The sequence below is a fragment of the Sciurus carolinensis genome, chromosome 6, assembly GCF_902686445.1.
Source record: "Sciurus carolinensis chromosome 6, mSciCar1.2, whole genome shotgun sequence".
Taxonomy (NCBI): domain Eukaryota; kingdom Metazoa; phylum Chordata; class Mammalia; order Rodentia; family Sciuridae; genus Sciurus; species Sciurus carolinensis.
Window position 1 is genome coordinate 31,389,013 of NC_062218.1, and position 144,179 is coordinate 31,533,191.

Consider the following 144,179-nt stretch of genomic DNA (forward strand, 5'->3'; position numbering starts at 1 on the left):
CTAAAAGTCATCTTCTAGTCTAAATTGCCTTTATAACGAGAATCAAAGTCCCAACCTTAGCTGAAGCCTGTTTCTTCCCTTTTAAAGAATATTTGTGACTTTGCCTACTTTCTTCTCCTGTTTATTCTTTCCCCTGTCCTTACCTGAGTAACACCAATTTCAATTCAGTCCCTGTGCATTTCTAAATCTCCAGGTCTCCAGGCGGCCTCTAGCGAGTGAGGATGTACCTGAAGGAAGGGCCTTCTTCCATAAAACCTTAACATCTCAAAATAAGGGTTGGGAGCATATCAAGAAGACCCAAGAGAACATTTCAAAATGGCCAGCAAGGAAGCAATGAATTCTGCCTGAGCAGAGCCCCAGGCCCTGGGGATTTGTGGATTCGTGGTGGTTTTTTTCAGTCTCTGATTAGAAGTTGGGAAAACCAGACATTCCTGGTGGGTAAATGAAATGCTAGAGGCTACTCGGGGATTGACAGTAAATGCCCTAGAACGGTTCTGGAAGGAGTAGGATTTGCTGGGTACCTGGAATCAAAGATCAACACAGAAGGGAGTGACCATTTACCCCTGGGCAGCCTTCTTTCCCTAATCCATTCCAACACATTTTAACCAAGGAACAAGCCCCAGGCTGGGATTAGATCAGGTCTGCATTATAATCACGAAACCTCATAACACTAGATTTCATCTGATGGATCCAAGAGAGAGTTTGAAAGAACCCTGGAAGAATTTGAAGGCAGAACTAGAAGAAAAAGCTCTGAGTTCTGTTGGATTTGGTGGCAGGGACGGAATGCAAGTACAAACAATCCTCTAGAAGGGGACATTCCAGCAGCCATGCCCAGGGCTTGAGGGGTGGGCTCTGACTTAAACTAAATGTTACAACTGAAAAACATAGCAGACATCTAAAAGGGGCCCTGGTCAAGTATATATTAAAATTATTCACTCTGTTGAAAGGTGTTTTTTCCTAGTCTTTTCTCTTTCACAAATGTTAGCAATTATTATCCCTCAGTGAATCTGTTGCCCCCAAGACTGGTCTTCCTCTAATGGATTAGAAGAAAAACTAGGAGTTTGACCAGAGAATGTATGGGAAATAGGGAGCATCCTGGTTCTGCTGTTAGATATCCTGAAACATGGAAGAATATTTGCCACCAAAGAATCATTAGTGTGGTATCTGTTACTTTGGATATATTTCTTTTGGCTCATGAAGTTTAGATAGTTCTTGGAAGTTGTTTGAGCTGATTTATTTTATTTTATTTTATTTTTGTTATAGATGGACACAATCCCTTTATTTATTTATTTTTAGGTCATGCTAAGGATCGAACCTAGTGCCTCACATGTGCTAGGCAAGCGCTTCACCACTGAGCCACAACCCCAGCCCTGAGTTGATTTTGCTATATTTGGTGTTATTGCTTGTTGTATCAAATAGCAGGAAAACTTCAGCATTTTACAAAGAATGTTGATATGAACCTCCCCTTGCTTTTATAAGTTGTACCTAAGGACTTTTTTCAATGCAAAAAATGCAACGACCACCTTGTTAGGAAAGCAAAGCATACTTGTTTCTACTTTCTTCCCTTCCGCTCCAGTAATTGTTAAAACTGCATATTCTGTCATTCTCTTTCTCTCACCTCATCCCCTCACTGCCCCACCCCACCCCCATCTCTCTCACCTCTCTCCCTCTGTCACTTTTGCCATGTATAAATGGGAAGTCTGGGTCCCTTGCTGGTCCTCCTTTACATAGGTCTCTGTGTCTTGGCCCCTGCCAAACTATTTTTTCTTTTCTTTTCTTTTTTTCCTATCTGGACTGCCTCTCCCTGGATATTCCTAACTCTGGGGGGAAAAAAACTTTCTCATCTTTCAAGTTCTCTGTAAAATCCTGCCTCTTCCACGAACCTCTCCTTTTTCCCCACAACTGGAATAATTTCTCTCCTGTCAGCCTAGGGCATTTTTTTAACTGATACATAAAGACATCAAGATTATATATGGTACCATGTAATGTTTTGATACATGCATACATGGCATAATGATTAAATCAGGTTAAATATATTTATCTTCTGAAACATTTGTAATTTCTTTATGGTGAAAACTTTCAAAAATCCTTTTCCCTGCCTTTTTGAAATGCATGGGAAATTATTGTTACCTGTAGTCACCTATAGTTATGAATTTTATTTGACAATTTCTCTCACCAGGTCTTACTCTGTTGTGTATTTCATGTGCATGTTTCCCTTGCTGTACTGTAAGATCCATGAGGATTGCAACCATTTTCCCCCACTTTGTGTATTTGGCCTTCCCTCCAGGGCTTTCAAACATAGCAGTAGTACTGTAGGGTAGTGTTTTCATGGGGAGTGTTAGTCAAGGCAAAGCAAAATCATGTGGCACTTAAGGGCCTAAGCTTTGAATGCAGGAGGCCTGCGGTGGAATCCCAATCCAACCACCTACTCAGCTTCTGACCTTGGTGGCTGCTCGTTCTCTCAGAATTTCAATTCCTTCACTGGTAAAGTGGGAATAATAAAACCTAGTAACAATGGAATTGTTGTGACAAGTAAATGAGGCAAATACAAAGTACTTGGCACAGTGCCTGACACATAGGAAAGACTTCATAAGTGGTAGCTGCTTTTATTGTTATTACCATTAAACCTCTGTGCAGAACCCAAAATATTCTCACCACGTTAATCTATTTAAGTAAATTGGGAGAGACTGTGCTGGAGAGGAAATTTCACCAGTCCTGCCAATTCTATGTTCTTCCAAAGACTCCTCTATAAAGAATAATCACTTTGTAAAAGACATTCAATAGAAATGTAATGCAAATCACATATATAGCTTAAAATTTTCTACTAGTCACATCAAAAGGACCAAAAAGAACAGGTGAAATCAATTTTGAAATATCTTATTTAACTCAATACATTCAAAATATTAACATTAAAAGATATAACCAATATAAATAATTAATGGTGAGCAATTTTACACTTGGGAGGGACTAAATTTTCAAAATCTAATGTATACTTTACACATAAAAGAGAGTGTCTCAATTTCTACAAGCCGTATGCAAGTGTTACATGTGGCTAGTGGCTACCATATTGGGCAGCACAGCTGTGTAACTGAACTTGAAAACATTCATCTCATGAATGAATCAGATCATACCAGTCTTCCACCAAATGTAGCTGGTATTATAAGACAGTGTGTTTCTTTAAAATGATTAGAGTTGAAAGAACCAATACTAGGTTCTGGTATTGATTGTGTTATTCACTTCATTGACTTTGGCAGACCATATAATTTTGTTGTTTTATTTCCCAACTTTGTTCTGGGGCTTAGCTAGGTCACAAAGCCATAAAATATGTGACCAGCCTCTCAATCAAGTCCATTTTATCACCACCCACTTCTCCAAACCTAAGCCTGAGACCTAAAACACAAACACAATACTTGTGGTTGAATTCATTAAGACAAACCATGTCTCTACAAAATGTATTAATTGAGGCATCACTAATTCTATGAGGTTCTTGGAGTTTACTTCAGGCCTTTTCCTCAGAGGTTATTCCAGCTTATGGGTACCTTATTCTTAGAATTTGAGTACTTTTAATTACTGATCTAATCATTTCCATTTTTGCCCTGGTATTTGAATCATATGCTGGGTGCAGACACTGGCAGTGAGGAAAAAGGGAAAAGAGGTGAGGAGAAGAAGCCAGAGGAAGGGCAAATCTAGTGGTTCCAGGTTTCCCCACCCCTCTCCAGGTTTATAACTGATGCGTAACATTGTTGTTTGTTTCATCATAAGATTTTATTTAAATGAAGGCTTTAAAAATTTAGAAACCCAGAGCTCACCTCACCCTTTTCTTTGGAGGAGAGGATTTCCTACAATATTGCCCACACCTATACAACTCAGGTCTCTTGATCCCTAGTCTCCTTGCATTCTCTTCTAATGTCCACACTATGTTTTCACTATGGTTTCACCTACTCATATTAAGAAATTTGAAGCACTTATTGGACTTAAGCAACTCGCATAGGGATAAAGACTATTCATGTTGGTAACTGGTCACCTGCTTTAATTCCATTTCAGTATGTACAATCCGTCCTGGGTGAGGAAGGAGGCTTGCCTTTGCCTGTTCTATGACCCGGAAGTGAACGGCCTCATGAGGCCATAACAATTTCCCTGCCTGACCAAGGGAAACAGAATTGTTAAGCATCCTGGGGACTTTCTTGCTTGGTCTCTGAGCTTAAAATCAATTCACAGACATAGCAGAAAATGGACTTTGACTCAAGAGCACAGCGTAAACCTTTAATGTATGCTTTAATGCATAAGCTAATTCTATTCCAACACCCATATTGCCATAACAACATTCAATGACCAAAAATTATTTTGATGGCTAATGTTGATTTGTGATCAAGTCCCAGACAGTTTCCACCATTCCTCCTGTTTTCTCAGCTCAAAGCTGCATTTTCTGTTGCTTAAAAAATTTGCATATTTTCTCAGTGCCTGTTTCTGACTCACAATAAACAATGCCCAGACCTTCTGCCAAAAAAATGTCCAAATGCGAAATAGTTGCTATAATAGTCGTTTTTGTGATGGCAACTTTGAGCTCTGTGCTTTTAAATTATAATTACTTTTTTTCCTTACAAAAGATGTGTATCTGTCTTGATTGCTGTAATTATGATTCTATACCAGCAAACAGTTATAAAAGACCCATGTCATCGCTGTGCTTCATAAAACCCCATGCCTTTCAATAAGCTTCCTTTGGTGACTGTATTATGTTTGTGTTTAATTTGTGGCAGGGAAACCTAATGAGAGGCTATTAATCATTGAGTGTATATAAAAATTTGTGTCCTTCACTAAATAGACCAAAGAGGATATGGCAAGCCCACTATTGGCATGACATGATTTAGAGTTGGGGAAGGGACTTGAGAAAAATCATCTAGTCTAACCTAATTTTATGGATGACATTCAGAATAGGAAGGGGGACTATGTGGTTTAGTGACAGCAAACATCATGGGACCAGAAGTCAAGGGAACAAAGTTCTAAACCTGAACTTGGCACTAAGGAATTACTGCACAGACTGACTCGACTTCCTCATTCATTCCTGGTTTTCAGCTGTGATGTGTAGAATCCATGGACCAGGGAATTGCTTCAAGGGGCTACTCGGAGGAAAGGAAAGTGGGCCACCCAGGAGGACTTGACCCTACCAGTCACCCATTCAATCAGAGCAGCCAGCCCCACTTGGAGCTATTTTATGTTGAAATGATTGAAAAAATAATTCGTTGACTTTTCTTTTTTAAGTTTGATGTTTACTGATGTCCTTTCCTCAAGTCTTAGAATCACAGATGGATTGACAGGGAGGACTACAAGGTCAGTGTGGTAATGATTTGGGACATTCACACCCATGGGCCTAGGGAGTGCTTGGGAGGGGGAACCACCCTCTGGGGAGTGGAAGCAGGTTAGACATTTCCCAGAAGAAATACCAGACAGTAGACCTTCCTTTTAATGTTATTTACTTTCTTTTCTATCTGCTTTTAATAAAACTTCAATAAAAGCTACATCTTTTGGGAAAAGATGATAAATCAGAATTCTAAGATCAGTTAAACAGAACTTAACTCTTGTTGGACTGTAATCCTGGGCAAATTGCTTAATCTTTAAGAATCTCCCTTTCAACACCTATTGTACAGGACTAGTAATAATAGAAGTACCTGAAAGTATTGTCACCAAGATTAAAGTGATGTGTGTGAAAGAACTAGTAAATCTATAAAGTCCTATAAAAACTGTGATTATCATTGCTAACACTCTGCTGAAAGCTTTAACTCCAGTGAATTTCCATGATCTTTCTCAAATAAACCAAAACTGTGGTCCTACAGAGGTTTGGCTCATGTTGGGCAACTGAGGAAGATAGTCTTTTACAATGTAAATAAAAATAACAATAACAATTGTGAAGTCTTCTTTAAAAAGCAGATTCTTTTTAGTTTCTCCTCCTCCTTGGCTTTCTAACTCAAGTCTCATTCACTTAAGGGCTTGGAGTTTTCTATCCCAAAGTAAACTCATACCTGTGCTTAAATTCTGTGACTCCCTACTGCCTAGGAGTAGCTCAAGGTCTTTAATTGGGTGTTGGGAGCTTTCGTGACTATTCTCCAGCATGTACCCTACTTCCCCTGGCCATGTAGCACTGGGTCTACTGTGTGCAGGCACCATGCTAGACATTCCATGTACAGCAGGGAGCCAGGCACACAGCTTTTCCTCAACTTATTCCCAGTCTTACTGGCAGACTGGTAAATGGGACATAGCACAGAGTTTCCATAATTCTCTGTGGGATCCTCCTACAGTCCATGGCACAAGAATGATAGGAAGTGTGTTTGTGAAAGGAACTGAAATTCAGAGCAGTGGTTGCTCACAGTTTGTTGAGTGAATAAATGAGTGAATGAATATGATAAAGATTAACTATAGCTAATTAATTATAATTGGTTAATTATAATTAATCTCGATATTTGGATACCATTGGATTTTGTTGTTGGATTATAATTAAAATAAAATGCAGTCAGTTAAAAATTCAAGTCACCAGAATTCCCCACAGGTTTTTTTGTGGATGTATGCATGTGTGTGTGAGCTAAGTTTATACTCACACAATCATATTAAGGAGGAAAACCTTTAAGACAAAATGAAAGACCATCTACCACCAGTACTACTTCACCTCCTACTCTCTCTAGCTGGTTGCACTCTGGAATCAAGTCTGGTCCTGTCCACTAATCTTAAGATTCTATGATTTCTCAATTGTAGGACTGACACTCCTTATGGGCAATCTTAAAATGTATGCTATTTGAAAAAGGAATGAGAAAAATCCCTCTTGACATTAAAACTTAAAGTAGTAAATATTCAACGAAAGATAAAATGTTTTCATAATCAATTTTCTTGCTCAAAAAATTAATTTTACTAGACTTCTCTAATTTTAAGTGCTGCAGTTGAAATCTAACTGTCCACTACTGTTAAGAACAGCACTTATTTATTATCCATCATGATCTCTCATACTTCAAATCAATTAATGAGGATGCTCCGTTTCTGGATTGGTTAAATTCCATTGTTTCTTGCTATTATCAGCAATATTTTTTTCCCAAAAGAAAAAACTTATCTACAACATAGTCATAGAATGTTCAGAGAAAAATTTTGGCAGCTTTTCCAAAAGGAACATCAGTTGCCCCACGTGTCTGTTTGTGGGTTTTTTAATTTTGGAATCCAAACATTAATGATTCCCTGGCTGTGGGTGCCCTGCCCCAAGTAGCTTTAAATGAAATACAGCGTACAGAGGTTTATTCATCATTTATTGAGCTTTCACTTATTTGGTGTTTCTATGAAGAAAAATAAGTGTTTTAAAACTCAAGGATCCTACATATTAAGTAGGATGGGTGGGGGCAGATAGAAACACACTGGGTAAGTCCAAGTTGCCCCCAGGCATTATTGTTATCATTTTTCCAAAAGGAGAAAGTGGAGCTTAAAAGAAGTAATTCCCAATTTTTCCCCAGACTAAAACCTTGTAATTCAGATGAACTCTGAGACTTTTGGCATCTCATTTTTCTCATTAGGTTTTATTACAGCCAACAAAACTTTCAGTGGTGAATTACTTCCCTTCTCAATGAACACCAGATCCCATAATGTCCGCACAAACTGAAATCATGAAATGGTGTGTAACCGAGAAGGAGGACAAGATGGGAAATCAGTATCTTCTCATCTCTGTGCTAACCAAAGTATGGTGCTCCAGCCCTTTTTCTCACTTATGAAAAATAAAAAATAAAAAAAATGAAACATGGGAATGAAACCCCACTTAAAATCATCAGAATTATCTTTCAAGTTCCCTTGAAATACAAATCATTTCCACAAGAAAGATGAACGAATTGGTCCTAAATTAGTGGCTCAGGTAGGACCTGTTATGTCAATAAAGTGCTTTTAAAAACAGTCATGGTATTGAGAAATGAGATCTACTCCATGCATCTATGTCAAGAGCACCAATATTAAAAACACTAGTTTTAACACAGAAGCTCAAAAAGTATTTTATTTCACACCCTTATATTATGTCAGTCATTCCAATGACTTGGTGTTTACTACATGCCATAGAACGGGCATGAACTTATAATTTAGTTGAGAAGCCAAAAGGTAACACAGTTTTAAGGACACAATACAAGACATAGTGTAATTAAGTGTTGAACAATGGGGTGCAGATGCTAAGTGATCCAGGAGGGAAAAGGAAATATTGTGAGAGCTGAGACTGTCAAGAGATTGCATTTTCAATAAACTCTTAAAATGATGCCAAATTAGAAAATTGTTATAATTGCTGCTAATTTGTCAATTTAAGGCATTTACGTGATTCACCATTCCTTTCCAACCAGTAGCTGTTCAAAACCGCACACATGAACAGTTGAAGCTGGCAGGAGACATTTCATTACAACTCCCTGGATTTGCTAATGAGGAACAAAAACACATATTTTCATGTTGGATAACAGACACAAGGATTGAGATTTTGCATGGGGAATTTAGCGAGCAAGAACACAAAGCTCTGGCTGTCATTTTGGTATGAGTTTTGGTTTCTAATGAAATATTTTCTTCCTCCCAAATAAGTTTTAAGTTTGGGGAATGAGTCAGTCTCAAAAAAATAATTTTTCATTTTTTGGTATCTATTTTCACAATTTGTTTTTCTTTTAAGAAAAAATGGACTAGAAGTGCTAGTCCATTATATTCTCAAGACAATGACAATTTTTTAACTCCTAAAAATGGGGTGTGTGTGGGTGGGTTGGTGGGGGTATTTAGCATCCTTTAAAATTGAGGTATCTGAATAGCAGCTTATCTTTTGAAATCAGGAGACTTCAAGTGTGCATTTGCATTCTTGGTCTTAAAATGCTTTTTACTTTAGAGTTTGGCAAACATCCTAGTCCCTTTGTGTTCCTTACCTTTTCAGTCTTTGCAATGCAGGCAGCCTGAGCTCAATTAGATTTGTTATAATGGAGTTTAAACTGCTAAAAGAGAGGCATGTCTCATCTTGTGTTTTCAGTAACTTTAGACAAGTTTAGAGTATTATAGTAAGCATTTTTCTCTATATTTGATTACGTTTAAGATCTCCCCAAGAAACGTCAATTATAAACCCAATTCTAAAAGGAGGCACTTTTTCCTAACAGTGGTACTACCAGGTAAAAGAGCACACTCTCCTGTTCCCATAAGTGGAGGAAACCTGCAATAATATGAGGTAATTAAATTTAGCCTTAGAAAAGTCTTTGAAATGTACTAATCAAGACTTCCAGCTTTCGCGAGTGTGTGCGCGATTTATTTTTCAATTCTTCCTGGTCCTGATTTTGCATTTCTAATGCAAGTGAACTGACAAAGCGTGAAAGTGGGCTAAGGAGCAAAACAAAGCCAGCAAGCATGCTTCTGGTGTGCCAAAATTAATCAATATTCCAGAAACCTCGGGGCTCCCCCTCCTTCCCCGTGCGGTTTTCATTTCCCCACTCCCCTTTCCCGCGCACAGGCTCCTCCCCTTTTCTTAAGTTGCCTGATAGTAAGTTGCAGTTTCAGAGCACATGCATATTGTCAGCGCTGCCCGCCCGCGCGCTCCCTGCGCCTGGTCACTCCGTCGTACCTGCTGGGGAATCCACCTTGTCATTGCCTGGGGTGCCTTCCACCCTCTGGTTACAAAATCAGAGAAGGTAAGTGCAGCGTCCCGTAGTCCCGCTGGATTTGAGTTCTCGGTCCACTTCTCTGCCGGTGTATTATTCTGTTTCCCAAGCCGAGGAGGATAGAGAGTAAAAGCTAGCCATTTTGGTAGATAAAGTCCACGTTCGTGATTGAATGTGGTGAGCGTGTGGTGTCTATTTATGGCGGATCCTCTCTTAATTTGGAGTTGAGTCATTCGGGGTGGATTGGGGATAGATTGTGATTAGAGATCTAAAAAAGATCCAAGATTGAGCGGTCTGCTTAAAAGTGACAGACTGGTAAAGGGAATCAGAACTATTGGTTTAAAAAAAAAAAAAAAAAAAAAAAAAAAAAAAAAAAAAAAACCTGGACCCTCCCCTCCCGGTTTCTTCACTTCTCCCTAAGCTTTTAATCTGGCGTGAAGTCTTAAACAAGCTGTAGGTCTTATTATCAATGACCCCAACCTGCAATTTTATTTAAAAGTCAAACTGTTAAGTCTTTTTTCTCACCCTTGGATTTGCCAAAAGCCCGCGAGGAGTCCCCTGGCTTCCAGTCACCTCCCCCACGGACACACTCTGGCTGCCTGCGCTGCCAGACTCGCGGGTCCCCAGGAACCCGGGTTTTTACTCAGATGGATCCTGGGGAAGGCATGACTTAGAACTCTCATAAAGCAGCAGGAGGAAACCTTGGTTTTTCAGAACAGCTGATTTCCAGAAGGAAAAAGGTTTGCTTAATTGTATTTGAATAACCTAAGAGCACTTTAAAGAAACCAGAAACCACACACTGTAATGTTTGGAATGAGAATTGGATTCATCTCGTCTGTTCGAAAAATCCTAAATTTTAAAACACTTAGAAGTCCGTGATCGCTTCCTCAGAAGACTCCAATGTGTTTGCCCCAAAGACAAATGTGACTTTGTACTTCTACTTGTAATAAAATGAAAATGGATTATGATTTTAGAAATTTTATAGAAGTGACCAGAGCACTTTGTTTATTTCATGGAAAAAAATTCAAACTTTATCCTGTAAGACTGTCAAATGTATTTGTCATATCTTCTGGGCATGTGCGTCCTGCTATGACCAACTAGGTGTTTTTATTCTTAATGAAGAAAATGCCGGGTTACTTTACTATGTAGAACAGAAACACTCAACTTCCTTCAACTAGGTATACAGCATGAGTATCACCAAGTAATTATTGGGCATTTCCTATGCGTTCAGTTCAATTGGACATCTGTCGAGTGTGTATATTGTGAGGCACTTGGCTAGGTTCCGAGGCATAAGATGATCACATCAAGTTCTGAAAAATACTTTTTTTTGCCTCACTGAAGGAGAGCAAACTTTAAAAAAATAGAACATAACTTTCTGCCCATATATTCTGAATTTATAACCATTCCTCACATAGGGTCCAGTAAAATGCACACATTTGGAAAGGAAGCCTGGTGGTGTGCTTTCCAGGCTTTGCTTTCTACTGAGATTATGCGGTTTGCCTGAAACCTACCCCTGGTGTTGGCAGCACTGATTTCTCATCCCTGGAGGCTATAACGCTTGTCTCTTTCTTTCCCATTTTTTTTGTAGTTGTGTTCTCCAAGACCAAAGAGGTTTGACTTTCTGAAGGCAATTCCAAGACACTGAAATATAAAGAAGAGACTCTCCTTAAAAAGGAAAACATGACAAAAAGCAATGGAGAAGAGCCCAGGGTGGGGGGCAGGATGGAGAGATTCCAGCAAGGAGTCCGCAAGCGCACACTTTTAGCCAAGAAGAAAGTGCAGAACATCACAAAGGAGGATGTCAAAAGTTACCTGTTTCGGAATGCTTTTGTGCTGCTCACGGTCACTGCTGTCATTGTGGGTGAGTCATTTGATAAAACAAAACAAACAAAAACCTGTATCTTGTTTCTCTGGGGCATCTGGCTGCCTGGGAACATTATCAGATGGACTGATTGTGGCTATTCAGAATGATAGCCCAAGCTTTGAACTTGAAGAATTTTTTTTTCCATGCAAATTGGTTTGTTGGCATCTTTGGAGCACTGTATGGTAAACACATGGGAATCTGAGAGAAGCATCCTTTGGAATTATGCAAATCAATTGATGGTGTGGAAAGAAGAAAAAAGTCAAACGTCTTCCCATTTCACATAGAAGTTAAGGAGGGGCAATTCAATCATTAGCCATGAGCAGTTAAATAATAACGAAAGAAAGTGAGCCTGCTAGATGTAGTCAAAATGTAATCATAATACAATGTCACCTTTGCTTAAAGTTAATTTATACAATTAGTACACCCAAAATGAGATTCAGGTCTCTGATGGTAATTATATTCTAACTGATGTTGACTTGAAGTCGAGTATCAACACTTAAACATAGAGGCCCAATATTTTACGTGTTTGCACTCTCTCACCCAGCAACTGGGAAAGGCAAATTGGAGAAATGTTAACACAGATCTCTTTCATTCATTGCCTCACAGAGCCTGCCATAAGCAGCTATATCTTTGAAACACAGCATTTCCCTACTAATTTAGCATAGTTGACAACAATCTGTACTAATAAGAAATTGTTTGGCTTATTTGTATCTGAAATTTTCAGTTATTACTTATGGGTAGCATTGATCTTACCTTAAATTATAGCTGAAAAAAAAAAAAACTGATTTGAACTTTTTAATCAAACTAATAAAGTAATCCTTAGGTTGGTGAACTTAAACCAACCCCGGGTTGTAAAAAGTGCTCTAACTTAAAATTCCACCAATTTGCCACCAAAACAAAAGGACATTCGTGTGTAATTTTAATCTCTTCCTTGAAGTTCACAAAGCTCTCCATCGGTTATAAAAAGACGATGACCGTAAAAATTAAGAAAATTCTGTAGCATGTATACTTTATAACTTAGTCTAAGAAATGGGATTTGTAAATTTATAAATTGTAGATAAATAGAAATACAGCAGGAGAGTATACTTTGTCACAAGACTTTAGATGCATCCCATTTCAACACGTTTGGCTTCTTTTAGTAAATATTCACTAATAAGTGTTCAGTTAATTGTAATAATGTTCAAGAGAACATGTCTTGATTTACCCAGAGAAGTAATGGGTTTCTTTAGTAGGTTCCCAAGTTTGAATGTGTTCTTGAAAGAGATCTTTGAGTATCATGTCCTTGTCCTGGAAGCCAACGCAAAATGCAGCATCCCTCCTCACTATCACTCTGAGTCACGGTCATTGTCAAGTCAAGCAATAGCTGCAGAGTACTCATTGCAAACATTGATCTAGTACTATTAGTACAGCTCCTTTTTAGGTGTTTTGAATCTGTTAGTTCACTTAATCCTCAAACAAGCCTCTGAAGGGTGTGAGTAGGTATGATTATCACGATCTTCCTCATTTTATAGATGAAACCAGTCATGGAGAGCTCAAGCAGCTCACCCAAAGTCAAAAGGCTACTAAATGCTAGAGCAGAAAGTCAAACTCAGTCTATGCCAGAGGCCATTCCCTGCCTACCTATCTGACTAGCTGACATCTTGTGAAAGATGCTAGGAAGAGAAATGTTGCTGTGTGTGGGTGGAGGCCAATTAGCAACCACTGCTGGGTGCACTCACCTAGCAGTGTGGTTTTAGTGTTTAACTAAAACGCTTAAACTCAGCGGGAAGATTACAGTTCTTCTATAACCAATTAAGCCACATCCCTCATTTGTTTAACAAACACCCATTTATTTTTCAGTCCTATATGTAATAATAATAGAGCTCAGAAGTACCGGAGTATGTTTGGAAAACATGCAGAAACACTTGTTCAAAATGGTGTTCCAAACACCAAAAGAGGGCCAGGGATGTGACTCCGGTAGATCTCTTACCTAGAATGTGGCAGAGCTCTTATCTAGAATGATCAAGGCCCTGGTTCCATCACCAGCAGTGCAAAATATAAGTAAATTACATAACTACATAAACAGCAGAAGATTCAGACTCTAAGACAAAAATACTTCCTTTAAAGAACAGAGGAATGGAAAGTAATAAAACCCGAACATGCATGACAGATTGATGGAGAAGGAAGTTCCTAAATACAAATGAATAACACCCCTAGTAAAGAAAGAAAGCACCAGGACTTGAGAGTCCAGTTTCTCTAGGAGTTCTGGGATCACCTCCTAGCCGAGCGAGGCCTTCCCTCAGATTTGTGAGAACGGCAGTAAGAATTGGCTGAGCTGGGGTAGACCCGTTGGCTGGGTGCCCTCGTGGTTGGCTTCACTAATGGAAACTGAGAAGTTAGAAGCAACAAGAAGAAGGTACTAACAAAGAAACACATGAAAAGAGCTCATTGACAGTCAGAGAGACCACCGAGTCAACACCAAGGACTTGGAATAGCAAACAGACAACTTAGCAGAAAACAGATTTAGGAGAGAAGGAAGAGCCCCTCAGTTATCTGTTGGTGTGCCTTCCATGAGGGCCCAGTGGAAACAAAGGCTCCATTTAGCTGGTCACTGGCTTCCATGTCTTCATCAGCCCAAAACCACGCAGTAGGAACCAAATGTGTCTGAACACCCACTCTTTCATTTATTTGCTGCAGCATAGGAAAGAAAAGTAGGAGAGATGCTAGCAAGGAAGAAGGAAACAGTTACTTCCCCAAAATACCTTAGGAGAAGAAATAAAGCTATTACTCAGTTTTCAAGTTCTTAGGTTCTCATAACTTTTAGTAAAAAGTACTAGAAAAACTTATGTGTTAGGATGAATTTTGCATTCACTCTGTTTTATCTCTTTCAAATAAAATGAATACATATTTAATGTATAGAAAAGGAATCTAGAAAAATATGAGGGAGGAAGGGCAGATGTGAATCCATATATTCAGAATAAAGCAGAGAATCGAAACTACTTTGATAGTACTTCCTCTATAAGAATAGGACCACTGGTGTAATTTGATGTCATTGCACAATGACATTGCATTCAGTGACAAAGTCTGAATGTGCCACACTATGACCATGACTCATGTAACGAGAGCAGGTTAGAAACCTTATAGAAGGAAAGGCCAAGACCCTTTAAGAGGATTTGTTGGGAAAGCATTAGCTAATGTTGCAGACATCTATCTGACCACCCTTCCCCGCTCAAATAAAAAAAATAAAAAAAAAACCACTGAGAAGAGTGGTCACTGTTTTCCTTTCTCTAGAAAGCACATTCTAGTTTCAAACCATGGTAAGTTGCATTAGAGGTTAGAGTTGACCTCAAACATCTTGGTGAAAGAAAGGAAAGTCCTTTGGTCCTTTGTCATGTTTAAGTCACAGAGTGCTGACTCTTTTCTATGTCCAGGGAATGATTGCACAATGAAAATAAAACCTCAGGCCAAAGAAATATGAAGTATGGATCAAGGGATGGGAATCTGTAAGTAGGATTGCATTGAATCAGATGGTGGCTTTACCTGACAGAGTTCACAACACAGTAACTAGCATCTCTTTCCACTGTCGTTCTTGCTTTTACACAATAAAAATGTTTATATCTGAGTTGCCTTTTATAGGGGTTTGAGAGAAATTGATGCCTTCTTAGAAAAGAAAACATACTGACTAAATGTTTTACAATATTTTCCCCAATTCTCTAATTCTCTTTGGCAGTAAATTTAAATTGCACTTAAATTCAGTACGATTCTATAATATCTCAGGAGACTGGTTTCTCCGTGTATGTCTCTTATGATAGGAGCTAAGTGACTTGGGAATGTGTGAAAGGAATATTTTCTCTGAATAAGTTTTTGTGTAATTTGAATGTATTTTTGCCTCATTTATATCATTTATTGCTGTCTATTTTGTGCTAAATAAATATGCTAAATTACTTATTTTTAAAAATTCAATGCTATTCTCCAGTGCAACAAATATTTTGTGTTGTGTATCTGGCGCTGGGCTATGCAATGGAGAGTCCCTACTCTCAGGTAGTTTAGCGGGAGAGATGGGTAAAAAATAAGGCAAGAAAAAAGTTTACAAGGATCAAAATTGGTAATAGATAAGTTTGTAATTAACTCTGAACTTTTTTAATGAGTTCATATTGTGCGTACTGTTTCACAGAATATTGGTTTCTTCTTGTGTTAGTACTTTTGAGGTTCCTTTTTCTCATGAATACCTATGTTAGGAACTCAAGATGTGCCATGCTTTTTTTAAAAAGTGTGACTTTTGAGGAAGGATGGACCTGATTTCATAGACTAGTTCTATTTTTTTAATAGCCATGTGATCGTAAAGAAGGCGTTTAACCTCTCTGAGCCTTGGTTTACTCATAGTCCCTTCAGTTATAATGTTTGCTGTTATAAATAATAGGTAACACTGATATGTAAAGCTCTGTTGTGTTTTGATTTTATTTAGATCTGACAACAACCCAGGGAGGGAGGCATTTTTATAACTCTCATTTCACAGATGAGAAAGTTGAAGCTCAGACATTTATCTTAGAGTCCATTCCAATCTACCATTACAGTACCAGTTTCGTACTCCTCCCCAGCACACTGTTCTGGGTGCTGCTCCCTGCTCTCAGGGAGTGCCCATCCTAGTTTTATTACAGTTAGCTAAAGGTCTGCGGTGAATCCTCTACAGGAAAGATAAGAAGGAGATGTTGAATTGGAAGATCACTAGAAGTGTCACACATGAGACTTGGTGATTGGATAAGAGAGAGTGAACTATAGGCTGATGGCCTGTTTCTGGCTTGGGTGACCAAGTGGCTAATGGTGCCACCCATGAAGGGGAGAGGGCCAGGGTGCACTCAGATATTGAGTTCTGTTAGAGATCTGTTGAGTTTGAAGGAGGGTTCCCTGCACATAGATATCTGGAAGGGGACCCCACCATCTCAGGGCTCAACGAGGGTAGTAATGTCTTTGGGAGTTAAGTGACTTATGATCAGCGAGTCAGGTTATCCTATTGCATAATCTCCTTCATCTTTCAGAAACTTCATAGCATATTCATATCATATGCCTTGGACACTTACACATTAGTTTAGCTAATCAAATTCACCAGTGTGGTTACTGTCAGCAACTGGCCTGAACCAACTGATAGTGGGACCACACTGGCCACCAGCCTGAGTAAATGGAGCAGACACCTTCTGTACCCATGCTGACACTGATCTGCTCCTGAAGCTCCCGACAGAGGGGCATTTCACACAGGTTGAACAGGAATCCAAAGATTGGTGGACAGGTTGTGGGTTCAGATTAATGGTTTCTTCAACACTTCTGGGAAATGGGAAGGAAGAGAATCATTTCAGGAAGCTGGAGGGATGGTGGCCCTGAGGCACACCCTGCACGGATGTTACCAGGCCTGGGCTGAGCTGCCACTCATCAGAAGCTACTGGGGCAGAGGACTGGGATGAAGGAAGCTGTGAATTTGCTGTCCTTGCTCTGAAGAAGCAACACAGAGACAGGAAGCAAAGACTAGAGTGTGATTTTTTTTTTCCTCTGCTTTATCTTCTCCTCCAGAAGCAGAAATACAGAAAAATTGTCAGGGCTGGCTATGACACACTAAACCCAGTCCTCTCTCCCACCTTCTCAGAACTCATTCCAGGGAACTATCTGGGTTCTGGAATGAGATGACCCACAACTCCAGTTTTGGAATTGAACCTGTTTTCTTCATGCATAAAGTAGAATAATTGTAAAAACTCTGCCAGAATGTGTATCCCAGTTCTGTCATGTACAAGCCAAGTAGCCTTAAATGATTTTCTTAAGTGCTTGACAGGTGAAGTGAGCAGAGATAATGTGAACCCCTTGTCTTTTGCTTAATCTGTGCTATGCAAATGCAGGTGCTATGTATTGTGTGCACTGATTCAGTGAAACTGGCCCTCCAGAGAACTACAAGTCCCAGGGATTTGGAGAAAATGGGGGCAGGAATGGGAGAAGGTATTTATTTGACCTGGTTTAAGTTTAGAAGAAGTGGCTTGTATTTCCTTGGCCAGAGAATAGAGCCAAGAGAGTTGTACGAAGAGACTTAATAGTCATAAAGGGCTTTGGGAGGCAGAAATGAAAACCTCAGAGTAAGTGATACTGTCATTACCTGTCTCCTACCTCCCTAGTCTCTTGAGTAGAACCAGAAAGTAATCCCCAGGGAACTGTTATCACCACACAGACTGCCCAATGGAGGGAGCACCTGGCTATAGATGCCTCTCTCAGGAAAATGGGGCACTGCCAAGAAGATGGTTTTAATAAATATTGTAATATACTCAAGTTAATTTTTTGCTCATGCTACTTGAGGCCCATCAAGGTTATTTTGGAGCAGGGAGCAGAAGATTGGTGTTGTTCTAAGATTATCTCTGGATTTTATTTTGCTCAATTTTTCTTCCTGTTAATTCAGATGTTAAGAAAATGGAACAATTTCCCAATCCAGTAGGAAATCAAACAACCAGATGCGTTCACAATACCTTCCATTTTTGTGGCGCTACAGTTTACGAAACACTTTCCTATTGCACTCTCTGCAGCAGTGTGAGCCCATAGCCAATCCAGCCACTTTCTGGTTCCTATCTGCAAATGTGTGGAATGCAGTCGAGAAGCATCGAGAGCCTAACAGTCCTGGTTGCAGGCCTGGCTCTGCCATCAATCATTCAAGACAAATCTCTGAGCTTCCTATTTCCTCATTAGTGAAGGAAGTTTGGACTCATATCTGCTGCCAACTCCAAAATTATATTATTTTTAAGTCTCATTTGCCATCCTATAAAGCATCAGAATATGTGGAATAAAGTATGATGTGTTCCTTTCAATCCATGATGCTGGACCATTGTGAGAACTTTTCTCTTGGTCTGATGATTTCCCAACTCATTCGAGATGGCTTCTCCAATCTAACAAGCAGCCACCTTCTCTGCCCTTGACTTCTTGAAGGCCATCATGTTCCTGGTTCTGGGATTGATGATGAATATTTCTTAGCCAGTTTTTGAGGACACAGGAGGACCATCCCTTTGCAGAAACCACTTCTGCCCATCTTTCTTCAGTCAGAGAGAGAACACTGTGCACTTTGTTGTTACACTCATGTGAATGAGACTATGAAGAGCAGATGCCATGTGGAGGAGGCAACCGGAGTTAAGCACCATCTGTTCTGGCTCGTCCGTTCCAGGTGGTAGAGTACTCCATATTTATGAAGCACTGGGATACGAAGACTGTGGGGTACTTGGTCTGGCAGCCGGGTGAGTGGCATCACTGCTGTGAGATGAGGAAAGACACAGAGCACTCCGGGGCACCAAGGTTAGCCATTATACTCATCAAGTATAAGAATTACAAGTTTTTGGATCCCTGGGGAAAACAAGAAAGCACTTTTGGTACTCATGAGAAAGTTAGTTGTTATTTAGATGATGAGACTGTTGATTCTTATCACACTCTTCTGTGTTTTAGAATTCAGCAGCATACACACATTAATTCTGCAACTGAAAAATACAATAATTCATGCCGTTATAAAAACTAATTGAGTTTTATGTTAAGCTTCAGTGCTATCAAAATTGTCCAGAGCCTATTCCTTAGATCAAGAGTATTCACAGACTCACGCCTACTCAAGAGATGGCTCATCAGAGATGATGGCTCCAGCCAGAGAAGTGTATGAAGTCACCTGGTGTAGTTACACAGTATAAAGATATAGACAGCATAAAGTCATTCCAACAGCAAAAGGGAGACAACTGTGTGTATTAAAAATGTAATTTCTGAATTTTCATAGTCCCCCAAAAGCTAAAATATCATAATTTTGGTTTTTGTATATTAAAAAGAGAGAGAAATGTCCTCAAGATGTTTTGAAACCAAAAAGAAAAGGATAAAAGCCCCAGAGAGGTTTAGATAAAGGGAAAGATGGCCTGGATGAATTAGGACGGAGAACAGGGAAAGCACTCCCTTTCACCCCCCCGCCCCCCATGTATTGTATTCAAGATTTGAAGGTAAACAGGAGCAGCAAGCTGAAAGGCACAATCACGTTTTGAATTTCAGGACTGAGTTCCTATCTCCAGCAAAGGTAACTCCATTTTTGTCCCCAAAGAGACTCCTCCAGTTCTCCAACAATGAGTCGAGGTCACCCACTGCAGCTGCTTCCCAGAAAGGAGACAGTGGACTCTTAGTGAGAGAACTTGTAAGAGGAGGCTCATTTATTCCTAATGAGAGTAGAGATGGACAGTTCCTGCCCTTCTTACCCTGAAAAGATGGCTCTTGCCGTTACATGTATTGCACTGCCTGAAATTCCATCCTTAAAGCAAGTAAGTCAAAACCCCGGAATACATGTGCTCAAATGGACACTTGCTGGTGTCTTTATCTTATTGATAAATGTGGAGGTAAATGTATCAAGAAGGAAATTGTGAGTTTGTTTAGAGACTCCCGTGACCAAAGCCATGGTCATTTTTATTTATCTTTATTTTCTTTGATTTGCTTTATTAAGGCAAATGGAATAGTCCTGTAAGCAAAGCTGAAAGCCAGTAAACTCCCCAGGTCTTTGCATGCTTTACACAGGATGATAGGTGATGAAAGAGCTTGCTGCTTTTGCCAGATGGTGTATAATGTGAGTTTGCAGTTTGGATATACAGTAGTTCTAACTCCTAGGGTTAAAGCAGCATATTAGCCAATAACAATTGCTTTTAAAGTTTTTTCAGATTCACTTCCTTGTCTCCTGAAAAAGAGAGCTGTTGGTCACAGAGTGAGCCACTCACTATAAATTGAGCGCAACCAGGGAGTTCCTCTCCATGGCCCAATCTAAGTAAAGTTGTCACTGAAACAAATTAAACAGGAATGAGGAGAAACCAACCCAGTGGAAGTGACTTTTTAGAGGGATCCAGGCAGCTCACAGGAATGAATAGGCTGAATAAAATTTGGTATGATTTTTTTAAAGTTAAGAACAGTTATTTTTATTATATATTTTGATAGTTTACTTGTGTAGTAAACATACTCACATAATCCAAGATCAAAAAATACAAAAGGATATAAAAAGAAAATATACCACCCACCTCTCTCCTCCAGATATCTGGTCTACCTTCTTATATGCTGTTAGAGGAATTTTATAAGAAAATAAGTATGTTTATTCTTTTCTTGCCTTTTTTGTACACAAATTATAGCATAGTATACAAAGTTTGCTTTCCACTTTGCTATTTCCCCCTGCATAATATTTCTTGTATATTATTCTTTATTAGCCCATAAAAAGGTTCCTCATTGTCTCTTCAGACTGCATTATATGGGTATACCATAATTCATTTGAGTAATACCCAATCAGTGGACACTTAGACTGCTTCCAATCTGTAGACATTACTACACAGAGTGATATAATGGATAATCTTGTACAAGTTATTTTATTCAGGCAAATGAGATCTGTGGGATACATTCTTAGAGGTGAAATTGCCACGTCTGAAGTGTACACATTTGTAGTTTTCAGAAGTATTGCTAATACTGTACCCCATAGAGGCTGTAGTAATTTGTTTCCCTAAATTGTGTGTTTAAATAAAGAACCTTGCTGCTGCCACTGTCAGAGGTAAGGATGAGTGAATTTTGTGGTTTGTGCAGGATGGCTAGATAGATAATTAAGGAAATCTGTGCAGTGAGAAAAATGCAGTTCCCGGATAGAATTAAGCAGATGCAGCGATTCCAGCTCTCTGCTTCCAGAGCCTGAATTTAACTCAGAAAAGATACCTAAACCTTGTTAGTATGATACATTAAACTTTCAAAGCACTTTCACATATTTTATCATCTACCATCTTCATACCAGCACAAGAGATGAAACAGGTTTTTTCCAAAACCTCGCCCCAATTTATCAGAAGATTGAAAGCTGAAACATGGAGTAACTTGTCAAGGGTACTGAGATGTAAGAGACACAGAGAGAAATCAAACTCCAGAAGCCAGGGCCACTGCCTTCCAGGCAAGCCCTGGCTTTTCCAGGAACAGTTTGGGGATCCATCCTAACCACAAATAATTCCCCAGAATCTTTGTGTTGATAACCTACGCATCTGAGCATGAAGGGATCGCCACTGGATTCGAGGACAGTAGATGAAATGAGGAAATTGGACTAAGCTTGACTCTTTGTGTTTCACGGAGACATAGAAGTGAGCAGAATAGAGACTTTGAAAGAACAGGAGGGAATGGATTGAGATGGGTCACCCTGGCTGTACCCAAGCATGCAACACAGGAGCAAAAGCACAGCAGAGAACTTGGAAATCTTTTAATATATTTCATTTCCAGCCTCTACACCTTCATAACAATATTTTTTTTCTCTAGAAAAGAAAGACAAGTTATGATTATTTCAGTTGCTATTTCTAGAACAGAAGTTTTGTTTTTTTGGTTTTTGGTTTTTTTTAATAACAGAGAATTAGACACATAAAAGACTTGTAGGATTATTTGTAAATAAAATTGTCATGTCCCATAGATGTTTTTGCTTGTTTGTTTGTGTTTTGCTTTGTGCTAGGGATTGCACCTTGCTCATGTTAGGCTTTACCACTGAGCTACGTCCCCAGCCTCACAGATTTAGGAAGAGAACACCAGGCTTTTCTTAGAACTCCAAGGTTCTTCTCATAGTTGTCTCTCAGCGTCACATGTGTGGACTTGTGTCTGCGCCCTGCCTGGTCACCAGTCCCAGAACTGGTTCCTCTGGGCACTTCTGGTGGAGCAAGGATGGAGCAGGTATTTTCCACCTCCAGCAACAGGAAATACCAAAGGACAAAAGAGTAAGCCAGGCCAGGGCCCAAATCTCTCAAGGATGTGGGAACTGAGAGATGGGGGAGGGTTGAGAGCTTGCCTCCAACACAGAGTAGCTTCTCACCAGGAAATGCTTGCAAGTTTGGGCTCAAAGGAAAGACCAGGGAGCAGCAGAACCCTTGCAGGTAAACTCACCATTATGCCTTTTCCCCACTTATAAAAATAAGCCAGAGGAACTTTTGGTCTACCAAGTTCACCAGGCTGGCGTGAGACAGACTTACAACTTCTCCAAATTGGGCCAAATCCTGAAATAGAAGCTTTTATTTTTCTCTCAAGTAATTATTTATCGCATACTTGCCATAAAAACTGTAATGGTCGAATCGATGAGGTATTCTTCATATGCATTATCAAGGAGTTTAGAATTTATTAGAAGCAGCAAGATGAATTCACTTAAAGCAACTAAAATCTATAATACTTTTGGTTTACATGAATCTTTTAAATGAAGAACTTTTAGCTGAGAACATGAAAGTTCAAGAGGACCTTATCCCCACCTCTAACACACATACCCAGCAGGTGTGTAGAACCCAAGGCCTCATGCATGCTAGGCAAGCTCAAGAGGATCTTAGATACCATTTGTTCCGATCTATCCTTCCCATTTTGCAGATTAATAAAAAAATGAAAGAAGCCCAATGAGATATGATTTGAAGATATGGAAATAGGCAGATCTAAGTTTGCCAATGCATTCTGATATATCAGTGCAAATGGCTTATTCTTTCTAGGCTTCATCTCTTCATCAGTGATATAGTGATATTGAATTCTATAGATTGGTTGAAGATTAAATCATTTACATAAAGTTTCTACTCACCTAATTTACTGGCAGAATCAGGTCCGGAATCCTCATGTCTGACTCAGTTCACGATCTGTCAAGAGCATTCCACTGGCCTTCCCCTCTACTCAAAAAATGTGCCTCTTGAGAGAATTAGGATCAGAAGCTACCATTCCTCCCTTGGGAATCTAGAAACCTAAGCTTATAAGAAATTGTAGTTCATTCAAGATGAATTTACAGCCAGGTGTGGTGGTGCACGCCTGTAAGCCCAGTGGCTTGGGAGGCTGAGGCAAGAGTATTGCAAGTTCAAAGCCAGCCTCAGCAAAAGAAAGGAGCTAAGCAACTCAGTGAGACCGTATCTCTAAAAAATATGCAAAAAAGGGCTGGGGATGTGGCTCAGTGGTCGGGTGCCCCTGAGTTCAAAGTTCTAGCCCCAGTACCCAAAAAACATGATGTGGGAGGGATGTTCCTTGGAATTGATCACTGTGCTCACAAAGCACAATGAGGAATTTCTTGGGAGCACTGAACAAACATTCTGCATTCAGGAAGTGTGTTCCACACCAGCTGGGGGCCAGGCACTGGCAGATGCCGGTCATTTAAAAGAGAATAAGTCATGCTGTTTGCTCATTCCTTCAACAATACCTTAAACACCTACCATGTGCCAGGAACCATTTTAAGGGCTTAATATACATCAGTGAACAAAACTAACAACAACAAAAAAAACCTCTTATTTCAGGGAGCTTACATTTTAACAGCTAGAAACGATAATGAACAGCAAGCATAAGTTAGAAAATTATGTTGTGTTTTGGAAGGTATAAGAACTCTTGAACTAAATTAAGCCACTTAAGGGAGAAGCAAATTTGGGGTAGGTCTTATTAAGAAAGTGACATGTTGACTAAGTCTTAAAGGAAATAAACCCTGTGAACATCTGGAAAGAGTGCTCTAGGCAGGAGGAAGAGCCAGTGCGAGGAGCATTCAGTGGAATTGTATCTGAATTAATGGAGGAACAACAAGGAGGCAAAGTGGAAACAGGGGGAGCGGAATGTGAGATGGCTCCCTTGGTGTGGTGGAGCCCACAGGGAGCAGGCCAGGAGCAGACACTGCATGGCAAGAAGTTTCCATGCCATGAGATGGGGGCCATGGAGGGAGAGGAGTAACATTCTGAAAGGAGCCCTCGGGGCATTGTGCTGGGAATAGGCTGCAGAAAGACAAAGTGGAAACAGGGAAATCAGTTGGAAGCTGGAAGAGCTTGATCTTTCAACCCTGCAGGTGTCCTTTATAAATTTAAAAAAAAAAAAAAAAACCTGAGGCATAGGAGGCAAAGGACTTACGCAGGGTCACAGAGCATTAAAGTCAGGGATAGGCCTAGAATCCCAAAACCTTTCATTGCCAAACAACTAAAGAGCATCTCTCTGTAAGTATGTCTTTACCACACTAGAAGCTTGGCGAGGAGGCCCAGAGACTTTGCAAGTTAGACAGATGCTCTGCCATATGTAACTCTCACTTGTGTGCCTGGGATGTAAGACTTGCTCCAAACAAGTGACAAAGTAGGTTTCCTTTCAGCAGCTGAACTCCTTTGGGGCACCACTCTTTTTTCTTTCTTTTTGGAGCATTTTGCATCGTGAGCAATAACTGTAGAAGCCTTTGGTCTGCCAATATGCTCAGGACAAGAGTTGTGGGTGGAGGAAAAACTAACAAAATTTTACTATTTGAAACTTCAACACTTAGCAAAAGTTAAATTGGTCAATTTGATCTAAATTTCACTTCCAACTGTGTCTCATCCTTTCACTCTTAAAATGTTTTCTTGTATCTTAATATTTCCAATAGCTTTATTGGATGAAATTTGTAGCAAATTTGTTTAAGTTTTAACTTGGTGTGTGTTTTGGCCTTAAAAAGCAAGCCCGACTTGTATTCTTCCTGAGGTCCTAGGGAGCACATTTTGTCTTAGTTTAGAAAGTGAGATGACATTGAATCTTCCAAAGAAGTATTTGTTGTGTAGACTCCCTGGGGGAAACTCTGAACCCCTGATGGAATACCTTCTTGAGCTTTTCATAGGCGAGAAAAAGTATTTCAACAAAGATGCATCTTTGTTCATAGCTCTCAACTAGCATAGTTGATCACCCTAAACATCCTAATTAAGATATTTCCTAGATTCTGGAAATCTTGTTAAAATACTTCAGCAAGAATGCTATAAGATGGGCTGGAGTTGTAGCTCAGTGGTAGAGCATTTGCCTTACATGTGTAAGACACTGGGTTTGATCCTCAGCACCACCCGGAAGGAAGAAAGGAAGGAAGGAAGGAAGGAAGAAGAACGGAGGGAGGGAGGGAAAGAAAGAAAGTATCATATCCATGTACAAGTAAACATGCTGTTTGCTCATTTCTTCAACAATACCTTAAACACCTACCATATGTACAAGTTAAAAAAAAAAAAATGCTGTAAGACTGTGGACCAAGAATAGGCAATCTAAATATCACTCATGACACCTGACACCCCTGTGTTGTATAATGTCTCCAAGATGCAAATTGGGAAAGTTTGTTTCAGCTCTAACACATCCCAACACATTCATTTTTGCCTAACCATCACTGATGAAGATCTATTCTTTTGCATTGAGGATCTTGTGGCAATAGAGCTTTTTGAGTTCTGGGACCATCAGTCAGTATGCTTCAAATAAGTGCCCACTGATAGAGCTCAGTTTTTCAGAGACTGAGCAGCTTTACCAAAGCGAAAAGACTGCTGAGACCTCGCCTTGCTACCTACCTCTCATTGATAGGAAGGGCAGCGTGAAGAACGCTCTCAGAGGTCTGTGAGAACACATTTTGGGGAAGGCTTGTTGCATTGCTGGGCTAGAATTAATCAGAACGCTGCACTGCTTACCAAAAACAGCAGTCCTTTGCATTCAGAGCATTTCCTCTTGATTTGATACTGATAGCTGGCTGACCCTTCCACTGGTTTGGCGCAGAAAGCTGAAGAAAAATGTCTTTTGTTTATTTGTTCAACAAATGGGTTGAAAAGAGCTAGATGTTGACTTCATTAAGTAAAATCAACAAAACCTTTCCCCAACATAAGCTCTAGATTTAGTTAATCTAAGGCAAAATAGAATTTTAAAAGTAGGCAAATTATTGTGTACTCACTGAGGTTCCTTAAATTAGTAGATGACTATCAGAAGGCTGTGACACACAAAGGTTGTGACAAGTCTGAGCTCTGGAGCTGGCCAGCCAGTATGTCAAGTCCACTTTGACTGCTCACTGTGGTCCTGAGCAAGCAGTTTGATCCCTCTAAGCCTTCCATGGCTCCACTCTGTACCAGCTGTATGGTTTTGGCAGTTCACCTACCCTCTCAGTGACTCTGGTTCTTTGTGAGATGCGGATAATAGTTGGGGCCTTAATGGTATTTGTGAAACCATGTGTTCGTGTGGCCCTGGCACCTGCCATGTGCCCAGTGATATTTTGCTGCTGTTGTTAAGAATGCGAACCCTGCAAGAGGCTGAGGCAGGAGGATCTTGGGTTCAAAGCCAACCTCAGCAATGGTAAGGCACTAAGCAACTCAATGAGACTCTATCTCTAAATAAAATACAAAATAGGGGTGGGGATTTGGCTCTGTAATCAAATGTCCCTGAGTTCAACTCCCAGTACCAAAAAAAAAAAGAATTCTGAAACAGACTTTTTTAAATGTCCTTTCCACCTCTATTACATATGATTTCCAATGATTAAAATTTGGGCAGTGGAGGGCAAAGGCAGGCCATATAGTTAACAACTTTATATAAGCTTAATTAAATTATTCCATAAAAAAGGGATTTGGTGTAGCTCCTCCATAGATAAAAAGACCGATAACATGTTCCACCGTGTGCCAAGGGCCTCTGGAGGATCCAAGATTATTACTCAAGGGTATGCACAATGTAGGGTTAAAGATGCTGAAGATCTGGGGGCCAGGCTCATTTGAAAACTAACCTCAGACCCTGGCTACAAGAGTGTTTTTTTGGTTTTGCTTGGGTTTTTTGTTTGTTTGTTTGTTTTGGGTTCTTTTCTTATTTGTTTTTTTGCAGTGCTGGGGATTGAACCCAGGGCCTTGTGCTTGTGAGGCAAACATTCTACCAACTGAGCTATATCCCCAGTCCTACAAGAGTGTTTTTGTGTTTGAGAGGCATTAAAAGAGTAATAGAGCGCTGAGTTTTATTTAGAATCCCCCAGGTCATCCATTTACTGTCTTGGTAAGTTTGAGCTGGGTCACTGACCTCTGAGCATCAATTTATTCATCTTTAAAATAGATATGATAATATCTACCTCATAAAGTTGCAACGAGGGTTAAACACCACCATTAACACATGGTAAGGGTTCAATAAATATTCCCCTTCCCCAACATAATCTCCGCTTTCCCAAGAGGATAAATGACTCATTTGGCAAACCCAAAGACAGTAAAAAGACCAAAGCACAGACAGGAACAAAACTGATTCAGAGCATATCTAATCCTGCCATCACTCCAAACCACTTCACCCTTCAAAGCCTTTGCCTTAAAACTGTGCCTTATAAATAAGGGATGTAACCTCTCCGCTATTCCCACTATAAAGAAGAGCTTTTAGAAACTGTGTTCTGTATTGGAGAATATCAAGAAACAGACATGTTATAGAGGGGTTGATGGCAGAACTGCACTTCCAGGCAAGACCAGCTTGTTGACTATAAAGCGACACACACAAAAATCACTATCCTCAGAGACTCTGCCTCCCTGACTGTCTGGCCTTCAATCTGTTAGGTATCTGTTTGGCAGGTTGGAGAGCTGAGGCACTGTCAGACACATTGCCAGAATGCATTCACTGTGCCCGCCTTCTCACCCCACTCACACTCAAGTGAAAGTTGGTCGTCCTAAGTAAACGTGGCTTTGGGGGATGGGGGAAGAGGAGAGAAGGCAGTGGAACACCCCGGGAGAGAAAGAGGCTGGACTGAGCCAACCACACAGAGGGAGTAGTATCAGCACTGGCACAAGTTAGACTTTGGGAGATGGGATCAAGCACATCTACTATTTAGAAGGAATAATTGTTTCCTTCATGGACACTGGTTTGTCTCTTGCTCCCAGAATGTACATCACTAGAAAAGCAGTTGTTCTATCAATTATTCCTAGATTTAAAATTAAATAGGTTTTCTGGACTAACCAGGATCTTACCTGCTCTTGGACATATTGTCATATGTGAATAGATGCATTTCTAATTACAAACATAGATAGGATTTGGTAAAGCAAGCCTGACATTAACTTGTCATTTGAGAGATATCTAAAATTCCTAAAAGCTTTGCATGTTCAAATTCTAGATGACCAAAATGGGTTTTTAGTGTATATTGTGCACATTTTTTGTTGTCATTGAATGGCAAATGCTCAAATACATTCAAATCCAGTAAAATTACATTTGATTGGAGATAAATCGAAATATTTGTATGTTTATTAAGGATAAAGCACTTATCTCTGTGTGACTTGGCTTTTATGTGAACAAACAGGAAAGATACAACCAAAGTCTTTTGTTAATTCTTGTGTGTTGTGAATGCTGCTGTGTTACATAATGTACTTTAAAAATTAGATTTAAATGCTTTACCCCAAATCAAGTTCCAGGATGATTAAAGGTTAGGTATTTTTAAACAAAGCAAACAATCAAAGAAACAAAAGTGAATTAATGATTTATCAAACTTGAGAGGGAGAGGGAAGTCAAACATAACTCAAACATAACTCTTAAAGAAATCACCTACTAAAGAAGACATGCACACATTATTTTGTAAAAATGAAAAATACCTGTGCATTTAAAGTAATAATATAAAGAAATAAGAAAAATTGTTAAAACAAATATTTTATACATAGGCAAACAGTAATTATCTTTTATTCGAGAGCCTATACCAAACATCTATACACACATATAAACTCAATCTATGCAGATTTATTAGATGCTTAACAGAAAATACAATCAGGAGATATGGTCAACATCATTAAACATTAAGTAAACTCAGAAAAGAACATCACATCACGTTACATATCCCATTAGCAAAAGACCATGTAGACATGTCCTAACAATCTTTCTATAATAGTAATCTCCTGAGGGTATAGGAGGCAAAAGTCTCATTGACTAGAGGAACATTAAACTGCTAGGAAGACAGTTTGGTAACATGAATTAAAACAGTCATGTCCTTCAAGGCACTGGTTCCCTTCCTCTATTACACTAAAAAACTACTCCTAGATAGAAAGCAACCTTTACATATTCACCATGATGTCCTCAGAGAAGTGAAAATTACTAAACCACCCATGTGTTCAATGACAGAGGAAGAATTAAGTAAATCCTGAGACAGTCCTTACATCTGATATCATGAGATCTAAGTGATGTTTATGGTGACTGTATATGGGAAAGTACAGTCTCTGTGATTCACACATATGTAGCTATATTCCAGAACATTCTAGAAAGAAACTCATTAAAGCACTAGTGGTGTTTGTCTTTGCTCTATAAGAGAGGTAGAGGATGCGAGGTGGTTAAAGAATGTGGGATCAGAGTGGAAACTGCCTAGGTTTGAACCCTAGCTCTGCCACTTGAGCATACTTGACTTTGGATAATTTTTAAGTTCACTGTGATTAGGTTTATTTATCAGTAGATTGGTGGTAAAATAGTGCCTACCTCCTGGGGTTGTCATGAGGATTAAATTGCTAACACAGACAAAGCCTTGACAGTAGCTGGCATACAGTAAGAACTTGGTAAGCATTAGCTATTTCTTTTTCATTTTAGTAGTAGAACCAATACAGCCTTTTACCCCAACTTCCTGCATTTTACAAATCAGCTCTGCCCTCTTGAGTATATTACTATTACAATGGTGGGAGGTGGGGGGACAATCATTATTTTCCTGAAGGCTCTGAGATCTGCGTCAGCTAGATTTTCTAGTCACACACATTCGGACGCTTATTAGGATATCACAGCCGTAGTTGGAGATAGATAACTTCGTGGTTGCTGAGACTCAAGAATTGAAACTGGAGCTGCAGTGACAATTGCGGGGAACTTTGTGTCCCATTTCATAAGAGAAGTAGCCCATTTCCTAACAAGTTAGGAAAGCTCAGTTTTTGTAAAGCACTGCTTGCATGTTTTGGAATTTCTTACATCTCCCCAGTTTTTTTTCCCCACCTCCCATTGCTTCCCCCAACCTCTGACTTTTAGGTAACTCAGTACTGAGCATTTTCTTTTCTCTACAATTGACATGCACTTTTAAAAAATTAAATCTCATGTTTTAATAAAAGGCAAATTTTTGCAAATATTTACTGTATTGATATAAATAATTTTTTTTTTTTTTTTTTTTTTTTGGTGCTGGGGATTTAACTAGGGGTGCTTTAACACTGGGCTACATCCCCAGTCCTTTTTATTTTTTATTTTGAGTCAGGATCTTGCTAAGTTGCTGAGGCTGGCCTTGAACTTGTAATCCTCCTGCCTCAGGATATAAGTACATTTTCTTGAGCAAGGAAAGTAAATTAGGGAAAGGAGAGAGAGAAAATCAATTCGTTCCATGCCTTCATTAGTTTCTGAACATGTCAACAGGTATCATGCATCATTTGATTTACATATGAAGTTATCATTCTAAGAATACTTTTGAGGTTCCAGGAGCAGAATGGAAACTGAGAAGGAACTTGTTTTCTCTTTTCCCTATCTACCCTCAAGTTTTCAGGGGAAATTTTTGGGAAAAGTTGGCTCACTTTGAAGTCTTCTCTTGCCAGCAACTAACAAGTCTGTATAATACAGTTGCCAAGGTAATGTCAAGACTATGTAGACAGAGGGAGAAAATGTGGTGTGCAGACAGAAGATGGTGAAAACGGATTAGCAGCATAAGCAGGAAGGGTTTTTTTAATTGGAGAAAAATAAAGTCACATTATCCTTTTTAAGTAGTTATACCAGCAGTTCTAACATCTGTAGATTGTAAATGAACTTCATTAAAATAAGTTCTTTTTTCCCATATCACCTTGTTCATTGTCCCTCTATACCAAGCCATATCAAAATGAGTTCCACTGCATTCAAGTTAGACAAAGAAATTTTTCATTTGCCCAAATCAAAACATTTTTTCTGTAAGTTCTACTTGAAGCCTTGGATCCAGCCAACTTCTTCCAAATAACGATTGCAAAGATGCTCCCAAAGATGCTCCCAAAGCTGTACAAATATTTGCTGATTGAATAAATTTACTATTGTCAGACATAAGTGGTTAAAATGAGCCAAATACTTGCTCATTTTTCTAGACTATTGCTTTAGTTTTCAAACCACTCAATTTTTCTTTCTTTCTTTCTTTCTTTTTTTTTTTTTCCTTCTCCTTCCTTCAGGTACAATCCTTGGATTTGCCCTCCGACCATATAAAATGAGCTACCGGGAAGTCAAGTACTTTTCCTTTCCTGGGGAGCTTCTGATGAGGATGTTACAGATGTTGGTCTTACCGCTCATCATCTCCAGTCTTGTCACAGGTACCATTTGCCGATTTTGATGTTGGTTTTTTGGTTTTTTTGTTTTTGTTTTTGTTGTAAGTCTGCTTGTTGCAAAAGATCGCTTAGAAAAGCAAATGCTTTGGTTTCTGCTGGATGCATGCTCTGTTCTAGAAAAATAAAGTCCCTTCAAAATGATGGAAAGGAGGCTTTAGTAATGCATGAATGATTATAACTCTCATATTTTACCAATCACAAGAATAAATGGATTTAAACAGCCATGTAATCTGGTCTGCCTCACCATGGAAGAGGTGCCCTGCTAGACACCACACGACCAGCCTTCTCTGACCACAGTGATGTAGTTGACAACAGCGTACAACAGGTCTGTTTTCTCACCCTCTTATCCCACCCAGATAACATCTGGTTGGACAGCCTATTAGCTATTGATGCAAGAATGCTTGTTCTCAGAGCCACCAGGACTTGAGCGGGAGCCTTCTTGGAAGCCTCATCAAGAGGTAATGCCCACAACACACTCACCAATTCTGCTGCCACCAACACTTTTCCTGGTGTACCCGCATGATTTCATTTCCTTCTCCAGTTGCCCCTCACCCCCATCACCTTTTATGCTGGGGGGAAAGGGGGAGGGGGTGGGAGATTTCCTGTTGGATATTTTGTTAGGTGCCACTTGGATTTTTACCAGTGGAAGCTTTGCAGGATAGAATTCAATTTTCCATGACAGTGAGACAGTAGTTTACTCCTGCATGAGAAAGGGCTAGAGTCATTGGCATATTGATTGACAAATACAGACTGAGCAAAAGAAGTTGTAGAAAAACGTTCCTATGCATTCCTTCCTGCCCACTCTTCTGTTTCCCCACAGCACATCTCTACTTGGAGAAGGAATTTCCATAGACACTGCCCCAGCAGGATGGTTTCTGGGTTTGTAGCTAAAAGCCAGAACTCAGGTATTACTGACCCTGTTCTTTTCCCCCTTAGCAGACCAATTCACCTCTGTGAGCTGTCTCTGAGCATCCTTCCCTTTATTCCCAGGGTGTTTTCAAAGATACTTATAATCTCCTTTCAAGATCTCTGTGGAATGAGAATTTCATAGTGCAACTTGAAAGTCATGAGGCAACATTCTATCACATGTCTCGGAAGGCTGACCATTACTTGGACAGGAACCGTGTCAGATTTTTCGTCAATGCCTTGTAGATCTTAGCTGGCTTCCACTTGTCCAGGGCCCTAAACAAGTAATTGCATGTCCACCAGCTTCCATAAGACAGTTCTGTCTGTAGACCTTGTGGTGTACTCCTTGTGAAACTGGGCTGGTCCATTGCTGATGAGGGGTAATCGTAACAGCTGCAATTTGTATCACAGAAACTGTATTAAATGCTGACCTGAGGGCATATTTTCATTCTGTTTTCCATTTTTCTGGAGAAACAAATTCTTTGCATAAAACATGGGTCAGGACCCACATCCAACTTTTTATTTAGTAGAACAATGAGTCCCTCTTCATCACCCCTATCGGCAAGGCATCCAAACTGAGAACCTACAATTTTCCTGGACACAAACTGAGGGGTCCTGGGTTCCTTTGTACTGACTTCCACAGAGGAATCAGTGTCAAGAGGTTTCTGCTCTTTCATAATTGTGCTAGAAACCAACAGTGTTACTATTTAGAAAAGCCCTAAATGATACAGTTTAAAAAGTGCTACTTTTGTTAGCAGACCCAATCTACATGTACCTTGAAGTGGAATTCCTTGGTGTTTTTAGTAATTAGTAATCTTCTTTACAGAAGGAATTTTGTTGAGTCATTTTGCAGGAAAAAAAATACTATGATGCAGTCTCTTTGCATGGTTAAAAAGAATTTTTGTTCAAAGCTTGAAGAAATTATCAATATTTACAATATTCTTATTAAAAAAAGAAATTATAAGCTTCAAACAACCAATATTAAATGAATTTTTATAATGTAACCTAATTGCATATTGGGAGTACTGCCACATGGGGACCATTAAGAGAGTCTTAGCTCTCATCTAGGACAAGGAGCCTGAGGGCCATGATTGAGCTTTGCCCAAGATCTTTTCAAGGTGCTAGTCTCAAAGGAGTAATTTCCATGCTTCACAGTAATTTAGATACTTATGATCAATTAAAATGTATGATTGATTTAATAAGAATTTCCTTTATGGTTTTGAGTAAAAATTGTTCTAATCCAAAGGGTTATGATCCAGTGGGAATGGCAGGGAGGAATTTTTTGCAAATTATTCTGACCCCTAGAGGATACCTGTGTTTGTTGGGAAATGTTATTGGGGAACGTATTGCCTAGGGAAGGAACCAAGGAAGACTCCATTCTGCTCTGATGGAAAAACAACCTCAAATGCTTCCAGTCATCAAGCTGGTGACATATAAATATATATATATGAAGCTACCCTTTCAGACTACTTTTTGTTTTCTTACTTTCATAGAGTCATGGATACAGAGAAATATTTCTCTTCAATGGGAAAGGATCAGGGACAAATGTAATGATAAGTAGGGAGTGATCACACTGCAGAATAAATGAACCAAAGGAAGGAAAGGACACTGTTGGGACTAATCACCTCCAGCCACTCATTGCCACATATCAACAACAGCCAAATCTTCCCGTTTTTCAAGAGAATGAGGTGGTCCAAATTTTTAAAAGTCCCTTTCCAATGTTGATGCATTTTTAAAATGTTGATACAATTCACTAAACAAAACACTGCAAGCCAAGCTAAGCATATCTATCAGGCCAGTCCAACCCTTGGCCTACCTGTATCAAAACTCAGGTCTGGATGTCCATGCTAATGAAGAGAAATGCACTGCTCGATTCATGCCCCCTTAAGGCTGTCACTGGGTTTCATATTTGCCTGAAGTGACCAATAGCAGTGCCATGCCAAAGCTCGATTCGTAACAGAGAAATTAGCTACTGAACACCACATTTATTGCTGGCTATACAAATAGCTATTTCGAAGCCTCTCCCCTCCATCTTCTGAGGTATGACCACATCGTATTGTAGCTATTCTAGTCTTTTCTGCACCAGACAAGAACATCATAGTAAGGACATAGAGGTCACACTCCCATAGAAAGTATTTCCTAGTGGAAAAATGCTTCACAAACTAATGCTTCTAAGTTCAATGCCCCAGGGTCTGCACAGATGGAAATGAAATTGCATTAACTTGTTATTGCATTTCTTGGACTAAGCATGCTGTTTTGGAAGATTCTAGAGAACATGCTACACATTGAATTGTACAGAGTCATGTTTAGTTTCATTGAGTTGAGTTTTGCATCCTGGGAATCAAACCCAGAGCCCCGCACATGCTAGGCAAGCACTCTACCACTGAACTACGTCTCTAGCCCTGAAACTGTGAAATCTAAGCTAGAGTCTTGTACTTGACACATCTATTTTTGTGAGTTATGACTCTAAGGTCCCTGTAAGCCACGTTTTCCTTGTCCTGAATTGAAATTCAAATCTTTCCAAACATCCCTGGTGTGTATTAGCATTCCAGAGGCTGCCAGAGAGAAGCTGGGAGAAAGCCTAATGGCTGCATTTGTACTCAAGTACCTATTTTTTTGAACAAGAAGAATACGTCTGTGCCAACACACCACACAATAAAACAGGGATTTGGCACCAATTTCTATTGATTTGGTCAGGATAAGCAGCCAAACTAGATATTTCATGCCAGAAATATGAGTTGGTTTGGCTAGCTTAACCTGATTGAAATTCACTGGATAACAATTGAACCATGTATCTGGTTGTGCTGTGTAGACATGGCCATCACCTCCTCTTTACTTCTGAATTTTTTTAGAAAGCCAGTGCTTTCTCCTCTAAGTGAGCCATTCCCCTTCAATCACACATCACAAAAGAAGGTTGATGTCACCTCAGTTTTCTGGAGGCAGGAAGCTTCTGGCAGATGGTCTCTGGAGAGTGGGACATATTGTAAGTGAAAGGGCGGGGAGGGGCCATCAACAGTAGCTACAGTCGCAGTGTGGGGGCCTACCAGAGGGCACACTGGAGTGGGATGGTAAAACAGATGGAGTTCATCCTGTAACGTTCATCCACAGCTACTTACTCTGTGAGACTCTGTGCTGGGCACTGGGGATTCCTGAATGCAAAACTAGTCCCCGAGAAGATGCACTTGAGCTGTAAAGGAAGAAGCCTCCCCAAATCCCTTAACTGATACAATCTATGTAAGTAAATTCCAATACCGGCGACACTGGTTCTCTGAACTCTTCACACAAGGAAGAGACAATTGGATTGCCTGTTTGAAGAACATGATCCCAAATCTGATTTTCCTAGAGTCATGGCATCTTCATCCCAAAGTCAACTAGTCCAGAATTTTCCAACCTGGGCACCACTTCTGTTCTCACTTACTTAAATTTTTCTTTAAGTTAACATACTTTTTTTTTTTTACAGTGCTTCAAATCATTACCAAAAATGGAAACTTCCTATGCCTTTTCTTGTGAAGCAGATAGTAAATTATAGTGTTATGAAATTTTGAATTGATAGAGTTGCCTGACAAAGACTGACTCAGACACCCCCACTCTCATATTTAAAAAGGGGGGGGGTGTTAGCAAATGTGTTTGAGGGTGACAGATACACATTAGCACTGAAATAAAACTGTCCTTCCTGTAATCTGAAGAACTGAGAGATGAAAAGAATTGCTTCTTACTAAATGATTTAATTTTAACTAAGAAAAGGTTTCTATACCACCAGAACCAGTGTATTTGCTCCCTCTTGGGAAACACTGATGTGGTCCAGCCACCCCTGTGGTTCCTGTCCAAATGATTGTCCAACTTCTGCCCAAACATGTCCAAGGGCATGAGCTCTTTAGAACCCATTTATTCTTGGAAAACTAACCAAGTTATCTTTGTAGCCAAAATAAAGCAAATGATTCTTTAAAAAAGAAAAAAAAAAAAAAAAAACACACCTGCTTGCCTATAATCACCTCTCTGTGTGACAAGCTCTGTGATGTATCAGGTATTATTTAGGCAGTTTCCCTTTAAATCAATAAACCAGTGAACTCGTTGGAACCTGTGACTTGACAATAGTTAAAGCCAACAGACTGAAATCTCGTACCTGAGAACATAATGAAAGTAAAAGCAATAAATGTGGTACCTCAAAGTATGACTCTTTGGCTTTACAGAAATGACAATAAGAGTGGACTAAAGTTTGTTGTTTCATTTATCAGAAGAGGCCAAAAAAAAAAAAAAAATAGCTCTTGGGCTGGTGAGGGTTTGTTAAGGACTTGCAAAAATGAGAGCCAAAATCACTTAAGAGAAATTTAATATTTTAAACTATGCATTGCCAAGGCTCTGGTGTGTAGCTCAGGCCAGTTTGAATACTCTGAGCAGTTACGGACGAGGAAAGGGCTGTAAGTTACACACACCAACTGTATTGGAATAAAAACTATCTATCTTGGGTGGGGAAGTGTTTCTTTAGGCTTGCCTTTCTTTCTCTGAAGAACCAAGGTGGAGGTGGTCTGCGGGTGTGAGGATTTATGCCTGGCACATAGTGTGTGTTCAAGCACACTGTGGTAGCCATTGGCAGTAAGAGCTGTAAGCGGGCCTCTGGCCCTTCTCATTGTGCAAATGAAAATTCAAGAGCAAGAAGAGAGAACTTGAGTTCAGGGGAATATCATGAAGCCTCCAGATTCCACGAGTCTCATCTGCCTGTGATCCTTGCAGCAACCACTTCCCCGTGAAGGTAAATTAGAGAAACCATAAAGTTAATCCAGTAACAACATGGGAGCCGGAGAGAATTCCTTCCTCACCACTGGAGGGGATTGGTTTCTGCCCTGCGGCATGGGATTTGACTTCCTTATCGCAGCTGCAAAATTCTAAATATTATCATTGGTTATACAACTGCCCAATTTTCCCTGTGAAACTCAGGCCCCGTGTGTGGCACCCTGCATTCCACTGGGCAGTGAATTCCACATGCTGCTCACATGCCGCGAGCAGACTTTCCATGCAGACTGTATCTCTGTCTCAACACTGGAACACACCTCATGGCCTCTTGGAAACAAGCCAGCTATAAAGAAGCTCCAGTTCAGTACATTTGAGGCCTGCAGGCGGGTTTTGCATGATGGTCTCTGCAGGGCTGACCACACACTGTGGGAAGGGAGGCTGAACCACACCTATCTACCAGGGAAGATTGTAGGATATAGTGGAGGAATTCATCCCTGGGATAAGGCAATCCCCCCGCTTCTTTGCATATGGAGAAAGGAAATCTGGGAAATTAAATGCCATTTTCCCTCCGTGGGTTTGGATTTTGGTGAGATGCAGGCAAAGTCTACTCTTTCATTACAGACTTCATTCAGTAAACCATCGTGGAGGCTTTGTATGTGCCAGGTACATTTCTAGGACCTAAGGATACCCAAACGTGCTCCAGGGTTTCGCAGTCTGGTTCATGGAGATTGGCTGTGATTGCAAACAGCCAGGGTGACTGGCAGTAGGAGCCTAGCGAGGGACCCGCGCAGGGAAGGAGCACTGCAAACATCCCTCTCCCCTGCCTCCCCGTATTTGGCCCTTTTTGCCAGGAAATAACTGAGCAGGAAAAAAAAAGGACATTTTTGTCCTGACGTGTGAGATTTCACCATTAAATGCAGTAAGAGCCAGAGGTGGAGACCTGTGAAGTCCCTAGCAGAAGTCACCACCAGGAATGTGGCCTTGCAGATGGGCAGTCAGGGAGAAGAGGTGCTTGACAGGGTTTCAACCACAAACTGTCCCTTTTGAGAGGGTCCGGGAGACTCGTGGCTCCTGAGCTTGAAGGGGTGTGGAGGTGGCATGTGCCGCCTTATTCCCCGCCCTTCTCCAGCACCCCCACTGGGCTGCCATCCAGCTCCACCCCATGGTTCCATTTTAGTTCTCAACTGCTGAACTTGGGTTCTCCTCTTGGTCCTAATTGTGCCACAGGGAGTGGCAGAAGAGGACACCTTTTCAGACTGTTTCAGGAGAGCACCTGGAGTTGCTTGCACACCTGAGCCCCCGCTGGGTGCCTGGTGCCTCTTACGTGCCTGCCTTTAGGCGTTCCACCGTCCTGCCCGCCTCCCACACCCCACTGTGGTCCCAGGATTGATGCTGGTGCTCCAGCTGCCCTGGTGACTTGTAGGGACAGTGACCTTGACCCAGTCCTTCTTAACCCAGGCTGGTACCAAATGCAGCACCCAGTGAACTTCCAGAGAGTTGAATGCTCCTGGGAAGACTTGTGGTCAAAAATGAAGCGGTTCTTCAGTTGGAAGAGCAGAGGCCTCAGGTTCCAGGCTCAGTGCGGGATGCTGCTTTCCAAAGGGCCTGGCCTGGGCCTTGGTCAGTCAGAAATTCTTATCTGTGAACTTCAACACATTCAAGAGAGACTGTAGTTTGGTTCTATTCTGGGTTGGAAGAAAATTTTTTTTTAATTTTACTTATTTGTTTCGGTTGTAGATTAATTAATTTATTTATTTTTATGTGGTGCTGAGGATCGAACTTGGTACCTCATGTATGGTAGTCAGGTGTTCTACCACGGAGCCACAACCCCATCCCCCAGAAGAAATTTCTGAAAGTTTTATTTTCTTAAGAGAAAATGTAAAAGCCTCCTTTAAGAAAAATAAAAGTCTCTTATCCCCATAATTGTCAAGGTAATAACCTCTTTCCTGACCCCTTCTGATACATGTTTCCAGAGGAATGGGTTCATCTACATCTCTTTATTTCTGTAGCACAATGTGATCTGTTGTTGTCTTCTTCCTCACAAAGGCTTCTGGAAGGTTCCGTGTCTTTATCTGGCATATTCTGTGCATTCCCTAAAGAACCGAGTAGGAATTCTCGGCTTCACAGCCATCACAGGCCACTTCACCAGCTTTCCTGCCGGCTGCTTGGCTGACAGAAACTCCACTTCCTCTTTCAAGGCCCTAATGCCCTCGGGGCTTCATCCTTCCCCTTGGTGTGCTTCCCTCTTGAAACGACCTTTTCCCCATCTCCATCAGATCCTTTAACTCCTCTGAGGTGCAGCTTTGCTCTCAGTCCTCCACGAGGTCGTGCCTGCTGGCTTCAGCTGGACCTCAGCATCCCCTCCATGAATGCCTGTTGCGTTACTCGTGTGGCACCGGCACACCCTGCCAGTGTCTTGCCCTAAATTGGAGGCTTCCGCCAGGACCGTGTTTTATCCACCAGAGCCCGGTTCATCCGGCCTGACAGCATACCATGTTAATGGACACTTTTAATTACAAAAGCCATACACAGTGTGCTTCAAAATGACATAAATATTGAAGTGTGTAAAGTGAAGAGTGAACTGTTCCTGTGCAGAGGTAGCCACCTTTCCCAGGGTGGAACCTGACAGAAGCAGTGGGTGGTAGTGGGTAAGTGTTCAGGGTAGACTGAGTTCAAATCCCAATGTGGCCACTTCTCAACTCAAAGACCTTGGACAAACTACTTGGCTCTCTCTACTTCCATTTTTTCATCTATGAAATGGGGATAATTGCAATTAATACCTACCTCTTTGAATTGTTATGAAGATCCAAGGGATATCTATAAAGTATTGAGAGCATTGCCTGACATGTAATATCTATTAGAAAATGCGACTTGTTAATCTTTCACACCCTTCTTTAAAAGCTTACATGCAAGTATATCATTTTGTTAAAAATGAAAGAATCAGATGTGCATTTCTGCAATATGCTTTAGCTGGTCAAAAATATCTTATGGGTATTCCACTATATAAATCTCTGCAGTTATGCCTTACCACTGTATGCTCAGGTTTCCTCCAATATTTTGCTCTTTTCAAAAAATCTGCAGTTAAGTTCATTATATCTTTGTTCTACTTTTGAATGATTGTTACTAAAAGTAGAATTGCTAGAGCACCAACTATGCTTTACATTGAATATTTAATATTGATTATTTCTAGCTGGTTTATAATTTGAATTTATTGTTCTCAACAGTGTTTATATTAAGAGCTGAGTTTTCATTATTCTTAAGCTAACTTCCTGAAAGTATACCACAAAATGTTCCCTAATTGAAGTATAGGGATTCATACTCCCACCCCCCCCCAAAAAAACCCTTTAATACCAACATATCTGAGCTACACATTAAAAACTTAAGAAAAAAGAAAAAAGATGGAAACACTAGTAGGTTCTATACTGAAACCCCGATTCTTATCTTGGAACCCTATGCTAGACACATCTAAAAGCATTCATTTGGCAAGGATCCCAAAGGGTCAGATATCAGTGTAATAGTTCTCAAATAAACATTTTTAAACATTCTTACATGTTTACATAATGGATTCTATATATAGGTATATGCTGCATGACAAAATATGACTTTTATGCAGTATAAGAACAATACTGTAAAAGTATTTCCATAAACAGTGTAAGCTACTGAATCTAAGCATGATTGACAATTTCAAATTTTCCAATATCTTTTAGGGATAATACTTCATAGCTTTCAAGCCCTTTTGTTGTTAGCATTCAGACAAAGTGGAGGGCAAGAAAGGCTGAAGAAAAATTTGTAGTGAAAAATCTTACAATTAGGAAAATTCAATCTGTTCATTTTTAATCTGTTAATTTTTTTCTCTGAATTGAGCACAAGGCATCATTATTTTATTTTACCAGAAAACATTTAAGTGCAGCTTACAGAACACAGATGTCCCATGGGAACATGACTCGAAATCACTATATAATTTCCTGTTAAATAAACACAAGAACATTAAACTCCCAGTGAGGTCAAGCACCTGAAAAGTGTTGTATGTACCAACTAAGCACATTTGCCTTTTGTGAAAGAGGCATTTGTAGTAATTGCTAGAAACCTTCTTGTTGCCGGCTTTGCCACCACTACTAGCTTCCCCTTGTTCCTTATAAGGCGGAAACTTATTTTACAGTTCAAGAGGGGTTCTTTTATTTATATCAAGTCCCTAAAGTCATTTTTTGGTATTACTAGACCTAGATTTATCTTATTTCAAGATTGCACTTATTAACAGGCTTATTGAGAAGTCATTCACTTAACACAGAGTTTACCCACTTAAAGTGTACAATATAAAGACTTTTAATATATTTACAGAGTTATTCAGTCATTATCATAATTATCAACATTTTAAATTTTCATCACCCTTAAAAGAAACCCTTCCTTCCTTGGTTATCATCACCCAGTTTCTCCATTCTCCTAGCACTAAGTCCACACCAATTTGCTTTCTTTTTCCCATAGATCTTCCTATTCTGGACACATCATGTAAGTAACCTCTACAATACATGATCCTTTGTGGCTGGCTTTTTTCACTGAGCATAATGTTTTCAAGGTTCATCCCTATTGTTGCATGTATCTGTATTTTATTCCTTTTTATGGCTGGGTGATATTCCATTGTATTGACATACAATTTTATTAATTCATTCATTAGTTGGTGTATATTTGAATTGTTCTCATGCTTTTTTTGTTTTGTTATTTGCTTATAAATAATTATGCTATGAATATTTATAGACATATGTTTTCATTTCTCTTGGGTACAGAATAGAGTTACCAGGTCATATGATAACTCTGCTTAGTCTTTTGAAGAATTTCCAAATATTTTTCAAAGTGGTTGCACTATTTACATACCCACCAGTGTAAGAGAGTTTTAAATTCTCCAATTTTCTTGCCAATACTTGTTATTGTCTGTCATATTGTTTATATGTTTTTGTCAGAATGGGTATTTTGTCAGAAATGCTATCTCATGATTTAATTTGCATTTTTCTGATGGCTAATTATGCTGAGTATATTTTTATGTGCTTTTGGAATTTTGTTTATCTTCCTTGGAGAAATGTCTTTTCAGATCCTTTGCCCATTTTTAGTTGGATTGTCTTTTTATTGTTGAATTATAGTATTTCTTCCCATGTTAAAGTTGTACTTTTTGAAATACTCTGGACACTAGGTTATATAGCAATTACTGTGTAGTCATAAGTCATAGTTATGATCCTTCTTTTTCATTGGTGCATTATAATTCATTATGCCATATTCTTACACGTAGTAGTCCTTCTTAAAAAGGAGTCTTTGCTGTAGTTAATAATATAAATGAACACTCCTAAGTTCTTGTTACAAAGTACAATTCAAGCAGTAGAACACTAGTGAAAGGTGCTTGTTCTATACTGATATGTACTACTGGAATAAAACTTCTCCCCTCCCTCAAAAAAGAAAATAATTGAATGGCATTTTCAATACAATAGCACTTCATCAAAAATAAATTTTGGTTGGGAGTGGTGGTACACACCTGTAATCCTAGTGGCTCAGGAGGCTGAGGTAGGAGGTTCACAAGTTCAAAGCCAGCCCAAGACCCTGTCTCTAAATAAAATACAAAAAAAGGGGGGTGCTGGGGATGTGGCTTAGTGGCTAAGCACCCCTGGATTCAATCCCTCGGTAAAATATATACACAATAGCCAGGTGCAGTAGCACCTGCCTGTAATACCAGATACTTGAGAGGCTTCTATGGCAGACATTGTGGCGCATGCCTGTAATACCAGTTGCTCAGGAGGCTGAGGCAGGAGGATCGTGAGTTTAAAGCCAAACTCAGCAACTCATCAAGGACCCGAGCAATTCGGTGAGATCCTGTCTCTAAATAAAAAAACAAAAAAGGGGGCTGGGGATGTGACTCAGTGGTTAAGTAACCCTGGGTTCAATCCCTGGTACCAAAAAAGTTTTAATATAAGGCAGGTGTAATATTTTAATGTCAAGTCTTTGAAAGGGGGCATTCTGAATGGTTATTTGCTTATCAGTCTAGCCTACCACAGTTAAGAGTTTTTACACAAAGCTTTCAAAGCACATTTGCAGCTTTGAGTTAGATAGCTTTCTCTCATCCTGGAATTTACTTTCTGAAATGAGTCATTTAGATACTTGAATTATCCAGAATGTGCGTTCCTGAGGACAGTGATCAGATATCTAAGTTGAGACATTCCTCAGCCACCTCTGGGTTGCCCTAAGGAGATGGTTGGGCATCAGGGGTGGGTGAGGGAATACACAGTAGCAAGAGGACGTCTGGATTCCACATACCAGTTTCCTCCAAGGAATGTGGATGCTAAGACTGGACTGCTGATAGAAATCTCACTGATATGAAATAGATTGTACAAGCTACCTGGTCTCTGGTTCAGCTCCAGTTCCAGAACGGCCCTCTTGCTAAAGTTATTTAGGTCTTTAACCATAGTGTTGAATTGTATATTCATTATAATGCTTTTTATTGTGTGTTATGATCCCTAGCCAGTTATTTTCAATTCCAAAGGAAGTAAATGTTTGCTTTCCATAGCTATCTGAATTTCCGTGTCCACAAGGACACGTGGTTGTTCTTTAGGACCTTCCCTTCTGAAAGCTCTAGTAAGACCTCAAACCCAAGTCTTAAATTCCGTGTCTTTGAGGAAAGACTTCTACTGCCTTTTGATTATCAATAAGGAAAAGCCAAAGAGAAGCTGGCCATAAAGGCTTACACAGATGACTGTTCTCAGTAATGTGTGGAGTTGTTCCATTCCACTTCTATCTGAGATCTTGAGTTTTCAGCAGAGATTGCAGAAAATTTACTTTTATTTAATGAACCCATTTATTGTGGTGCAGGTTATGACTAAATTTTTTTGCTGATATAGCCCAAGCAGCTTCTTGCACTGACATTGACATCCTTTTTCAGATATATAAATAGTCATCCATCTGTATTTTAGGGGATCTGGCTCAATGACCCCCTTCATACCAAAACGCACAGATGCTCAAAGTCCCCCATATAAAATAGTATAATATTTGCATATATCCTACACACATTCTCCCAAGTGCTTTAAATCATTTCTAGATCACTTTTTTAAGAATTTAGGAACTTTTAGATTACATAGAGGAAGGGAGGAGGGGGCGGGGGTATGAAAGATGGTGGAATGAGACAGACATCATGACCCTATGTGCATGTATGATTACACGAATGGTGTGAATTTACATTGTGCACAAGCATAGAAATGAAAATTTGTATCCCATTTGTGTGCAATGAATCAAAATGTAGTCTGTAAAAATAAAAAAAAACAAATAATTAATTAATTAATTAATTAATAGAATGTAAGTGCTAAGTAAATAATCATTATATTGTATTGTTTAGGGAATAATGACCCCAAAACAGTTTGCACATGTTCAGTACAGATGAAGTTTTTCAGAGTATGTTCTATCTGCCGTTGGTTGAATTGGTGGATTCAGAACTTACAGAAAAAGAGGCCTGACTATAAAATATGTGATGATTACAGGTGATTCCTTTGTGTTCCTTAAAGAAAATTCCCAAGAGACTCTTTGGTGCAAACTAAATTTAAGCTACTGAATAATCTTTCAAGAAACAAACCTCTGTTGGTAAGAGAAAACTGAAGGTGGTTGGGTCTTTTGAGGTTGATGACAAGAAGGACAGCATTGCCTTCCTTCAAAATCTCCATTGGTGCACCTGCCAGAGACGATGACTCTTGGTCATATTGTCACAGGAGAAGAGGTGTCTCCTAATTAGGGTGCACAGAGTTCCAGGAGGGAAGGAGGAACTCAACTTGGCGCCAATGGGGTTCTTGTCATATGTGACACAAAAATAATTTCAGCACATGCCAATCAGTGGCATAGGTAGAGGTTTATTTAGGAAATTGAGTACACATTCAAGGAGAAGGTGGACCATCTCAAGAGTCAGAGATGCAGTTTGGGGGTTCCAGTCTCTTCTTTTAAAGGGAACTTGGGGGAGGGGGGCTGGGTATGGACAGGTATGTGGGAATGATATCAGTCCAGTGATCTCAAGACAGTTTCTGGTGGTCTGGTCAATCTCAGGATCCTCACTCAGGCTGATGTGGTCATCATTATCTGATCAATAGATAGTGCTGAAAAGTCGCCCCAATTATAGGGTCCTCAAGATATCCTATCTCTCTTTGCTTAATCTATTTGTTGAGGGGGTAATTAATAGTGCACAGGTAGATTTACAGATTTCCCAGGAATTTTGGGCGTAACAGGCTTGCAAGAGAGACTGACTTAGGGAGTGACAGACCGGGAAAAGTATGTAGAATTTCTGTATTAAAATCTCATTTCTTTGTCCTTCCTTTATGTCTCCTTTCTGCCTATTATTTATTGCTTCTGTCCTACCTCAATACCAAGGATACACTGGAATGCTAAAGAACACTGAAAGAATATTGCATAGACTATCCTTAGTAACAAGGGCTGGTTGTTTTGTTTTGCTTTTTCAGTAACAATTTATTTTCCTCTGTGTATTTTGCTTTTTCAGAGTATCATTTTCTGTGTTAAAAAGCCACACAAGGGGCATAATAAAATATGAACTCTCAAAAAAAAGTAAGCAAAATATTCCAAACATTTTGGAAATCTAAATGTTAGACGTTGTGCTGTACTGTCTGGCCACCGTGGTTGGACAAAACCACACGCTGGTATGTCTGTCCACTTTGTTCTTTGACCCTGTGATTTGCTTTTGGTGGTTCAGTGCCACAGTTTCCTCTGAATCACAAGCTGCATGAAGGCAGAGAGAGTGACTGCTTTAATTGAGCTTTGCAGTCAAGCTCCTCAGCAACCATGATCTGTCAACCTTTGTCCATGTAAATACTAATGATTTACCCCCATGATGGAAGATGGGATTGTTCCCAAAGAAAACACCTTGTAGTGGCACATGTGTGGTCTCTGGGAGGAGGAAATTCCACCATGTAGTTCATGTCTTTTAAAACTTTGTTTCAATAGTACCCACACATAATGCTGAAAGGGATATTCCTGAGAAAAAGTTAACTGGAGATCTTGCAGGTTTAAGTCATTCCTGCCTCAGCGAAGTAGAGTGTGGTGTGAAGGAATCAGAGCTGCCGGTAGAATTTAAAAGTACACTTTATTCACCTGCTGTTAATTGTGCTATCAGAGTGTAAAGGTCAGTGGTAGAGCTGGTTTCTTTGGATGTTACTGATTTTGAAATCATCTCCATTCTTCTGGGCTTGGTAGTGCAAGCCTTTAAGTCCCAGCAATTTGGGAGACTGAGGCAGGAATATCACAAGTTTGAAGCCAGCCTCAGCAACTTAGCAAGATTCTCAGCTACTTAGCAAGCTTCTCAGCTACTTAGCAAGATCCCATCTCAAAATAAAAAGGACCAGGGATGTAGCTCAGTGGTAAAACACCCCTGGCTTCAATCCCCAGTACAGAAGGAAGGAAGCCTAGCCAGCCGGCCAACCAGGTATGGTGGTGCACGCCTGTAATCCCAGCAACTAGGGAAGCTGAGGCAGGAGGATTGCAAGTTCAAAGCCAACCTCAGCAACTTAGCAAGGCTAAGTAACTTGGTGAGTCTCTTCTCAAAATAAAAAATAAAAAGAATTGGGGTTGTGGTTCAGTGGTGAAGCACCCTTGGGTTCAATCCCCAGTACCAAAAGTAAAGAAACAAAGAAATCATCTCTGTTCCAAAGCCTTCCTGCCTGTTGTCAAGTGGTATCTATTTTTCTAATAAAATATAGGTCTCATATGACACCACATAAGAAAATACATTTCCATTTTTTTCCATAATTATCTTATTACAAATGTGTATGGGAGTGTTGGCTTTTTGTTTGGGACTTTTTTTTTTAATTTTTTAAGTATAAATCTAATTTTATCATTTTCTTTCTTAAAATACTCTTCCAGCCCAACAAACATTCACAGTTGACCAATTTCTATTTTCAACCACAGACTATTCAGAATGCAACCTTTCTTTTAAAAGGAGTCCAGTGAAATAATGTAACCATTTTCAATACACACAGACAAAATTGGCTGCCATGAATTTCTGTACGAGTAAAGCATCTTTGATCCTTCCAAGCAATGTGGTTTTTTGTTTTTTTTTAACTTATTCATTTTATTTCCCTCCCATATCACTGATCAGTGCTACTTCTTTTCCAAAAAAAATTGTCATTTCATTTATCTCTCTTGATTTCCAGTTGTTTAATATGAGATGGTAAATATGGTCCCTATTACTCATACAAAAAGCAGAAAAGTTGGTGTTATGCCCAATCAAGATAACTCAGATTCAAATATATATGAATGAATATATGTGTATTTGTTGTTGTTGCTAAGGAGAGTATTTCTATTTCCTTGGGCAATTGAAATGCTTCCAAGCATTGCTCAAAATAGAGAGGGAGGGACGGAGAACAAATACATCAATGAAACTTTAATCAGTGTTACTTTGACATGTTACTTCTGCCATTATACCTCTGGGATGCATTACACTGAAAAGCACTTAGAGCAATTAAGAGAGTCTCCATGATTCTTCCACAGATGAAGATTTTCAGCACCAGAAAAGGCAGGTCAGATTTTTACTGACAAACATTTCCTTAACAAACATTCAGATTCTAGCATTCATTTTATTTTATTTTATAAATAAAATCCTTTCTTGAGAAAAGGCGGCAGTTGCCACAATCATTAGACTTTTAAGCAGTTTCTTTTATCGCCATTGATTGCAGTGCCTTCATGGTGTTTTTGGGTTCTTTTGTTTGTTTTTGTTTTTGTTTTTAATTTGTCCCAGTACGTATTTGGAGGAGGCTAAAATCAGCTGCAAGTTGTAATAAGCATTTTGGAGTCTTATTATTTGAATCATCCATTACTTTGTATGGAATTTGAGAATTAGAAATGCCTCATGTGATTAGAAGATGTTGTAATTCAAAGGTATTTCTTGTAATCAAGGCATTAATTAACATTAAACTTGCCATTTGGTTTGTATCCACTCCTTTTCTTGAGGGCGAAATACATAGATACATAAGAAGTATGTTTTATTCTTCTAAATACCTTTCTGTTAAGTTTTTTTTTTATTATTATTACTGTCCCAATGTTGGAAGGAAATGAAAAAAAAAATTCTCTGTTCAATTATTTTAACTACAGGCAGAACTATGCCTCTCAATTTCCAAGTCTTCAGCTTAGAAACTTTTCAAGGAAATTTGAGGTATGTGCCAAGAAAACTTTTTATTGATGATTAATGTAATTGGGAATACAGTCCCTCAAGTCAGATCTTCAGAGTCTACTGTTTCTGCCCCGTAATCAGGCAGATCTTTATACAACCTCCACGCACATCTGCACCACACCTCATATTCCACAGAAAAGTTGGAGAGTTTGGCTTTTACATCCTTTGGCTGCCCTGGGTATTTATGAGTTTAGCGGGCTTTAGCTCATAATCACAATGTTCTTGTAGGCTAACCCCTGCCCTCCTGTGACACTAAACTGCTGATACCGATTTCTACATGTACAGATTGTCCAAAAAGTGCAGGTTCATCGGGAGTGAGACTTGAAAAGAATCTCTTTAGGCATGAGCATGCCCAGAGTGTAAGTGGTCTTTAGAGAATAATTCTCACTATTTTCCCCTTCCACCACATACGATAAAAAGACTTCATGGGGGAAAGTGTAGGACTTTGCTCTCTCATGACCCTCGCTGCATTGATGACCTTGATTCAAGGGTTACTTAAGATTTCAATAGGAAAAAGAAAAAGTATGAGTACAAAAAAGCATTCAAGAAAATCACCACAGATGCATACTTTTGTACGACATATAAGGAACATTCCTGACTGTGCAGTGCAGTTGTTTTATTTATGTATGTTTTAATCATAAAAGTCACTACTCCATCCTAGATGAATGAATTTATCTGATTGATTCATCAGTGAAAGATTCTCTGAGAATTTTGTGATCTCTACCACTAAGGAAAAAAAAATTGGAAAGTTGGTGTAAATTCCTACTCTTAGGCTTCCCAAAGAAAAATACCATTCTGTCTTCTGTTGGTTGACAAGTCCAATCTGGAAGAGCGACATGAGGAGCAGACTGTAGCCATTCTGTAACTTGGGATTTGTCTGTTAGAAAAATATTTTTCTTTCTTTCTTTCTTTCTTTTTTTTTTTTTTTTTTTAGCTTCATTCCAATAGATTTGTTGTAAAACAAATCCTGACTGTGTTAAATGGACAAGGTATGTTTCACTTTGAGAAAATAATGTAAAGAAAACTCCTGATCCATTGCTCTCAAAAATTCTCCAGTCCCAGCATATTTGAGGAATAAAAAAATCACTCTTTGCAGTGACTAAAAATAGGAAATATAACCTCCTATTTGGTTTTTCCTGTTGGTGTGGAGGGAGCAGACAGAACTGTGTAAACCTATACAGTTTTTAAAAGACTCTAGAGACTGTTCTAGAGTCTTGATGCTCATATTAAACATACATAAATAAAACAACTGCACTGCACTCCTTAACACTTGGCTACCTTCTGAGTTGCAAACCACCATAAGATTTCCAAGAATTTTTAAATGCTCTACCATGGATCACTTAAGTGCATTTCAATTTGATTCAAAGTTTTTGGAACACTGATTTCACTTTCAGGAATGTATTGCTAAGCAAACGTGAAGGTTGGGCTCAGGAATGTCAGTCTACCTTACTATCTGAGAGACATCCACCTCCTAGGGTAGAGGCTCAGGGGAAAACAAGATTAAATGTTGGATAAATTTGTCCATTGTCCACCTTGCTCTGTAACTCCAGGGTGAGGTCTCCTCCCCTGAGTAAGATAGGGCTTTCCATACTCTGGAATCAGTCTTTGCTTGTTTAAAATCAAATGATAGTTCTTTACTATTATCAGCTAAACCAGTTTTTTTGTTTGCTTGTTTTTTGTTTTTTAATCTCCATTTCTTTACCTCTCTTTTATAGTTTGTTGATCTGAATCAAGGCACATTCCTTAATCTGAATTTGTTTGTAGATGTTTCTTAGTCTGTAGGTGCTAGTTTGAGCCCCACGTCCTTTTTCCACAATCTGGATTGTAATGATTGCATCTTATCTCCCTGGTGCTGTTTTACATTCTCCTCTTTGTCCCCCACGCCAGCGTTTCATAGTCATGAGATCCACAGACAGACAGGCAGTAGAATTTTGCAGCCAAAAAAGGCCTTGAAGAGCCCCAGGAACCACAGCTTTTAGGAGCTGGTGAAGTCAGTTGGCCAAAGAGTACTAAGGCAGGGTCGGCCCTCAACAATGTAGCTACTGACACCCACAAAAATTCTTTCGTTTGTTTCAAAACAGCAGAGAGCTACAAAATAAGTCATAAGATGTTTATAGTGCTTACAGACACAATAAAGATGGCAAAATTCTGCCTAAAAGGAACCCAAGCGTCCTTTTCAAGTTACTCAGATTTTCATGGAGCCCATTCATCATTTTGAAGGCTTTGAGTGCACATGATATAAATAAATACCTGGTTAAAACATAAACATGTGACTGGGGTTGTGACTCAGTGGTAGAGTGCTTGCCTAGCATGTGCAAGGCACTGGATTCAATTCTCAGCACCACATATAAATAAATGAATAAAATAAAGGTCTATCAACCTCTACAAAAAATATTTTTAAAAAACATGGAAGAGAGTTCAGCTATTTTAGATTTAGTAGAAAAGAAAAACTATTGAAAATTTTTAAATGTCAAAGGAAATGTAGAAACTAGAGGCTAATCAAACACTTGAACCCTCCTTCAATTCCCTTACCCACCCCTCCACTCTGGGCTTCTTGATTCTCATTTGGACTTCTGACTATGGCTACCCCTCCATCCTAGTCCAGGTAACAACATGTTGATCCTAATCTACTTTTTCTCCCTGCCTTCCCCTCACCCAACTCCTCAGGGTCTTGCTCTTTTCTTTGCTTGTTTGTTTGTTGTAAGAAGACAGTACAAGGGGCACAAGCCTGTAATCCAGCACTTTAGCTCAGGAGGCTGAGGCAGGAGGACTGTGAATTCAAAGCCAGCCTCAGCAACTTAGCAAGACCCTGTCCCTAAATAAAATATAAAAAGGGGCTGGGGATGTGGCTCAGTAGTTAAGCACCCCTGAGTTCAATCCCTCCTAACGAAGAAGAAGAAGAAGAAGAAGAGGAAGAGGAGGAGGAGGAGGAGGAGGAGGAGGAGGGGAAGGCAGCATGATCTTTCTAAAACTCAGCTCTGAGCTTATTCCCCACATTGCTTTGGCCAAACATCTGAGCACGTTTGGCATGGCCCCCGTTTATGTATTCCCACCTTACTTTTCGCTCCTGCTCCCTGCCACCAGGCTCTCCCCACCCGGATGCATTCCTGGGCTCCATCTGAAGCCCCTCCTCGCCCTCAGCTCTTCCCTTGCCTGTCGCTTCCTGGGGAAACCTTTCCTATCCTTGCAGTGTACTGAGCCAGCCCCATTGTCAGTCTTCCCCTCCTCAGGTCAACTTCAAGTGTCATGAAAGCAAGGACCATTTCGTTAGTATTCAATCCCAAGGGCTGGTGACAGTCATTTTTTGAGGTTCCAGAGAGTCTTAAGTTACTTTATAAAATGTGCACATCTCTACTTTCCATTTTTTAAAGTTTCATTATACTGTGCAACATTATTTGGAGAGATTATTGCAGGAGGAAGAAAGGATCAAAGTTTCAAAGTCTGAAACTATTATACTGCTTCCTTGAGCACTATTGGGCCAGAAAAGAAATAAAATCTGGACCCTTGATTTAGAGAAAGATTGTGCCCTACTCCAGTCTATGCTATTGGCTCCCACCCCACACTCCCACTCCACTTCTCTTTAAACGGGCAAGGAGAGCTTTACCATGCTTTTCCTGGAAAGATTCACTGATTCGGTCTTTCAATTAATATTTGGTGGAATGCCTACTGAAGTCACAGCATGCAGTTCAGCCCTGGGACATCAGAGTCAGTTTGCCGGCGAAAACAGTAAGCATGACATGGAAGTTCTCTACTTGCCAGCTAATTCGCTTCCCTGACAGGCATTTCCGGATGTGTGGAAAGATTTGTTTTGGCACCCCCAGCTCCAACTGGCGTGGGCGAGTGCTCACACACACACACACACACACACACACACACACAAGCTCTCCCATGGTTCTTAGGATCATCTGTCTTCAAAGTTCAAAACTGAGTTAACAGTGTAGCAGAAGAGCCAGCTCTTGGTTAACTTTCAAGAGGGAAGGGGCAGTTTTCTCTCCCCCGGAGCTGAGTACAATGGCTTAAAAATAGCACAATGTGTGTTTAGTGTATTCTTTTCATCCTTTGCATCAATAACAGGTATACAGTTACAGACACAAAGAACTAGATTCTCGTCTTCTGTAGGCCTCCAGAGAATTTCCATAGTTGCCCACAGAGCAAGAACTGGGCCTAATTTCATAAAAAGAAAGTAACCCAATACAGCTAGGTACTACCAATGTTGCTGTATCACATGGTTCTATTCTTCTCCCACATGATTCTAGGATATAAATGTACCTCTGAAGAAAATGTTACCAAGAACAATTCTTAGGAAACTTACATGCACACATTTTTCAGAGACCACAAAATAAGGTTAATGCCTCTAAAAGTTGAATTGGAGAAATGGACATGACCGCTGTAAATTGCAGGCCGTGAAATGGTTTGGGTGAGAGTTCGGAAAACTGAAATACTTCCACCAGAGAGCCCAGGGACAGTTTTGAAAACCTATGTGCGACCTCAGGTTCATTTGCTAGTTTGCTTGAGAATGCATGTTTAAAGATGCTCTTCTTACTTCGTTTTATGACCCCTTGATTTCATATTTGCTTTGTGAAATCACTCACTTTTCTCACCCACTTTGTAGTATGCATGGCCAGTAACTGTATTACTTAATGAATTCATTCACACATAAATCTGCAGTGTAGAAGCAGCATCCCCTGCTCTCTCTCTCTCTCTCTCTCTCTCTCTCACACACACACACACACACACACACACACACACGCACACACACGCACACACACGCAGCTGCTTGCAATTCCTTCATGTTCTCTCTGAGGAAATGGTTCATAATAGATGTGAACAGATGCTAGGTGTTTGGCAGCACTGTGAAGGCTACTAGTTTTCAAAATTTGGGGGTTTTGGTGTCTCATAATTAGAATTTCAACAGCCTTTTTAGGCTTCCCAGTGTGTTCCTGTGTTTACATAAATACTTAACTTCTGGCTCCACGTTTACCTACCTCTCACCGTTCTTCTGACCTATTTATTGGTTCTGAGAACACCACTACTGAATTCTTGACTCTCCAATTCAATCTGGTAAACATGCACGAGCAGATCTGATTTGGCACTCAAATCGCTCCTTCTATCTGAATGGATCCTTTCCTGTTGTCCCCCACCAATGTTGCCAAAATTCCAACTTATCATTTATTAGACTTTCCTAAGTCCCCTTCTCCCAGGCCCATCTTTTCTTCTGTCCCACGTGAATCCCTTTTTTCTCAGTCCCAGACGCTGCTCTGTCTGGTGGAACTCTGGGATTCCCCTGGGCTCCTGAGCTCTGAGAGCAATCAGTAGGTTGTATTTCTGTCTAGAGTTCCTGCTCCTGGCATGCAACAAGTGTGCAATACATGTACCTCAAACGAGCCAAGGAGAGTAAGCTAAGAATAAAGAAAATGCTTTCTTCTTCATCAGCTAAAACTTCAGAAGACTCAGAATACACCTTTGAGGGGGGCTCTCATGCCCCTCTGGGGGCTGTGAAGAAACATACCAAAAATTGTTTGGATGCACAGAAAATGCAGTATGAGTTGGCTGAGCCAGTTGGAAACTTTCAGGTTTCAAAACACTCAGTGGTGGATGAAGGCTCCTTGTGTACCTTGCTCATGGATTCCCCATGCATGGAAAGCCCATTCACCTCGCTTCTTTACCCTGTTTATGTCCTTATTTGAAATACTTTACACTCCTGCTCATTGGAAATCTACCCCCAAGCATCCCTGAGGCATTTTGCATGTGCTGTGGCCTCCATAAGGCTGTCCATACACTTCTCAGATGCACTAACCATGCCGTTTCCTTTATTTCCCCTGTCAAACCTCGTGTGGATCTGTGCTCTCACTGGGTTTGCCATAAATAGTCCTGACAGCATCTGCCCTGTGTGAGCTTGCTTCATTCCCTTCCTGGTCCCCATCGCCTTTGTGCTGTGAGTCATGCTCAGCTGCTATTGTCTAGCTGAGGTCGTTACTTCATTGAATGTTGAACTCCTCCAGTTAGAAGTGCTAGATGCCGAGGAAGTCCCAGACTCTTAACCCTGGACTCCAGTTCCTGGATCTCCCCACAGTGCAATCAATGAGATGTTTACATCTGCAAAGCTGAACAGGCCCCTACCCAGGGGTGCAGAGAACACTCCCGCTAGCTGCACATATTTGTGGTAATTCCTGGAACACAAATTTAGGAGCTACCAGAAGCTTCTGTGCCAGTCACAGCACTGACTAGCTGTGGGAGAAATCACTTTGGCATTCAGGGCTCATTTATGGAGTGGAAGTAATAGCAATAGTAATAAAAATATTTGTTGTAGAAGCCTGGGTGGCAGGGGTGGGGTGCAGGAGGTGGGGCAGGCCTGGAGGTGAGCTCAGTAGAGACCATGCATAGCGTGCCTCTTGTGTGAATCTGCAGGTCCTGGACTGGACTGACAGTGGTCTCTGCCACCCTGAGATTCCATGTCATTCCTTTGGGCTTCCTTGCTGGAGGGCATTGGGTGTAAGTCTCCTCCTCATACTTGCCTCTGGGGTCTGCCCAGAGAGGATCATTTCCTCCTTCATGGCTCAGGATCAATTTGACATTGTCATTGACCACTTCAGACTTTGTCACTCATCGGTGACCAGTCTGAGAAGTGTTGTGTGTTACTTCACCCACTTTCAGTTGGTTGTTGTCTCCTGAGTTCTTCTCACTGCAGCTTGTAGGTGTATCTGAATGAGAAACCAATTCTGGTGACCCCCAAGTAAACAAGTGAAGTCACTATATTTTCTACATTAAAAAAAAAAAAAAAAAGCCTGAGAAAAAAGTGCTTGACTTTCCAAGATGGGAATACTCCATTTCTTCATTTGTCATAACTGTGCTCAGTTTTAAGTTGGTCCACTAAAGCAGAACTTTGAACTGCTTTGCGTCGACAAAAACTCTTGAAGCTTTAACTCCATCTCAATCTTGCCACTAACCTAAAGGGTCATTTTTTCACATCATTAAGCCTCTTGGGTTCCTTGACCTCACTCCCCAAACCTGAAGGGCTTCAGCCACTACTTATCCCCTGTTTAAGGCATTCACTTTTGGCTTTTTGATGACAGACTTGGTTTCTTAGGGTGTTTGCAGATTTCATGGGGGATTATGTTCTCTCCAATCCAGTTTCCCATCATTAAAAAGCATGCAGGGCTGGGACTGTAGCTCAGTGGTAGAGCACTTGCCTAGCATGCACAAAGTCCTGTGTTTGATTCCCATCACCAAAAAATAAAGATAAAAGTAATTGAGTGTCAGTTAGAGCAATGCCGCATGGTTTACTAGCCTGGAGCAGAACCTGGCACATGGTCACTCCTCAGTAATTAGCTAAGTACAGTAATGTGTGGTTTACATCTGAAGCTGTAAATGTTTGAGAACATTGGTCTTGCAACTCAGATCATGTGTACCCTTCCACCTTAAAGTGGCAAAATAATCATCTTGCCTGCAGATTCATTCTGTGATTGGTGATGATTTTTACTTTACCTGCTAGCAATTATTGAATATAAAAATCATGTCACTTATGCAACACACATATTTGTTGTTATTACTGGTTCTTTTAGGGAAAGAGACTTATTTCCTGGAGTTGCAAAGTCAATTTTGTGATATTCTGTAAAACATCTTGTAATAGCTCCATGTACTATAGGAATCTTTTCACATTTCGAAAATACTCTTCCTATAATAACTTTTTGGCTGTGGAATTCCTGATACAATTTGTTTTAGTTATTCTGAAAATGTTTGCGCCTTCCCTAATACCTTTGACAATAAAATAGGGTCTGATAGAAATAGCAAAATGGATTTGAAAGAGGCTGAACATTTAGACCTAGAAAGTATTTAAAATTCCATGACTGCCTGGGAAGTACCCTGGTGTACTTTAAAAAAAAAAAAAAAAACCTGTCCTGTCTTGTTCTGCATTTTTATCAACAACTCAATGACATAGAAAGCACCTACCAGTGTTTTCAGATGACATAAGCCCCAAAAAGGAAGGCTTTCACTACGTATGCCTGTGATTACAATCAAAATGACTCCAAGAGGCTACAATGCTGGATAGAAACCAACAAGATGAAGTTGAGCAGGGAATAAATGTACATGTCTGCTTTTAGATTCAAAAGGCAGTTGTGCAATTACAGGATGAGGCACAACAGAGCTTGGCAGCCGTTCATGGGACTAAAAGCTTAATATGAACCAACAGTAGGAAGTGGAGGCTGAAAAAGGATGAATATAGCCATGTGCTTCCTCGGTAGAAACATTAATAGTTCACTGTACTCTGCAGCAGTCACGCCGTGTTGGGAATAATTTGTTTAGTTCTGAGCATATTCAGGAAAGACTTTGACAAGGCAGAGTAGCTACTAAGAGGGTGTTGACTCTAATCCAAGATACATTTATTGGACTCCTGTTTGGGGTTGGCAATGTGCTAACCAGGGCTGGTAATAAAGACACAAAGAGACCTTGCCGGTCGGTCTCTAGCCTCAAGGAGTTGAAATTCAAAACTGAGAGTCCGACAGGTACGCACATGACTAAAACAAAGCAGACCGTGAAGCCAAGAATCACAAAGAATGTGCTGTGGGAATTCAGGGGCTGGACCAGCAGTAGGGTTTCTACAGGAAATGAGGACAAGCGCAGAGGAAGCCTTGAAAGCAAAGATGCAGAGACAGGAAAACGAGAGGCACATCTAGGGAATACTGAGTAGTCTGGGTTGCCTGGAAGAATAGGGTAAGCCTGAGCAGGAAATGAAGCTGAGACAAAGAAGGTCTGGGCCAGAGCAGGAGGGATGACTGGGAGGCAGTGAAGGCATTCCTGATGGAGGGTCATCTGGAAGTGATGGCGCATGAGGACCTGTGGAGAAAGAATGTACGTTTAGTCAGAAGAAAAGAAGATCAAAGTCTACCCGGGACACATGGACCAGGCTGTCTTTGGGTTCCTCCAGATGCAAAAATTTATCTCGGGGAAAATGGGCTTTAAAGAACCAGATTACAGGTTTTTACTAAGCACTTTGTAGTTTGGGTTTTGTTTTGTTGTTGTTCTTTTGTTTGTTTTAAGGAAAGCTGCCCAGTGATGAAGAGTTAACCTAGCAGCTTGTGAGTTTGTGAGCACCATCTTTGGTGAACTTAGAGAAAGTTTGGTCAATGAGACTCTAAACAGATTGGGGGAAGAAGGGGGATGCTGCAACTTCACCAAGTGGCCAGGGACGTCTAGGAATTAATTACCCAATGTATTTGCAATGTGTAATTATGCACGGTCGAGCTTGCTTTCTTTCCCTCTTTGATTTAGGTTATCTATTAGTTTATCACCTTCTGAATAAAGTCACTGTGTTGTAATGTCAGGCTGACTCTGGTGCAGAGGTCCCTGTGATAACCACTTATCATTGCCTTATTTTACAACATATATGTCATCCTCCTTCACTATGATATATAGCATCCTTTCAAATATGAATTTAAACAGATTTTTGTCACAGTTTCCCATTAGGTGGATCAAAGACAGATCAACAGTTGATACAAGCCCAGGGCAAAGTATTTATTTTGCAAAGACTCTCCAAAGCAATTGTATAGCGATTAATAGTTTCAAGAATTGGAAAGATATGAATTGAGATGTCAACAATGCCACTTAATAGCTGAGTAATCATGAAGGAGGGATTAGACCTCCTTATCTTCTAATCTGTGAAGGAAAGTTGACCATTCTTAGTGCCCATCTTGGAGAGTTATTTAGGAGGATCAAAAGAGATAAGGCACTTAGTGCAATGCCTGGCAACAGACTCTAATTTTACTAAATCCTCACCTTTTACAGTGTTGTTCCAAAGAAACTTCAGAGCTAAAGATTTTTTTAAAATAAAAATGTCACTGATGTCACGTGCCAGCTATTATTCCAAGGCATCACTTATGTTAATTTATTTAACTTTGAGAACAATCCTATTTTCCAAGACACTGAGAAGTTACGTATTTTGACCAATAACAAGATAAGAAGTCAGGGAGCGAGGGTTCAAACCCTGAGGTTCCCTGTGATTACAACCATTTCTTTCCAGTACATAATAACAAATTTCTCAGTTTGCTTCCCAGTTCCATCCCCAACCCCTCAGCTAGAAAATTTTGTGTGTTTTATCTGTTCAGGGCAGTTTTGCAACTATATTTTTAAGTCTTATTGATTATAATGAATAGCCCTCTATATCTGCAGATTCCACATTTTCAGACACAACCACCACAGACCAAAAATATTCAAGGAGCAAAATGAATTTAGTCTGTACTGACATGTACAGACATTTTTCCTTATTGTTATTCCCTAAACACTACAGTATAACAATTGATCACACTGCATTTACATTGTATTGTATATTGTACATAACCTAAGATAATTTAAAATATGCAGGAAGATGTGCATAGGTTCATACAAACACTGTCATTTTATATGAGGGACTAGAGATCTGCAGATCTGTATTCCCTGAGGATATGGAGGGACAACTGTACCTTGTACATGTTAATTATCATGTCCTTTCCAGATCATTCAGAGGGCCTTCAGAATTCAGAAGTGTTGAATGAATGCAACACTTCAATGCAATGAATGAAATGCAATGAATAAGTGAAAAATACCAGTTGTAGAAGCAATTATTCATCACTTTTAGAAGTTATACTTCATATAACTTCACTAACACCTCACTAACTCACTTCATTATTGGTGATGAGACAATCATAGCCCTTTGAATCATTCATTTAAAATCCATGTTTTGCACCTGAATATCTTGTTTATAAATAGTTTATCAATATTCCTTTTAACAATGATGGCTGAGTTCTCTCTCTCTCTCTCTCTCTCTCTCTCTCTCTCTCTCTCTCTCTCTCTCCTCTTTTAAAATCATTTAACGCGAGCATATTTTACTCAAGTTAGCCATCCCATAGTTGGGCTTGTTCCAAACATTAGTGACTACCTCATCATCCAACACTGACTGCCTACTCCTGGATCCCACATTAAAGAATGCTTTTACCTACCCATCCCATGCAACATCAGTCTCAAATCCATCAAATGTCACTTCCACATCTTTTCTTTGGACACTGTCCTAGATCCCTGAAGTCTATTCAAGATGTGTGAAATTGAATGAATCATGTAAGTAACTATATACAATTTTTTTGGAATTCTAAATACCCCTTGAAAAAAATATTAACTATGAGGCTAAGAAGCAAATCATACACATGTTTTTTTTTTTTTAAAGTAGAATATGCAGAAATAGCTCCTTTCTATAGAAGGAAGAAAGTTGTAAAATTATCAGCCACTACCTGTGGATTATCAGGAATAATTCAATTCCATTGTTGCCCTTGGACCTGGGGGCAAAAATGTAGATTTTCCTGTTCCAAGGAGAAAATGTTCTACTACACACAAGGTAGGGATGAAGGAAACCAACCAATTCCAAAGTTTAGGCGATTTTTTTTCCCACTCTATGAAGTGATACTGCTCTATTGTTTAGCTCAGGTAGCTGGGAGAATATAATCTCTGACTCCCTGGGTGTGACTATTCCTTTATAGATTAGATAAGAACAATTGATGCGCTTTTAAATGCTGAGAAAACTAATCAGAGCTCAAAGGGGATGTTGTAAGCCACAACCCAAGAAACACTGCAAAAAAATCACCTACTGAACTTTTTCTCCTTCCTCTGCTTTTCGGTTTCCCTTTCTCTCCTCCTATCATTCTCTACTCTCTTATCTCCACAGTCTTTTCTTTTTCCTCTCCTCATCCCTTAACTCTATCCTTCAGATTTAATTTGGCACACTTTATGGTCTAACTAGCCAAAACCTGGACCTGATTTTATTAAAAACGTATTCTTTATAAAGTAGATAAGATTCACATCTCTGGGTTTAATTTAGAAAACACTTAAGGTGAACATGTTTCATTCTCTAGTTGTTTTTTGTTTTTCTAATAAGAAATACAAGTTTTTGGAAAATCATGATTTCAGTTTTAAGTCACACACTTAACCTCAGTCCAGTTCAGAGGGCTCAGGTTGGGTTTTGGTTCCAGAATCTGTCCATGCCAAGGCATGGGGACGGGGCAGGGGTGGGGTGCTAGAAAACCATTCACCCGGGGGGGGGGGGGGGGGGGGGGTGTGCGGTTCCTTTGGTCCAGGAGTCCACTACCTCCCAGCCTCAGTTCTGGGCCCGGAGTCACACGCCTGCTTCAGCTGTTCTTTTGGAAGCAGGGCCAGGTCCAATTGGTCTTCAGCATCCATATGTTGCTTTCAGCTTCTGTGAAGCTTTCGTTTCAATCCCTATTCTTCTGTGAGGGACAGGCCCTTCGTGGGAAGAAGGGCCCCCCTGGGCGCCTGACATGCTCTACAGTCCGCTCCAGACGCCCTTTGGTTGCCTTTCGACGAGTGGGGCCCAGTTGTGGAATCCATCGTGGCCATTCCGCACTCTGCCAGCTAGGAAACGTGCTGTCTTGACCATCTTCCTAAGAAAGTCATGTGGGAAGGCCTTTTGGCATTGAGGGAAACACAATCCAAAGTAAAGACGGCTTTTCTGGAAATTGCAAACTATTCATCCAGTGGTTGGTTGATTCTTTGGGGGAAAAAAGGCAGAGGGGGCTGGGGCTCTGGCCCTCACGAACTTCCTCTCATTAAACCAGAGCAATTCACTGCTCTCTGCGGGCTCTTTCTGTTAGTGAATTCACCTACTTTCCCCACTAACACTAACACGCCAGTTAATGGTGCCGATGGACAGCCCACTCTGGCAGGGAGGTGCCTGTTCCTGCAGGACAGAGGTTTCCTTTCAAAGCCAGCTTTACAGGTATGACCAAGAGTCGCCTTGGTCAGCCTGTTGTCCCCACTGCCCAACACACACTTTTCTTTTTGCTGCTGTTTTCTGTGGTCCTGGTTTCTAAGTCTTGGCAAGAGGACAGTCATTCCTTTGTGCTCTGCTGTTACAATGAGGTAACCAAAGAAAGGGTCTTGGTCTGAGGCTGTCAGCTGTTACTAATCACTACTCCCCAGCTCGTCGTGGGTCCCGCTCGCCTCTCCCTCTTGCTCTGCTTAGCACACATAAAGAAGATGAATTACTCTCTGGTTCCTCTTCAAAAAAGCATATTGTGCGGCACATTCCAATACTGTGAGCGAAGGATGGGCTAATGTGAAGGGTAAATGGGTATCTAAATCACCTCGCAGTGGGTCTCGCGCCAGCAGCTGTGGGCCTCTGAGAAGAGAATTTCAGGGTTGCCCCTTCTGAGAGTTTCTGGCGACCTTGCTTGAGAGTGAGAGGAAGTCCCTGCGGTGGGCTCCCTGGCAAGCCGAATGACTGGAACCGTCACAGGGCTATGCAAGGATGTACTGAGTCTGCTGAATGGGCAAGACCAGTGCAGAGAGAAGCAAAACCTCAGCCTCAGAGGCCACCATCGGCCGGATCCCCAGGAGGGCATCCTCCTCCCCAAAGGTTAAGCCAAAGGGCAGTAAACGCTCTTAGATGTCAGCCGTGGCAGTGATGGAAGTCGGGCCTCAGTTTCCTCTCACTGCTTCCTGATGTGGGAGTTCATTCTCAAAGGACAGCTGTAGCCAGAGAAAAGGAATTGTCTGCTTAATCCTACCAGACTGAGGGTAAAAGTGATTTATTTGACTTTTTCTGCCACTAATAATATTGTCCGCTCCACTGATTTTTTTTCCATTAAACCATCTTTCAAAAAGCAGAATGTTTCTCTTTTTGCTTTTCTGCTCTTCATCTTCCCAGGGAACACTCAAGCTCAAAGAAAAAGACTTGTTGACAAGTTTTAAGGGTCAAATTTGAAAAATCAGTTGCCTGACAAATTATACGCTGTCACAAGTGGCAAGTTTGTGACAGACTTGCCCTTGTTGTTTTTGTGGCATATAATCTTATAAAGCTGAGTGGCGTTCTCGATAAATGAAATGGCAAGTTCTATGATATTATGAACATATGCAAGAGAAACTTTGGCCCGCGTGAACACCCATGTGAAAATACTTGTGATTTAATTGACTGTGAATGCTACAAGATCTTTCTCAGTTCTTTGTGAAGATTTAACTCTTCGCTAGGAAACACCGATAAAAGTAAATTGCCTACTTTTCTCAAAATTCCATGAAGTAAAACTTTTCTAAAACTTTCCCCTTTGTTACAGTATCCATAAGATTTCTGTCCAGATGAATTGACAAGGTACCACAGCTCAGCACCTTCATTTTCTTGCCCTCCCCGCCGCACCCCAGTGAAAGGAAGTGAGTTCTTGAGTCTGGTGGGCAGCCCAAGGTCACAGACGTGAAAATGATGAGAAGGGAAGACCACAGCTCATAGCTTCTTTTTAAAGCCTGGGCTGTTATCAGAATGGGGGGCATACCAGTGTTTGCAAACCTGTACTTATAATAATAAAAACATTTTGCACTGTGACCTGGCATATACATACCTATACCCAGAGAGCTGAAAAAATTTGTTTTAATAAAACAATACTTACCTTGACCAAATGTGACACACTCTGGTATTCTACTATGTCCCTTTCATTAATGGATAAAAATACTAGTCATGATTCACTAAACTGATTTCATGACTTGCATAGTAAGAATTTATGTAGCCCCGGGGCTGGGGAGATAGCTCAGTCGGTAGACTGCTTGCCTTGTAAGCACAAGGCCCTGGGTTCGATCCCCAGCACCCAAAAAGAATTTATGTAGCCCTAACTCCTCTCTGCCGTTCCCTTCTCTGCATTTACTTATTTTTTGTTTATTCACTCATTCTTCTGATAACATATAGACATAGAGAATAATATCAATAACTTCCATAGGTTCATTTGGAAGAGTGAAATACGTTACCAAAGGAGGGAAATATGTTGGGAAATACAGGCGTGGGAAAAGGAGGGCAAAAGGGCAAGAGGGAGGGGTGTCCCGGTGTTGCTCAGCAGGGCTCTGCCAGCATCCTGGCCCTCCTGGCCTGTCTGGAGACACCTTATTGTAACCACCTTCCGGATCCAGAAACGATGCTCCAGATGAGGCCACACGTACTGGGTCTCTTTTTGCCCACGAGGTCTGACTCTCATTGTCATTCCGACAGAATGAACCTCATTATTTTAGATTAATTGAGGGAAGATCAATCAAAATTGGAGAGTTTAAATTTCAGAGGATTTTAACAAAAACAACGTTAGTTCTTATAATCCATTCAGGAACCCAATCTAAGTGTTAAAAAAAAAAAAAATGTGTGTGTGTGTCCTCTACCCCGCACAACAACAACTGTTCCATCAACAAATAACTAGGGGTACCTCCTGGGGGCCAGTGCTGTTCTAACGCCTCTTGGTTTTGTTCACTGAGGTACAGCAATGAAGAAAACAGACGGTTCTGCTCTCTTGGAACTAAAATTCTAGTGGGGAGACAGACTGATTGTGACTGTCGTTATCCAGGGCCTCCTTTGTATGGTGTTTAGGTATGTTTAATCTTGCAACGTAGCTATGATTAGCTTCTTTCCTAGATGAAAAACAGACTGAGAGAGGTGAAATAATACTTGGTGAGCAACATGCTTTTTATGTATCTGCTTGGCTGGTAATAGCTAAGATTTGCCAAATGTCCCATTAATGCCCTCGAACACCCTATGAGGGAGCTTTTATTATTTCTGTAGTACAGATGAGGAAACTGAGGTTTAGAGAAGCCATATGGTACCAAAGCCAAAAGTGGAATCCTGGTATTCTAACTTCATAACTGCACTCTTAATCACAATGCTATAAATTTTTTTTTAATTAAAGGAATGTTCCTCTAAAAATTCTCAAAATTCCATGAAGCAAAACTTTTCTAAAATTTTCCCTTTATTACAGTGTCCATAATATTTCTGTCCAGAAGAATTGACCAGGTACCAGAGCTCAGCACCTTCATTTTCTTGACCTAAGGCTGGACTTAAATCATTAGAATATTGTCTTTTAAGTTCAGAGGCTGTAACCTGCTCAGAAACTGCAATTCAAAATTGTAGTACAATTATTCTTTACCAACAATAAGGAATCTCACTTTTAAATATTTGCCTTTGGTTTGGGGACCCATGGAATCATTGAACTTTTTCGGTTTTTACTGGTTATTCTACAAAGGGGTTGGAGAAAATATTGTAGTTCAGAAAAACTATATATATTATAAAAAAAAAAAAAGTGATTTGCTTGTGGCTTACTGCTCACTCTCTTGAGCTTTCCTCTGTGAGCTTTTTGGCCCTCTGGCTCCTTCCCCTTTCTGGGGTGAAAATGTGCCCCAAATCCAGGAGCAGGCAACTGCTTAGGAATCATGAGTCTGTTTCTCAGCCTGTCAATATGAAGTACATTGGATATTTAGAGTGTCATTTTCCTATTGAAAAAAAAAAAATCACCTTGCATTCACATCAATACGGTACATATAAGAGTTCATCTCTGTTGTAAATTTGCCCGTCCTGAAATTCTAGGAGGGCTGAGAACAGGTGGCTTTCATTAGATGATGTTTCAGAATTGCATTGTGGAGAAGGAGTACATCTAAAATAAAATAAAAACTGAAGCAGAACAATCTTCTTGCATCAGCAGTTGCCATTACCCTTTTCTGTTCTTTCTGGGCCTGGTCCAGGGACCTTGGAAGAACAATGGAACATCATGAGAATCAGTTGAAAGGCAATTCAAAACAGAAGGTTCCTGCTTTAGATTCCATGTTTCAAAACCAGAGACATGAATTGGTGTGGGGGGAGTAGACTGAAACTTGCTAATTTATAAGAAATAAATATTTCAACAAATGAGAGAATGAAATCCATGCAAATGATAGAACCTTAGTAACTTGGAATTATTTGCATTACCCTTTCATATTTGGCTGAATATATATTTCATTTATCCAAGAAGTCATACCAAATATTACACCAAAAGGAATCTAATTTACAATACAGATTTGCAGAACTCTGCATACATATTTATGAAATACTTCATTCCTTTCCCTTGCAAAAAAGAAAAAATCCCATGAATTCCGTGCATATTTGTTGTACTAAACTGATTACCCAAAGACTGTCTTCAAAGACAAAAACATAATTACATCATTGTTTCAAGAAATTCTCTTCCTTTCTTCTATCTTCCAAGTGACTTCTGCCTAAAATACCTAAGTCTTTGAAGCAAACTATTGATCTTGTACATTCTAAAAAGCCTGTTCAGTGTCCTTTCAAGGCTTAACCCATTGGTGAACATACTCTAGGCCTGCAAAATTGGTTGCTTGCTCGATGACTAGTTATGGATGGATAGATTTCCAGAAATGAGAAAAAGGCTCAAGTGCTCACAGCCAGCAAGAATCCACAGCCCTCCACCCTCCATTACAGCATGCATGCTTTGGGATGGTGAAGAATTTGTGCTGATATCACAGCTCCCTAGCTAGTCCTTCTGGTGACCAACACTACTCAGCTCAGTCTTCAGGTAGGTTTAGGGAATGCAGAGGAACTCGACAGAGGTTTTCCACAATGACAACCCTCTGTAGAAGTTTCCTCAAGCCAAGTGGCTTGTCTCAGCATTGAATTTAATGTAAGAAGGCTAGTTAGAGCCAACATGGATAACAAGCAAGTACAATGTGGTGACTTCTTGCTTGTCCTTAAGAAGTGAAGTGATAAGGATACTCTTAGATGTGTGGGTTTCGATCCTACACTGCTGTTTATTAACTGTGCAACACCAGGCAGTGTGCCTAACTTCTCTGACCTCTTGTTTCTGTAAAATAATAAAATAACATCTGCATGAAAGAAGTGTCATTGAATCAAATGAACATATACTGTCACAAGTAGAACTTGGTGAATGACTGGACCAGCCAAGTGTATAACTTTTGGTTAACTTCTGATTAATTCAAAATACACAAAGCATACAAACACACTGTCATAACCAGAAGAGTCCTCACGGTACTTGCAACAATAGTACAATACAGAATTTCTTGGGTCTCAAGAGGGTCTTGATTCCGAAGGCAGGTTGTTTTCATGATAAAGATGGTATGATGTCTTGAATGGGGCTAAGCCCAGACCAAATGAAGAAAAAGAGACAAGGCAAGATCCCCATCTTCACTGCTCTCTCTGGAATGTGTTCCTCAAATATGCACTTAGATGAATGCATAATTGTTGTAACACACTCCATGAATACCCCCATGCCTAAGTGGCTTCCTGTCTCCCTGTCGCCCCAGTGCCCTTTTCTCCCATATTTTTTAAAGGATATGACAAGGCTCATGCAAACTTTCCCCCTTGCAAACATTTAGGGCGTTCCTGCCAAAATTCCCTTTTCTACAAAGTGATTTAGTACTTTAACCTTGCCACAGACACTCTGACGTGTGCTTAGTTTCTGGCGTTAAGCTTAGTCTCTCATATTTCACAAGATTGGGGAAAAGGAATGGTCACAGAGTTTGGGTGAGGGAAAGGAAGCTCACTTGGGGTTTCCTCTTCCAGAGTTCTGTCTCACTTTCCTCGCTCCCCAATGTCAAGGCCATTGTGTATATAACAGGTTGTCCACATCCATCCTGCTGTTGCCCTGGTGATGATGTATGGCCCTGTTCTTGGTGGTCTTTTTGGTTTTGCCAGCTGGAGCACCCCAGAGGCAAAGGTGAGCAAATGCTCCTATGTGGGACTTGGACCCCCTTTAAGACAAAGACGTACATGGAGACACCACCCGCTGCCCTTCCTTGGCTAAAACAATAGCAGCTATGGTCTTGTTCTCTTTCAGAGGGAAAGAAAGAGCCAACATGCAGAAGTGGGTGAGGACTCTCAATTTACTCTTGATTCTCCTTCTGTGCTAATGGCTAAGAGAATGCCTTGCACTGATTGTCTTCAGCTTTTTCAGAATAGGAAGTATGGAGAAAATACTTCAGTGTTGCTTTTCATTTTTAAAAAAATTTAAAACCTGCACATTTTATTTCCTAGAGTTGATAGCCCAACAGCTGTGGATACTGAGATTATTTTCCCCATCCCTTATGCCAGTGTGCGGGAGGGAGATGGAACCTCTTTGTTTGCCACTTTGTTTTCCAGCGCTCTCTTGATCATTGAGCATTCTCTCTTATAGCTGTAGGTCAAAACTAGTGACAGGAGTGTCAGAGATGAGCTGGCATGAGAAGAGAGCAGTGCCACAAAATAGGAGGAGGGAAAGAAAATATTTCAGAGGAAGAAAACTGTCACCCGGTACCTCCTAGCAGAGATATCGGTCATTTGCGCTTACACCACACCTGGGTCAACAGGGATGAAGCTAGAAGAATTGCAGGATTCAGTGGTGATCAGTTCAGGCAATCCTGGGAAAGATGAATCATCACACTCACAAAGTCAAGATCTTTTCAAAGGATTCGGATCTGAGAATAGAAGTGGTGGGGAGGGGACACTTTGGGTGAGAACAGATTAGCCCACTTCTAACGTAGTTCATTACTGAAGTAGTGCCATCTCAATAACTAGATCCTTAGCCCTGGGCTTCAAGAAAGTGGGCAAGGACAAACGAGGTTATGTTCATGCACTAGAGCCAAGTTGGCCTCCTCATTTGTGGGAGCTGCAGTTGGTTTTCTCAGGGGCAGAAAGTTCAGGAAATTTAGTACATAAACTCTGAGTTCAAGTTTTTACTCCTTTCAACTTGATTCTAAGACCCTAGCCTTTGGCTTAATTTTTTTAAAAATCTGCTATATAGATTGTTGTTAAAAGTAAGAACATACCACATACTAAGTGAATGCTTCTTGTGAAGATTATGGATTATATGATTTGAATAAAAATGGAATTATAAATTGAAAATCATGGCTTAATTTTCTACCTTTCTACCTTCAGTATCAACATTTTTGGACAAACCCAACCAGTTACCTGGCAATTATAGACACTTTTTTTCTAATGCTTCACATTGCTCTAAATATGTTTATGTGAACATGGTCACTACCTAAATATTGAACCAATATTAGAATCTGATATCTATCATTTAAATGCAGTATTACCTTTTAATACGTTTGTGGAAACATAATTTTAAATAGTAAATAAATAGTCTGATGAACAATTGGAAGAGGATGTAATCGAATTTTAGTGTTTTAATGGAATAGGGCAGGATAAAAAAGAAGAAAAGTAAAGAAACAGTAAATGAAATGGAAGAGCCCACATTAGAGACAATTTAGTCTTTTGAGAGTTTCATATCATTTTCAACTTCAGTGTTACATAAAATATACCATATAAAGTACATATTCCCAAAAACATTAATAAAATTGTAATTCTTCGAAAAGAACCCAATGGCAGTTAATCGCTGACCACAGTGCTTGAAATTGAGGTAAACTTAGATTATCCTGCTGGAATTTTTTTTAATATTTCTGTATACATACACACACACTGTATAATTCCAACTACAAGTAGGCTCCCCAACCAGTAGTAACCAAGGGAAGAAAAGAATTGCACTTTCAAACTATTAGAGTGGATTTATTTGGCCAAGTGGAATCAACTCTTGGTGCAAAAAATGGCTGATCACACATTCACTGATACTCAGCCATCCTACAGCTATTCCCTTCACCTTTTGTGATCCTCTGATTCAATCTGGGGCCAAGTTCTGATAACACATACTGCCGGGTGGAATGAGGGTAGGGGAGCATAGAAGGAAATGCCGTTCCCATTGTCTTCCACTGCAGAATCCCTTCCACTGACTCCTGAAAATTTCCTTCTCTTTGCCTTCCCCAGGAATGGCGGCCCTAGATAGTAAGGCATCAGGGAAGATGGGAATGCGAGCTGTAGTCTATTACATGACCACCACCATCATTGCCGTGGTGATTGGCATAATCATTGTCATCATCATCCATCCTGGGAAGGGCACAAAGGAAAACATGCACAGAGAAGGCAAAATTGTACAAGTGACGGCTGCAGACGCCTTCCTGGATCTAATCAGGTACGTCCTTGCAAGCCCATTCTTTTGGGTATATGCTGACCACTAGCCTCCCTTATTTTGGGAAGAGAATCAAACCCTGAAAGAGGTGTCTGACTGAACCAGCCTTGCCAGACTTGAAACAAAGCTCCCCTCTTTACTTCTTTCTAACAGAAACTGAAGTAAGGATCTATTTTCTGAGCTCATATAAAAGATGTAAGATGAAGAAGGAGAAGAGATATTTTGAAAGTCCTGCTTTTAGGATTCAGAATCTCATCTCAAAGTTCTCTCCACTGTGCTGTTCACCTTGGACTATTAGTAAATTTTAGCCTACTTTCCACAAGCCTTACTCTTCAGGCTGGTTTTTAGCCTAACTGTTGGACTCCTAACTTAGAACTAGTGATCTGTTTCATTGTTCATTATACATTACAACATAGTTCCAGAAGGGACTTCAGAGATCTTCTGGTTATACTTTCCCAAGTTTCTCCTCTTATACTATTTATGAAAAAGGAATTTGGCAGATCAATCATAAGACATTAAAAGGTGACTTCGGCATTGCTTTATGTATAGACCGGACACTGATTACAAGAGTCTTAGCTAATACTCAGAGCAGACATGGTAGTAGTTTACCTTTCACAGAATGGTGAAGCAAGCCAGGGTTTGATCCTGGCACTTTCCTTCTTTCTCTCACATACACCTGCCCTGCAATCAGTCAGGTCTAGCAAGAAGCATACTGCATACTCAAAAAGAACATTGAGGAAGGTTTGCAAAGTACAAGCAGGGTTAAGGGAACCTCCAGGGGATGATGGGCACCAGAGGACTGACAGTAGGAAGCTGTTTTGTTGCCACCCTGGCTATGAATGGACAAAGGAAGGGAGCTGTTTCTGGAACCCAGAAAGATCTGTAGCCCTGGGATGGGCACCTCAGGATAGAAGCTCTAACTTATTTAAAGGAAAGGAACTGCCAAAAATATATACATGGATCATTTTCTCTCTCTACCCAATGGGCAGCCAGAAGGCAAGAGACTTCTCATACCATGGTCCACAGGCACACAGAGAATAGAGAGTGGGTCTGGAAGGCAGATGGAGGACATCCCAGCACAGGCCTCTACATCCCCCTCTGCTTTGCATTACCCCACCAAGTAGCCTCACCCAACCTGTGCTCCCCCAACCTAAACTATTCCTGCCTTCTTTACAACTCACCTGGACAGTGACTAGGTTGCCCATCTTAGGGACTCTGAAGGACTCCCTTTGATCATCTGAACGAAGCTCCCCCAAGGGATTGATTTTGTATGTCATCTCAAGGAGTGGGTCTATGGCAGCTAGATTCCAGAGAGATAGGGGGAACAGAGGGTCTCCTAAGCAGCACCCCTCAATTCCCACCATGGGTAATTTGGCACCATGTATATGTAAGCACTACCAACCCTGAGGTCTCTTCTTGAAAGCCCTTTTCAGGGAGTTAATCACAATGATCAGAAGGTAACAAGCCACCCTATAATATTATTTCAAACCAAGTTGGCACCCAGTAACTATATTTTTATTTAGTTCATAGAGTTAATTATAGCTTTTCACTGTTTCCATGAACTTGACCTCAGGTAGTTTGGATTAGAAGTATTTCATCACACTCTCTTTTCCTATAATTTCTACCCTGATTTCAAGAGTTGGATCTTGCAATCCCCAATCTGGTTAGTCCGTAAGAGTACTGTGAATTTCTGGCCCCCTTTGCCTCAGTGACAGTGTATGAACATCCTGCCCCCACCCAGTCACTTGGCTTGAGCATTTGTCCTGGCATCTCCTGAATACAAACATCTATCAAGGTTTATGGAAGCAAACACAAGGAGCATAGATGTGAAGGAAAAAGAAGCAGGATGGTCTAGGTAGTGGGAGGAAAAGGAGAAGAGTTCACAACCTAATGTATGACTGATACATACAAATTCTGGAATCTTGAGCCCAAGCTAACTGAGTCATGTCTCGTCCTAATGAGGGTCTAATCCAATCTCCTCTTTAACAGATGAGTCAGCTAAGACACAAATGGGTGCTATGCCTTGTCCAGTGCCACCCTAACCAGCTAGAATATTGCCCCTCCCCAACAGTGAACTCAAACAACTGTCCTGACAGTCTCTGAGAAAGAGACAAGCCCTGTCACATGGCTTCAAGTTCAAATTTTGTGCGCCATCTTTCATTGACCACTAAAGAACCTCAGAGTCTCCAGGGATTCATTGCCAAAGTCCCATCCCCCAGTGGACATTGGGAGGACATTCTGGAGAAATTTCATGATCCAACCATGACTTTGGATTCGGAACATTTGGCCCCTAGACACATGGAGCAATAACTCGAATAACCACTATTGAATAGTACCTCAGTCAGCCACACTGCTAATGATTAAAGGTTTTCCATTCTCATTTTGATTCTTCCTAGGAGCAGGGTTTTGATGGCATAGTGACTGAACAGAGCTTCCCAATGTCTGACAAGAGGACAGTCAAGGTGAATTTGGGACTTCCCTGAAAAATAAGATTACATGGGCCATACTTAGGGATAACCATATGCTTCATTTCAAGTCATAAAATTCACCAGAATTTCTCTTTCTCCATTTTTTCCTTGGTTCAGTGCAATCTCTACCTTCAACACAATGAAACAGTATTTAAGGAGCGAACTTAATATGGGAAATTTTTCAATTGATTGCTATTTTCTTTGCAGGAATATGTTCCCTCCAAATCTGGTGGAAGCCTGCTTTAAACAGGTAAACACTCTGTAGCCACTAATTCACACTCGAAATTCCTCTTTGGCATACCAAACCAAATGGGACCCTGTATTCCCCATACCCCATTTCTCCATAATAGGAAAATTTCTCTTGACAACCAGATGGAAAACACCAGGGTTTTCTAGGAAATTTGGGGCAAGAAGTGGTTCTTATCTTGTATTTGAACTCTTGCTATTTGCCAAGCACTGTGTGTCTACACACCAATAGCCCATTGAGTCCCTGTTATTATTAAGAGGGTGGTCAGAAGCCCCTTTCCTTTCTCTATCCTCCATTTCACATATGTGAAAGCCCACGAAGCAAGCAAACTCCAATGCAAACTGAATTAATAACTTGCTTTAAAGATTTGAGCAACTACTCTAGTTTCTGGGTTTGACTTTAAAATCATTGAACTATTTATTACTTCAAAAGGCCTTAGGAATTCTAAAACAGAACCATATCAGAAAGGAGTGGTGTCATTTTTGGAATGCCAGCTATGTGCCAAGCACTAAAATTATATTTAGCCCTCACATAAATTTGGTGAGCATCTCTGTCTTCCTTTTGCTGATGAGACCTCTCATTTATAAGAACGGTGGGTTACATAACATGCACCAATTACCACAGGTAATCAATTGCAGACCCAGAATTCAGATCCATTGTAATAACCACAAATTCTCTTCCTGCTAATCCGTTCTGCTTCCTAGAAAGCAATGTTCAAGGTGATGAGACACCTACCTGGAGACTATAGTGAGATTCCGTTCCTTTTAGCCTCACATCCAAGCAATTTTTGGCCCCCTGCATTTTGATACTAATACATTTTACTGCTAGAAAATAAAAAATCAGAAAAGCTCATTCTAACTTCACTTGACTATAAAAGCTTTGTTGCCCAAAATACAAAAAGGGAAACAGACATTCTGGATTAAATAATAGCTCCCAAACACTTCTCCAGATGGTGACAATTCACCTCTGTTGTAATTCCCTAACCTTTCTGCTTGGGATCTGTAAAACAAGCAAAACCAAACCCTGACCTCATGGAGAACTAAGTTTTACACACTTAAGTTTCCCTTTGTTTTTTCCCTTTAAAAATTTTTATGGAGACTATTTTTAATAGGTAATACATGCACACACATGCAAATTTTCAGCAGAATCCTTCCTTTAAAAAAAAAAAGAGAGGCCAAAAATCTAACTTTCTTTGTTCAAAAGCAACTATAACCATAAATAACAAACCCCTTTCAATACAACCAGCCAACCCCAGCACCACAGGGCTGACTATTCTAGTTAGTCAGCTGGTACTGGGTGATATCAAAATGCTGATTTCCAGATCTTTCAGATGGGAAAAGTGCTGATTCATGAAGATTTATTGTATTTTAGTTTGGAATTGCATTTACAGGATTGTGAAGGGGAAGCAAATATATCTCCCCAGATCTATTTGGCTTAGACCAGAATGCAAATGAGGTCACAGTTTCTGAGTAGGCTGCAAACTGTGTCTAAGGAGAAAGAGTTGGAGCCGTAAAAAAAAACTGATAGGAATTGAAAATCTACCATGGACAATCTGTAAAATGCATAAGCACCCAGTAGAGTAAAGATATTTGAAAGTTGGCTAGAACAGGACATCCTTTGTTGCTCCAAACTACAAGCAGTACCAGATTGTTCAGGGTTGTGTCCCCAGAATTGACAGCAGTCATGTCCTTGTTTGGAAATAATGACTTCCCAATGGACCAGAAAGTCTCCCACTTACTTTTGACAAAGAAATGACCAAGCACTTCCTGTCTGGCCATGCTTCCCCGGTGTCTGGATCCAGTCAACCTTCATGTGTCAGCACCCTCACTGTGGCTCTTCTACCATCACTGTCAAGGCAGGGAAATTTATTCTCATTAATATCATAGAGGGATGGTAGCTTAATTGTTTCATGTGGCCACAGCAGTGTTGTCAGCATCTCCTTCCTGGGGCATTTATGTAGAAGTTATGGGGCAAGGCCATCTCTTGAGTTAAAAGAGAAACACCACCATGAACGTGGAGAACCAGGCCAGAAGAAAATATGTCATCAACTATTCATCAGGCATCTATTTTATTTTTTGGTACCAGCGATTGAACCCAGGGGCACTTCACCACTGAGCACATCCCCAGCTCTTTTTTGTATTTTATTTAGAGATAGGGTCTCACTGAGTTGCTGTCTCAGCCTCTCTAAGTTGCTGAAGCTCACTTGGAACTCACGATCCTCCTGCCTCAGTCTCCCAAACCACTGGGATTACAGGCATGTGTCACCGTGCCTGCCACCAGGAACCTATTCTTAAGGATTGATACTATCAGGAATTATTTAAATGGTGGTTGTTTTTAGATTTTTCATTTTTAATGTCCACTACAATCTCCAACTGAGTCTAATTCCTGAAGGGCTTTGTCACTGAGCCAACATTAGCACAGTTCTTTAAAATTTACAAAATGTTCTCATATATTACTTTTCATTTGATCATTGAGTCAATCCTGTGAGGTAGAACCAGCACAGTTATCCCTGTTTGACAGTGGTGGAATATGAAGGTAAAGATGTTAGGTGATTTATCTATGATCCCACAGCATGATCTCCACAGGAAGTAAAAGGACTATTGTGAATATCTGGGTTTATGACTGTTTAAACATTGTGATGTGTTGTCTTTTCATGAGGGTTTCAGAAGAAAGCAAAGGCACATGTGTGTGTTTAGTTCAATATCTTTACCCAGTTCTCTCTTTCCAGTCATGATGTTTTTATATATTTGAGTGTGTGTGTTATGATTTATATGTATTTGTGTGTGTGCATGTGTGTGCATATGTGTTGAGTAATAAGGATTTGCCACAGATTAGAGACAGGTGATGGATGGATGCATAGATAGATGGATAGTCAGATACTTTCTATAACATTAGGTTCTTAAAGTAATGTATATCATGGTAGAAAATCTGGACAACAGGAAAGGATAAAAAATGAAAATCTCTTTAATTCCTGTTGTTCTTTATTGTTTAAGTTTAAAACCAACTATGAGAAGAGAAGCTTTAAAGTGCCCGTCCAGTCCAATGAAACCCTCGTGAGTGCCGTGATAAACAATGTGTCAGAGGCCATGGAGACTCTTTCGAGGATCACAGAGGAGATGGTCCCAGTTCCAGGATCTGTGAATGGGGTCAATGCCCTGGGGCTAGTTGTCTTCTCCATGTGTTTCGGTTTTGTGATTGGAAACATGAAGGAACAGGGGCAAGCCCTAAGAGACTTCTTTGATTCTCTGAATGAAGCCATCATGAGATTGGTAGCAGTGATAATGTGGTATGTATCTCCATTTGCTGTAAAGCTTTATACAAGATGCTTATTGCCATCAGCATGTGTTCTGTACTGCAGAAGATGCCACCAGGCCGGATGGCCAATTGCAATTGATCTCACTCTGGTAAGCACAAGAAAATCAATGCATGTCCTGGCCTCTAGAGGCCTTAAGCCTATCTGCAAGTCTCTCGTAATTAGTTTACTTCCTTGTTTGCAAGAGGTATCAACTCCTTTATGCCCTAGTGCTTATGGAATCCCATTCCTCAGTCCTCCACTTTCCATCTATTCATTTCTTCATTTCAGACACATTTATTGAGTATCTATATATGACAAGCATAGAATACCAGGCATTGTAGACACAGCAATGAAGAAAACATAGGAAGATGTCCTGGATCTTGTAATGCTTTAAAGAGAGACAGACAACAAATAAGCACATAAATTAACCATATGCTTTAGTCACAAATGCTGTGAAAAACTTAAATAAGACAGCAGGTGAGAAGGCATGAAATTGCTTTGGACGGTATAGAAAGGCTTCTAAGGTGGCATTTTTTCTAAGACATGGATGATGACCCGGAGAAACCAGCCACACGGTGGCAGGAGAAGAGCATTCCCAGTAGAGGAAAAAGCACAGAGAGGCTCTGGATCATCGGAAAAATCGAGGTCTTCTTTCTCTGTTTGAGTCTCAAGAAACAAGCATGGCAGTAAGTTATAATAAAACTTCCTTTAATAAATTTGAGAGCAGGAGGCAAAGGAAAAGACTAAATCCAAAAGAGAACACTGACCTTGGAAAGTAAACTTTCCTGGTCAGGGAGAGGACCCTTTGCTTGGCTTAGGCCTTGCGTGGGGGTTACTTTTCTTTTATCCCTTATTTTTAATATCCAGACTCCTCCATAGCACCTGAGGCAGGAAGGCATCCATTGCTAAGAAAAGCACTCACTCACCAACATGATTAAAAATGTCCTTTGTCTTAAATAGCACTAAAGCCCAGAGAAATCCACTTTTTAGAACTTTGCACAAGATGGATATGAACTTGTGCACAAAGACGGGTCAGAGTGTGGTCCCCACAGGAGCCTCCAATTGGAAGGCTCCTTTGAAATCCTGGCAGGGCTGAAAGTGGACATTTATCTTCATATTATCAAAATGCCTCCACCTTTCACCTCTTTTATGAAAGAAGCCCATTCAAAGTCACTGAATGAACCTCACATGTAGCTTTTCTAGCTGTATATTTGACTATACATTTAACATTGAGTTATTGCATTTCTGAAAACAGGTACTCCTGTGATTTCCTGGTCTGTATTTTTAAAGGACTTTTGAAAGAAGCATTGTGCTTTTCAGTTTGCAATAAGTCTTCTGCAGTTCCCAGCAGACCTTTCTCCTTAAGGGTGATTGGCTTCTCTGTTTTTAGTAACGTGAGTTTGGTTGTAGTTTACATCACACAAAGGGAGTTGAAAACCAGGCACTGGAACCTTTAAGCAAACAGGGTTATTTCAGTGCTACAAGTCATTTTGTGGTCAGTTGTTCGTTCTCTCAGAGTCTTCAGCCGAAAGCTCCCAATTGGCAGTAACAGCCTATGGGTAATAATTACTTAATTAGAATACCTATAAGCTGATTGTGGTGTTACGTACATGCACATTATTAATTTTAATAGCTCTGAAATTATTTTATGGTCTCCTATTTATGGGACTAGTTTTCCATTTGCACTATAACAAAATTTCCTCTGAAACTTATTTAAGTAAAAAGATGATTCGAAGAAAAATCTTAAGTAATATTCTGAGCAGTGTGTAAATATGGGGAAAAAAATTATCAAGGCCCTGGAATAAAGAGCTGACTGCAAATCTGAAATACTGACATGGTATTGTGTGACTCTTGCCTTAACCTGGGGAGCAGGTTATAATGTGCAAAATGCTTCCAAGTCTGGATCTAGGTGCTGTGGATTGTGGCAGTTCTTGTACTAAGCAAAGGTCGGGGGCAAGGAGAGTGGGTGACATCTGAAGATCAGCAAAGTGCCCCAGGTACAGTGTAAGGAGAAATGTCTAGGACAGGGAAGAACCCCAGTACCTGCATGTTTGTCCACAGGTATAACAAGAAAAAAAAGTGTCTCTGAGCAATTCTGAGTGAGAGGAATGCCTGATTCAGCAATATTCAGGGGAAATTTGTAATTGAAAAGGAAAAGAAAAGAAAAGAAATTCACTTTCTCCAAAGTCCCAACAACGTCCTGGTGGAAAAGTTTGGAAATCCACCACCTTTCCCTTTGTCTGGCCACTCGTTGGAAACCAGACTTGCAGGGGTCTCGTGTGCTTCCCCACAGGTACGCCCCACTGGGCATCCTCTTCCTGATCGCTGGGAAGATTGTTGAGATGGAAGACATGGGTGTGATCGGGGGGCAGCTGGCCATGTATACGGTGACGGTCATCGTGGGCCTGCTCATTCATGCCGTCATTGTCCTGCCTCTCCTCTACTTCCTGGTCACCCGGAAGAACCCTTGGGTTTTCATTGGAGGGTTGCTGCAAGCACTCATCACAGCTCTGGGAACCTCATCAAGGTGCGTGGCTTACCCCTCTAAGAAAATGTGTCTGAACGTGGGCCCCTCGGGTCGCAGGTAGGTGGAGGCATTTTGTTCTGAGTTTCAAACTTCAGGAATAACAAATCGGTCTTTTCACCCCTGATGCCAATCATATCCATTTGGGATCAGGGATTAGCTAGCTATATTTTGGTTTGGGGGGGGATGGAAGTCAACTTTCCTTTCCTATTTATAGTCATCCGCTTCTTCAGTTGAGAGCTTCCTAAGAGAGAAATGGCAGAATGACCTGGCACAGGCTGCTGCCATGGGGGATAATCAGAAATGATATCTCAGAGGAACCCAGAAGCAGGAGAGCTGCCAAGTGACCCCGCCAGGGGCCCACACTGTTCTAACCTCGCTCCCTTATTTATACAAGTGCTGACTTAGTTCCCTTCAAGTTAGGACGTGGAAGAGGAAGGAACTGTCTGTCCAAAAGACCAACACAGACTTACTCAGAAGTACCAGGAGCCTCAGCTGACATGCCCTTTGTACTGTTCTCAGTTCTGCCACACTACCCATCACCTTCAAGTGCCTGGAAGAGAACAATGGTGTGGACAAACGCATCACCAGATTCGTGCTCCCTGTGGGGGCCACCATTAACATGGACGGGACCGCCCTCTATGAAGCTTTGGCTGCCATTTTCATCGCTCAAGTTAACAACTTTGACCTGAACTTTGGACAGATTATTACAATCAGGTACAAGGAGAGTTCTGCACAACATTTTCTTGAAAATGACTTTACCAACTCTGTTACCTTTGTGTTACTATAAGCAAACACCTGACAAGAACAACTTAGAAAAAAGTTTATTTGGGCTCACAGTTTCAAAGGTTTAGTCCATGATCAGCCAAATCTATTGCTCTGGGCCCAAGGTAAGGTGGAACATCATGGTGGAAAGGTATGGTGGAGGAGTGCTGCTCACCTCATGGCAGCTGGGAAGCAGAGAGAGAGAGCAGGGGGGAAGGGGCCAGGGGACAGATGAACCGTTTCTTGCTCTCCCAGGGCACACCCCCAGTGACCCACCTCCTCCAGCCATAGCTCACCTGCCTACAGTTACCACCCAGTCTATTCACACTGAGGTGGCCTGATGAGGTTACAACTCTCACAACCCAATCACTTCACCTCCAGGCGTTCCTACATTAACACAGGGGTTTTGGGAGGACACTTCATATGTAAACCCTAACACCAAACCAAGTGTGGTGGTGCATGATCCCAACTACTCTGAAAGCGAAGGCAGGAGGATCACTAGTTAAAGGCCAGCTGGGCAACTTAGATGAAAATGAGAAGTGTTTCAAAATGAAACCTCAAAATGAAAAGTGTTTCAAAAGGGCTAGGGATGTAACTCAGTGGTAAAGCACCCCTCCACCCCCTGTAAATACCACTGAATAAGTCTCCACGACCAAAAAGCAAAAACAAAACACACAAAAAGAAGGACTTTAGCAGATGACAATGTGATGAAGGTTGGTTGAGGAAAATGGTTGGGAAGGAGATCCCACATACACAGGAGGTTTGAGTTTGGAAGAATAGTTTTGCTTTTAGATTTAGATATCTTATTAACTTTTTATTATAGATATGCACACTCATTAATAACAAAGTAAATAATATGGAAGTATAGAAAATAAAAAGTAAAGCATGTACCCTCCACCACATCATGCCACATCTTTCTGTGAGTAAACATTATTCATGTTTGGTTGGAAAAGAACTTTCCCTATGCATAGACACACTCACACTTCTTTTTTGTGATTAATCATATCATACATGCTGTGGTTTGCTTATCAATATAACATTTATAATTATATCTAGCTCCTTCTTTTTAATGTCTATGGAGGACATAGTATGGATATTTCTCTTTCTTAAAAGTCTTAAACTACACATCAGTTTTTAAAAAAAAAATTTTTTTTTAGTTGTAGGTTGACACAATGCCTTTATTTTATTCATTCATTTCTATGTCATGTTGAGGATCAAACCCAGTGCTTCACATGTGCTAGGCAAGCACTCCACCACTGAACCACAACCCCAACCCTATACTTCAGTTTTAAAAAGCATTAATGTGTTAGTTTTTATAGACAATATTGGAAAATGAAAATATACCTGAAAAACTGGATTCATTTTTTTTCTCTGGGGTTAGTTTTTAGGTAGTATAAAACAGAGGACAGATCATACTGACATGTAAGGTTGAGAATTTGATTTTTGTGGAGAATATTTTAAACTATTATTTTGAGCTATCTAGTGAAAGGTAATCTTCTTTCCATACTTCCCCCAATCTTGGTTTCCTTCCACAGAGGCAATCACTGTTACTTGCCAGTTTTTCCTGCATCCTTCCAAAGACAGCCCATGCTTCTCTGTGTGTATATGCAAATACTATACTTTCCCCCTTTTGCCTATTGAAAGTTACCAGGCAGAAGGGATTTATAAATCCAGTGGCAACAGGGGGCTAATCCAAGTCAGCTTTTGCTTTTCATTGTTGTAGGGTTTGGTTTTAATTATTATTAACAATATAGTTGAAGATCAAAATAAGTCAGCTTTTTGTTCTTCCTTTCATAGCTTTTTATTATGTAGGTTCCCCAACATATAGAAAAGTCAAGACAAGGATTCTTTATCTAGATCTAAAAATAGTCAACATTTTACTGCTTCTCTCTCTCTGACATCATAACATCTCAACTGTACATCATTAATCACATATCTCCTAAAAATAAGGATATTCTTCTACCTAACCACAGCAGTAAGAATGTTAAAAGTACTTCCAGAATATGCAGACTGTCTTCAGATTTCCCCAACTGCCTTTTATGGTTTTTTCCTCCCAGACCAAGATTAAATACAGATTATGCCCTGCATTGGTTTTATGGTCTTTTTAAATCTATATCAGTAACCCCACATTTTTGTTATGTTTATTTAGAATTAAGTCATGTTAGACTCTGTACATATGTTTATGCCATTGGATAAGAATAATAGTTGCAAGGTATATTAGAAAGAAAAAGAGGAGACCAGAGGTCACTGACTAGCCTTGGGGTTCTGGGACTCCAGACCCAGTCTAGGTACACTGAGGGTGGCAGATCAGCCTCTCAACTTACCTTAACCTGCTGTGTCAGTCAGCATTTCATCACTGTGACAAAATAGCTAAGAAAATCAACTTAAGGGAGGAAAGATTTATTTTGGCTCTGGGTTTCAGGGTTTCAGCTCACGGTCAAGGGCTCCAATTTTTCTGGTCCTGCGGTGAGACAGAACATTATGGTGGGGAGGATGTAGCAGAGCAAATCTGCTCACCTTGTGGCAACAGGGAAGCAGAGAGAGAAAGTGGCTGGAAAAGAATATACCCTTCCAGGACATGTCTCCAGTGACCTACTTCCACCAACTGAACCCCACCTCCTGTGGATTCCTCCAGCTCCCAGTAATGACATCATATTATGAATCCATTAATGGATGAACCCACTGATGAGGTCAGAGCCTGTGATCCAACCACCTTCCCAAAGGTCCCTCCTTTGAACACCGCAGCACTGGCGACCAAGCCTTCAGCACATGAGCCTTTGGGGGGACATACTAGATTCAAACCTATTCTGGAACATACCTTGGCATAGTGGTTAAATAGTCCCAAGTTAGGAAAAGGGTTCAGTTGCAGGTGTTAGAGTTAAAAATAATGACAACAGTTCCAGTATCTCAAACAAGGCCCAAATGCATTTCTCCTTCAGCTGTGCTCCACAAAGCCCTTATGGCTGGTAGGTGTTCTACGATGTAAGAGACCCAGGCTTAGTTCCGGAATCCCTAGGGTGTTACCCCTATCCAGGGAGTCTAGGATGGCTCATCTCCACCTCCAAATTTTAGCCAGTGGGAAGTGGGGCCTCTAAGCTGATCCATCATTTCCACTTGGTCTCAGCTGCATGGGAGGCTGAGAAGTGTAGACTTCATTCTGATTGTCCATAAACAAAACATCCAGAACCATAGAAAGGGAACAGTACGGGGAACCATGATTATTTTCTGCCACAGTCTTATTACTTTATTACTACCATTTTATATCTAGTTAATATTTTCTATTTGTAAAAGATTTTTACTTTCTCATATGACCCTTCAAATAGACATTTAGCAAAATGAGTCTCAGGTAACATGCTTGGCAGGCCCACACTGACACCACACACAATAAAATTACAGCACTACAGAACTTAGTTCACCACTCATTTTGCTTTTGAATTAATAAATTTCATCTCCTTTCTGACCACATGAATCATTCAAGTTCAAGTCTTTTTATACCCCTCCACTTGGATAGGTGACTTACTAGAACCAAATTGTTACTGTAATTTTATAGTGTTTTAAACCTTACAAAACTCTTGCAAGGACATGAAAAAGAATGTAGCCACTAGCTTCTTCATTTAAAAATGACTGTAATTGTAGGACCAACTTCCAGAAGGCTGTTGTGAGGACCAAATGAGATAAGCAGAGCATATGACAACACATGACAAGCACAGGATAAATGTTAGCACGATCATTAACTCGTTGATTTTTTAAAAACTCATTTCCATTTTTCCGAAGCATGTCCTCTTCTTTTAACATGACAAATCAAGCACTGTCACCATGAGTTTTGCAGGGTACTCTCTACTGGGGAGATTTGTAAAAAAATGTTTTGTCTTTCAATTTTTCTTTCTACAGCATCACAGCCACAGCCGCAAGCATTGGAGCGGCTGGGATTCCTCAGGCTGGCCTGGTCACCATGGTCATTGTCCTGACATCTGTGGGCCTGCCCACCGATGACATCACGCTCATCATCGCAGTGGACTGGTTCCTGTGAGTATGCATCGACTGAGTTCCTGCTCAGGTTGCAGGGCACCCCGCCTCCATGCTTTGAGGGTGCTAGGTGGCCTGGCACACCTGTCAAAAGAACTTGGAAGAGGGGGGGCAGCTTGGCCTGGAATTTAACTGTCCTCGTTGCCTGATCCCTGGCTGTTATCTAGAAACCAAGCCAAGATACCATGTGCACTGACCCCCCTATCAGACTGTGGGGCCCATCTGGCTGCTATACTTCTCACTCCATAAAGTCATTCAGAGTTGGGAAACCTGCTGTTTGCAAAGCCAACATAAATCAGCAAGGCCCTTTCTGAATTGCACAACACATTCCCACAGTGACTGGAACAAAACTGCAGGCCCCACACACTAGTTCAGGCCCTTCCTCCTTGTGCTTCCTATTCCAGTGGCGTAATGCAGTGCAAATGTCCCCATTTGAGTCCCCCAGGTGACCATGCAGATAGTGGGAAATAGAACTAGTGTCACTTCATGGAACTGATTTTGGGTTCTGGGGAAAGTTCTGAGAAATGTACCCTCCATACCCTCAGACCCTAACCACCAGGGCCTATGCCTGCGCCCGCTTCCTTACCCTTCCAGCTTACTTCTCTGCCCCTGTCTCTTATAAGTTCCCTTCCATTTTTGAAAAATTTGTCCTTAGGATACCCAAAGTGAATGCCTAGAAGAACACATAGGGGTACTAGAGTCAACACATGCTGAATTCACTAGAAATAATGACCAGGAAGAGCCCAACAAGGCTGCTCAGTGGTAGAGCACTTGCCCAGTATGCTTGAGGCCCTGGGCTTAATCTCCCAGATCAAAAAAAAGGAGAGAGCCCAACAGTGCACACCAAGCTCAAGGGCAGAACACAGCTCCTCAGGCACTTGGATCAAGTCCTGGTCCTGTCTGGCAGGCTACCCAGACACCCTGGTCTCCACCTCTGTAAAACATGGTGCTCCTACTCTCCGCCTGCTGCTGGTACTGTGAAGACTGAAGGCAGTGTGCACAGCAAGCAGGCAGCCTGCTTCTGGCCTTGCTCAGCACTCAGGAACACCAGCACTTCTGTAGCATGAACTCCCCTGCTCAGAATTTCTTAACTTTACACTTAAAAATCATTGAGCTCCAAAAAACCTTTTATCCAAGTGGGCTCTCTCTCATATTAGAGCAACTTGCACATTTTTAAATTCATTTGAAGGCTATGAGAATATGTATTAACATAAACAACATTTTTGTGGTAAATAACCATTTCCAACCCAAAAGTTTAGTGGGAAGAAGGACCCATTTTACATTTTGTAAGTCCCCTTAACATCTGGCTTATTATCAGACAGCTGGAATCATTCCAACTGCTTCTGCCTGCAGCGTGTTCTGCTATGACATGGCAGGTAGTCTGTAAAACTCCACTACACATTCTCGAGAAAGTGAGAGTGAAAGAGACAAGTGACATTCTAGTATCATTATAGAATACATTTGACCTGGGGGGACCCCCAGGGGCCTCAGGATCACATTTCTAGAAATGCTGGCATAAAGAAAGCTGAATGGGAGGAAAGAGAAGTTTTAAATAAGGAGAAAGAAAAGGGTTATTCCCCACTGCTGGGACTCTAGCTACAACCAGCTAGTCACTGGAAATTGATGGTCTGTGTGTCCTTACAACTTTGATAGCCTCTGCGTGGGGAATGTGACCCTGCAGTTGGTGGACACGCCCAGTGGATGTTAAGAGATGCTTCCTGTAGACTTTGTGGAGCTCCTAGTAGAACTTGAGTCTTTGCGATGCTCACAGGCACCTTCTTTCCTTCCTCCCCACTCCACCCACAGGGACCGCCTCCGAACCACCACCAACGTGCTGGGTGACTCCCTGGGAGCCGGAATTGTTGAGCACTTGTCACGACATGAGCTGAAGAACCAAGATGTTGAAATGGGTAACTCAGTGATCGAAGAGAATGAAATGAAGAAACCATACCAGCTGATTGCCCAGGACAATGACACTGAGAAACCCCCCGACAGTGAAAGCAAGATGTAGACTAACACAGAAATGCCTTCGTGAGCACCAGGCATTTGCAAACCGTTAAGAAACGTGTCTATCTCATCATAGCTCATTCTCTCCAGGGAGCACCTTCCCTCCCTTCTCCTCCCTACTGGCTAGGATTGGGAAATATTCATCCAAAAATAAGGGAGGATTTTGCAGTGACCCAAATGCACAGTTTTTATCCCACACTTGAATTTTTAAAATCACTTCATATTTGTCTTCCCTAATAAGGTACTGGGATCAAAAGCAGTCTTGTTCGGATCTTACCAAGAAATGTGGCACCTCATCCTATAAATGTGATGATCCTATAAGTTAAAGAATCAAACAAAGCATCCTAAGTCAACTTGCAAATTCTAAAAATTCTTCAGAATACAATTGAGTTTTAGTCCCTTAACAACTCGATAAGCAGCGATCAGCTGTGGCTTGGTCAGTGGAAGGGCTTTTCCCCTTTCTCCTCTGACTTGCATCCTCATCTTAGTAGTAGCAGGACAACCTGTATCACTAGCACTACTGTGAGGAGGAACAGAAAGTGAAAGTTGCTGTGTGACCTTGAGCAAGTCACAGCTCATTTCTAGGCCTAAGTGTCCCCATCTGTAAAATGGGTGACTTCCTCGATGCCCTTACAGTCCCTCCAGCCCACACTTCCTGTGTCATCAGGAAGAACCTGACCTCTATTTCCCCTTGGAATACCCTGCACTAGATTCCATTCCATGGAGCACGGGGCTCTCAGAAAGGACACTTAATGGGAGAGAGCATTTCTATGTAGGATAAGGATGGTGTGTGGTTCAAAGGGTCCTGTGCCCAAAATGTCAGTTATACAAGTCACTGGGTGGAAGACCGTTCCAGGAGTAGGATTATTCATGAAACCCTAGCCTAGTTCTTTCCAAAAAAGGAAGTATCCCCATCTCTCCTCCTCTTCCCCAACAGAAGGGACTGCACTGGGAAGGATGTCTCCCACCACTGAACTGACAACAGACTCTTAGAAAATAAACAGAAAAGTAGTTACTAGCAAGAGTGTTCTTGTGGTCTCACTATGGAACACTAAAGAGCTAGGAAAGAATGGAGAATGGTTGACACAATAAAGAAGATTTTAACATACCAAGAGTATAGTTTCCTCTAAGGAAGAATAAAAAAAGAAGAGCTTCATTTTGGTATTTATTTTTTTTTACCTGAAACATTTTTGTCTCTTCAGTTCCAAATCATTTCTCAAAGAAGGGTATAAATGAAAAACTAAAATCACTTCTTACATATATTAAAGAAATCAAATGGATGAGCTCCCTAGTGCAGTTCCATGAGCTGGGTGGTCTCTCGTCTGAAATTTTTAATCAGAAGTTCTTAGAATTAGATAAACAAGATACTTCTTTGTGTTGGAATTTCACTTGCCAGTTCATTCAAAACCTTCCCCCTGGAGTGGGGTTTGCTTTGGTTTTGTTTGTGTCCCTAAGAGAGATGGAAGAAGATGAATCAGTATGAATAATGTCAATGAGTTTGCAAGAAAAGGGAGCAAGAGCTTTAGTTTTTGGCAAGGCAGCTCCCAGGTTTAGAGGAGATTAATTTTTACCCCCTGAGGAATATCCAGTCAAAGACCCTCAGTGGGAGCTGTCAGACAATACCAGCTGTGTTTGAATTTCTGACAGAAAATGGTGAAGAATGGACTTAATTATGCTAACAAACTGAAAATCTAGACATACATTCTCCGATACACGATTAGAGATTTTTATAGAGATCCCAAGCATCCTGCACATATAAAAGTTAACATTAGGCTGTGGTGGAGTAAAGCATTTAATGTCAAGTTTCTATCTGAGAAATACACTACAAAAGTTAATGTACACGGTTGTCATCTCATGACACCAGTAGAGCAAAAATTAATCATGTCAAATTAATTCGTTATACAGTGTGATTTTTTTTTTATATACTAACCATTTCTTACAAAAGCAGGTCCCTAGGTTGATTCGCCAGCCCATCACAGGCTCTGCATATCCATGCACCCAGTATGGAATGGGAAGCATTACTTTGTAGGTGTATTTTCAATAAAGAAAAAATAGTTTTACATTAATATCTTTGCATGTTGTTGTTATTCTTTTCTGCAAAGGAAAATAAATGTTCAAGTCATGAAACGATTGTTGTGAGCTAGGAGCATGCTGGGTATGGATGCCATACAGCGTGGTGAAATCTTGACAGAATCAGCTGGGGAGACAACCACAAGGAAATGAGCAAGGCCGCTTTCTCCTGCTCACCTCCTAAAATAGGAGGTGGAAACAGGAGGAAGTAAGGGAAACACTTCTCCATAACAGCCTGCACTTGCTTGTCCTGGTCAGATTCAGATTTCTCAGATAAATGGAATTAGGTCCATGTTAGGATTAGAAAAATGCTATGCCACCATGGAACTCTTCCAAAAAAGTGACATCCTGCTCAGCCTTCAAATTAGGTAGATCCATCTCTGTGATTTCTAGTGCCATTTGTGAAAAGAACTAAGTGAAATCTCAAGGGGTATTTGAAACAGCCCTGATACTAGTGAACCACTGTATTAATGAAGAACAACTTCTGGACAACTACTTTCCTGTGCTTTTTAGTAAAGAATTGACAGGCAATCCAGCACAGGGTGCATGCCTGTAATCCCAGGGAGGCAGAAGATCGCAAGTTAAAGGCCAGCTTCAGCAACTTAACAAGGGCCTAAGCACCATAACAAGACCCTGTCTCTAAATAAAAATATATATAAAGGGCTGGGGATGTGGCTCAGTGGTTAAGTGCCCCTGGGTTCAATCCCTGGTACCAAAAAAAAAAAAAAAAAAAGGAAGAAAGAATTAACAGACAATATTATGAGATTTCCAGACTGAAGTTGAGTCTGGACACCCTTAAATCTGACTGTCTATCTGCAGGGGCAGCCACCTAGAGGAAAGGCTCTAAAGCAGGGTTCGTGGACCCCTAGGTCATCCATGTGAAGACTTCATGGGCTTATAGCCCTTAAAATTGTGAAGAAAGTTTTGTGCATTTGCCTTATTTTTGGTGGGAAGACACAAAATTTCTAATTTCCATCAGTTTCTCTTACAGGATCTTATGGGGAGAGGAGAAGGGCAAACCACTGTATTTGATCAATACATCCTAACTTCTTCCAAGGCATGTATGATATTTGCATAGTCAATTTGGGTATAGGAAGGAGACTACTCAGCCTGAGTAAACCAAACCTGGCCCCTACAAGGGATCAACATCTGTGTACCTGTGGGACATTCTGGATACTAAGGAGCATTCAGCGAAGTGCCAGTAACATCAAACCACTGCTAGAAGTGCTTTCTCATGTGGTGACTGTAGTGACAGGTTTCCTTCCTTTCTGCAGCTTAAGCTGGATTTCACGCATCTCTACAGTGCAAACAGGAGAAGCTGGTCATTCCCACAAGGTAGTCACAGATTTGCTCACAAATAGAACCATGAAAAATGTTCAGATGTTCAGGTTAACTTTTTTTGTTTAAATATTTATAGGTACATTTAACAAAATTTTTAAATCCTAGACTCTGAGAAATTAGAATCTGTATCCTTCCCTTCCTGCATTCACCTTGTCAGCATTACTGTCCCTTCCCTAATAAAAAAAAAAAAAAAAAAAAAAAATCTTACTTTACCAGTCAAATCCTTTTTTCTATGCCTTTCTTCATACAGAACACGTTGAAAACAGAAATTTTAGTGTGCTATTAATTGCGTGGGTCTGAAGGAAGCTTGGAGGAAGGGCTGGTTTCCTGCTGGAGGCAGCGCCCTGTAGGGATGATCTGCTTGGGGGTCGGAAGCACACTGCCTCTTTCCGGGCAGCCCGCTGGGCACTTGACCCCAGGCTACTGTCACTCATCAGGCTGAGGCCCCAGAGCTTCCCCTTCTCCCACCCGGGTGGTCCCAGAACTGGGGCAACAATGCCCAGCTCTGTGTGGCCTCTTCCTGGGGCCAGAGCATTTGAAAGGTGTCACGCCTAGGGCAGACTCCTAATGAATAAACCGACAGAAAAAGAAGGAAGAAGTGCTAAGGGAACTGAAGGGCAGTGTCCTAAGGGGGAAAGTGGAGATGAAAAACTCAAGGTAGGCAGGGTCCAGGAGAGTGGTGCCCACAGTGGCCACCAGGGGGAGCGCGGCGCTCGATCTGGGCTGATTTCTCAGGGAGCCCTAGGAAGGAGCCGAACTGCTTCCTCAACGGAACTCCGGAGTAACTTGGAGTTCCAAGTTCTGCGGGGCAGAGAGGGAGTACTCTGAGAAAATCATCAGGCGATTTCAAATTCCTGAGTGCCTCCATTTCCCTCTGGTCATCCTGCTTCTGCAACAGTCTCTTTACAGGAGTTCCCTTTTTTCTGGGAATCCTCTCCCCCGACCACCTTTGGCATCCTATTCCAGAATCTTATCTTTCCATTCTGTCGCTTAGTTCTCCCAGTCACTGACTCAGAAGGTGGAATGGTCACATTCCCCAGGGTCACGCCTCATCCTGCCCACAAACCTGCTATCTCAATCTTCAGTTTTGAAATATTTCACATTTTGCTGAATTCCTCACCTATAAATAGGGTAGTCAAATAAAATACAGGATACCCCGCTAAATTTGATTTTCAGACAGGTAATAAATAAAGTTTAAGTGTTAAATAGCAAATATTGTGTTAGCGTAAGTATGCAAAATACTGCAGAGGGTATCCTTTATTTTAATTTGCAAATCAGAAAACCTCAAGGACAAGTGAAGTGAACTGAAAATAGTTTGCTCCAGTAAAGAGAATATGATAAAAGAGCTGTGTGCTGGGAAGGTGTCTTCATTATAATATAATTGCTCCGATTTTGAATTTCTCTCTAAAGGCAGAAACATGCTTTAAAAAGTTCCTGTCTGGCATTTCCTATTTATTTGTTCTTTCCTGTCTGACATTTCCTATTTATTTGTTCTGGGTGCATTAGCACTTTTTCTGTGCTAGTAAATCTTGTGGCCACAGTTAAAAAGCCTGATAAATCACCTTCAAGACTTGACAGAACTGTCTTAAATAAATTAAACAATGTTTCAGTTATCCATGCTTGAAATATTTTAAGATTCCCATCTGTTTTTCTTTTCTTCTCTTTCCTGTTTTCTCCTTTCCCACTTTCACTCCTTCTTCCCACCCACCCCTCACCCCAACATAAAATATTTTCGCTAATCCATTACAGGCTGTAAAAATTGGCACACACATATTGTTTCCCAAGGATAGCCACATTCTTTTCATTTGGTGGCACCATTTAGAAATGTGCCCATATTTTTTTCATATTGTGCTATTCGGAGATGATCATTTTCCCATCACTGTAAAATTAAGAATGAGGCATTTTTCAAAGTCTTTCAGGGAACTCCAGATTCCATGGATGGGAATCATTCCTACAGAAGTTCCTTCTGAAAGCCATGACTGAAGGATATGAAAAGCAGAGCTGATTGGTTCTACAGAAGGAAACAAAATAAAATCATAAACTCTTTCCCAATAAGACATATGCTCAGCCACAATAAAGACAGCAGTGGACCTACTAGAAGATGGTGTCCCGTGACAATTTTGGAATTTCTTTTTCAACTCTGTAGGTTCAGGGGATCCTAGCAAGTCCTGAAAGCTTCAAGACACCTGTCACAATTGAAAATAAAGATCACTCAGGAGTCAACTCAGCCAGCGCACTGAATGGGTCATTGGTAAGTCCTGGGGAGGACTTAACCACAAGGATTTTTGTCAACAACTCAAGTCTGAAAACTGTCACCAGAATTCACAGCCTTGCCACTGAGGTGCCTCAGGGAGGCACTCTTTCCTTGAAGCCATGAGGATCTATTAGCCAAAGAAGTAGAAAACACACTTGAGAAAGTCGGAACACATGTTAGAAAACTCACATAGACAAGCTGAAACAAGATCCCTGGACAGCAGCCTCCCTGCAACCCAGAGTCCTCATCTGTCTGCCCAGGGGTTGAGGTCCATCATCTGCAAACCAACTTTCACACCAGGTACCAAGCATTGGAGAAGATGTTGAGTGAAAGTGGACCTTAGTTACCTGGTCAACTAAGCTTAGCAAAAGATAGGTTAAACTTCAACTGGCTAATCTTAAATATATAGATGTAAATATAATTTCTCAGCATAGCTCCTGGCACTCAGGAAGTTTCTTAATACATTTCGAACAAAACCTACTCCACCAAGGAGGAAGAGGCCTGGGGGTGAGGCTGGAGGAGGGGCCCCTGTGCACTGCAGGGAATTTCCAAGGAGGCCGCGGACCTACGACTTATGGGAGGGAGGCTTTGCACAGGCCCTCACCCCTGAAAGCGGGCATGGAGAGTCGGCCAGCCTCTTCACCAAGGGGCCCTTGCCTCTGCACCGGGCGGCCAGCAGCCCCTGCCAGTCTCATCCGAGGCTTTTGTGAAGCCTGGCTCTCCCAGCAGCTCCGCGCTGCGTGGTGGTTTTGTGAAGGGCACAATTCGACTCTCTGAGGAGACCACCCAGCTTCCTCTCCCAGAGCCTCCAAGAGAACAAAACCGTCCCTCTGTGTGCCAGCGACCTCCCCCTCTGCCTGGCCCCCTCCCACTGACCTCCGCCCAGCCAAGGGAAATGGAGCCAGTCAGGTCCTCCTGGGTGGGAACCCAGGGGATGGGGTGCTAATGAGCTGTCCAGAGCACTCAAGGCCAAACCCTCCTTGCCTGGGTTGCTGCTGCCACCCTGTGGCAAAGGGCTAAGGCCCAGAGCAGACCAGACCAAACCATGTGGAAACTCGAAGCATTTTCTGGAAATTTCATTACTTATGGACTCAAGGAGGATTAGAGAGCCAGAGAAAAGAACTTGAAGCAATTTGTGCCCGTCAGTGATTCTCAAACCTGATTGGTGAACCAGTGTCAGCATCCCTAGGCACCTACTAGAAATGTAAATTCTCAGATCCCACTGTAGACCTACAAAAGCAAAAAATGAAAGGTAGAGCCCAGAAAACTGGTTTGACAGGCACTCCAGGTGGTGCTGAGGCACCCTAAAGTTTGAGAACCCCTCACCTAGAATCTAAAAAGAAATGCACTTTGAAACTGAGAGACCAGGATCCTGATCCCGGCTTTGCCTATGTGTTGTGGACCTTGAGCAAGTTCCTTAACCTCCTCATGCCTCAAATGGCTCCTCCCTGTTGTGGTAATCCTTCCTATTTCCTAGGATTGTTGAGGATTAGATCAAAAACAAAAGTAAAGTCACTGGCATGAATATGTGCTTGATAAAGGGTGCTCCTTTGGGGCATTAATTTAATGCAGTCATAAAGTTTTCGCAGTACCCCTAGAATAAACAGAGCAAAGCAGTTCCTTCCCTTGTGTGTTTAACAGATATGTATGGAGTGCCTACCATATGCCAGGCATAGTTATGGCAATACAGATGAGGTTCCTCCAATCATGGAGCTACATCTTAATGCATGTGTGATATAGGGGGCTGTATGCGACTGCATTTGTAGATCGGGATTCTAGGAGGCAATTAAGGTTAAGTGAGATCATAAAGGTAGGGTCCTAATCCAATAGAATTGGTGGCTTTATAAGGAGAGAGAGCGAGAAAGAGAGAGAAGGCTCTTCCTGTGAGCGTATACCAAGGAAAGGCCACGTGAGGACACGGAGAGAAGGCAGCTGTCTCCAAGTCAGGACGAAGGCCCACACCAGAAATCAATCATGCTGGCACTCTGAGCTCGGACTTCCCAAACCCTGAGAAATAAATGTCTGTTGGCATAAGCCACCCAGTCTGGGTACTTTGTTATAGTCGCCCGAGTGGACCAGGACAAAGGTCAAGCGTAATCGTTGTTCTGATAATACCAAGTCCAGGTAAGGCCTAGAGCAACTGGAGCACTCTTCAGACAGGCTGGTCAGGGAAGGCTTCCTGAGCAGCTGCCCCCCGAGCAGAGATCTGGAAGGAGTGAGACACGGGCTTGTGGATTGAGCGGGAAGGAAAAGCAAGTGCCAAGACCACGGTGCTCGGGTGTAAGCCGTGGGCAGGGCGGGCACTGGGAGGAGGCCTTGTGGCTGGAAGAAGGGGACAGAGTCAGAGTGGAACCAAGGCCCGCCTGGTGAGGTCTTTCAAACACAGTGAGGATGAGGACTCCTCTGTAGGTGTGACGAGATGTCACCAGAGGTTTGGGAGCTATAAGAGATTCTTTAATTTTCTTGAACGGCTCCTGTAAAATTCAGGCATTACCAGTGTGATGGTGTTAAGAGCTGGGTCTTCATGAGGAGACTGGGCCATGAGGGCTCGTCCCTCATCAATGGATTAATATCCTTATAAAAGAGGCTCATACAGCATGGGTCCCTTGCCCTCCAGCCTTCTGCCATGTGAGGTCAGAGTGTTCCTCTCCTCCAGAGGACTCAGCTCTCACCAGACAACTGAACCTGTTGGAGCTTTGGTATTGGACTTTCCAGCCTCCAGGACTGTGAGAAAATAAATTTCTCTTCTTCATAAGTTACCCAGTCCCAGGTATTTTGCTATAGTATCACAAAACAGACTAAGACAATATCTAACTTAACTGTTTGTCTTCCAGGCCAACAATCCCAGTCTTTGTCCATTTTTTATTTAAATACCCAGCCTCTTTCCGTACAATACCCTAGTCTTTCTGTTCCCCTTTTCTTCTCCATATTCTCCATCCTGCCTTGGAATTTGTTTCCACCAAGGAAGGGCCACCATCAGAATACCTGGCTTCCAATCTGACATTCTCACCTCAGGAGTGAGTCTCAGATGTGGAAGCCACACCCCATGTTGGCTCTGGCAGCCAGCACAGTTGAGGAGTGGGGTCCAAGGTCTCTGTCAACAGAATCCTTCTGATCTTCTATAACACCCTCCTCTTGAGCCAGAAACTTAAACTGGAAGGGTTGGGGTTTCCAGGCCTGCTTTTCTTCCTGCACAAACCTCTCAGTAAAAACCCTATAGTCTGATTATCCAGTTTTGGATAACTAGGGAAGAAAATGTGGGGAATTAAGGAAAATCTTCCTCCACAATACCTGCTTTCAAACCCATTGCCTTGAATCAAGATCCCATTTTGAGGGCTGGGGTGTAGCTTGGTGGCAGAGCTTGCCTAGCATGAGTGAGGAGGTCCTTTCCCCAGCATTGGTGGCGGGGAGGTGGGGGGAGACCCTATTTTCAGAATCAGAATCTGAATACTATTAATTTCTCTCTGCTGAAATTTCCTAATTTCTTGAGGCAAATGAATGGCCTTGGCTGGCTTGGCAGAAAATACATCTGACAAGCAAAAGATGAAATCGCATCAGCTCTCCATCACCAAATATTATGTTGTTTACCAAAAAATGAGGCCTGGTGGCAGAGAAATCTTCATTCAGTTCTTTATTTATACAACAGAGTGGATTTGTTCATTTATGAAATTCAAACAACCTTGGCCTTTTATGTGTGGCCTAGTTTTTCTCCCATAATTTCCTCTACTTCTTCCCTTGAGATTGTGACTTGCCGCAGATCACACTGCCAGGTCACCCAGGTCTTCTTCACTGTACTTTAGAGGCACCACGAGGGATAAGAGAAGGACAGAGAAGATATGGATAGAGAATGACAGAGGGGGCTGCAGAGGCCAGGCACTAAAGGAGCCTTAATATAGTCTTCTAGCCCCTGAAGGGTCATGCCTGAGTCAAGTCTGTTCATTTCCTTAAAAAAAAAAAATTAAAAAAAAAAAAACTTATTGCAGAAGAGAAAGGGCTTAAAGTAAAAATAATGGGAATTTTTTTAAATCCCTCCTCCAAAAGAGCAAGGAAAATCTTGACAGGGAAGAACTCACCATTGAACAATTACTTCCTGCCCAGGCAATAACATCTCCCCTCCGATTCTCATTTAAACAGGAAGAAATCAAGGAGTCTATAGGAGCAAAATGGAAAAGACTTTCTCATTCCCCTTTCTCAGACTCTCAGACTCCATGCAGAGCAGGCACTGCTGGGTCCTGCTGTGGGCTCCTGAGATAGCCAGTCTCCAGGTGGAGGAGCCATGCACTGGCTTTGCAGGTCAGAGTCTCCTGGTCCAAATCAGACCCCTCCTCTTATGCACCGTGCATCCCAGATCAGTAACTTCATTTCTCTAAACCTAGCCTTTCCTGCTCTGGGGAAATGGCATTAGAATCAAAGAGCTGCGTGGAGACTGAATCAGGTCCTACTTAGCTCATGCCCAGCACATTCAAGTGCTTAGTACACTATAGCTCTTCCTGGGGCTGAAAGTCAGTTGAAAAACAACCACCCTGGCTCTTTACTGTCTTGTCACTTTGGATTGGTCAGCAGTTGAAAAGGCTCTTTAGTTTCACCTCTGGCTCTTGTTATTACTAGGATCACTATTACTTTCCCTGTCACACTGTTTTTCTCAGGTGACTGGAAAGACAGGGCAAGTTCTTGCCACAGGATGGCAGCAAATCATCTCCATCGTGCCTCCCAGCTCTGAAGTTCCATCAGGCTATTGAAATGATCTATTTAATAGAAATGAAGCCAGTCCACAGAGAGCTGAATTATAACACATGCCAGTTTCAGGAGCCAGAAGGACCATCCTTACCTGCTCCTTCCCATCCGGGCAGGCCTCTGCAGGTGTCCTCTACAGGGGCTGGTGAGCCCCAGGGGATTTCTTCACTCGGGTTTCTCTTCCTTCTGTAACCGTCTGCTCCCCCCCCATTGCATGAAGTTTCCCTCCACACACACACCACTCTCTCCCCAGCTGGTCAGCCTGCAGACGAAGGATTCAGAGAGCTTACTGGTTTCCCGTTCAATCATCCCCCTGCCTCTGTGTTCTGAAGTCATGCTTCCCACAGGCCAGGCCCAGGATCCTGGAATAGTCAATTCCAACCTGAACTCAGGCTTCTACTTGTCTTTAGGGAATCAGATCACAGAGTCCTGGGTTTATCAAAAAACTAAGCATCCACATATATTTGCTGAGTGCTGTAAAACACACTCAGCACCAAGTTAGCTGTAGGGCAGGACCAAGAAGAAGGGAGGCAAGCCTGTGAGCTGAGTTCTATGAGTGCACATATCAGCACCAACTTCAGGGGGACGGCTTGAGTCTGGGCTCTGGTGTTCAGTAAGTGTGTGGTGTTAGGGAAATGTTATGCCCTCTCCAAGCCCCAGTCACCTCATCTGTAAAATGGGTATGATAATGCTATCTACTTTGCCATGATGACTGTGAGGTAGGTGACCATGCACACCTGGGGCAGGTGATCACAATACAACAGGCATTATTTTCACAAGACGGGTTCAAGGAATTTACACCCTAGTGAAGAAAATTATGTGTAAATATATCACAAGAAAACAAGGCCAACCGTGGTCTGGATTGTCAGGGGTCCAGAGGCGCCAGAGTGCAAGAAACTCATCCTCTTTCTCAGGGAACTATGAGGCTCTCGCAAACTGAAGAAAGCTAACGTAAGCTCCATTATAAAACAAATCCCAGTTCCCTAAGGATTGATACCTACTACCTTGAAAATTAGGGAGTCAGTCCTTCCAGTTCCTCCCTCACCTCACAAGGCTCCCTGAGCATAATATTCTAGGTGGGGAGGTCCGACCCACAGTCAGGATTATTCATGATTATGTATTAATTCAATACTTGGGGCCCCTACTGTTTATCAGTCAAGTATGGATCCTATCAAAACAAGCAATTAAATGAGTAACAGTACTGACATGGTGAATAGTATATTAAATGAGCAATAGTTTAACTGGGTCTGTCTTCCTCTCCCTCTGAGAGGCAGTCAGTCCAGCACCCTGCCTGTGAGCACCACTGTGTGTTCCCGTGCTTAAGTGCTTCTTCTAGTTGCTGATCTTAGTACCTCATCTCCCTTCCACATCAGGAATGCCCTCACTTAAACTGCAGAGTTCTCGTAGTACACGTAACGTATAAACCTTCAAGTACAGTCAGGGAAATCACATATTGAAAATCTGTTTATCCCAAGCACCTCACAACAGCCCTGTGACTGTTGAAAAATAGGCATTTTCTGGCCATTTCACATGCCAGAAACTTGAGGTTCAGTGGGTCAGTAACTCCATCTAAAGTTGCAATTTGAGACAGCAGCAGTTAAAGCAGGTATTTCCCCCTGAGTCTACTTTAACTCCGGGCAAGCCTTGCACACCCAGTACTTAGTCTAAACCATACTGTGGGATAATCTCCTAGGTCAGTGTTTTGCACATTCTAGGTTGTCAGGTTAGGGAGTCCACATAGCATTTTTTTAATGAAAGAATAGATTAATCACATGTATTAAAACATTGTTTCAGGAGATTTTTATTTTAATTGGTACATGTGTATAGGTTTATATCTTAGTAAGTTCCATTTCACAATCAACAGCTACAGCTCTAAGCTTTTTTAAAACTACAGCTCCAAGCTTTTGCTAGTCAATAACCAGTAATCTATTGATAATTTTTTCAAGAGTCTGAGTGCCTTTCAGTTTCCAGACCTGAACCTTCATGGAAGTTTCATCTCTGAAATAGAAATTGTTCCTTAGAAAGTAATATTGTTGACTTTAAAAGAGCTAACTGTTCTTCCACCACACATTTTCCAATTTCAGTGCAGGGTTCTGTGGATGCGATTCTCTGACCCAGTCCTCCCGGATCACCCCACACCCTAGTGAATTTGAAGACAGGCAACATGACCACCCTAAACTTACCTCCGACAGCCGTACTGCAGGTACTGCTTGCCAAACCAAGAAACCCAAGGGAGCATTGGCACTTGGCTGTGAAGGAAAACCAAGTGGAGAATTCTTCGTCAGCACTGACATCTGGTGGTCATGGAGTGGTCAGCAACCTGGTATCTTGAACTCAAAGGAAAACATTCACCTCGGAACCAGGTCCGAGAACCACCTCCAGCCAAAGTGGTTCCTCCTGGGATCTGCCTTCTCCATGCAGCTGGACTAAGCAGGATGGAGGGAAATAAAGAGGATATAGAGTCACACCTAGGTTGGTCACCTGTCACATGATCCTCCTGGGTTTACAAAGATTACTGCAAAGTCAAAATAAGGAAACAACAATCTGCAGTGGGAATCAGGGCGTATTATTTTATTTACCCTCGAAACAACTCCTTCAATGTTAAGTTTCAGACACTTAGCATTCAAAAAGATACTGGTTTCCTTCCCCTTTATGGCATTTTATTTAAGGCACTGTCTCATTCTTCAAAGTCTGGAGCCTTACTGCCCAGCTCACCCCCATCACTGTTGGCCTGGCTTACTCCACTAAAATAATAGTTAATATTTATGGGGAACTCACTATGAGTCAGGTGTTGTTCTGAAAGATGTATATAGTCAAAATCAAGGCACATGGGCCCTCTCAAGTATGGTCTACCATCTTGTCCCCTTATTGGGGGTGAGATTAAGTATGACGCCCAAGGTCACAAGCCTTGGTACTAAATTTTCGAACTCAACTGCGAGGCTCCAGAGAGCACACTGGTAGCCTTTGAACTGAATTTGACTCTTTGCCTCCTGTTGTACTAATAGCTAACACTTACTGAAATGCCTGTTAAGTGCTGGGCTCTTCGCCCGCATTTTTTCATCTGTATAGAAGCTTCCTTCCCTCTCAACCCTCATTCTCCATCTTCACCCCATCAGAACAGAAGTGACAGCACACTGAACTTCTTGCATCTTGCCCATGACACTGTGCTCTCTTAACCCCAGGCCTTATTACACATGACACTCCTTGCCTGGAAACCTCACCCACAGTCCTCTCACTCCCAAACGCTGCCCACCTTCAACTTGCTGACTCCAGCTCCAACTTTGATGGAGGCAGCATGTGCCTCAGGAATTCTCTCCACACCCCTCTTTACACCCCGTGGTCTCCCTGCTTACTGCTGTTGTGCAGAATGCACTGTCCCCTACCAGCTACACTTCCATAGGGTAAAAAGCACGCTTTACTTTTTTACCATTGTGGCCCAATGCCCAGCAGAGAGTTTAGATATAGAGAGACATAAAGATGGAATGACATATAGGCATAAATGTGTAGATATGGATATAGTTACAAGTAAATAAATGAATTGCATATGACCAAATGGCCAGGGTCAGCATCTATGTGGGCACTACACTATGCCCTTCCCCTGACAGTGCTTTCCAGTATGGCTATTATTGACATATGGGTGAGACAGTTCATCCAGCAGGATGCCCAAAGAACCATGGGCATTTGGCATCCCTGACCCCTCTACTCTCCTTGCCACCCCTCCACATTTCCCACCTTCTCCTTTATTCTTCGCTATTGCTATTACAACCAAAAATACACTTACACCTTTTTAAATGTCCTCCAGAAAATAGCTTCCTCAAGTTAAGAACCGCCATAACTAAAGGGGTTCTGATTCAGATAGAATATACTTAGCTTTTTTTTTCTTCCCAGTACTAGGGACTGAGCCCAGGGGTGGTTTGCCACTGAGTTTCATCCCCAGTCCTTTTCATTTGTTAATTTTTTTTTTTTTTTTTTTTTTTTTTTTTTTTTTTTTTTTTTTTTTTTTGAGATAGGTTCTCATTGAATTGCTGAGGTTGGCCTCAAACTTGCGACTCTCTTGCCTCAGCCTCCGGAGTAGCTGGGATTACAGGTGAGCAACATCAGGACCAGCGGGAAAATACTTCCCTTGAATCAGGCAATGTTTTTGGAACTTTCATATTTCATTTCTAACACCATCGCCCTCTCAGTTACCCATGGTATGTCAGCTCCAACACTCTGTTGGCTGTCAGGGAACTTGAGCTGTCCAGCAATAGTATTGTCGTGATAAGTCTGCCCACGAGAGGGGTAAGGGCAGAGGACAGGAGGAATCCAAAGAGACAAAGATGGTGGTCACGTTGCCAGAACAAAGATGCTGCAGTATTCGCTCCTTTTGACCAACTTTGTGAAGACAATAAAAATATTTTTCTGGTTTCTCATTGTCCACTGTTAACATCAAGTATACAAGCTGCAGGTATCAGGTCTGTAACAGGAACAAGTGGCTGCCCTGGAGAGATGCCTCAGGTCCTTTGGGGTGGCTCTGGAATTTAGAAGGTTCACAAGGTGTAAACATTGTGGCATCCAGCTGTGTTGGAAAAGTAAAGATCATTAAAGGATTGGTGATTAAATGATCTCTTCTGCAAATGGAGATTTTATTTTGTTTTGTTTTGTTTTAATGCTTGTTTTTGTAACTGGATAGAGTAAGAAGGAATCTCAAGGAATTTCTTGAAGGTGCCATTCACTTGTGTGTGTGTGTGTGTGTGTATGTTAATTGGGGATTGAATCCAGTGGTACTCTACCACTGAGTTACATCCCCAGCCATTTTTTTTTTTTTTTCCAGATCTTGAGACAGGTTCTCGCTGTCTCCCAGACTGGCCTCAAACTTGCAATCCTCCTGCCTCAGCCTCCCAAATTGCTGGAATCATAAGACAAGCACTACCACACCTGGCTCATCTTTCTATTTTGAAGAATAGTCATTGTTCATGTGAGGACTTGTATTTTTATTATGTGTCAGCACATGAGGGGTTACCTATGGAAGTTTGGCCCGATGATGGTACACATCAGTAATCCCAGCAACTCGACTTAGACAGGAGCATCACAAGTTCAAGGCCAGCCTCTGCAACTTAGGGAAATCCTGTCTTAAAATATAAAATTAAAAGGCCTGGGGAGGTAGCTCAGTGGTAGAGCATACCTTGGTTCAATCCCCAGTTTAAAAAAAAAAAAAAAAAAAAGTGAGCAAAAAGAAAAAATGTAATGAAAAGATTTGTGAAACTATGCCATCATTTCTTTCATGCTTGTAAGCACTGATCATTTTAATAAAAAATAAAGCACTTTGCTTACAATTAGCTTTGACAATGTATGTATAAACAGAATATTAAATTGTAAATGTGTTCATTTCTTCTTGCCTTCTAGTGTTAAAATAATAGAGACAGGAAAAGTAGGTGGAAGAGGATGCTAGGTAATTTCAGGGCATTATTACCAGGTGCAGCTGGTGTGACTTTGTCTCTCTGACCTATTGAAGGAAGCCAGCAGAACGAATCTTGTTCCAGGAGTACATTTTCACTGAGCTGCCCTCTAAGAGGAGATGCACTACCCCCCGAAAGAAAAATCAAAGTTCTTCAACTGCCGAAGATAAATGACAAATTTGGCTTCCAGCAATACATTCTTGACAGCTACTAGAGTTTCAGGAAAAGAAAATAAGAAAATTAAATTTGACAGAAATGAAGGGGAGAAAAAGAGACTTTTTTTTTTTCTTCCCAGTTAGCATCTCAATATCCTTGAAGGGATTATTTTAGGGCAATTCAATAACAGAGCACTTAGGTGTGTCCCCCACATCCCTTATAGATGTGATGTTTTTTTAACAGAGCTGCCACCTGTAGGCAATAGGCGGTGTCCACATGTTTAGTCCCTGGATTGATGGCATGGCGACTTGCTTGAGCCGACATGAGAACAAAGCTGAGCCACGACCTGCCTGAGAATGAATCGTACAGCTTTCATCAGATTTCGCTTCTGTCAGCTCAACAATACACTCCTGCAGGATTTTTGCAAGAGCCTGTTCTCCAGCTGGGACTTCAGATTGAGGAACCTGTTTGTTCCATGTTTGGATAGCTGTTTTGTCCAATATGACAGTAGCCATTTAAATTTCAATTAATATAAATAAGTTGTTTGAATCAATTATTTAAGTTAATCAGTTGGTTTTATTTAGAATGAAATGAAATTTAAGCGTGTCTTATTCAGTCACACTAGCCATATTTCAAGTGCTCAGTGGTCACATGTGGCTAGTAGCTGCCGCCTTGGACAGTGCAGATACTGGATGGAAGGTGGTCCTCGTGGCGGAAGGTAATATTTATCCAGTTCTCTGAGTTCAGGAGAGGGTATGTGGATGGAGAAAAGTCCATCTTCAGAACTGGGAGTTGTGAGAGGTGTATTGTGAAGATTAAATGAAACAATATGTGTGAAAACAGAGTGCCTGGCAGATAGTGGGTATTCAACAGGTATTAGTTTCCCCTCTGTGTACCAAGGGCAGTGGCTAAGCCTGGGGTTTAGGGAGCAGGCTGCTTGTTGCACTCCTGACTGCCTCTGTCTGACTACGTGATATTGGGTACGTTGCATTCCCAAGTGACAGTTGAGTGTGGACATGTTACAGCTCAAGCTGAGCACACCAGTGTTTGCAGCAGGAATGGGAGCCAGGGGCAAGATCACTTGATAAGATTCCATTTGCACTTCTTATGTTAAGGATAAATGTGTGCCAATTACTCTCACAGTTAACAAATAGAAAGTGGAGGAAACCAAGACTGAAGCAACCACTCAGAACAATGGGGTGTGGGAGAGTGAGGCAGGATTCCATTTGATTTACACTTGTGTGGTCCGCTTTGTTGCAATCAGCATCAGCAGGGACACCTTACCCCACTTCCTATGCTTGACACTTTTAGAACCTAATCACATGCATATGGGGCCTATGGTGTTTTCTCTTCTATAGCACATCATCTGCTGCCCTTTTGTTTATCTTGACTCCCCAGCTAATGGGTAATTTTCTTAAAAGCAAGAGCTGAGTCCATGCTCTTTATATCCCACATGGTACATAGCACAGTCCTGTTCTGGTTATAGGAGAAAAAGAAAGACGGAAAGAGCTTGTGTGCATGTTAAAAATCGGAAATAAACAGATATTTCACAAAAAATGGCTGTGCTGGGTGAGACTCACATGGTTCCCTACAGGCTGACACTTGGTGTCTGGTCATTTTATGACAGCATGTAGAACAGGGTCCTTCTTCATACAAATCTCCAGTAATTATGCTAGAAAATCCTTTAAGGTCCTGCAGCCATTACTTGCTCTAAATTATTTTAGAGAGGTATATTACTTTATTTTTCCTACATATTTTTAAATAGTACATAAATTTATTCCCTTATAAAATATTTGAATGATAGGGAAATACACAAAAAAAATCATTGCCTTCACCCCATCTTTCACTTCCCAACCCACTGGCAAGCCCTGTTAACTATTGATTGGGTTTTCCGGAAGCAATCTAACTCATTGTATTCAGGTTATATACGTGTATTAGTTTCCTGTGACTGCTATAACAAATTACCACAAGTTTAGAGGTTTGAAACAACAGAAATTTATTCTCTCACTATTCTGGAGACCATAAGTCCAAAATCAGTGTCACAGGACCAAAATTAAGGTGCCAACAGGGCCATGCTCCCTCCAGAGACTCCGGAGGAGAGTCTGTTCCTTGCCCCTTTCAGCTTTTAGTGGCTGCTGACATTCCTGGATTTGTGGCCACATTATTCCAATCTCTACCTCCAAAGTCCAATTGCCTTCTCTTCTATGTGTATCAAATCTCCCTCTGCTTTCCTTTTATAAAAATTGCACTGTGCAGAATATTACTCAGCCATAAAGAAGAATGACTTTATGACATTTGCTGGTAAATGGAAGGATCTGTGGAGACTATCTTGTTAAGTGAATAAACCAATCCCGAAAAACCAAAAGTCAAATGTTCTTTTTGATACCTGGATGCTAATACACCTCTTTGATACCTGGATGTTATTACACAACAATGGGGTGGGAAGAATAAAAGTTCAGTGGATTAGACAAAGGGAAATGAAGGGAAAGTAGGGGGAGTAGGAATAAGGAAAACAGTGGAATGAATCTGACATAACTTTGCTATGTACATATATGAATTCACCATAGTGAATCTCAACAACGTGTACGTCCACAAGACTGGGATTCTAATCAGAATAAGATACTCCCCATATTTGTATAGGTAAGTTAAAATAAACTCTACTGTCATGTATAACTAAAAAGAACACATTTAAAAAGTTTAAAAAATTGCATTGTGGTTAAATTTAGGGCCACTAATATCTCCATCGCAAGATCTTTAATTTTATCACATCTACAAAGATACTTTCTGAATGTGTAGTAACATTTATAGGTTCCAAAGATTAGAATTTGGAATAATATTATATTGTTACATTAATATGTAATCTATTAGTATATTATTATGTATTATCTTATTTAAATATTATATTATTTATTTTATTTTATTATAATTCAGCCCAAGTTACTTTTTAAACATTGAAGCTTTTATTTACATATTAATGACAATAGCAACACTGGAACTGCTGTCCAGACCTTATCCATGTTCATAAAACTAAGAAAGGCTAACGTTCTGATGAATCTCCCTTCTCTAACATCCCTCCTCATTTTTCCTTTAACTAACTTAATTATATCCCCTTTGGGGGTCTCTTAAAAGAAGCAGAGTGTCCTACAGTCATGTGCAGCTGGTAATGTAAACTCAGGGCCTCAGGGTACTATTTTCAATCTTCCCTTCCATCCTCCCATCAGCAAGGGTAACTCAACTCCCAGTTCTTCCAGCCCCTTCCAGCCCATTGCATCAGTTTACCACCGTGGTTGTTCCAGCCTCATTGTCAGAGCGACATGATGAAAGAGCTTCAGCATCTGATGCAAGACTCTGCTCCCTGGGTACCCTCATGCCTGAGCAAGTTGGCTCTGTGCCCCCAAGTGACAACCAGGCTGCCTGACGGAGGAACTGTCGCCAGTCCCTGGAGCACCTGAGATACTGACTTTGAAAGCAGCCTTCACGGCTTCACCTGTGAAGCAGAAGAGCTCTGCACACGGGTGGGTTCACCAGGATAGCTAGCCAAGTAGAGATGACGTGCGATGGAGGAGGAAGGAAAAACAGATCCAAAACCCCAGCTTCGGCTGATCTGCTTTCAGCTCCTAATTGGTTTGTTCCAACTCAAAAGTTGGATCTTCCAGAGACAGTCTGGGGGGTCCTGCCTGGGGAATACACAGTGCAGAGACTTGGTGCTTTCCTTTTCTGGTGTGATTAAGCATTGAAAATGATGATTAATATAGAGAAGTGAGCTCCCAACACTGCACCTTCCCACATCTTACGCTCTTACTCATCCTTGCTCCATCTCACCAGTATCTGTTTTACTACAGGGAAGGAAGCAAGATAAATTTCACTGTGAAACAATCGTGAAAGTTCCAGAACTTTCACTCGCCACTAGTAATTGCTGCTCAGAAAAATAAAATAAGAAGAAAGCATAACTCCAATTCCCCACAGTCTGCCTGCTAGATTTTTTTTCCCCAGTAACCAGCATCATATTTACCAATACATCTTAAGTCAAGCATGAAAAAGTTGACAATACCAATAGCTTTATTATTTGGAGTGCTGGCAAAGGATCTAATAGGGCACTTAAACACTATGTCAGACCAAGCTCATTACACAAATACACCCATCCTCCTGGAGGCTGTTGGGAGGAACAAGTGAGGTCATATATCCCGGGTGCTGTGTGCAGCACCTGGCAAGTGGCAAAGGCTTGATAAATAGCAGTGACGCTATTATTAGCACAACTGTGGGGCCCTCATGGAAATTCCATCCAGTAGTAGGAAAGGGAGAAGAAGGGAGGAATGCACAGTTAGAGGTGGGGAAGGAGAGAAAGGAAGAGAAGGCGAGACCAACAATCAGACAGGTAAGTTCTACGAGTTTCCCTCAGGCTAAGCTCATACCCTAAACACATAATCCAAAAGGACCATTTTATCTGGTGGTTAGATGCAGCCAACTGAGCTAGAATGGTCATCGTTTTCATATTCCATGCTTGGAAATGCAGTTAGCTCTATTCACTTTCTCTTCTTTACAAAAATTGAAAGACCCGAGTGCCGATTTATTTTCCCCACTACCGGCCCCTGAGTCAATCCCTGTGTTATGGCTTCACGGCCCATTCGCCTATCTGGGATGTCTGGAGCGTGTGCCGGGCTGGGTAAAGCTTTCCCCTCCTGGCCAGGCAACCAAGACGTCCTTCGACTGCCACAGTGAAGTGGGTGACATTCTGTCTTCCGTGTGTGGGAGTGAAATAAAGAGCTGACGTGCACCCCCAGCCTGTCCCTGGGGAGTGAGAGAGCAACTGTTCATATTCGTTTACCTATTCATGTCCCTGTATGGGTCCATGGAGGCTTTGAAGATCTTTTCAACAACAGCATGTACAATATATGACATAATATGAGTTAGAATAAAGAATCAACAGCAGCAGGAACAATATACATAAAAACAGAAAGTCAAGACTGGCCTCAGACTCTGACTACCATAAGGGATATAATTGTGCCTCAAATTTAGATAGAGAAAGAAGTTTCCAGTCAGCCAACGCAGCAACCCGGGAGCCAGACCCAGGAGGCCAACCTCAGGCTGGAGATAGGGAACAGCAAGAGCCACTGGCATCTCCAGAAGACCTCAGGGCCCTATACACAAGAGGGACAAGCTTCGTTCCTGTCTTTGCAGCCTGATCACCCCCATTTATTGTGGCCCCAGGGAAACACAAAGAATGGTTCGTAGCCAAGGATAGTGGGAGTTGCTGTTTAAGGGTGGGTCCAGATGCTTTTGAGATCAGCTGAGCAAAAGGCAAAAAATGAAACATCAGCAGGGCACCTGTGGGTGAAGCCTGGGAATTCCTGGAGAAACAGTTTGCTGTAGCATGCCAACAGCTAAGTGCTAAACTTGTGGCATTCTATACTACAGATTATGACTCCTGTGCTCTTGACATGGAAACTATTTAAAGCAAGTATCACCATTCAGCAAGTTTTTTAAAAAATACTTTTTCACAACTATTCTCATGAGCAACAGCTTCCCTGTGAATCTCCTTGGATGAATTAACTGTGCACATGCCCCCAAGAAACTAGGTGAGTTAGCCTGCAGCGAGCAGTTACTAGATACGAAGCAATACATAAAAGGCTCACATGAGTAAGCAGTTACTAGATATGAGGAAGACATCTGCCAAAAGAGTAATTTTTATTTTAGAATGGTTAATATTGAATGGTTCTTGGAAGGAAGACAGGCGGGCAGGCAATCAGCTTTCAGGACTCCTGTTTCTGGGGGGCGCTCCGGATCCCTAAAAAAAAGCCGTAGACAAAAAGCAAACTGGAAGGTTTGCCTGTTTCCCTTCTCCTGTCATCTATAACCAGGCATCCAAGCAACATAAAAGAAGTTTCAAACCATTGAAATATAATCTTGCAAACAGGTGAAAGTGGTGAGGAAAAAATAATATAAAATGATTATTTTGCTGGGTACAGTAGCACGTCTATAATCCCAGCAACTTGGGAGGCTGAGGCAGGAAGATTGCAAGTTCAAGACCAGCCTGACCATCTTAGCCAGACCCTGTCTCAAAATAAAAATTAAAAAGGTCTGGGAGTGCAGCTCAGTGGTAGTACACCCCTTGGTTCAATTCCCAGTACTGCGAATAAATATATAAATTTAAAAAATAATTATCTGTTTTCATAGCAATTCATTCTGGCTAACTATGCTTCTGGTAGAAGTATAAATATACAGTGTACCAGAATTCACATCATGTCTGAATTAATAGCATAATTGTTTTTGAGAGCTGTGGACCTTCCAATTATCTCTTCTGATTTGGAAAGTATGGAAGAAGAATTCTGAGGGTGTATTTCCCCATGCTCTTGTCCCTTATTTCCCCAGGATATGCAAAATAATACCCCTCAAAGACAGCCACATCCTAACCCCTGGAACCTGTGAATATGCTGGGTTACATGGCAAAGGGGAATTAAGGTTGAAGGAGGAATTAAGTTAATCAACTGACATTGAAATGGGGAGATTATCTGGGATTATCCCAGTGGGAAGGTCATAAGAGGGTCCTGAAATGTGGAAGAGGAAAGCAGAAGAGAAAGGACCAGAGAGAGAGAGAGAGACAGAGAGACAGAGAGAGAGAGAGAGAGAGAGGAGAGAGAGAGACCACTGTGGGGACTTAACTAGCCTTCGCTGGCTCTAAAGATGGGAAGGAGCCAAGAACGGGGGTATGCAGGCACTTTAGAAACTGGGAAGGAGCAAGAAAACAGCTTTCCCCCTGGAATCTCCAGAAAGAAAGACAACTCTGTCGATATATTATTTTTAGCCCAGTGACACCTTTTTTTGAATTTCCAACTATGAGATAATAAATTCGCTACTTTACGAATGCATTATCTCTTCCCAACTCTGACTCATACATAACTCTAGAGTTCACCCCTCTCTCTCTTCCTGATGGTAGTAGTTCCCCAACCTTGGCTGCACATTGGAATCCTATGTGAGGCTGTCAAAAGACTGAATCCTGTTCTTCAAACCCAGAGAGTCTGATTTAATTGGTCTGAGGACAGCCCAGGAAGGAGAAATCTGAAAAGTTCCCCAAGACAATTCTAATGGACAGAGGGGTTTGAGAACCACTGTCATTAGCCCCTTGTTGTCTTGATAGTTTTCAGTCTTAACGTCTGAATCACTAGAAAAGGTGAAGAAATAGTTTTCAAGTCAAGATTTCAGCAACAAAAAGCCACAAAATAGATATGGCTGCCAAAGACGCTTCAGCCTCAAATGCGATCATTAAGTAGCTGGCTCCAGAATCAGTGATCAGTGGCAATGTCACCTTCCTGCAATCAGGAGGATGCTACCGTGGGGAAGCTGCCCATCAGGAAGTGGCACAGACGTGCTGTGATGGACACCAGCAGGAGGGATGCCTGTGTCAAGCCTCTTAGCACCCACCAACTTGGTTACACAGTAGCGTCTATATTAGTGCTGCTACAGGAGAAAGAAAGGGAAAAAAACACCCTTCACGACTATAATTCCTAGAAGAAAGCAAGAGCAGTGAGAACACAGCTTCTACCTCTGCCTTTCAGGTCTTGCAAAAATGTGTCTAATTGTCTCCACTTACATGGATCCCAAACCTTAGCTACCAGAGAGTCCAGAAAAAGTAATTCTCTACTTTCTAACTTCTTCAGTTGTGGAAAGTCTTCCAGAAGAAAACTTGAATGAATCTTGAGTGCCAACCCACCATAAGTTCTATAGGCTGTTCCTCCCATTATTTAATGTTCAAAGTTACCTTCTCCATATGTTTAAATTTCTAAGAAATATCAATATACCTGTTTCTATACAAAAAAAAAAAAAAAAAATGCACTTACCACCCCTCAAAAGGAGAGACCCAAAGTCCCCTAAGTCTCTGAACCTAACTCTGGGTATTATTGATTCCTTCCCTGGTTCAGTCACAATTTCATCATAATATTCTATACTGTGCAAATTAACTTACAATATTTAGACCATCTGTAGACCACTTACAAAACTGTGAGGAAAAGAGAAAGGAGATGAGGAAAATTGTTAATACATATAAAATATGCATAACAAAGCAAGGAAGAAAATATTTTTAGTTGTGATAGTTCTCATTTCAGTCACAGGCTATCATTGGCATTTATAACTTTTTTCTTACACAGCTCATTTTAAGTTACTTTCACCCTCAGTCAGCAGCACAGCTGGACCAGGTTACTTACCTGTTGGAGTTGTCCAAGAATCTAAGCCTTTGGTGATCTTGATTATACTAGATTTCTATAGCCTTCCATTAAATATAATATATATATATATATATTAAATGTATAAAGCTAATATAAGATAACCTTTACAACTGAGTATGGCACTACTTGGAGTTGCTTCAGAAAATTCCTTGGATTCCAAAAACACTCCTCTCTAAGGGGAGGGGGATGTAGCTCAGGTAGAGTACTTGACTAGAATGTGTGGGGCCCTGAGTTCAATCCCCATCTCTGCAAAAAATAAATAAATAAACACTCTTCTCTGTGCTGTCATAACACAGGAATCCTATTTCTCATTGATAATTGGGAGCAATCACCTAGCTGACGTAGTAGTGACCTTTCTTTTGCCTTTTGGTTCGTTGACACAAGTTTCCCAAAATGATCAGTGGCAATCTCAAACTCCAATTCAATGGGACAAACTGACATCATGTGACTCCCAATACTCTGCATTGAGAATGATGCAACGTGGGTTAGATGGCATTCTTGACAAAAAAGCACACCGCGAATCTAATTGTGAAGAAACAATCTGTCATACTGGAAAGAGACTTACAGACATCTACAAAAAAAGACAGCATGTCCAGTTTATCTTCTCAATGCATGCCCTATTATGAACAAATTTGGGTCACACCTAACCTCATATTCTGTGCCCATTCTACAACTTCCACCCACATCCCTCTTCCCCATTCCTTTTTGATATTAATCTGCCAATATTTTTCCTTCCAAATCCCTGAACATCCAGCTAATCCTTGCCCATTAGCCTTTACCAATGAATCTGCATTGGCCTGGAACTCTGAACACTTTTTCAGGCAACAATCACAATGTCAGTCTGTGGAGATGTCCTTGCCCCATTAACTTCAAGGTTACTCCTGAGTGAGGCTAGAATGCCATGTCACTTGATCACTTGATGCAAACATATCATGTTTGTAGCTCCACAAGCCAGACTTGATTTTCTTTCTTTCTCAGGTAACGTTCCTTGGGCTATCCCAAGAACTGTAGGTACTGATCCAGTCGTAGGTGATGCCCTGGGACTGTGCCTTTAAGACCACTTGATAATGCAGTGTTGAAGAATGAGAAGACCCTTTCTTACAGCATGGTTCATCAGATAACACCAGCTTGCAAAGGCAGCTCATGAGATGCAAGCCAGGCCTGTTTCTCAAAGGGGGAATAATCAACTGACAATGCCATATGACTTTACTCCACAGTCCTAGGGAACCGCATTGTAATCTCCTAGAGAAGCTGCTACAGTCTTCATGCACCTCATCTAACATAGACATTTTAGCCATTAGGTCTGCTGGGTTTTTAGGGCTGAGTGGCAGGGCTTCTTGATCTGCAGTCTGGACCATCTGAAAAGCCTTTTAATACTTTGGGTCCTACTCAAAGCTGGCAGCCTTACAGGTCACTCAATAAATGACTCTGAACAGTAGATCTAAATGTGATAAAGATACCTATCAACTTGTGCCTCTTTCCTAGCAGAAGGTGCAAGAACTGGTCTTTCACTTTGGATGGAATATCTCAAAACACTCCAGATCATTGGCCTTCCATAAACTTTACTGAGGTGACAAACTTACATTTTTATGATTTTTTGAAAATCATGAACCAAGAACACATGCTATTTCTTTTATCATTCCGTCTTTGTCATTAATAGAATGAGCCAGTGTGATGCTCTATGGCTCTATGGTGTGACTATCAGTGTCTCTGCAAACTAAAATTGAACCAAGACCCTGACAGTTGACACACCCAGAGATAGGGATGGTAGGGAAAATGGATTACTATCTCTGTGGGGTAAAAGACAACCAATTCTGGTACTCTGTACCAACTAGAACAGGAAAAAAAGAGAATTGCCAATTTTACAGCTCCATACTAGGTACCAGAAGCTAAATTGATTTGACATCTAGAACAATCAATACAACTGGAGTCACCATCTGATTAAGTTTACAGTAATCTACTGTCAATCTCCAAGACACCTAGTTTTTCTTAAAGGCCAAATAGATTGGTTAAATACAGATATGAACGGGGCGATCCAAGATGGCGGCCTAGAGGGAGACTGCACCCCCAGTCGCGCCAGAACCCAGGAGTTAAGAAGGGGAGGCACTGAGAGACTCGGACTGAAATAGAGCCACAGGTGAGTCTGCCCACTGGGTAAAGCTCGTCCCGGGTGGCAGGCCCAGATAGAGGTGGCTTATCGGAGCCGGGCAGGGCAGCTAGAGTCATCCACAGGCAACCCTGCACACTCCGGCGGTGGGCCCCGCCCACACAGCCAGCTTCTCCAGGTTCTCGGAACGGAACTGGCCCGCTAGTGAGAGCCTTTCTGACCAGAACAAGCTCCGAGTCCCGGAGCCACTGCAGCGCAACGTACTCCGGCACACAAGAAGCTTCAGGGACCAGGAGAGGGCAGCCAGAGACCTCCCCAAGTAGCCTGGACCCCTGCGGTGGGAGGTGCCTTTCAAGTCTAGCTTCTCAGACCAGACTGCCCAGTGAGAGGTTTTCTACATAGAACCAGCCACAAGTCCCCGAACCAACGGAGAGCTTCGATCTGCAAGCAGTGTCTGGGATCAGGGCAGGGCAGCCAGAGACCTCTTCAGGGGGCTCTGCCCACTCCAGCTGCGGGCTCTCTTCACGGGGCAATCCAAGATGGCGGCCTAGAGGGAGACTGCACCCCCAGTCGCGCCAGAACCCAGGAGGTAAGAAGGGGAGGCATTGAGAGACTCGGACTGAAATAGAGCCACAGGTGAGTCTGCCCACTGGGTAAAGCTCGGCCGGGTGGCAGGCCCAGATAGAGGTGGCTTATCAGAGGCAGGCAGGGCAGCTAGAGTCTTCCCAAGGTAGCCTTCCACACTCTGGCAGTGGGCTCCTCCCACACGGCCAGCTGCACGGCGCAGGCCCACAGTGAGAGCATTTCCGCACAGAACCAGTTCCAAACCGTGGAACCAGTAGGGGGCTAGGGGCAGTTTTCTTCGGATGCGCTGCTTTATCAGATTCCTCCAAGACATCAGGCTACTGAAGGCTGGGAGGTGATACACTGGAAATCTACCGGGACACTATAAGCCAATAGCGGAAAACTGCAATATCTCAGGGTCCCACTGACAGCTGACCAATATGAGAAAACAAGGGAAGAAAATGTCCCAAGCAAACCTAGATACTACATCAATAAAACCCAATGACAGCACAGCAGAAGAAATGTCAGAAAGGGAGTTCAGAATGTACGTAATTAAAACGATCAGGGAAGCAAATGAGGAGATGAAAGAGCAAATGCAGGCATTGAAGGAGGAGATGAAAGAGCAAATGCAGGCATTAAATGATCGCACCAATCAACAGTTAAAAGAGCAAATACGGGAAGCAAGAGATCATTTCAATAAAGAGTTAGAGATACTGAAAAAAAAACAAACTGAAATACTTGAAATGAAGGAAATAAACCAAGTTAAAAACTCCATAGAAAGCATAACCAATAGGATAGAACACCTGGAAGACAGAACCTCAGACATTGAAGACAAATTATTTAACCTTGAAAGCAAAGTTGGCCAAACAGAAAAGATGGTAAGAAATCATGAACAGAACCTACAAGAATTATGGGATATCATGAAAAGGCCAAATTTAAGAATTATTGGGATTGAGGAAGGCTTAGAGAAACAAACCAAAGGAATGAACAATCTATTCAATGAAATAATAACAGAAAATTTCCCAAATCTGAAGAATGAAATGGAAAACCAAGTACAAGAGGCTTATAGAACTCCAAACATACAAAATTACAACAGACCCACACCAAGGCACATTATTATGAAAATACCTAACATACAAAATAAAGACAGAATTTTAAAGGCCGCGAGAGAAAAGAATCAAATTACATTCAGAGGGAAACCAATAAGAATATCAGCAGATTTTTCAATCCAGACCCTAAAAGCTAGAAGGGCCTGGAACAACATATACCAAGCCCTGAAAGAAAATGGATGCCAACCAAGAATCTTATACCCAGCAAAACTTACCTTCAAATTTCACGATGAAATAAGATCCTTCCATGATAAACAAAAGCTAAAGGAATTTACAAAAAGAAAGCCAGCATTACAGAACATTCTCAGCAAAATATTCCATGAGGAAGAGATGAAAAACAACGATGCAAATCAGCAACAGGAGGTGCTAGCCTAAAGGAATAGCCAAATAAAGGAGAAACCAAATCATGTCAAAAACAAATATGAGTCAATTGACTGGGAATACAAATCATATCTCAATAATAACCCTGAATGTCAATGGCCTGAATTCATCAATCAAAAGACACAGACTGGCAGATTGGATTAAAAAGAAAAATCCAACAATATGCTGCCTGCAAGAGACTCATCTCATAGAAAGAGACACCCATAGACTAAAAGTGAAAGGATGGGGAAAAACATACCATGCACACGGACACAGCAAAAAAGCTGGAGTATCCATCCTCATTTCAGATAATGTGGACTTCAAACCAAAACTAGTCAGAAGGGATAAAGAAGGGCATTACATGCTGCTTAAGGGAAGCATAAATCAGCAAGGCTTAACAATCATAAATATCTATGCCCCAAACATTGGCTCATCCACGTACATCAAACAAATCCTTCTCAATTCCAGAAATCAAATAGACCACAACACAATAATACTAGGCGATTTTAACACACCTCTCTCACCACTGGATAGATCGTCCAAACAAAAACTGAATAAAGAAATTATAGATCTCAACAACACAATCAACAATTTAGACTTAACGGACATATATAGAATATACCATCCAACAAAGAACGAATACACTTTCTTCTCAGCAGCACATGGATCCTTCTCTAAAATAGACCATATTTTATGCCACAAAGCTACTGTTAGCAAATACAAGAAGATAGAGATACTACCTTGTACTCTATCAGATCATAATGGATTGAAATTAGAAATAAATGACAGAATAAAAAACAGAAACTTCTCCAATACCTGGAGATTAAATAATACACTATTATATGATGAATGGATAACAGAAGACATCAGGAGGGAAATTAAAAAATTCTTAGAAGTAAACGAGAACAAAGACACATCATATCAAAATCTCTGGGACACTATGAAAGCAGTACTTAGAGGAAGATTTATTTCATGGGGTGCATTCAAAAAAAGAAGTAGAAATCAACAAATAAACGACTTAACACTACAGCTCAAAGCGCTAGAAAAAGAAGAGCAGACCAACACCAAAAGTAGTAGAAGACAGGAAATAGTTAAAATCAGAGCCGAAATCAACAAAATTGAAACAAAAGAAACAATTGGAAAAATTAACAAAATAAATAGTTGGTTCTTTGAAAAAAATAAACAAAATTGATAAACCCTTAGCCACACTAACAAAGAGAAAGAGGGAGAAAACTCAAATTACTAAAATTCGGAATGAACAAGGAAACATCACAACAGACACAAGTGAAATACAAAACATAATTAGAAGCTATTTCGAAAATCTATACTCCAACAAAACAGAAAACCTCGAAGACATCAACAAATTTCTGGAGACATATGAATTACCTAAACTGAACGAGGAGGACATACACAACTTAAATAAACCAATTTCAAGCAATGAAATAGAAGAGGTCATCAAAAGCCTACCAACAAAGAAAAGTCCAGGACCAGATGGGTTCTCAGCCGAGTTCTACAAAACCTTTAAAGAAGAGCTCATTCCAATACTCCTCAAACTATTCCATGAAATAGAAGAGGAGGGAACCCTCCCAAACTCGTTCTATGAAGCCAATATCACCCTGATACCTAAACCAGACAAAGACACATCGAGAAAAGAAAATTTCAGACCAATATCCTTAATGAACATCGACGCAAAAATTCTCAACAAAATTTTAGCAAATCGCATACAAATATATATTAAAAAGATAGTGCACCACGATCAAGTGGGTTTTATCCCAGGGATGCAAGGTTGGTTCAACATTCGGAAATCAATAAATGTCATTCACCATATCAACAGACTTAAAGTTAAGAATCACATGATTATTTCAATAGATGCAGAAAAAGCATTCGATAAAATACAGCATCCCTTCATGCTCAAAACACTAGAAAAAATTGGGGTAGTGGGAACATTCCTTAACATTATAAAGGCAATCTATGCTAAGCCCATGGCTAATATCATTCTAAATGGTGAAAAACTGAAAGTGTTCCCCCTAAAAACTGGAACAAGGCAGGGATGCCCTCTTTCACCGCTTCTATTCAACATCGTCCTTGAGACTCTAGCCAGAGCAATCAGACAAACCAAAGAAATTAAAGGGATACAAATAGGAAAAGAAGAACTCAAACTATCCCTGTTCGCTGATGACATGATTATATATTTAGAGGAACCTGGAAATTCCACCAGAAAACTTTTAGAACTCATAAGTGAATTCAGTAAAGTAGCAGGTTACAAGATCAATGCTCATAAATCCAATGCATTTTTATACATAAGTGATGAATCTTCAGAAAGAGAAATTAGAAAAACTACCCCATTCACAATAGCCTCAAAAAAAATAAAATACTTGGGAATCAATCTCACAAAAGAGGTGAAAGACCTCTACAATGAGAACTACAGAACACTAAAGAAAGAAATTAAAGAAAACCTTAGAAAATGGAAAGATCTCCCATGTTCCTGGATAGGCAGAATTAATATTGTCAAAATGGCTATACTACCTAAAGTGCTATACAGATTCAATGCAATTCCAATTAAAATCCCAATGATGTACCTTGCAGAAATAGAGCAAGCAATTATGAAATTCATCTGGAAGAATAAAAAACCTAGAATAGCTAAAGCAATCCTCAGTAGCAAGAGCGAAGCAGGGGGTATTGCAATACCAGATCTTCAACTCTACTACAAAGCAATAGTAACAAAAACGGCATGGTATTGGTACCAAAATAGACAGGTAGATCAATGGTACAGAATAGAGGACATGGACACAAACCCAAATAAATACAATTTTCTCATACTAGACAAAGTTTCCAAAAATATGCAATGGAGGAAAGATAGCCTCTTCAACAAATGGTGCTGGGAAAACTGGAAAACCATATGCAATAGAATGAAATTAAATCCCTATCTCTCACCCTACACAAAACTCAACTCAAAATGGATCAAGGACCTCGGAATCAGACCAGAGACCCTGCATCTTATAGAAGAAAAAGTAGGTCCAAATCTTCAACTTGTTGGCTTAGGATCAGACTTCCTTAACAGGACTCCCATAGCACAAGAAATAAAAGCAAGAATCAACAACTGGGATAGATTCAAACTAAAAAGCTTTCTCTCAGCAAAGGAAACTATCAGAAATGTGAAGAGAGAGCCTACAGAGTGGGAGAATATCTTTGCCAACCATACCTCAGATAGAGCGCTAATTTCCAGAATCTATAAAGAACTCAAAAAACTCTACACGAAGAATACAAATAATCTAATCAACAAATGGTCTAAGGAAATGAACAGACACTTCACAGAAGAAGATGTACAAGTAATCAACAGATCTATGAAGAAATGTTCAACATCCCTAGTAATAAGGGAAATGCAAATCAAAACTACCCTAAGATTTCATCTCACCCCAATTAGAATGGCGATTATCAAGAATACAAGCAATAATAGGTGTTGGCGAGGATGTGGTGAAAAAGGAACACTCATACATTGCTGGTGGGGTTGCAAATTAGTGCAGCCACTCTGGAAAGCAGTGTGGAGATTCCTCAGAAAGCTTGGAATGGAAACACCATTTGACCCAGCTATCCCACTCCTTGGCCTATACCCAAAGGACTTAAAATCAGCATACTACAGAGATACAGCCACATCAATGTTCATTGCTGCTCAATTCACCATAGCCAGATTGTGGAACCAACCTAGATGTCCTTCAGTTGATGAATGGATAAAGAAACTGTGGCATATTTATACAATGGAATATTACTCCGCAATGAAGAATGATAAAATTACGGCATTTGTAGGCAAATGGACGAAATTGGAGAATATCATGCTAAGTGAGATAAGCCAATCTCAAAAAACTAAAGGACGAATGATCTCGCTGATAAGTGGATGAGGACATATAATGGGGGGTGGGAGGGGTTAGCATTAGGTTTAGGGTTAGGTTTAGGGTCAGGGATAAGGAGAGCGGTAAGAATGAAGGAAAGAAGGACTGTATAGAGGGAAAAGAGGGGTGGGAGGGGTGGGGGGGAAGGGTAAAAAAATAAACATCATTGCCCTATGTAAACGTATGATTAAAAAAAAAAAATACAGATATGAGAGGAATCACTGTCCAGGCACTTATTAAAACCTTCTATGGCCAGGCACAGCGGCACATGTCTGTAATCCCAGTGGCTCAGGATGCTGAGGAAGGAGGATTGTGAGCTCAAAGCCAGCTCGGCACCTTATAAGGCCCTAAGCAACTCAGTGAGACCCTGTCTCTAAATAAAATATTTTAAAAGGGCTGGGGATGTGGCTCAGTGGTTAAGTGCCCTTGAGTTCAATCCCCATTATAAATAAATAAATCCTTCTATGACAATGCTAATCTCTACAATTTCCTTAGGATTATAGTATTTTTGTTTGTTTTGCTATTTTGGCAAGTAGTAGTAGTCCCAGCTCCACTTGACCCTATTGGCTCTTCATTCTTGCAACTCAAATTAGACCTAGGATCTCTAGATATACAGTATTTTTTAATCTCAAGTATGATCCTGGTAGACTGGCCATCTATTCTTTTCTAGAAACTCCATGATCAATTAACACCAACCAAAATCAAATTGCCACACTGGTCCTGCTACCAGAAGCCCATTCTACCTTGCTTCTGGAACTCAAGCATTGCTACTGGGCGGTCTTCTGCCTCTCCAGCATCTCCTACCTTCCCCACTGACCTACAGAGGGCTCCACAGCAACACCGTTCAAGAATATGCTTCTCACGGTTCTGTTCTCAGTGACTTAATGAAAAAGGCATCCGTGGTGGGTAACTGGGTCACACATGAAATATCTGTTCAAATACTTATTTTTCCTAGGTATCTGGATTTCTCCCCCTAGGCCATACAAAGAATTTCTGACACCTCAAGTTCCTTCCAAGTATGCCATAATTTGGTCCTGTTTCAGTCAATCGGCAGGCTGTTACAATCATTCCCAGCTATACCAACTAGAAAAATGAGTTCAGTGTCTTTAGGAAATGCACCCATGCCAGTAAAGCAAGATAGATTTAAAATTTTTCTTCTTCCTCTATGACCTAGATTCTGAAGATCCATCCCACACCTATCCTCCAGGCTTTTGTTGATTTAAATGAGCAAAATCTTTCCATTCTTCAGGTGTGTAAACATTTGCCTAAAGCTTGCCCTTCTGGGGCATGTTGGGGTTGGACTCCAATTACAGGTCTAGAACAATGAGTGGTGGGAGAGAGAAGCAGGAGGGAAACAGGCATCCCCTTGCAAGGATCACCTTGGCAGGATCATTACACAGTCTCTACTGATGAACCAGCTTCCTCAGACAAGGGAAGGAGAAGATATTTCTACTGGCCAGGGAGTTCCAATGAGGCTTTGGGATTTGTGTATTCGAGTTTAATTGAACCCCCTCAAATGGTCCCATTTCAGTTCTCAGCATCCCACTCTTTCCCAATTAATATCCAAGCATTTTCATAATAGATCGAGTGATGCTGTGAGTTTAGACCGTTAATGTTAAATATCAAGCCACAGGATCAAATTGCATCTGATTTTAGAACGCTTCAGCATTGCAACTACATGAAAGATATGATCCTTCTATGAAGTTACAGACACTCTCTGGTCCTCTGATTAGGTCTCGTAACAATAAATCTTAAATCCTTAGCACAACCTTTTTTTTTTTTCTTAAGTTCCCCAATGTAGGTAGAAACAACCCTCTAACTCCGTGGTCCTCATATTCCTTATTCTCACCACAGTGGTCAACAGACACTCAGGCAAGCCTGGCCTCCACTGGGAACTTCAATCCACGCAACCCATGGATGATAAGAAACTATTTTACCCCTGCATGTCATGCAGCAGTCAGTATTCCACACTCTAATGCTAATCTAATCAATTCTCCCTTCAAACACAATCAAGTCAGAAAAAAATCCAGATTTCCAATTTCTTTAAAGTCTGTTGCCTGTAACCCTTCTGGTGCCAATAACAGCCATAGTCAGGGTTTGGTTGAAGAGCACGTAAGCCATTCTAGCAAGTTTGAGCATATAGAGGCTTATTATCAGGGACTAAAAGTTCACTGAATCATTGGGAAAGCCAAGGAAATAGACTAAGGTGGAGGTTTCAGAAATAACTTCCAAAGCCACATGAAGATTTGGGTCACCAAGTGAGCTCTTGGTTCATCCAAGATTAAGAAATGGCTACCTCCTAAACCACAATATGACTGCCAAAGTCAGAAAGCCACCAGAGTGTGGGAGCTGTCATGGAGAGGGAGCTGGCTCCACCAGACCAGACATGCCTTAATCTTTATCTGCAGAATGAGATCCCTACGACCCACCTGTGGACACCCGCAGACTTAACGCTATTGCTGCAGTAGAAACACAAATGGCAGGACCAGTTGAAGCGCAGTGGTAGAGTTTGCCTAGTGTATGTGAGGCCCTGGGCTCCAGCCCCAGCACTGCAAACGAAACAGAAAGAGCAAAAGCAAGGCCTCCAGCTCATTTCTGCCTTCCCAACCTTGCACCAGTGCAACATAATGGTGGAGGTTTAAACCACGTCCAGAATCTGAGAGCAGGGAATCTGGGAAATGTGGTGTTTAGCTCCCCAGACTGTGCAGTTACAGAGAGGTGTATTAGGAGGCGGAAGAAGTGAACACGGGGGCAGATCTACTAAACCTATACAAACCCCAAATGCTGAGTTCTAGTCTTCAGTTCTAACTCAGTTTACAACTAATAAGTCCACAATTTACTATTTTTGTATTGCCCATACACCTGGTATAATCACTTGACAGCTACAGGTAAACTACAGGTTCCCATTGCTTGAATGATTGCTTTAAAATGTATTATAACAAAGGTAGGTTTTTGTACTGATGCTTTACTAGAAGTCACTGGAAATGGATCCTTCACCCAGCTGCAGCACAAAATATTTGCTGTTTATCTTGAAGAGATCCCAGAGGGGCTTCTGAATCATCCATGTAACAGTAAATGACACTCAGTAGTATTGTAGTTTGAAGCACATTGTACAATATACTCATTTGGAAACTGATATGGGGAACCAAAACACACTTTTTTCCATTCACTTCCAAAAACAGAGAGTTTACTGTCTTACGTAAAAGCAGTTCCATGGCCTCTTGCCTTAAAGTCAATAATATGCCACACAGAATTCCAGTGGGGATGACCAGTCTATCTTCTCCAAGATATCCCCTTTCTTATCTTCCTTTCAGTTGTCTTGAAATGCCTAAGATCTCTAGAGTAATCATTCTGCCTGAAACAGAGAACATCTTTGTGTCTCTCAAAGGAACTACAGGCTCCTTCTTCAAAGTCTGCTCTATGCCCAAGACCTATTGGGGTATATAAATATCCAATTCACACAGGGTGCCAAAGTGTTGAGCAGAACCCACCCCTTGTATAGCCCACCTACCGGCTCAGAATTTGGGAGATCAAAGGTCATCCTACTCATCTCCCTGCCTTCAGTCAGGACTTTGCAAAATCACTTTCAATCTGCAAGAAACTGATTGTGACTTGCAAATGACATGAGACACTAACTACCATTTTCTTTTCAAATCAAGTTTCTCCTGTTACTTCCCAAAACATCGATTGAAAGAGAAAAGTAGCTAACGAGAGTGAAAAGGTTCAGTTTCAGAGCATCAAAGTGATCTTGCCAAGGCCCATGAGAATCCTGAAAAAATGATATTTACTCAAAAAGTTAAGGATTTAGGAGGCAGCACCGGCCCAGCAATGTAGCACACATCGACATGAGTAAACTAGATCACTCCCAGCAAACGAAAAAGAAAAGAAAGGAAATGGAGATAATCATTCTAGTAATTTGATAACTCCTCGCCTCCTGAATTACTGCAATAATTGCCTCAGTCCTTAGTGGAGACTGAATTACAGACTTAGTAGCTGCTCTGAGCTTGGATCCTAAGAGTAATCTTAAGGGTACAGTAGTCTTCTATTTCTACATTCCTACTGAAAATTTCGTGCTCTTTAACAATGTGTGTATAGCTCCCTTTTTCTTCTCTCCTTAAACACATTCAAATCCCAGCTTTTCTCTATTTCTAATTCTCAAGCCTTGTCTATCAAGTAGAGCCAGGTTCCCCCAGGGTATTGGCTAGGATGGAGGTTTGTGGCTCCAAAGGAAGGTATTTACTGTGGCATTATTTTAAAAAGGACCCCTAGAAAATTGACATCCTTTTTTTTTTTTTTTTTTTTTTAAATTTGGCAATACTGGGGATCGAACCCAGGGCCTCGTGTTTGCAAAGCGAGCACTCTGACCCATAGAAAATTACATGCCGTTTCTACTGCTTTATAAGAAGCCAGGGAAAGAGTAAGAGAAGTTGCCCATGATTTCCTGCTAGAATCTGCTGCCTGTCCTGCTGCTTTGTGACATCTGTCCTTGTCTTCCAACTCCTTCTCCCAGTATACACCAATGGGAGTTTCAGCAAATTCCTGCCTTTCTGACCTAATTTGTGTCTTGCATTCTCCCTATAGTTATTATTCATTGTAGAACAATACACACACACACACCTACACACACACACTCACATTCACACATAAACACACTTTGATCTGTCATGACCCCAATAGTCATAAAGAATAACAGTTTAGTTTTGGAGCCAAGTGATGTAGATTCCAGTTGTGAAGACATTTATGAACTGCTGGGCAAGTTCTATGCCCCGATTTCTTAATCTGTACAATGAGGATAATAAAACATCTAGTTAAAATAGTTGTTTATGAAGATTAAATGTACAAATGCTAATGAAGTATTTAGAAAATAATGTCTGGCACAAGGCAGTACCCAGTACACGCCGGCTGTTATAATTATGAGATATGACATCTAGATGGTGTATTGAGTAACTACATCCTTTACCTGTCCTAACAAAGAATAAAATACTGAGTACTGCCCATCCCCGGGCCCTTAGAGGAAAACAGTCATAGGTTTTTTTGTTTTTTTGTTTTTTTATTAAGATCCTATAGCTGACAGTCATTGAATCGAAGATAGAAAAAGCCCTAGACAAAGGTGGCCATCTCTACGTAGACATGCACCAAGAAGACCTACTGGAGATGCAATGTGATTGGAGAACTCCACACTGCATGGGGACACCCCAACCCCAGAACTTCACCTTGGAAAATCCGAATACACAAAAATGAAAGGAAGAGAGTCCTGCTTGCAAGGCGGTGAAAAGATGAGGCCATTACTAGTGGGGCCAATATATTCCAAATGACAATGACTCACGTTGTTACCCATGAAGCAGCTGTGCACTTAGGCCTGGGGACGGCATCAATGCTGACATAATTTCCCACATTTCTTTCCTTCTGGTGTATCTTTCTCTTAAAATCTACCTCCTAAGCAGTGTTTTCAAACTTCAGTATTAGAAGGCATCTGTGAAATTTGTTAAAATGTAGATTCTTTTTTTAAAAAAATTTTTTAAATTTTTTTTTAGTTGTCAATGGACCTTTATTTTACTTATTTCTATGTGGTGCTGAGAACAGGGAGAATGCAAGACACAAATTAGGTCAGAAAGGCAGGAATTTGCTGAAACTCCCATTGGTGTGTACTGGGAGAAGGAGTTGGAAAACAAGGACAGATGTCACAAAGCAGCAGGACAGGCAGCAGATTCTAGCAGGAAATCATGGGCAACTTCTCTTACTCTTTCCCTGGCTTCTTATAAAGCAGTAGAAATGGCATGTAATTTTCTATGGGTCCTTTTTAAAATAATGCCACAGTAAATACCTTCCTTTGGAGCCACAAACCTCCATCCTAGCCAATACCCTGGGAGATCTGGCTCTACTTGACAGACAAGGCTTGAGAATATGTGGTGCCTCACACATACTAGGCAAGCACTGTACCACTGAGCTACAACTCCAGTCCAAAATGCAGATTCTTGGCTTCCCTCTCTAGATATTCTGATCTGATCAAACTGGAGTGAGTCTTCAAACAGGGCCACTATTTGTAGCCACAAACATTATTCACTGCCCTCTTCCAGGGGTATAATCATATTGATCAGGATGTGAATCCTCCTGAAAGCTGTGCAGTACACATACCACCCAACTGAATGTGGCAGTCCTGATTAATTCTCACGTAAGTGGCTCCAGGTTTATACTAAGAAGTACTGACAATATATTCTACCATCTAAGAAAGAATCCAGAAAACACTAATGCCTTTCTGACACAATACATACCCTAGTCACTGCTCATACCACAATGATATCTATAAGGGCTGGAAATAGAGATGGAAACGGTTAGGCAGAGAAAGGACTAGAACATTCATGTTTCATTATATACAGAAAGGTTCAGAGAAGGGCTGGGAGTTTAGTCTAAATTTGTGTCCCTTCTGAGTGCTACTGGCTGTGAAGCTTTCAGAATGAAAGCAAATTCAGAGTTGGAATTAGTTGCTGATGCAAACCTTACAAGGCCCTGAGGCTCTGGCATTATGCTCCTGGCTCCTTAGCCCTATTTTAAAATGCTGTTTTCCCAGCTCCAATAATTGGTGAAGGTCTCAATATAATTAGGGAGTAGGAAGACTCCACAGATGCCTGAAAACCTAATGGTGCTTATAGAAAAAGGATTTAACATCTACCCAGTGAGCTCAAGTCAAGCTCAAGTCAACAGGTTTTTGCTGAGCATAGTTAGGTGCTGCTTAGATAAAAGGGAATCGGAAGACTCAATCTCAAGCTACCCAAGGAGACTGGTGTCTCTCATGGGGAGGGGGATACAATTGAAACGTGTAAAGACATTAAAGGAGACAGAAGAGAGCATGGCATCAGGTTCTAAGTTACTTACTTTTAGAATTCAGAAATCCCAGAGAACATGGCGGCTACCTGATGCCACATGGAAGAAATTCAAGAATATTCTCAAGGGCTACTTTCACAAAAGGTTTGAAGAGTTTGCTCAGTTTTCTGCCAGTTGCATTGTGCTAGATTTGGCTTGTGTCCACTTTGCATTCTCTGGACCTAATATTTTACTCCTTTTGTCCCAAACAAAATCTCACTTCTGCTTCATGTTGCCTGGGGCTTCTTAGACACCTGACCTGCGACACCTGTGGGAACCACCCAAAACTTGTACAGACTTGGCAGTACGAGGGAGTTAACATCTCCGGCGTTCCTTGACCACTCAAGGATGGGAGCTGGGGATGCCTGTCCCCATGGTGACCCTGAGGGCCCAATTATGAGATATAGATATTTTTGTAGTTCTCCAGGATTCCCAGAAGGCTCAGGCCTCAGTTTCCTACAACTGTGACCAAACCTGATAACACAATTTTTTAAGTATTAACTTCCCTTCTTCCATGTCCTCCATATCCTCATCCTCTATTCCAGTTCCCTGAGATCACTTCCTAAAATAATCTACCTGCTCACACACCCTTGTCTCAGGCTCTACTTTCCAGAAGAAACTCTCTGAAGCTAAGACAAGCTCTTAGAAAGATGGTGATTTCTATTTTTTAGGACTTGAGAGCCAGATGCAGTGGTGACAACCTATAGTCCCAGTTACTTGAGAAACTAAGGCGGGAGGATCACTTGAGCCCATGATTCAAGGTCAGCCTGGGCAACACAGCAAAACACTGTTTTAAAAAAAATGGAATAGCTTATGCTCAGATTACAGTAAACTCAGACATAGAGTTTTCCCACAAGAAGTTTGCCATCTCAGGAAAGTGAAAATCAAAATGTACTATTTTCTTGATTTGGAGGTTTTTCAAAACTGAGATTATCTTTCATGAAGGTCTAGGATATGAGGACAAAAAGCAGAAGAAAACAGTTTCTATTTCCTAGGGCCAGCGCTGTGCTGTGTTTGTATATTATTAATTGTTACATTAACCTGAGGAGATAGTTAGAATCATCCCTTTTTTGGAGATAACAAAACGGCTCGGAGAGACCAAAAAGTAACAGAATTGGGACTTGACATCAATCTAGGGACCCCATAGCCTATATCTTGCCTATTTATTGATGCTCTCTCCCACTATCTAACTCATGGAACTTGGTGCTTCTCTCAAGTGTGTCAATAGAATTTGTTGATTTTTTTCAGATGTTGAACTAGAAATCAGTAATCTACAAAATTGGCATTTTTTTATTGTAAACAAATGGGATACATGTTGTTTCTCTGTTTGTATATGGAGTAAAGGTGTACCATTTGTGTAATCATAAATTTACATAGGGTCAAAACTGGCATTTTAATACCTCCTGGTTGAGAGATTGAGTTGGCCCTTTAAAAAGAGTGAGATCCCAGAACACTAGAAAGTCACTTGTATCTGTCTGCTACGCCCAGAAATGCAAAGTCAGCCTCAGTTTGAGAAATGCAAGGCAGCTGTCTGGCTGATAGTCAACACAAAGCATTAATCAGGCCCACTGCAGCCCTAGACTAAGCACAGAGTAGGTACACAAGAAACATTGGCCAAATCACTTAGAACCCTCTGAGAGCCATAGCTCCATGTTCCTGTAAATGCTTGCCAAAGGTAAACCACTGACATTTCTGTGTTATTGATATTGTGTCCCACTTGTGCCTTTTACAAGTGAGCCCTCAGAATAATAAGGATCTAAATGCATTTATTAAAGTCAGTCAATAACATTATGAGATGGAGAATTCCTTGTGTTCATACAGCTCTTGGAGCATGATAACCCACAGCTCTTGAAGTTATCACTCTCTCTCGCTCCTAGATCCCTGCAGCTTTATGTCATTATCCTCTGAGGTATGCTGATTTTGTGTTTATTTGCTGATTGATCGACTTTAGTTATTTATTCTTGATTGACAAGTCAATGCAAAGAGAGTGATTCAAGTGCAGGCCACTGAAATCTTGGATCCACATTCAACTGCCTTCTCTGGTCTCTGTGAACTATGTCCTGCTCAGAGCTACTCTCACCTTACATCCCCCAGCCCTGGTGAAGGAGGAATCAGAAGTTATAAAACCATGAAGAGAACACATGCCACCCTCATTCATTCATTTGTATTGACTGAAACAGAACTACATCATTTCCACATAAAGAAAATTTGTTTCTTTAATAACTATAACCAGTTTTCTTGAGCACTAGAGTGTCTGGAATTTGAACTCTACACAGTGTTTCTCAAACTGCGATCTTTCAACCAGCTACATCAGAATTCCCTGGAAGAACTGATAAGATTATAGGCTCCCGAGGTCCATCCTAGATTGCTGGATCAGAACCTAGTTTTCGGGTTGGTTTTTTATAAGGCCCTTCAGTGTTAACTAGTCACGTTGCAAGTTTGAGGTCCCTTAAACCTTTGGAGACTTGCACGACCTTAAATGACCAAGCAAAGATTTCACTGGTGCACATTACCTCTGTCACGTCCAGTTCAGAGCTCTGGACCCAGTTCTGGCACTGGGTCACCCAACCCTCCTTTATTATATGAATTTTGAGTCAATGTATTGGTGAAGGTGAAAAGAAACTGAGAAGAGAAGTTCACCAATGAACTATGAGAAGAAAATCAACCCAAAAGTAGACCACAATGGAAGTCACTATAAATATATTATGTCTTTCAGTTATTTCCCACATCTGTGCATAACCCTCAGAGACTTCCCTGTAAATACCTCATTTTGGTTCCAAAGCTGTAGTTATTCAATTTAACTTTGAAAGTATGGATGAGTTAATCTCATTAATTTCCATTGAGAATATAGGAGATAATAATACTGTGATAATAATACTTCCTTATGTTTGCAATGTAATTTATGGTTTCAGGCATCCTTTAAGGACAACATCTTATTGAAACTTTGCATTGTTGGAGATGATAACTTTTAGACTAGTAAGTTAAGCAGCAAGATGGGATTTGTTTATCTCCCCCAAATCATTTCTTCCCAATACACCAAAGACTTGAAAACCACATCAGAAGACAAACTTCTGATTGCTAGGATGTGAGAAACAGGCAAACTCTGACTTACAGAATGAGTATCCAAAACAATCCTAATCTCCACATATATAGCCAATGGCTATAAAAAGAAAAAAAAATCATGATTTGCCAGAATGAAAACTAGCTCCTCTGAGTCACTGTGTTTGAGTACATAAATTTTGTTAGTTAAAGTACCTGCCACAGATCAGGTTCTAGGAGACATATTATGTCTTGAATCACTTCCTGAATGTATTCAAATTTGCCTACCAAAGAAAGGTTCACTTTCAGACATAATGCCTTTGACCACAAATAAAGTCTCTACCATCTGTTTTCACACTAGGAAAATGCTATTTGGATTCAGTGATGAAATAAAAAATCGTATTCACATAAACCCAGGTCTTGTTCTCATACCCTATGATATCGCCTGCTGGAAATTACAACAACTTTGTTAATTAAGATGATGAAGTGAGAACATATGTAATTCAAGAATATTCCAATACCTCCTCCTACATCTCCAAACTATTAATATTCACATTGCCCTTGTTTTTTATATACATATTGGCAATGAGAGTTTTTTATAAAATGTCATCATTTTATTAGACACTGAATACTTGGGAGGGTGAAAGATATTGTCTCTATTTTTTTTTTTTTTTTTTTTTTTAGCTCTGATTGGGGTTTTTTTGTACCAAATACTTGAAAGATATCTATTAGCAGTCTCTTATTGAGATGGGAAAACAGGCAGATTAGAACAATATAAACTAGAGAAAGAAGTTGAAGTCTGTGTAGACAAAAGACACTTCACGGTCATGGTTAATACAGGTAGTTCTGGATCCCTGAATCCCACCCCACTGACAACTTCTGCTGTGGCACAGAGACAGGCACTGTTCAAGGGAAGATGCAGAGTCTTCAACACAGGCTAAAGTGTCAGCCCCAAACTCTCAGCCCTACCCCAGGGAGCTGAGCTCTGCGGCCCCCTCCCCTTCCAGCACCAGACCCAGAGTAAGGCAGATGGAAGCCCTGCTACTTGCCTTCTCCTCAGCCCCCACTGGATTCCTGGTACATATTTTAGTATTTTCCCTCCAGAGAAGGAAACATACAGACGTGTGAAAATGTGAGCACATCTTTCCATGCTTCTATTCCCTGGCCTACCCACAAGGACTTCCAGAGGAGCTGGGGGATTCTCAGGCCTCAAGGGGCCGTGTGCCAGACTTTCCATCATTAGCACATGGGAAGGCAGGCGCTGAAGAAAGAGCACCTGGGGAAGGGAAAAGAGGCAGAATGGTTCTGCTTACAGTCTCTCCACTTCTCCTAGCAAGAGCCCCACCCTCCAGCATGCTGCCCCATTTAGTGTAAGTCACAGCAGCATCCCTTTTCTTGGCATTGGGGGGACAAGGACTCTTCATCTTTGTGTCTTTGAAACTTTATCAGGCCAACAGTTCAGGGCCACACCCAAATCAAAAATGCTTTTATCATCCTTACTGCTGACCATGGTCCCAACATGTTCTCAGGAAGAATATTCCAGAGTCCCAAATTAGTTTAAATATGTGTTTCACACCAACTCTCACATCTGCATATAGCTTTCCATGTCACTGTTTCCACCCTAATTTAGACTTTCAAATTCACATACATTAGTACAAGAGATTATTACTGGATTCCTTAATTTACCCATCAACTGCTCTCTCAGTTTCGAAATGACTTCTCCTAAGAATCATCACCTTGGTCAAGGCATCTTTACCAAACTCCTGCATTTCCCCAGAGCCAACAGCCTGTGGTAGAGGGGAAGGATCAGAGCACAGACTTCAGAGCCAGTCTGCCTGAGCTGCAACTGGTCTCTGACCCTTAAAAACCTATTATTTTAGGCAAGTTACTTAAACTTTCCGTGCCTCAGTGTCCTGATCCTAAAATCAGATAATATAGTACACACCCCATAGGATTGATCTGAGGATTCAATGAGTTAATACGGAAGAGTTGGGCACTTACCAAACACCCAGTAAGTGGTAGCTATTATTACCATTGTTACTGACTGTGAGCCAAACTCCCCCCAGCCTGCACACGCCAGTACTGTGCCTGGAACTGCACTCTAGAGACTGTAGGTGCCATCCTGGGGCTGCCTAGGAGCTTCTGAAACTAATTAGAACCCCATTTAAAGTGATAGGCACGCTGGCCAGTGAGTCATTCTCTGCTCTAACGGAGTAAAGATTTAATTTGAGCCAAGATCCTAGAAGAAATACAGAAAGCCAGGGAGGAGAGGTGGTTTTCTTCCCTCTGCTGCTCCTGGGGACACATGGTATGCTCTAAGCAGCCAGAAGGGAAGATTTGAGCTGATTATAATCTAATGAGGTTGCCAAATCAGTTTTACTTTCCAATACAACATAATGATTGGTGAGTCTCGCGGGCCCAAGCCAGGATTATTTTAACTGGTAGTGCTATCTGGGTCAGGCAGTTCAGCCTCTTTGCTGAATACCCTGGGTACTGTCATCTTCCAAGCCAGAATAGAAGCCACCTTTGCCACTGAATAGGTGGTCATGTGCATGGTGTTTGGAGGGCAAATCTGCTCTAGCAGGGGACTATGGCGTGGGAAAATGAAAGGAAGAAGGGAAGAAAGGCAAACTAACAGTATAATACAGGAAAAACAGAATAATACAGGTGGAATAGGAAAAAGGGGTGGGGAAGATGAGAAAGGAAGGAAGGGGCAGGGAGGGAAGGAGGAACAGAGAAAAACAAGAGTAGAAATAAAAAGAACTGAGTACTAGAGGACAGAGGCATGCATGTCTAGAGGAAAGAACTAAAACTAGCCTGGGTGCTAGATGGACCCTGAAGACTTAAATAGACAAGACAAATAAGAGAGACTTGCAAAAGACCACAAGGACACTCCTTTGTATTCCAAACAATGTCACTTGCAAGTACTTGTTAATAAGCTCAGTGAAGTGCTAAATAGAAGAATGATCTGACAGATTAGAACAATGTCCACCAGCCAGTTGGATTCTTGAAGTTGAGAGGCCTCTTCTTCAGCCCTAGCAGGTGGCTAGAGTTACCTGGGACTTACCCCAATGCTCTAGTTCCATATGCTTCTTGGGAACAGGACTCGTTCAATATGTTTGGCAGCCCCAGAGAAACCCAGGGCGTTACTCAGAGGAAGTGCAAATCAGTGCTGGTTGGGCCCAAGTTTAGTAGAAAAGGGTGGAGCCCCAACAACTCCAGACTTTTTGCCTGTACAAGCAGAAGAGGCCTTGTTAGCATCTGATACACTTCATCTTTTCCTCATATGTGAATTACTTCATGAAATAAGGATACGCCAACAGCTTTCTTTTTCACCTGCAGAGTCAAGAACAAGGATCATGTTCCCAGGTCGGTTTATCCTTCAGGTACCCACTGCCCCACCCCAAGAAGGAACAGAAAACCGTGGAGACAGGAGAAACAACCAAGTGGACATTGATTTTAGGCAATTTATTTCAAAACCTGAGGAAGTTTGGAACTTTTAAATAGGCATGAGGTTGAAATGGATGGATGGAGACGGATGTATTGATTGAAAAGGGGCGGGGGTGGTGAATGATGGCATGTATCTTTAGACTGGAGTGCACGGCTCAGTTTTCTTTTGCTCCTCCTAAAGTTTCCAAGCACAGCAATGCAGTTGCCCCTTGGTTTGTTCTGGGGCTTCGTTAAGCCTACAGCAGTGACTGTGACCTAACAAGGATTTAGTCCATGTACAGGGAGACTGGGCTTGGTCCTCACAGGATTCTTGAGTTTTCCCACTTCTCTCCAAATCCAGGGCCACCACTCCAATCAGGCCACCCTCGCCTCTGCCCAACTCCCTTGCTATGGCTCACCCCTGCCCTCCTTTTAACCTGCTTTGCACACAGCAGCCAGCAAGGATGGCACTTCCTATCCAGGTCCCCCTTTCACTTACTGTACCCTGAACTTTTCCTTAGCATTGTCCACAGTTTGTAAATATCTGTGTGAAATTATTTGAATAATCCTCCCTTCCCTTGCCCATAAGGGCAGAGACCGAGCTGGTCATAACATCCGTAGTGCCCAGTGCTATGCCTGCCCATAATGTCTAATCAGAAGCTCACGGGTGTGTGAGAGGAAGTAGGAGTGAAGCACAGTTGCCAATCAAAGGCCTTTGGGGCAGGTGACTCTTAGCTAGCCAATCAGAATCCTCTCCTGAGTTGTAGCTAACAGAAGCTGTATGAAGCTTTCTGTCTGGAGTTGGTTCTCCCAAAAGAAGATCCCAAGTGAACGATTCAGGTGCAAATGCTTAATTAAGGAAAGGTTCTGGGAAGGAATCAGTAAGAGAGAGAGGAAAGCCGAAGAGAGAAGTGAGGGAAGCGGACATGGAATCCGGCAGAGGTGTAGGAGGCTCCATGGGTGCAGCAAGCAGCCTTCTGGGTTCTTGGAAAGGAAAGGTTAGGTTGGCCAACATGAAGACTGGCCCGGATGTCCCTAAAGTGCCTTCTTCCATCTCCTTGTCTCTACCTGTGACCACGAGCTCTAGATAAAAAGCCACCGAAGCCCACCACCCAGGGTTTAGTTCTAGCTCACTTTCCATCTGCCTTCTCAGATTTTCTGCCTTGGCTTTCCTCAGCTGAACCCACAGATCTGCATTCTGCTGTTTTCCATCTGCACTGGGTAACCTGGCTCCAAATGTGGGGCAGCAGTTGCAGACATTCCAGTACACACAGACCACAGAAACGCTGCCTACCCCATCCCTGACACAGGGCGCCTGGTTGGTGCCTGGGTACCTTCCTGGGAGGAAGGTCAGAGGCTCAGAGGCATTACCCAGTTCCAAAGCCTATGCTTATTTGGACTTTTATTTAATAACTCATCTCAATGAAGGAAAAATCTGGAAGTCCAAAACCTCCTTTTTTTTTTTTAATTAACTAGAAATTTTGGAGGATTTCCTCAATATTTTCACCTAACAACTTAAGTGACTATAGGGGTGATCTACCTTTTGAAAATTCACTGCTGCATTTCTTTCCTTCATCTCCACCAATGATAATATGCACTAGTGATTATTCACAGCACTGTGTCAGGATTCAAGCATTCCCTCATACATTTTTCACTCAAGCTGGGAAAGGATCATTTCCCCAAAGTCACATAGCAGGTAAGTGGCAAGGTAGAGATTTGAACCTGGGTCTCACTCCAAACCCATCCTCTTAACTAAGGCAGTTCTGATGGCAGCAGTGGGGCATCTTATGAAGCTACTCCTGAACCATCCACCCCACCCGACACCCACACTCAGTTCTTCAAGAAACTTAGGTGATTAGAAACCAGAAGCAGCAAAATTCCCCGCCTCTCAAGCCATCTACAGCTGCAGTCTCTGCGTGACTTATTCGGCTGCTGAACCTAAGCCCTTTATATTTTCCCCATCTACTCAGAACCGGCACCACCCCTGGGCCTTTCCATTGCTGACCTTCTGCAGGAAGATCTTTGGAGAGCTTCTTCATTGTTCTCGAACCCACCCCCTCTCTGAAGCCTCATCTGGGTAATTTTATTCCTTGTATCTGAATTCTGTCTATTGACTTGGTACCCCAGACTCTCTAGGATTTAGATCATGCTGTGGTGTTGTCAGCCCCCAAGCTGCACCTACTCAATATGTCCCTGATGCTCTTTGCCAGTCTTAGAAATCATAGCACTCTGTCCATCTACAGGGACCAGTCTTTCTCTAGGACTGGAACTCCCACCTGAGGTCTGGAGAACAATCCAGATGCTATTTCTGATTTGTTGAACTGGACTTTCTTCCACTATGCTTCCTAATTTATTACCATGCTTAACTGGGTCATATCACCTTTCTTCTCCACTATGAATTTCTATTCATGATATCCTTTAAGGCCTATGCAAAACTGGGATAGGAGTTTGCAGTATTGCTAAGAAAAAGGCTACTTGCCCATACTGGCGGCTGTCCAACTTTCACACACTTTGAGGCTCAGATTCATCTGAGGGAAGATTGAAAGGCATAAGCCAAGGCAGATGTGGGACTTATGTCTGGGACAAAGAGTCCTGGGAGGAGTTGATAAAATGAATCTGAAATGCTACATGTCATCTGCATTATTGGCAGACTCTGTTTCAAATATTTTTACATTCAAAGCATTATTTTTAATTCCAAAATTCACAAACACTTATTCTTTTTAAAAATTCAAATAATCCTGAATTTCAGAAGGAAAAAATAGAAGCTCCTGTCACCCTATCCTACTCCTTTCTCCCGCTCAATCCCACTCCCCAGGCAGGTTACTAGGTTAGTGTTTATCATTCCAGATTTTTCCCTATGAATATACAAACTCATATTTTTTTACTATGTAGACTTTTCTGCAATTTGATTTTTTAATTGAATAGTCTACTGTAGCCTATACTCTGGGGACATTAGCATACATTTGTATGTAACAAATACACACGCGCACACACACGCACACACACATATGTATATATCTGTGTTAGCTTTCCATCACTGTGACCAAATACCTGAGAAAAACAACTTAAAGAAGGAAAGATTTATTCTGGCTTATGGGTTTAGAGATTTCAGTCCATGGTTGGCTTCTCTTTGCTTATAGCCCTGGGGCAAGATGGAGCATCATGGAGGAAGGGTATGATAGAGCAGAGCTGCTCGCCACATGGTATACAGGAAGCATAGAGAGAGGAAGGGGCTGAGGTCAAGGTATTCCTCAAGGGCATGCCCTCAAGGACTTACTCCCTTCAACCAGCTCCCAACTTCTGTAGTTTCCATCACCTTCCAATAGCCCATTCAGTTATGAATCCACCAATGGTTTAATCCACTGATGAGGTTAAAACCTTCGTAATCCAATCAATTCCCAAAAGCTTCCCTTCTGAACACTGTGGCATTGGGAATCAAACCTTCAACACATGAACCTTTGGGGGACATGCCATATCCAAGCTATAGCACTACCTCATTTTTTAAAATATAAACATCTTATGGGATAAAGTAGTCCTAATTTGTTTAATCAGAATGTTATTGCTGAGTAGTAGGAGGTTTTTTCCATTTTTGTACCATTGCAAACAAGGCTGCAATGATCACACATGTACATATATCCTTGAACATAAGCATGAATAATTATATAGAATAAATTCCAGGAAGTGAGATTGCAGGATAGCCACTGCAAAATTGCCTTCCAAAGAGTCTAATTGCCCTCCTACCAACAGTGTATCAGTGAGGGAAAAGATTAGTTTTGCAAATCTTCCTACAAAGTACTTTTTGCCAAGAAAGGGAGGCAGAATTGCCATTGGGAACCAGCGTCATCAGTCAGATAGCCCTGAAGTGTATCAAGTCTCCAAGACTGGTTATCACGGGATGAGCAAAGGAGTAACAAAGTCAGGGCCCAAGACTGATAGCGGGTGAGTTGCCAGACTGAATCTAGTGACTTGAGGGCAGTCCCTCCTTGGGAATTCCAACTCGTGCCATAGAAATGGTGACTGTTGTTTAAAGGGGCTGTACCAGGCTGGACAGGTATAACTCCATGCAAATCTCACTGCCATGAGTACAGATCTCCAGAATTTTTTATCTTAACCTATTGGTGCAGGGGCTGGGGGAGCAGAGCTTCCTGTTTCTATGGTTCGGTAGAGGTGACACTACCATGTACCCTCGGAGGTTCTGTTTACACAGAACATTACCCCCACTGCTCCTCTCACCTGAGGGAACACAACACACACCACACTCACTGTTTCTGCTTGAGATCTGAGCTGAACTTGAGCATGATCCAGCATCTGGGGTCATCCACAGGAAGAAGGCAGAGCCATTGACTGAGAAGTCAGAGCCTGTGGTTGAATCCCAGTTCTGCCGCTCAACAGCTGTGTGGCAAGTTAAGTCCTTAGAGTCTTTTCTGGTAGGACATGTGGTTAAAATCATTCCTCAAAGGTTTGTCACGAAATTTAAACAGGCTGTGACGCATCTGACAGAAGATCTGTCCCGTGGCCTCTGCTCATATAAACCCCTTCAGAAAAATATAATTCAGGATATCCCATGGGCTGCAGAATTAGATGCCATATCTGTGAAACTAAAGGAAAGTATGGAAAATTCAGTGACACCTCAGAAACCCACAATTTACTTTCAATACGACCCTTAGATTCCCATTCCCATTCTCTAAAATGATTCTGCGAAAAAGAAGCAAGGGAAAATCTTGAGGCACTATTTCTCTTCCTTGACATTAATTTTCATAACACACAACTCTTGATTTCAAACTATTGTCCACCCCAAACCATTAAAGGAAAATGTAACCCATGTTTGTGTAAAAGTCACCTCTTTTTAAACTTTTGGACCTTTACAAAGATATTTCATGGAGGGGGAGGATTTAAGGGTTGACTAGTTAATATTTTAGCAACAAATATCAGAAAGATCTCAGATTAATTCAGAATTTTTTCCTCTTCAATTCTACTTAAGTGAATAATCATTCCAAGATCGACCACCAGAGGGCACTAATGCAAACTGAGTCACAAAATCAGAGTATATTTGACCTTACTAGCATCAAAATACTCCTCCTTAAATGAAATGCCCCCCTTTTTCTTGAGCAAAACTTTGAATACTAATATCTCACACTAGCACTAACTGAAAGTAGCAAACTATCTGGCTATATGCAATCGCAGGTATAAAAGCATCTTACTCTGGATTAGCATAAGTGCTGTCTCATTAAAAGTAGCATGACATTTTAAATAGAGTGGAACCCAAGAACATGTTCAAAACACCCATGCCCTCATCTCTGGGGTTCACGTCTCTGCAGTCTCTGGTCCTTGCTGTTTGAACCACTCCTTTGGATTTAGTGTCTAGTAAGCGTCAGTGAGGCTACACTGCAAAGGGAAGGGTATCTGGACAGGTGAAGCTGGATTTGAATCCCAGCTTCTCTAAATAATAGTTTTCTGTCCTCCAGAAAGTCTCTAAGGTTTCAGTTTCCTCACCTGTAAAATGGAAACAGAAAGGGTTTGCAGAGCTGTGGTGAGGTGTGGGAGGTTATGCTGATGACCGTGGCACATTCTGGGTACCTAATTCGATGGTGACATGTATGGGGATTACATGCAGGATTCATGTATAATGATGGTAAGAAATAAGTGCTATTATTTCTATATGACAGCATGGAAACTGAGGTTAAATAAAAATCACAAAACTAGCAAATAGCAGGGAGGGGTACCAAGTTCCTGTTATTTTGATTTCTCATACTGCTTCCCCCTGGAGAGCAGACGGACAGGGTATATTAAGCTTCTTGGCACCTCCAAGGCTGACAAACACGGTAGATTCTCAAGAAATGCATGGTGGGGTTGATTAATATGCAATGTAGCAGTTTCTAGAGGGGAAAGTGAGATAAATACAATTTGCTCTGAAAGATCAAAAGGATTTGACCAAAGCAAGGTATTGTTATCATTATTATCCTTATTACTATGATTAAATGCAGCACCGTGTTGGCAGATTGCAGGGTAATGATACACAGAGACTGTAATTCAGTCTAAAAGGTGATAAACTTCCAGGAAACAGAAAGAAAGGAAATCTGAGCTGGAGCCCAAGGTAGCTCAGTTTCTGAACTAGGACAGTAGCTGAGCCTGGGCAGGGAGACCAAAGGCGGCACTAGGGCACATTCACAGATGAACTGGTCAAGGATGGAGCAGGTAGCCAACCTGGATGAAGAAAGGCAGGCAGAGCGACAAGGCACAGGAAGCAGATTCTGCTAACAACGTACCATTTCCGAAGGGCAACGCATGACCCGAGCAAGCCCAGTGAAAAGTCTGAACTTGAAGTGGCCTCGATTCTGAAACCCATGAGAAAGATGTAATCATTGTTTGCTTCCTGGCCTCGGGCTGCCACCCATGCCCCCGCCCCCACCACGGTTCCTCGCAATCAGGGGCTGCCTAGCCCATCTTTGTATCCCTAGTGCTGCACCTAATAGCTTGCTCAGAAACTCTCTGCAGCCTGAGAAATAAAAGGCCCCACACTCCCCGCCAGCAGCACAGGAAGAGGCTTTGCCAGCATCTGTCCTGACGCATCAACGTCAAGTGCTTTCAGCAGCAGCACCCTCAGAGCTCCGGGACCTGTGTTTTCTTGCTGCACAGGCAGTAAGACGCACAGGCCTGCCGCTACAGCAGGCCAGACAGAAGCTAATTACAGCAACTGAACCTGCCATGACTAACATGCTTATTTAATTTCAAATGTTTGTTTGTTGACCTACAGAAATCAAATATAGCGGTCTCATGGGCCAGGCCTCCACTGGGGCCCTGGGAGCAATGTCTGTGTGCAGAGCAATTACACAGGCCTGAGTCTGGGCAGGGGTTGGGTTGCATGGTGATACCTGGAATGGAATCCACTCTGGAAAGATGTCAATTCTGTGGGGAATGTGGTTCAACTTGGGCACGGAATGAAAGGCATGAAGCTGGCCAGGGGAAGGCCCTTGGCCGGCAAGGGCTCTCCAGCAGGAAGGTAATTTGTGGGAGTAATGACAGCTCCCTTCACCAAGAACTTACTTGGTATCACATCCTTGATGCACATTATTGCATCTGTTCTGCCCACCCTTAGGAGACAAATAAAATTGTTTCCATTTTACAAATTTAAAAAAAAAAAAAAGTCTCCAAGGTTAAATAAATTGCCCCTGATCATATCGTCATAGTAATGCAGGTTGAGCCTCCCTAATCCAAAAATCAGAAATTCCAAATGCACTATATTTTGAAACTTTCTGAGTCCTGACATGCCATCATAAGTGGAAAATTTCACACCTTTTCTCATGTGATAAGTCACTGTGAAAACACAGGTGCATCGCCAGTCAAGATGGCATACACCTGTAATCCCAGCTACTTGGGAGGCTGAGGCAGGAGGATAGCAAGATTGAGGCCAGCCTGGACAATTTAGCAAGACCCTGTCTCAAAATAAAAATAAAAAGGACTGGGAATGTAGCTCAGTGGCAGAGCATTCTGGGATTCAATCCCTAGTACTACCCAAAAAGGGGGATATACTAAAAATATTGTACAAAATTGCCTTCATACTGTGTGTACAAGGTGTATATGAAACATAAATGAATTTTGTGTCTGAGGGGTTGGGGTTATAGCTCAGTGATAGAGTGCTTGCCTAGCACGTGTGAGGCACTGGGTTCAATCCTCAGCACCACATATATTTGGGGGTATCTATAATTTTTAGCTGAGCACTTAATATAATACCATTTAGTCCTCATGCTAATTCTGTGAGGTAAATATTATTATTAACCCCATTTTCCTAATGAATAAACTGAGGCTAAAGGAGATTAAGTAATTTGTTTTAAGATATTGAGACACATGGTCTGACCCCAGCGCTCAAGCCTAAAATCACTATGCTACTCTCACTGTCTGGGCTGGATTTCATGTGATGATAAAGTGTCAAATTAAGATTCAAACCCAGCCTATCTGGTCTTAAAGCCTGTACTGCTTTCTAGCTCAAGGTTATTCAATTCCCCAAACGGGGCTCTTCTCTAAGAAGCAGCAAGCAATGGCCCTGTAAGTGTAAGCATATTCACCTAGGTTGCTATGATCCAAGAGGAGTCCAAGCAAGATTTCAAAGGCCTAGAAGCACATGGAACTGGAAGGAGACTAGAATGAGAAGGGAAGGGCTCTTAAAGTTAAAGCACACTACCCAGACCAAGCATCCCATCCTGCAAAGAGGCGGTGAGTTTCCATCCGAGCATGGGAGCTTGGGGCAGCCCTCGTTCATTAATAATAATAATGCTAATGACTACTGGTATTTACTGAGCATCGAGTATGTATGGGACACTGTTCCAGGCTCCTACATGTCTCCTCTCATCTATTATAACTTTTACATACAAGAAAACAGAGGCTCAGAAGCCTGGAAAACCTGCCCAAGTTGACTCAAGCAGGAAGGGTCAAACACAGTACCAGGAACTACGTCTCAATCTAGAGCCGCCAAGCTGGGCTCTTTCTGCCATTAACGTCACCAGGGGTGAGCCCATTGAATGCCTCGGTTAATTAGGTTTCTTTATCTGCAAAATGAGTTCATAAGTTCCTTTCTTCTACAATATGGAATGTATTAAGGCATTTTTTAAAAAGAAAAGTGTGTCAAAGACTTTAAAGTTTTCCAAGCTGTCAATAAATTCATAATATTCCTATCACAGAAGGAGGCCACACCTTTCAAGAAGACAGTCACAACATCAAAAAGATACATCTCTGTTGTTTATTGTCATCAGTTGAACCCACAAAACCTGAAATGGAATTGTATCATGTCGCATGAAAATATGGTCACCACACCACACACACACACACACACACACACACACACACACACACACACCTTCACTGTCCTATAATTAATGGGGATTCCTGTCTTCAAAGAAGTGGGCAGGTGTGTGGACTGAATAGTGTCAAGTAAAATTCCAAGATGCATTATAACTCCTCTGCCCCTGCAAGCTTTTTTGCCCTAAAGAATCAGGGAACTCCTAGGGAAATCCTTAGAAGATTCAGGAGGATTATCAAACGAAACTCCCTGCTTTGTTGAATGCTTCGAACATAGTCATTACTCATGAGTCCCTGAAGTCCACATGACCAGAAAAAAGGACTCTTGCTCCTGTAGCTTCTCCCCCCATAGGAAGAAAAACCCAAATGGTTCATGATTTGCCAGCTTCAGGTGAATTTAAGAAACACATTTAATTCACATTTGCCTCCCTCAGAGTCACAATATCAAGCAAAAAATGCTAGCAAGTATTTATTTCTTCTAAAACAAACAGTTCTAAATATTTTCATAGACCACCAGAATCTTGTTATGAATTTAACAAATGTGGACTAAAGCCCACATATTTAGCTATCCTGCATGATGGGTTTATTACTCCATACACTGCTAAATCCCCGGAGAGTGTCATTTAATTAAAGGCAGAGAAGTCTTCATGGATAGATTTCTAATTTACCGTTTCTATGTCAAGAGTCTCAGAGGTCTCATTTCCGTTCAGAAAATTTTACTGCCACAAAAAGAGAGATTAATGAAATTAAATGACTACTCTCCTTCCTAAGAATCAGACCTGCTGGCTCATACCTGAACTGTAGATTTGGGGCATAGGTCAAGAGTGCACCCTGTCTACAGGGAAGCCCCCTTCCTCCACTACCTTAAGCACACATGCACCAGCAACATTCTTTAATGTTTAAATTCCATACAGAGATACCACAGCAGGGCTATTGGAACTGCAATGCCTGAAACTCTTAAGAACACATTTCTCCATCCCATCTACCACCAAGGTAGAGATTCTTGTAAAGCTAATGGAAGCCACTGACTTCAAGATGTGAAGGAAACTCTAGGGCTCCTCATGGAGGAATAGGTGTGGTGTTAAGTCCGGGGGACAATTCCAACTTTGGGTTCTCGTGTCAGGTTTCTGCATCTTTCAAAGGAGCTCACGAGATTGTGTAACCTCTGGGGTGCAGCGTTGGACGGCTTAGTAGAGAGAGTGAGCCCTGATCCCCCTCTTGCCTCACCCACCCTGCCTCCAACATAGTTTACCTTAGTCTGAGGAACCGAAAGACTTAGTTTGTGAAAAGGCATCTTAAATAGAGCAAAGGTTTGTTTATTGAGTATCCTGTTGACCAGAGCATTGTGGGATAACTGGCCTGCTTACAAATGCACGATTATTATTGTTCTAAACGATCGTTTTTGAGGTCCTCTGATCCTGTTGCTTCACCCAGCAGCCACTCGGCATCTTGGAGCCTGTTTTCCCAGTAACTCTGGCTGTACCTCCCCTCTGGTTTTCACTGCCTTCTCTCAGGTGAGGACTTCATCATCGCTCTCCTGTTCTGCCATCATCTCTCCTAACTGATGCCCTCAACAACACATGGTGTGCATCACATGCTGCTGTTACTTACGCAAAGAACAGGTCCAGTTTCTGTCATTCCTGTGCCCCTGTCATTCCAGTAGCCCCTGACTGCCCTGCACACTCCTTGATCTGCCATTGTATCTTGTGCACCAAACGATGCCCAACACCTGTCTTTCCAAACTCATTCTCCACCTCTCCTCTTACATATCTTTCTGTGATTTTCTACCTTCCACCCTTAATTCCAGGGATACCAAATCACCTCCCTGTTCCCATCTCTGCCTATCAGAATCCTACTCCCATCTTTTCAAATTCTACTTCCTTCTTGAAGGTTTGCCTGACCCAAACTCATCTGCTCCTGACAATATATACCAGATATGAAGGGACCCTGCTCTGAATCCACATCGCACATTCATATTCCTAAATATGCCACCCTCTCCCAGCAGGAGAGCTCGTTGTGAACTCGCCCTAACCACACACCACTTAGAGAAGCATACTCAAATTTGTATTCTTACAACGTTTGCACAGTGCTCTGAGCATGTGCCAAGTGCTCAGGAAACATTAGCAGGTATATCCGTGCAGGCAAACAATATATATTTGTTCTGCTTTCAAGAAAATTTGGAAGATTTTTAAAGTTTCATACTTACTTATAAAAGATTTTAAGACCATAATTGTGCTAAAAGGCTCAATAGTATATGATACGATTCAAAATAAAATAGTTACTCAGTTGAAACACCTTGCCCATAAGAGAACCAGAGTTGGATGGTGTGGATTTGATGATTCTAATGTGCAATGCTGTGAATGTGCATGTGAATGCTGCTATTTAATATAGCCCAACAGTCTGAAGCCAGCCTTTTCTAGAGTCTCCATCTCCAGTCCTTTGTCCTTTTCCTCTGAGGAGTTTCTTCATAGGTCTTTTTTTTTTTTTTTTTTTAAACTCAAGTTGGTACTGAATTTTTGGCACTTACAAATCTATCACTTTAAAAAGGGAGCTCAAAAAGTAATAAGCAGGCCCAGATTTGTGTTCAGTGCCCAAAAAAATATGCAATTTCTCTACTTTAATCTAATCCAGCCAAATGGCCAGTCCAATGCACAACATATGTCCAGCCAACTGGTTTGAGTCCATGCATTTAGTTCCTTCTGTAGATTAATGAGATTATGGCATTGTTTAAAAGAGGCAGAAAATGCTAATTTGACATCTACCATGATATACTTTACAGTTTGGGGGGTTTCTGCATTTTAAGACATTTTTAATTACTTTGTTATGCTGTGCCAATGCAGACCATATGCCCATTCTTGTCCCTCCACGGCTGTCTCCATAGTCACCTGCACATTCCCAGGCAGTACAGGCTGTTGGGACCTTGCTTATGACAGCCTCTGTCTAAAAGAATCAGAAAGCAGCCTTCTCCTTCCACCTGCATAGGAACCTCAAAAACCTTAAAAAGTTTCAGAAGAAAATAAAAGTCACCTACATATTCAGAGCTGAAAGGTGAACTGACCTGAAAACTTACTTCAAAACGCTGGAAGTTCACCTGGATTTAAAAGATAGCCAGGTACATGGCTCTATAAACACTCACCAATGCTATACATTCCCCTGTGACTTAGAAAAAAAAAAAACCGGAATTTTAATCATGTAATGTACATTATCTACATTTAAAAAAATCATATGTAGTTCTGCAATTTATCACTGGCTGTGTGCTATTGTGCTGCCCAGAAGGTGTTGTGGATGATTGATGTGACATGTGCTAGCATGCAGGAGATTATTCCGTTCTTTGCAAATGTTTCTGAGCACCCGCAAAACTTCAGCAAAGCAGGGCTGCATCTTTCTTCTTTGATCCTCAGGAGATCCTGGGCCCCATTACCATCTCTTTGGATGGTGATAAGCTTTCCATGGAGGGAGTGCTCAGGATGAAGGGCAGCTCCTTATCCATCCAAAGTCTTTCCTATTAACATCTCTTTGGAGCTGACAACTAGAATTTCAAAAAATCAAAATCAAAATTTACTGGTGCTAATGAGAAACCTCAGTAGCTTGATACTTAGGAAGCACCTATCACGTTCTGAGTGTGTTACCTAAATGAACTCATTTAACCCTCTAACTATGAGATAGGTCATATTTGTATCATCTCTTTCGGATAGATAAGAAAATAAGGGTGCAAAATGTGAAATATCTTGCCCAATGTCACTCAATTGGGAAGTGTTAGAGTCAGGATTTTAACTCAGAAGTCTGGGATACAATGTACCCTTAAGTCACCACATGACATGAAAAGAATAGGATGAGCAAAGACAGCACCTCCCTGAAAATACCAAGATGGAGAGGACAAGCGTGATTTTCCAAATTCTCTTGAGCACCTATTGAAAATGTTTTGTTTACCAGGAAGGTGTCTTAACATTTTGGGGTTCCAAAATACGAAATAATGGTGTATAGATTTAGTTAAACATTGGCACGATGGCAACTCTCCAGCCAGGAGGTATAAGGGAAAACAAATGCAAAACAAAACCCAGACATATGCACCTCGAATCCACCCGCAAGAACACAAATGGCAGGGAAGAGAATGGAGCTCTTTCCCACCCAACACCTGCTCCTCTTCCCAGGTGGGAACCTGGTGATTTTGCTGGCGGAATGCGGCAAAGGGCTCCCAATTGCACGTGGAGCCAGCAGCTAGCTTCTCCACCTGCAGGAGGCGCAGTGCAGAACTGCAGCAGACAGAAAGCAGGAGAAGAGTGGTCAGGAGGCCAGCGTGCTCTCACAGAACTGCTCTTTGGCACCAGCATCTCCTACCGGGGAGGAAGCAGCAGCTGGGAACACCCTCTTCTGGGGCTATGGGGGGAATAGAAAATGGAAAGTTCCTGGTGGGGAGGGAGTGGTAGGAAAACAGAAGTGGGTCTCCAGCTTGTCTTCTTCCAGCTCAAGGGATGTTTCCTGGCAGCATGAGACATGAGAATGAGCCTCCCTTCAGATCCCTGCTGTGCCACTTCCTGGTGATGAGACCGTGGACAGGGCATTGAACCTGCTAGTGCTTTGTGCAGATCACACGGCCTTTGTCCTTTTCCTGGTTGCCTTGAGATCATGCCTGAGCTTTTTTATGATAATCATGGGATTCAGCCCTTGCTTACCTTTCCAGTCTAATTTCACACTCAAAATCTCTATTCCAGTCAGAACTAATTTTGGGGGACCAGGCTATTCTCACCTCTGGACCTTTGCACATTCTCTTCCCTCTGTCTGAAACACTTTCCTTCTTCCTCCCTTTATTTTTAACCTAACCAACTCCTACCCACCTTTCAGGTCTCAGGGGATGCCACTTCCTCCAAAAAGCTCCTCTGTGCTTCCACAGCACCCAGTGCTTTCTCCCATACTCATAACCCTGGCTTTTAACCTAGTTGCAAAGCAACACTAAACACCCGTTCGTTGTGATGGGCTGTTAGTTCCTCAGTGTATCACTGTGCTGTGGGCTCCTAAGAGGAAGAGCCCCACTCTCCTGCTGTAAACTTCACCAGCACCCTGTTACACCATCTCTCTTACCACTGAGGTTTCTCATTCCTGCTAGATTACAAGTTCCATGAAAGCAAGGTCTATATGTCTTGTCACTGGTCTATCACAGAGCCTAGCATATAACATGAACTTTAGGTTGACCAAATGAATAAACCTCTCTGCACCTCAGTTTCCCCTTCCGTAAAACTGGGCAAATAATATTCACTTAAAGACATACATATGTGATGAAAATATAAGAGAGATCAGTGGAGTAGGGGAGGGAGATTGAGGGAGTGGGAGGAGGGACGGGAAAAGGGAGAAACAGTGGAATATGCATCTGACCAAACTCTCCTATGTACATATATGAATATG

General features: G+C 41.4%; 1 protein-coding gene across 1 annotated transcript; it reads left to right on the forward strand.

The window, feature by feature from the left end:
• Positions 1–9,497: 9,497 nt before the first annotated feature.
• Slc1a3 (solute carrier family 1 member 3) lies at positions 9,498–86,484 on the forward strand. The gene is made up of 10 exons (XM_047555334.1): positions 9,498–9,653; positions 11,212–11,484; positions 31,323–31,460; positions 68,885–69,089; positions 71,762–71,804; positions 74,795–75,087; positions 77,390–77,623; positions 78,143–78,337; positions 82,277–82,411; positions 84,218–86,484. The coding sequence occupies exons 2-10, from the start codon at positions 11,304–11,306 to the stop codon at positions 84,420–84,422; spliced, it is 1,629 nt and encodes a 542-aa protein (XP_047411290.1). The 5' UTR covers positions 9,498–9,653; positions 11,212–11,303; the 3' UTR covers positions 84,423–86,484.
• The last annotated feature ends 57,695 nt before the right edge of the window (positions 86,485–144,179 follow it).

What these genes read in the sequence shown, in the direction of transcription:
- Slc1a3 (XM_047555334.1), top strand. Translation starts at nt 11,304, where the DNA reads ATGACAAAAAGCAATGGAGAAGAGCCCAGGGTGGGGGGCAGGATGGAG. An exon ending in GGTCACTGCTGTCATTGTGG is followed by an intron (nt 11,485 to 31,322) that starts GTGAGTCATTTG and finishes TCCTTCCTTCAG; the next exon opens with GTACAATCCTTGGATTTGCC. An exon ending in TTGGTAGCAGTGATAATGTG is followed by an intron (nt 75,088 to 77,389) that starts GTATGTATCTCC and finishes GCTTCCCCACAG; the next exon opens with GTACGCCCCACTGGGCATCC.